Genomic DNA, 144,179 nt, shown 5'->3' with positions numbered 1-144,179 from the left:
GGACCACCCAAGTGGGCTGACACATGATCTGAACTGTACCAGTGTACCTGCTAGAACAATAGGCCATCGTTCTCCATTTCGCTCCCTTTCTGCTCGATTAACTTGATTCGTAATGTCTTTGAATGTAGGTAGAGCTGCGTCAAGTAGGTTGGTGGATAGTAATTGGTGGTACTAGTCGTAATTCTGATTTGTATTTTTAGTACTAGTACTTCCTTGTACAATTAAATCCTAGATAGAAAAATAGGTAGGAACTTCTCATGAGTATCCAGAAAATTTAAGTAATAATTATTTTAATTTTAAGCACGGCAAAAATTAATTTATTTTTCTATATTATCTTTAATACAAAAATCTTGCAACGTTTTTTCCCCTAATTCGGTATAAAGCATCTTTTATAGTCCATGTTTTTATTCGCAATTGGACAAATTCATCGTTTTCATTATATCTGGAATTAAAAAATATTTTTGCAAGATGAAGCATTTCTTTAAATGAATTCCTAAAAAAACACGCAATTAAAATTCTACATTAAAAAGGCTATAACGAAATAGGTGATTAACATTCAGTTTTTCCATTTCTTTTTTCAAAATAAACTTTTGCAGCAAAGAAAATGGCAGATTTAGGCATCTGTAATGCCTAAATCAATGAAAACTCGATAACAAAGGCTCACGTCTATTCGCAAAAGTTTATTAGGTACCTATCTATAGTCTAGTACTAGTGAAGTACCTAGTCTTTGCCCAGGCTAGTATACGTAAAAAGTCTTTAGTTATTTTTTCGTTTTTTTTTGTTTGTTAAATAAAATTGTTTCTCTTTACAAAAATCGGGTCAATAACAGGTAGCTTCATAAGCCTTCTAGAATTGGGAGAAAAATGCGGGATTGTATTTTGGGACTTTTTCTAATTTAGTAGTTTTTTTACACAAACTATATCTATTGAATTTACATTTATTGCCAGTTATCATTGAAGTCAATAAAACTAGATTAACATAGGTATTATTGCCAATACTGCTTAGGTACCGACATTATTTTCATATAGGTACGGGATTGACATTCTTGTATGACTTATGACGACACTTTGACTTGTCAGTTCCATACATTTTTGAACGATTCAGCCCGCGGTATCACGGAAAACGTCGTATTTAGGTCCATGGTGTCCCATTACCCTTTAGATTAGAAGTAACTCTGCGCGTTGAACCCGAGCTCACATCATAGCTGCTCTAAAGACCGGTTTCCTAGATTACGAAGATGAATCAAACACATTTTTTTACTTTTTACCACATTTTGAACTTTATTGCCTTAAATTTGGAGCAATCGTAATTGTTATTCGAATTTGTATTTATTTATTAGAGTGTTAACACTAAAAGGTAATTCAATTGAAACCAAGACTGTCCAAAGTTAATAAAACGTACCTAAATCATTTATATAAAAAACAAAAAAATAAAAATACAAAAATGAGCCTTTATTTAAAATAAAAAACGAAAATCACCGACGAAAAAACAAAAAAAAATGTCAATAAAATGAATGTGCGAATAAAGCAAGTTCGTTTTCGTTGTCAATGATGCTTGTCGGGCAGAGCGGCTGAGCGTCGCGCGGCGTGTCGCCTGCCCTGCCCAATGGGCGCGCTTGCACGCGGGGCGGAGCGCCAAGCCCCACCCCGCCATGCCGGCCCGACAATACGCTATTCACAGCTAAAACAAAAGATGGACTAATGAAAACAAAAAATATACCTACTGCTTACGTATACCTAATGTAGGGTTTTCAGCTTTGTAATTATAAACGTATTTCACAAGGTCATTATGTATTGAATAAGAAATTGTGTCTATAAAATTTTCTAGTACATTTATTGGTATTTTTGATATTAACTTAAATATGAATAAGTGTAAGAACTATGTTTTCATAACTATAATAATTCGACAACCATAATTTCTCAGAAATAATATATTATCAAGAGAAAAAAAAGCTTTAAAATTTGAATAAACAGTAAAATCAATAAAATATTTGTACACACTACAATCAATCATTCCTTACAATTTAATGGGACCCTATTAATAATGTATTCTAAACGACATCAAAGCGAAAAAGCTCAATATTTGTAGTTGGTATGACTTCTAATAGGAGGGACATTCGGGCATACGTATACAGGCTGTTGTTTAACGCGTTAATGACAAAATCGCTAGCCCTATCCACATAATAGCACCAACACAACTTTTGACATATCTCTCGTAATAATACACTAAATGTTTTTTAGAATATACAGAGAATAAACACTCAAAAACATCTTAAGACGGTGATGCTATAGATATTCGATTACCTATCAAGATGATCGCTACAAATAGTCTTTTTGCAATTAAGTTAATAGAAGTTAAAGACAGCAACATCACGCATGTAGAGATAGTAGGGTAGATCGTAGCGTACAACACTGAAATCATAAAAATAAATTATTTCAATAGGTGTTGGTATTCTATCGCCACACGAAATGTTAATTGCTCATTCCAAGTTATCCGACTATTTGAGACTAATTTCGTACGTCAAAGCCAGCACTTGTTTAAATGTTAAAATTTTAATGAAAGGAAATTGATTGATAGATTTTGGACGGACACAGACCTTTTCTTTTGAATAGAAACTGATATCAAAGTAACCGAAAAAAATCTTCTGTCGAGCCATTTCTTATGCTACATTAAGATCAGTTTCCTGTCTTAACAAAGTCTTCTAAGAAAAAGTTTGAAATATATCCACTTAGTAAATACCAACAATACAATACAATACATGACCACTTTATTGCACATCAAAAGAAAACATTTGATACAGTAAATAACATGTAAAATGTATAAATTGGCGGTGTTATAGCTACTCGGCGATCTAAAAATGTAAAACATTAAAAGAATACATTTTCAAACTTGAATTAATATAAATTTTTATAAACTTACTTTGAAACTTAGAAAACCTTCACCGACCCATTTTAGAATGCAATTAAAACATTTTATTGTATGTGGTTCAAGAATAAATGTAATAAAAGTTTATAACACGCTATATAGCAGCCCGCCCCCAGCATATGGCGTCTGTCGGAAGGGGCGCGAGGCGCACTTGCCTAGACTGCCTACCCCGTGTTTTAACTCGCCTAATTGCTTCCCATTTACATACATTAACAGGGAAAAAAACTACCACAACTGACGCCCAGCCTACTATGTAAATACCAGCCTATATAGGTCCCATGCCCCATTATGTCAAAAACCGCGCCGACCAAACCGATATACAAATTACAAAGTTTAATAACGGAAATCAATTGCCGTATGCCTCCGTCTAATTACACGTTGCTGGCTGTCCATGGGAATGTACGAGTGAAACACCGAAATGTAACGACCGTCCGACATATCATTGTAAATAGTTTAAACGCTACTTTATCGGATATTACTCGCATCTATTATTGAGAAAAGACGACGGATAGGCTCTTATTATCCTTTCTATTCAATTATGAGCCGCTAATTACGAAACGTTAGGTAATTAAATGACGGTGAGAACCAAGAACTGACAATGGATAGGTAGCGGGTTAAATTGAGCTCCAAAATTTATAATGGAAGCAACGTCGAACGTTTTGTGAAATCCGTAGTCGATTGCTGGAGAGAAACTCATTGTTCTTTGTACGTACATGGGTATAATTACGTATGCATACATGTGCACATCCACTGTTTGCAATCTCTAAAGTTATGAACCTCCTTTCCTGCAATTTGTGTGAGAGATGCAGTTTCTAATCACGATTTCCCACTAAACGCTGAGATGTAGAAAAAGTGTTTCTATTCTTCCAATAAAGTAGTGGCAATTCAAAAAGTCGCAGACAAGTAGAATTGCATGTTCTTCTTTTATTTACGTTTTTTCACGGTATAAGTAAGTCGTTTGAAGCTTATTATATTTAATAGAATTTTCTCATTCAGCCTTTTCAGTAGATGGTATCTTTATCCAAAGATGCATCGACACAGAAGCATTACAAATACAACCAAATTTTAATATATTTATCCAAGATTATTACTACTGAAATTTCAATATTTATATCTGTGGTCCGTCAACCCTTTGCGCATTAGGCAAGACTTCATACATGTACCGTTTGAATAAAACCAGTGGCTGGCACAATGGATGCGCTTATCTGGACCGCGATCGAACAAAAGCTACTTACAACTGTTCTTAATCGTCATTTCACATACGCTCTCCACTGACATGAGACGTTATTCTAACCTGAAAGTTAGCACTCAGGTAATGTACAGAGTACAGTCCAAAGAACAATACGGTTGCAACTTTTTGTTGTTAAATCTTTGCTCATAAATGCTCATGAAATGTTAACACATTTGATGTTTTATTAATAGAAAACTTGATTCCTGAAAGCCTTGCATTTAAATGACAACGTCTTGACACGGAGAAATGTTATTGTACTCCCGTCAATGGCTATGTAGGTTTTGCACAAACTTGCTGCTCAATGAATTAAGAATTAGCATCCTAAATATTCAGGTATTTAAAGAATGTGCCACCTGATGTCCTAAGTCCGGTCAAACCCAACCCAGATCCACTTAAAGTGTAACAACATTGTGTATATCTGTACTGCATTTCGCAAATAAAGGAGGCGATTTTGCTCGCTTCGCGGTCTGGCTTGGTCACAATGGGTTGGCGATATGCATAGATATGGCTAAACGATGCAGGTCATGCAAATACGCAGCTACTCCGCTCACACACACATCACACCACGCTTTCCAATTGCCTGCCATTGTGCTGCCTCAGGAAATTGCCTCTCGTCTCATCATTTACATCGAGAACTGTTAACTTAGTCTGTCTGTCCGATTTTAGATAAGATTTATTGATACTCTTGAAATCTGAACTGCGAGTGGGTACCTTGCCGATGCAGTTTTTAAATATAAATATAATTGATTTTTCTATCATCCTTGATTATCGAATAACTGCATGATATTTTTACTTATTCTTGAAAATAACTTTAACGTACTTCCAAACCCTTTCAAACAACAAGCAAGAGTAGAAAGCCTTTTAAAGTTGTCATCATTGTAATCAATTTAGTTTCGAATGCAATTTGTCACTTTGAATTTCGTTATCTTTTACATTATCAAAGTTAAATAAAGTAATTACATTCCTAAAATAAGCAAACGCTAATTAGAGTTACAGGTATAACAAATTCAATGGTTAAAATATATTTAAAGCGTCAGGAAATATTAAATTTAAACCCACATTAGTGACGTCCGTCCATTTTTCCTCATTTTGCGTCAAACCTAAATAAGTGGAGTTTATTGATTAATATGCTACTATTTCTCTTTAAAACTAAGCTAATAATATAATTTAATCTTCAACTAAGAAGGCTAGGCGACCTAGGTACCTAAGAGGTTCCACAATCGACCGCACCACGAATGCGTGTACCGAGTACGAGCAAAAACTCTGATAAACATGATTTGTAGCCCTCATCAAGTATAACAGCTCGCCTGTAGTGTTGCTACGTGATTAGCAAGCTCTGCTATTCATTATGCTACCTAAGTTCAGCCTAGCTTATGCATAACTTACGTGTAATTTGTTTAGTTTACCTTTTTAGCCGAAAGCTCTCAGGACGTCAACAACGCAAGCGCCTATTAAAAAAAGGCAAATAAGCTATGCCTTAAATCCAAATAATTGCTTTCGAAGCAATCGAGTCACTTTGATATAATTATAATGGACGTAGAAAGAGTTAATTCACATACAATACGTTTTATGTGTTTTCTATATAATTACCAACATTCATTAGAGTTTCGTAACTATTAGAGGTCCGTGAAAGCAAATCTCTTCCGGTCGCTTCCGTGTATTTACGAACGATCTTAGCTACAGTTTATTTTTTAATTAGTGGCCGCTTTTTCATAGGTCGGCGTCGATCAAGATAGGCGTTCGCGTTCGTGTGAATGGCCTACGGTCGGCTACGGCTGCCTCTGTTACCTCACGCATCGGGGACTGGCTCACCGATTATATGCAAATGAGATGTCATAACACGTGAATAATTACAGCCAGCCACGAGTCGCCCTTTCGGACGAACCGCACAAATTGGATTTACGTGAAAAGCAAGTTTTAACCGCGACACCGACTTGACGTATGTATTTTTGGGGTGATATGCTAAGAATGAATGTATAAGTAATATGTTTTGATGATATCTCATTTAGGTTGATGTCGATATTTTTCTTTTGGTGTAAGAAATGACGTAGCTATTTTAGAACAAAGGAATACATAGTAGGTATGCTACTAAAATACCTTAGATTTTAATAATATGATTTTCTTATAGGAAATATACCTACCACTGTTGCTCTAAAATATGAAAGCATTTATTATTTTTAATTTAAATTAAAAATTCAAGCACGTTTGTGTAACATTTTATTACCTTCCTAGCCTAATTAACGGTCTAACTAGGCAACAAACTAAAGTAATAAAACTGTTCTAATAAACCCAGTTTTCTCCATAGTTCAGTAATTTCCCATTTGTATGCCATTATTTTATAATGTTCATTAAAATAAAACGTAGGTAGCGTCGCGCCACTTTTCACGAAAAGTCCCGCTGTGGAAATTGCGACCAACGTCGGGGGGCAGCGTGACCAAGCATGCGGCGTTAAGGGGCGCGCGGGTCGTTATGCTAATAGACCACCTGCAAGACAAACATACATACAATCCACAACACTCAGCAATCCAACATCAACCATAACAGCAAGAATATACAGTTGAATTTTGTTTTCAGAATGGTGTCAGTTATGACTTTTGTGCTAATGAAGGCTAGTGAGGTCTGCGTGTTGGCCGCCTGTAGTCGCGATAGCGGGAAAATGGACGGTTGACTACGTTTATGGCTTACCCGCTTGTGCTCCGATTTAAGGCTTATATATGGTCGTAAATACGCTACACGTAGCTATGGTGCGATAACGCGCCTTAATAAGGTTTATTTTCTAAACAACCGCAGTTTGGTGTCGTTTGCCTGAATTTTACGATCCTAACCGTTTTAGACGCTTATAAGAAATTCACTGAAACAAAATGCTTTTCCCAGCTGATAAAGGTAGAAACGACTAAAAGAATTTATATTATTGTAGTGATGTCCTTGGAACGCGACAATTCAATCATAGAATTCATGATAAATGTTATAGAATGTGTTATTTGTAAAATAGCCTGTCAAAACCGTTGGTTTTCGGGAAAGTAAACACCATTGAAGGTAAGCCGATATATTTTGCCGATTAAAAAACCATTTTGGCAATATCTTAACAAAACTTCAAGAACCAAGTACTTAAGTACTTACTTCAATGAAAACGATTACACGTACAATAAAATTTACCATAACTGTTTATTTTGACTTTACTTCTCTTTAAAATGATGAATTAACCGACTATTGACTTACATCTGTGTAATATAAAGGAGCAAACAAAACCATCAAGGCTGCCGAGAACCGACAGCTTGCCGGCTACGTGGGAACAGCTACGAACAAACAACGAAACAGTATTTCACAAAGTGCGAAAATCACAACAAAAATACAAAATTATCTGCGGCTTGCGGTCACAGCTTTATGAAACGAAACAGACTAATAATGTGAAATGAAAACATTACAATACACGGTTTAAAGGGAAATATTTACTCATTGTTCAGTTTACTTTTATGATTGGTAACTGAAATGTATCTCAGAATTGGATACATGTTGGTTTTAAAATGTGGTTAAGTACGTCGGTTTGGGACAGTTATCCATAACTTTATTCACTTCATTCAATAGACTAACATCTGCAAGTTCCTTCGCTTGTCAAGTCACGGATTTACTTGAGTATTATGCATTCTGTATTATTTATTGAAACAACGGTCGTCTCACATCCGCAATCCTTAAGTTTCACGATGTTATTGTACAATTCTATCGTGAGTAGTCAGAGCGTTGAACAAGTTTTCCTTTATTTTATTTTCAGAAAACTTTAGGTACTAACTTTAGGTGTCAAAGTGACATCTAATTAAAAACTTTCTCTTGAAAAAATTAGAAAGATGACTTTTTAGTACACTTCTTTGCTTATTTTTTTATCATAGAGCGATTGACTGGTTTGTTTTCCTTAAACGGACAATTACCATTTAATGATTTACACTAAACTTTACAGATCACTCCCGCAGTTGGGCACTTAACAACTGTTATTTAAGTTATCTTAATAGTTAAAGTAACTGTCTGAAATTAATACTTTGTCAAAGACTATTTGATTAGGTGCTATAAGAACTGACGACAATGCGATGTGATAAATTCGACATTGATAATTACATTTTCAAAGAGCTAATTTTGTGCTAATGTAATGCTCCTTTAAGGCGAAATGAAAAAGTCATAGTAATCAAGTACCCAGATTAAACTTATTAAATGATGCAACGGTTTACTCACGCGCAGATTAATGTTGCAGTCGAATATTGTATACTGAATTAAAGCCAGACAGCCGCATCGCAAAATGACGCCTTTAGGTGTCACCAAACGTGACAAGTATCTTTGTGATTATCAACTAGAATAAAAAATAATTACACATTTTATTACAAGACTTAGCTAAATATCGTTCGTGCACACAGTTAAATTATTAGGCACATACCCATAATTCAACTTACCAAACAAACAAGTTTCTTATTCTTTCGAAAATAAGATCAGTATACAGAAACGAAAGTACAATAAAAACCGCTTCATTTCCCAACTTGTACCTACACCATGAATTTTACGACACAAAAGTTGAAAAAGCGATGCGAGATGAAGCCTTTGTGGTTACAGCGTTTGATCTGTAATTAGGGTGTTTAATAGCATAATAGCTAGTAACGGCTTTCAATCGTATGGCATTGTGTTTTTATACAGCTTTAAAGCACAACTTGTTATTGAACGCTTCAAAAAAAACTTCGGTGAATGCGTGTCCTTTTCTGATAATTATCTAATGATATAACGCTACTTATGTCATTAAATATACCCATTTGATACTTTCTACTTTCGATTGCGTTAAAAACTCCGATCTTGATTTTGGTTATACGGACATATTTTTATCATTAAAATATTAATTAAATTATCAAATTTAAGTGTGCTGTCTATTAAGTATGCTACTTTGAAACGTTTTCTGAGAATGTATGGGCGTGCAAAAGCAAAAAACATCACGCTTCGACATAGTTTTACAAATACGATAAATTGGCATTCGTACATCGACAACGTATTCCACATGAATATCATGTAAATTAATCAGCTTACAAATGAGTGCGAATACTGTGATAAAGTAATGGTATTACATAAGCGATTTGTAAAGTGTCCGCACTCAACATGTCTTATGACATTCAATACAAATATCTTCTGATCATCATACATCACTCGATAAAGGAAACACTTAAAAACTTTATTTCTGGTACAACAAGATCATTTGAGTAAACGGCGGGGTGTTTAATTTCGTGGGCTTTTTGCGGAATGCGGGACATTGTGGAGGCAGGTGCGGCCGCCGGGTCCGCGGCTCCCCGGCTCCCCGGCTCCCCGGCCCGACGACACTAATGAACACAATGAAGACGTATTCCTACGAGTATATCCGGCGTTGATCGATTGATTTACTCGCTGCCACCGCGCTCGAGCTTTTTGTATTCGAATGTCGCTCGCCATTTGCATATCAGACTCGCGGTGGAACGAATTTTAAACAAGACGTACGATGGGAGCCGTGATGTGCTAGATACGCTAAACCAAGGGGATGCCACTATTTGCATATGACGAAGCTTTATAGCTATTAATTTACTGACTGTTCAATACCAGAGGGGAAGGGTGAGACAGTTTATACGGTTTTACATGATAAATAACCCGAGCATGCTTGCGACTCCTTTCATTTTTACAAAGGCTTATCTTGAATATGACATTACGTGAGTTAAGGACATGTAATGTCGACATTATTCATGTTCTACTTTATTCTGGATTTTAATGCTAAAAGGCTTTATCAACGGACTTGTAATACTATCCGGTATCAGCGGCGACATTACAAAACTGTTGAAATAAATTTACTTGTACCTGAAGTTAAGAGAGTCGTCATCATAATTAATTCATAAAGGAAAGGTCACCGTCATTCAAAAGTAATGAACTCTTCGTCCTATTTCGATAATCGAGTATATTCAGATGTAAGTCCGCTATTAAAGCGCTGGCTATCTGTTCGCGTGTTAAACAAAACAGATCGCGTCGTAAAACACGCGCGTCATAGGAAAATTACCGTTCGTAGTGTGTATTTACCGCGGTAACAACGAAGTGCACTTCCAACAATTGACTGCCCTCCCTATCTAGATGAGGAAACACGAACATTTCACACAAGACTCGCACATGTTTATGTTTAACTATTTGTGACGCGACAATGCGAGACAATTCTATGCAATTGCTTTCATACTAATGTGTCATTGAAGTTGATAAAGCATGCTGTCACGGGTTTACTGAGTACTGAACATGCGATATGCTTGTTACATTTTTCTATGTTACTTTGTAAAGTCCACGTATAATGTGAGAACATTTTAAAATGTTTAAAAAACGAACCCGATAGATCTCATTCTTGTAGTAGTATAAAACAAGACTAGTATAAAAAAAGAAGAGATGGGTACCTAAGACAGTAACACTCTAAAAGGCGTATCACCCGCAAGTCATGCTTAAGGTAGATCTGTTGCAATAAATAGGAGCCTATTACTAACATCACAGAGCGTCACAGCCGATGCATTAATTATAACCAAACAACAGAAATCAAACAAACGTCCGTTTAGTTACCAGGGGGGTAATTATGCAAAACGATGTAAAACTGATATGTTAATAAGTAGTCGGGACGATTTAGCACCCCACGTATCGGACAGTTGTACGAGGAGTTAAGGCCTTATCACTATCTGAATCATATATCGGTACTTATTCATCGCATCGATCCGAAACACTTAAATATATGTTAATAGATATTGTAAATTGTTTGTCTTTGTTATCATTGATACAATTAGTTGGGAATTTAAATTATTAAGCGATGTTAAAGATGTTTTTTTTATAAACCTTCGTTCATTATATTTAATTGATAATAATCAGTCACTAAAGATCCCACAATACTTGAAAAACGTAGGTACAAAAATAGCAGAAATGCTCCATAAACTAGTCTTGGATGAAATTTAGACAGATTTATTAATCTCTCGATTTTAACGTAGAAAAACGTAAAATGTGTAAGAACCTGATGACTCAAAATTAAAATTTACATTTTAAATTAAAATCAAACTACCTAATTAATAAACCTACTTTGGTATTAAAAACCGATTCGTACTTAATTATATCAAACGTATAAGTTCTACCCTTCGCCGATTAAATTTGAATACGTTAACCCTTAACTCAAATTTGACAAGCTGCTAATCATATTCAAAGGCGCACCTTGCGACTGATGGCCGAATGTTAGAATTTAAAGCATTAAGACCCAAGGCACATAATTTGAAGGGTTCGACTGACTAAAAAGAATCTGACCAAAACAATATGCATAGACAGGTGTGTTGGTGTATAAAGCTTTCGTTAATTCAGTGTTTGGTCAGTAGTAAGTGGTCGTTAATGGTGTATCTAAACATATCCAAATGAAACATGTAGGAAATAGGGAAGAAAGTGATTTTTCGTTTAAGATCTCAAATCAAAAATATTTAGAAACAGTATGAAAATATATTTTAACTCTGGACATTGCTGGCAAAGCCAAGTTTCTAAACTTATAAAATACTGGTCAAGTGATGATAATGACTATGATGTCGAAAAACGTTATTCATTCAGACTTAAAATTGCGTTTACCATGGGCATGATCGTCTTTAAAGGGTTCAAGAAATTTAAAGTGGGTCTTCCTTAAAATGCTAATTAGACCATACCTAAATTAAAATAATAATTGTATTATGAAACATACAAATTGTTAATTGCACGCAGCCGCGCAGCCCATGCAAGGGCGGAGTGTGTACCCTACAGCAATTAAAATGCCATCAACGGAAACCCAGGGTGATCACCCCGTGACCATCTCCACCCATATCTAATGCTACTTAGTATTACTTACCAACATACCATACACAATATTTAGAAACATTACCAGAGTACACGGACCCCTTTAAATAAGCTTCGCAGTTAAAATTATCAACAATTAAAAGCTCTTAAAATATTGGACGGATACAAAAATTAAAATTGTATATAAAGTTGTTGAACGGGCCAAAGAAAGGCATTTATTGATGGCAGATAAGCGAATACGGACCAACTGTCGGTAGCCATTGTTATAACATGTGAAAATATGTTTCATTCCGTTGGAGATATTAAATATGGATGGACTTTAATTAGAATATAATTAGTTGAGAGATTTTCGTACATTGTCTCAGCAGCGATTAATTTAGATGCATTCACTATTGTCTTTTCTATTTTAGATGATTAATGTTTATTTCACAAGCCTCTTTGTAAATATTCTTGTCACAATAGCAACATAGTTTTGTTCAGGTGTGTTTTACATTAGTCATACCTTGAAGATCATTTAATATTTTTTGGGTATCAATTCATTATTGTTAACTGTTGACAGAGCTGTATAAGTATGGCGCTGGGTTTTTAATAATTTTCCAATATTGTAATTTAATTATTAAATTAGCATAACACAGGATTTATTAACTTGACAAACTAATAATATTACTGCCAATATGCCTACTCATACTTGCCATGTACGCTAAATGTTTATCGAAAGGTAATTATTCCTCGTCAATTATATTCCCCTAAATTCGATGTCGTGCTTGTAATGATAAACATTTTTTCTACATATATATGTATTACTTTCAATTCGGTATTATTGCAAGTGTTATCAAGTGTTGGCCACGTTGTAAATACCGACTTGAGTTTTTAAGTAGGTACTAACATTTTACTGAACATGACAAGTACATATAGCAGGTGTTACATACAATAACATTGCACCATTCTCTATATACATGATGTTAACGTAAAGTAACCAATGGGGGCAGCAATAAACGGTTAATTGCTTCGGAGGGGAATGCGCGGTGAAGCTCGCCAATGACTGAGCATTAGGGTCGAGTAAACAACCGCCTGTATATTATGTACATTTACAGCCGAGCATTAGGTGTTTTGAAAACAACCAAATATAGTTATATAAGTATGGACTTAGTTCGTATTCCTTTGAGGTGTTGGGAAATAGGAGAGTTAGACATGTCGGTCATATTAAAATGATCGTTGAGCTTCTGGTTTTAAGCACTGGGCCCCGATTCTGCTATTTGACAATAACCGATGAATGAATAGCAATTTGATTAAATTTGAAATTATTCCTATTCTCTTAAGCATTTTGCTAATACAATAATTGGAAGTTAATTGTATTGACCTTAGTCCCGTCCCGTACTGAATTTTCAATTATTTTGTAGGAAAAAAAACAAAAAATGTCATTTTAATCAAATTTTCATTCATTCATCGGCCATTGTAAATAGCAGAATTGAATATTGTGTTTCAGAAGGTGAATAAGGCCTTGTATTTAAATAGAAACTCATTCTTTTGACTTTCTTTTGTGGTCAATGTGTTATATTCTTTGAAACCAACATTAAACTTTTTATGCGTCATTACATTTTGGTTAGATATTTTATCTTCAGAAAATTTACGATGAGCATATTAATATTAAAGTGTATTTTACCAAAATATTAAAACGAAGTTAAAGCAGAGCGCAGTAAAAGCGGCAAGCGGCCACTTTCAAAGGAAAAGGTTTTAAAATTATGCTAATTGTTTACCGTGGCTTATGTGCGCCTCGCCACAAGCTATTATGTCGCAATAACAACCACACTCACCATAGACTTTGAGTATCTCACTTTTTGAAACAAAATTAGGAGTCCTTTTAGAAACCGTAAAACTATTGTCTTAACGAATGATCTAGAAACTTTTCGTTACTATTAATAGATCAAAACATGCTAGGATCTGATCTTGATGCATTTTCCCATTTCAAACAAATAAACCAAACGGTTAGTTTGACCTAAACATACATATAGGCCCTACACTACATATCTAAACCCAATCTACCCTAAAATGCCAAGTTTAAGGCACAATTTCTTAGTAGGTACAATTACGCATTCGAAAAAGACAAGCTGTGCAGTACGTCTGACCTAGTATTTAATCTATCATAAGCTAGCCATAGGAACTTTAATCTTCGTAAATTGTAAACATTCTTTTACAATACTTTCATACTTAAGTACTGGTGTCCCAAATCACATAAAATATGCTCCTCTCCCAGTATGTCCACAGTTGCAGCGGTGTCGGTGTCACGGAAGCCCGCTACTGTGCGCCTCCATTGTACAGGCGGTCCTCAATCGCTCGCCACTTACCACACTTGTTACGCGCGACTTCTTCAAAGACACGCCGACTCATTGTCACCTGTCTGCTCGGAGCCATGGAATATCTGGTCGTTTTTTGGGACTCTGTTGGTGTGCTTTCGTCTAATTGGAAAAAAGACCAGGTTTGCATATGAGTCATAAGTCGTAATTTAACCAACAATGTCCTGCTAATTAAATTGATATTATTTTTAATCTAGAAATGTAATCATCACGCCTGATCATGACCGAAACCAAAAAAAATAAAAAAATTTAAGAATACTAAAGAAATTATAACCAAGGAGTTCATCATTTGCTCATAAAATAACAATCTGACAAAAAATATTTATGGCTACAAGGAAAGTAATTTAATAAAAAGTACAAAAAATCCTTACAAACAAGCTCACAAAGCCACTCCACAATAAATGTGTCACATAAATCATAACCTCAAGTTAATCCCAAATCACAATCCATTGAATACTCGTCAAGTATCACCAAGAGGCAAAAAAGTAATTTACGACCTCAAAAAATCATAAACAATGTAAAACGATGTGTCAAAATAATCCAGTATAATACGATCAACGCTTAAGGATGGCCGGAGGTTCATAATAACTCAAAGAAACCCACTTACAAGTCAAGCTAACAATAGATGTCACCGGTGAGTCGGGATAAAAAATACTATGAACTTCTGAAGCAGTTAATAGGGACTCTACACAAAGGCACAGCGGTGGCACTACCTTTGAATGAAGTCGACCTACTAATTCATATTTGTACGGCGTGTCCACACTCAAAGGGTTCGCTCGATTAACATTCTTTCCTCGGGTTTTCGTAACCATGTCGCCATGGAACATTGCATATCACGACCACGCTATGACGAAAGATGATATTCTATTACAATTATATTGATACCGTTGCTATAAAAAAGAATATATATCTAAATGCCTCATTAAGTATAAGCACGCACCGTCTACATGAGCGTCTTCTATATATCAGTGAGTCACTCTTCGAAACGAAATACACTTAGCCATTCATTATGATCAACAAATGATGTTTTCATTGCTCTACAAGTTTTGTGATCATCAATAATGATTTTTTTGTGCTGTCAAAATATCTCAGCGTTAAATAGCATCATGCAATTGGCTCTTATAGCCAAACAAAATCACGCGCAGACGCTCGTGGAGTGCTTTAACAAAAGCTCAATCATATTTACATTTAGTCATCGGCTATTAATCAACACAAGTTATGCTGCACTTCAATAGGGACCTCGAGACAATCAGTGATAAACTGATAAAGAAATGGTTCTAATGTAAATAAATGGTCAGCGATATGTTAGTGTCTACACTAAGCTCGGTTAACATGGAGAACACTTACATCATCAGGATTATTGAGCTGAAAACTATATTAAATTACATACTTTCTTGAACTATAATCACTGACATGTTTTATTATAATAGGTGTGAATTGTAGAGTCAGCTCAAAGAAGATGTTAGATTTATATTTAACATTTACGCTCATAAAATGGTTTGGAGGAGGTAAGGTAATTTAACATGTAAATGCACACTTTACAAAATAACCAGTCCAAGTCCACAAAACATTAGCATTAAAAAGCTTAAGCGAGATAAAATAGAACTTCGTATGTAACCGTTCCATACTAGTTAGCTCATAATATGTTCGTAGATGAGCGCGCGCGCAATAACAAGTGAGGCTAACAAGCAGTCGGTACAACCCGCCCCACTGACGCTAATCCTAAATTATAACACACCAACTAATCACTCGTGCTCCACAATATTTTACTTTATCTGCGAACAAGAAAATAAGGTCTATTGCAAGATTCACAGTGATACAAAACTGCATGCTATTGGTATTATTTAGTCCATCTGAATATCTGTTGCGGAGTTGGTACACTTGATTATATTATTAAGTGGTAGAAGTTAAATATAGCTTTAGCAAAAATTCCTCATGCCAAAAAAAAGAAAATCCATTAAAGTCGCCTTTGCTTCCTTTACCTATGCCATAAGGAAATAGTATCTCAATGTAAGTTATGACACTCAAGAAAAAAAAAACTAAAAAGGTGATTTCTTGACAGGTAATTTCCTAAATACTATCCATAAAATGGATACTTAATCTGTACTATAGCTACGTTAAAAATGGCTTTCGTGAACGTCCGGCATCGAGTATAATGATGACGAGGAAAAATATCCAAAGCGGCAATGAAAGCCAACGACACGAGCAAGGAATTAAGTTTGACAGTAAATAGAGGTGTAATTCAGCGATGTTCGTGCGCACGAGTTGCGGTATCGACAGGATAATAGAGGTGATCGCGGCCGGCCCTACCACCGCCATCTAGCGCCGGTATCTGCACAACATTTTATTAATCGTATCGATTACCGACATAGCTGGTAGTGTTGTCAAACATTTACCAACTTTCAAATTTTATTGCAATTTTACAGTCGTATATGTTTTCCTGCCACAAAAGTAAATAGCAAACAAGAAATAGCTAATTAGCTTCTGGCCCAGTTTTCGCTAAAAGTTGACTTTTCGTAGCAATCACCTGAGGGTTTAACTTATCACAAATTGCATGGTTTTGTAGCTTTCGTGCAACGGTGGCACAATTACCGGTAACTTTGAAGGTATCAATCAAGAATTTATTGCTAGTGTGCGAAAACTTACTGCTCTACTTTTGACCGCTGTTGCAGACAGTTCTGTTAAAATCAGACTTTCTTAAACCCTGAAACTAGCATTTAGCAGTGAAGAAAACGATGAAAAAAGATGAACATCATTATCTTTTTCCTTACCTGTATCGATTTTGTCGACAAACCCCAACTCTAAGTCGCCGAGCCTGTGTTGAAGGCTCACTCATCGAGTTCAAAAGCCAAGCGGCTATCTATAACCGCGCCCGTAATGTTGGGGTTACACAACTATTACTACAGTTCCCGAGCGAACGGTGCACCGAACTTAAATGTTAATGTGGACTAGTCAAACACTACGTGAACCTATCTGACAAACTATCGTTTGAAACGCCTACAATACTGCAACTACTAAAGAATTCGTGTCTAAAAACTTGTTGACTATTGTAGAATAAAGAAACATTATTAATCCAGTCACGGTTTAAAACTATCATCCGAAATCTCTGAGTTTGGTGACCTTTTGATACAACGTTTTTTAATTCATCTTCTGAAAAATGGTTGTCTTCTTGATACTCTAGGCTATGTCTATGTACAATAACAATGTTTATGAGTATAAGGACTCCACCTACCGGTCGTACGCTCACACTTAACTATCTACATTATTTACAAATCATAAAACTTTATTAACATATTTACTACAAACTAGCTACTTCTAAGGACTGTGAGGTCCTGACTGTGAGACAGCTCTTTGTGCTCAACACTGTACTACGCAAACATATAACTCTGGAGTATAGCGCAGAACAGTACCAGAAGAAACGAAGGTTTACTTATGTCTGTCCAACCGAAAGACATAGAACCACAATGGCTCGAAGACATTTTCGAGTTTTTGGAAGTTACATTTATAACAAAATAAATAAAGAATGTGAAATATATAGTGTAAATAAACATAAATGTAAACAGATAGTCAGTAAATGGATCAGGAACTTTACATATGACGAATTGGAAAAATTTATTACACCATAATGTGCATTTGCTCACACAACTCAATCACGCCACACACTCAATATACGCTCACACTCACATACACACTGTCACACTTACACACTGTCACATTTACACACTCTCACACTTACACACCACCTGAATGGTTACACACTTAAAGAGGCCACACATAATTATCTACAGCACTTATTTTCTTTCTTTCTTTTCCTTTAATTCATATTGAAGAATATATATATATATACATAAATGCAGAACACATAACACTATGCAACTCTGAATTGTTATAATTAATATCCCGTTTCATAATGAGAGAGAGACCTGGTACCCATAACACAAGTTTAATCTTAGCTTGGGTACCAGAGATCAAAAACTTTGTAAACTACAATTTACTTGTAAGGTTTCATCTGGATTATATTGTTATTGTAACCTGCTAATTCTATACTACACAATGAGTCACACTGTAAATTGTTATGTGGTAATAAATAAATTATTAAAAAATTAAATTATTATTAAATTATTAAACTTCACTCTCTTTATGATCAAAAAAAAAACGATGAGCTAATTTTAAGCTTACTTTCCTAAATATTAAAACAGAATTGTTTGGAGCGATAATAAATAACAATGAGAGAGCGTTAGGGCTGCCGCGGGTGATAAACTCGCCGCCAAAGAGCCTCTAATAAGTGCCTGTAGGACAAAATAACAAACACATTAGACACCGTGAGCCGGACTGCGCACGGCCGAGGACTCTACAAATTAGGTGCACTATGAAATACATAGAGGTGGCTTAAAAACTAAAGTAACAGTATACGAGTAGTAATCGATTTATTCATAATCTCTCCACTTCAGAAATGGGTCCATGAATATTTTAGGATTTCAAATAGGTAGTAGATAGTCATTTTAGTCGTTAACATTATTTTTGCATCAATTCAACATTATTAAATGGGCTCAGATTTTGACATTACTCAATTGCAATCAATAAGTCTTTCCACATATAGGTACGTTACTTATGTAATACGTATACGATTTCATGAACCTGTGAATCTTTACTTTCACAAGTTATTAAGTTTCGTAACACATTTGGTTTTCTTCAATTAGCCATTTATCCTTTTAAAAGTAGCGTCTTCCTTTCTTGTAGTTCAGCAGAGGGTTTTGATTGCTGTGACCGGTTCATTATTTGTGTATATTGTTATTAACATAGAAAATAACATTAGTCCATCCATTTACTAATTTCAAGTTTTGTGCAATTTCCATGTCAAAAACTATAATGACTGTCCGGTTCAGTTCTATTCCTTTATACGAATTTAGCGAAGTAAATGCTTCCACCCTAATCGCCAGCTCGCGGCTAGGGCTTCAGTCAAGCGATGATTTCGCACCCATCCAGCCTCACCGGATAATCCATTACCTAAAACAAAACCTTATGCGCAACATTATAAAGAGCAAAATCTCTCAAACGAGTGTAATTAATTACCCGATACACATGTAAGTTAATTCTGGACTTTAAATCCTTGTGCAAAAGGTTAGTAATCGCCTGAAAGAGTAATATCCTAGTTTATGTCCCGTGGGTGAGTATTATCTGAGGATTCATCAAAATCACGCGCGAAATGTTACTTTGTTGGTCTCAAGATACAAATAGCTCTCTTTACTGTAATTCTCTTGACCGTAATGACTTGAGCCTTGGCGCTGACTTTTGTTCTTTACAAATGATTGATATGTGCTTTGCTTTATTTGGAAGACAAACCTTCATACGGTAAATATAATTTTATTCGAATCAGTGTATTATAGTGCACAAAAACAAATGTCTGTCATATTTTTTGACATCATTTTGTATTGGTTTGATTGTAATTTCTAGCCGATTATGCTTTTCTATTATCTACGTTTACTATTTAGCAAATAAATAGGCTGTTTTTTCGAACTTTATAGTTTTTCATCAATCTTGACATTCATTTTCCCATAAAAATGCATGTAACAAAAATAAGTTTGAATATAACCATTCAATAAAAATGTGAATCTTGAACCTATACCATCGCAAATGATTGCCGACTGGTAACCAGTACCTCGATCCTACTTATCTTCCCATTTGCGTATCGACCATTTATCAAAGCCAGCATCGAGAATTGACTGATGTTTATAAACCGTAATAAGGCGGTATTACGCGAATATAAGATGTAAGTGAAATTAAGTGAATTACCCGGTTAGTGTGAGCACCGCGACTTAATGTGACTACGCCTCTAGTTATCATGTATCAAACATTGTGGCCTCCTTTGAAGCCGTTTACCTTTTAATAACAAGTCGTTAGACTGTACAGAGTAGTTTATTGTGCAGAAACTTCAGGCTAAGGTAACTATCAATTTTAGATTCTAATGATGTTGAAAATTTATGCTCTGTATTTATGAACTTATCTGAGGATCACGGTGTCTTTTGTGATGCAATATATCTGATGGAAGTTTTCCTGTAATTCCTATATCAAACCGTTATCAAAAAATTAGGAAAATTTATGTAGGTGAACCTCAATATAGATTATATTGTGGTGGTGGTGGTTCCTAGCTATCTTTTGGGAAAATGTCTACAAATTTTAAGTGTATTGATAAAATATCACATAATACGCCAGGCATGAACTAAAAACAAAACCCAACCAACTTGCACGATGACTCGCATTTGTTTCTCTTTTTACGTCGGAGTTTCGGTTGCTATCTACAGTGTGGGAAATGCGATTCAAGATTATATAAAATTAATAACTTGTGTTTCCATAAAAGTTTATTATAATTCCTGTCCTATTGTCGCCTTCTTTAATCACATCTGTGTCTGTAGGCCTTAAAATGCTGATATCACAGACATGCAACACAATTGCGCTGTTCAAGTTTGGAGTTACCAAAAATTATCTGAGTCTTTTTATTTAACAAAGTTATCCGATCATAAATTTAAACACTACCTAATTTAAACATCATAGTTTAAAACCCAACAACGCACAGATGATAAAAACTCAACTAAGCAATTTGGACATTTTAAACATGCGTTTTAACAGTTTGATCTGTACCAAAAAGCTCTCTGCGGAACCCCCAGCGACGTCGCTGCTTCATAATGATTGATGGCTCCCGAATCCCGCGCCGGCGGCGATCCCGGGATTTATCGGCGCGACTCCCGGCTCCGACGTTTGCATCCGCTGTTCGGGACGCGAGTCTCAAAACACGTACGAAGTACATCACTAGCACTCAAATTAGATGAAGTAATGTTGAGAAAGATTGTTGCAAAAGTTATTGGTAACGTGAGAAAATGTACGAATCAAATCTATTTGAAATCTGTATATCCGTATTGACGAATTTTTGAAAAGAGATGAAAACAAATACATTAGCCTATACATTACTTTGTCACAAACGTGCATATCCCGACTTCATTTCGCCCCATACGTAGACACTTTTTACGTAACCAATCCTGACCAGTTAAACAATAAAAATAACCTTAAAAAAAACAATCGATGTGCTAAACGCACACGTCCACATGTTGGTTAAACAAGGATATCCCTCAAATAAATCACACATCCCGTAATAAATTTTTCACCTATATAATATTAAAGCGATAATCTAAGGGTTCGCAAGTGCAGTTATTACCGATAAGATTTATTGGCATCAGAGCGATTATATCCCAAAAACTGTGATATTTGAACCCTTTTGTTTATAACAGCCGCCAGCCAAACAATGAACAGGTGAAACGGTCACCGGCGTAACAGATCGCGGCACAAATCAACCTTTCTTTACACTTTTTGTCGAGTTTTTTTTGTTAACCATAGGTAAATGGTGTCCAGATAAAGGTCGAACTAACACCAGCAGTAATTAGAGACGATTAATAATCGGTTATCTTGATCACAAGTTCGGATACCATAATAATTGAACGTGTTCTCTTAGATATTATTTCGAATTCCGGCTTTCTTTTATGAACGCAACTATTAATTAAACACTTACAAATTTTGCCGATGTTCCAGTTATGTAAAGCAACATCGGAGAGAAGGCCGCTATCGATCATTTGCTCGCAGTGAGGTGCATCTTGAGGCCACGTGTCAATTCATAAACGATAACATTGCGTTTGTTCCAGCGTTACAGAGATCGGAATCGCCGATATGACTTCTATGTTCGAAATCAATTTGTTGGAATAAAGGCATGGTTCATGTCATAAGTGGTTTTTATCTACGATCGAGTTGTGTCGGCGGCGTTTCGCGCATGCGCCGTGAAGGAGCGCGGGAATGCGACGTCCGCGCACCAACTTCTCCGAACTGCATCGCTGACCATACCTTTATTATATCGCTTGAATATTTCGAGAGATGGGCTTTATCATATTATTTTAACTGATCATTATCGATTTAATATTAAATTTTATGAAACTGGGATCATTTCAATGTTTGAACTTTAATGATATTGTTGATAATATAACCATGACAGCTTCATATCGCAGTCTAAATATTATGGAAAGCGTAAAAAATATATTATAAAATATTAATAGCAAAAATAAAAATACAGAAGATATTTTAAATGTCGACAGTCGATGGTCCGGTATAAAGAATCGTATGGACATCGATATTCGGCGAGGTAAACATTGTTCGATCGTGAAGGCAGAGTGACGGGACGGTGGCGGCCCCTTGCGGCGCTCAATTGATGCATCGCCTGCTCACCCACTGATTCAGGTTTGTAACAATAATGTAGCTCTTAATACGTGCCTGCGACATGATTTAACTTATATCAATCCTTTTTTTATCCAACTATTCAATTCATCGTGAACGGAGGAGCCGAATATTTATGTGGGTATAATATTTGATATGCAACAAAAACGGTCTGTATTTTAATAATAAATGAGAGCAACTCTAAATGATGACTGAAGAAATAACAGAAAACGTTCCAAGGAAATACTAAAGATGAAACGAGACATGAAATATTTTGCTCTTATAGAGAATGTCGCCGGTAACTAGTTTTAATTAATGTGTTCTTGTTGTACGCTTTGTTTCTTTAGACGTTGTAGAGTAACAAAACATAAATTTTATGTGTGATAAATTAACATGGTTCTCAATTAGAAGAACTTAATCTAATTTCCCTCAAACAAAGTCACGTGCTGTCAGAACCAGTTACTCGTAAAAAACTGTGAAGTTATAAAGTTCTTAAAAATACACATAATGAGGTCTCATTACCGCCTAATAAATAGGCAACCAGTGACAAGTTTACACCTATTATAAATCGGGTTTATTTATAGATGTTTTGTCTTCAACCCTGTTTGATAATGCCTCGCTTGTTACATGCTAAGAGGTTTTTATTGATACAACGAAACCACACTTAATTAATTACGAAGATGGTCCGTTTTAGAACTTTATAAATTAATTCGTTAGCCACAACGCTTAGCAAGGTATTTTTCCAGGCTATTAAGCAGGCAAGCCATGTGCCAAAATGCTTTGAATGGCGAAGCATAATTTGGTAAAAGTTTTTAGCGGGAGCCACGCGACACCGTTTAAAAGGTATGCGGTTTTATTGTGGTTTCCGAAACTTCGTAAAAAGATACCATACGCTTTTCACCCTTTTGATGTCACTTTGCAAATCTATTAGGGCTTTGTTTCTCTGTCACCTGCTACTAAACCCTTCCGATATGTCGTTTGTCATGTGCATTGAAATTGAAAAGAAAGTATGTTTTTTAATCGCTGTCGTTAAGGTGGTGCTATTTAACCGACTCTACATTTGTGGTCTTTTTTAAATACTGTAAACGGCTTTAGGTAACAATGATTTTGTAGAAGGTAGAAGCTAAAATATGTGAGGTTGTTTCGGTTTTATCAGGCTCCATTATAAGTCCACTTGGTAAATGTTCACCGCTGTATTGAGCACGCGATCCTCGCTTCACGGAAGCCGCAGGTAGGCAGGCGCCGCCGACGCAAATGCTAAACTTTGCGCTCCACCAATAAACAAAGAAACTCGCTACCACAAATCACATCATAAGAATAACCATGTCGAACTACAAAATCGACTTTTTGTGTATCGCTCCGCGTTTAACTCGCGCTGAATTAAATAAATTGTTACGTGCGATTACACACGCGTATTTGCTTCAAAGGAATTCGGATGCCTTAAGACAGAGCTATGAGGTTTTTTCTGTGGCCACAGCGGCGGTAGGTAAGCCAGCAAACCATCGGTAGCTGCCTCCGACCGATATTTCATGCGCAAGTTAGTTTAAACAAATCGTACGGTGTCCCATCGCATCACGTCATTATTTTTACGTCAACGGTCACGATCGAGATGAATAAACTCGTTATATCGAGCCCCCAACACTGTATTGTTTAGACAATCAAGCTTTTTCGACCCACGTTTATGATAATAACACAAAAGAATTAGGTAGGTTACAGGTTATAGATATATTTATGGTTTTGCACACTTCTGCTTAACTTTGTAGGCATATATAAATGTATTATGTGACTAGACTACACAATAGTTACATATTACTCTAACCTAACTTACCTTAAACATTGCATAATCATTTTAATATAATTACAAAGTAATACCGAGTACACCGTGGCTTCCGACGATTAAAACAATTTCGTTCGAGTTTCGTTTTATTCTTTTTGTAAGAGGCCAACACGATATCACGTTTCCATAAAATCACCGAAGCGACTATTATTGTGTGTTCATTCTTTGTTTTAAATCGACGTCATGCCCTCGTTTAACCTTAAACTTTAAGTATGAGTGTATAGAGGTTGTTTTGTTTTGTCGAAGGTTATGGTTAGAACATTTCGCCGTGTTCCCTCGGAGATGCCCAGTAGCCTAGGTAACTCGATAAGGTGGATATCGCTCTGCCTCCGCTCAAGTATTCCGTACGATTAAGATGAAATTGCTTTTGTTTTAGTATTTTCAATTTTTGGGCATGTAGATGATCATATTGTACGATGAACTTATGACGCTGATTTTTTAATTCTTGTTCAGTTCAATAGAAATTATTTATAATGTTATGCTGAGGCATGCGCCAAGATGATGCAAATTATAGAGCAAGCATTTTCAGGATGTTGCCCTAGTACCTAGTTAAAATCAAATTTAAATAAAAGAACTAAAAGTCTAGTATTAGCTATTGTCATAAAATTAGAAACGTACCGCTTTTGTTTCAGTCTGTAGAATTACAAACCCATAAATGGAACGGCACGACGTTACGTTACCAACAATACAATCATGATTTAAAATGTTTACTTTTCTCGGTGTTTAAATTCCCAATTTTCGTTGAAGCATATATCAAACGTGTCGACCATAATTATTATGGATGTGTTGAAACAAGAAAATAGACCATCTGGCAATTTGTAACGGTATGCCAGAAAAAAGGCAAACCTTTTTCCGTTGAATTCAGTAGCGTTTACGCATGAGTGGATTTGTTGTTGACTGTCGTTATCTAATGTACCTGCTCCTACGAATACTGTTTACACCTTGTATAACACTTCATCGCAAAGCGTGCACGGCGTCGAATACTTCCTGGTTTTTCATGGGCTTTTTCATCGGCTGACTAATATGATAAAATGAATAGGACTTAATGCTAAGGAAAATATTATTTTCTAGTTTATAGAAGATTAATCAATATCGATGTATTATAGAAACTAAAATCACGTAAGGGTTTCTATGTTAAATGTTTGTACTTATGCGTTTCAGGTAGCGAAGACTTCAAATCGGAATCTGAAATTACCAAAATACAAGGTGCTAAATTGATGAGAATACTAGTATTAACATTCAACTATTGGTATCATTTATCCAAAAATATATACAATATTGCATCTTAGTAAAAAAAATAAGATATTCTTGGCAATTGCCAAAAATACAAAGGTAATTGGAAATCTGAAACATAAAATTCATGAGAGTATTTTGTCATAATCAAAATATGTTAAACTGAAGAGAAGTCGGAACTCGAACTAGTTTACAATACAAGAATGTAAACAATAGACTGAACGCAATTCTAACAATCAAAACGTTAAACGTTTTTGATACACTCCCAATCAAAATTACAAAAAAACGGAGCAAGTTAAAATAGTCGCTGGTCCCACCTACGGCGTTCGTTAGTTCCCACTGCACGTCAGTTGTTCTCGTAACCAAATACAGGATGATATTATAGGACGCTTTATCGGAGCGTTTATTTTAATTCGATCTGTCAGAGATGAGACAAAAAATGCTCAGGTCGGGCGGGCAGCGCTACTGGGCGCGCCGCAGCGCCGACTCGTAACGTGATCACGGCATACCAATTCCAAATGCACCATTGTGAGAAAATTTTATTAAAATGTAAAATGTGGTGAAAATATTGAAAGTTCTGTTTACCGCATAACTTCTTTCAATAAACATGTCCAGCAATGACAACTGTTCTATACAGTGAATTCGGTGTTGAGCATAGAGCTAACCCAAAACACCAGTTCTAACTAAACAGATAAAAGTTATGGGTTAACAGGTAACGTAAATTGATTTTGCATCTTATAGAGGTCTGACGTCGCTATACCAAAATAATTCAGAAATGATGATACCACCTACACAGATGATTGATGGATTTATTGGACGAATGTCATTGTCATTTTTGTAGATAACATTAATCTCATAGTTAAAGCTATTTTGCCACTTAAAAACAAGAAACAAGTAAAATTATGAAATATCAACCATTTGAAATTGTTTGAAACACAGCCTTCCTTAATAACATAATTCATCTCCCGATGATCTTGTTAGATCCAGTTTAAAATACTTATGTCCCGCTACATCGATAAATAAATAATAAATAAATGCGGACAACATCACATACATTGTTCTAAACCCAAAGTAAGTTGCTGAAGCACTTGTGTTATGGAATTCAGATACAACGAAGGTACCACAAACACCCAGACCCGAGACAATGTAGAAATGTGAATTTTTACATTGACCCGACCGGGGATCGAACCCGGGACCTCAGAGCTAGCGACACCTTGAAACCGGTGCGTATGCCACTCGACCACGGAGGTCGTCAAATCGATGCTCATGTAACTTTCTCCATATAAAATCATGACGTCATGTAGTGTTTGTTAAAGTGCTGGCTGTATGGGCTCGGGGCTCGGGTTTCGCGGTGGAGCGAAGGCGCGCGCGACCGCGCAATTTCCTCGCCGCAATGCTGCTTGAGCACTGATTCAAGTTCTCGAGAAGAGTTTTACTTGATTGGTGATTGATTATGTCCTTGTTATGAAATGTGTTACGAAGTTAATTGATTCTGTAGTTAATTTTCAAAATTTTTGGGAATACAAATCACGTCACTTGCAGCTTGCCATCTCTTCTTCCGACTTCCTCAGCGGTTGCTACTTTTAAGCAGTTGCATTCTATATTGAGGTACTAACAGCTAAATCTTAAAAAGAGACGGTTAGCAACCTTATTTATATTAAACGTATTAAAAAACTACACACCACATTCGTCTAACATAATAGGAACCCAAATGCTACTGACTATCTTAGGAACAATAAAAACATACCCGTAGCTACCCATTATTAAGCGATACGCCTGTATATAATTTATAAAATTGTCAAAAATTATATTCCGGTAGTCGCTGGCCGGTTATAATATTTTTTGTGCGTTACACCCCCGAAACATAAACCGAAAAAAAACTTGGGAGCACGCGACACGCGATCCATGGCGTCTCACCAAAAAAATATTACATCGATAATCAAATCTCTGCGAGTTGGATATTAAACGGCTATAAATTATCCTAATAGCTTTGAACTATTATTCCAAGAGCTACCTACAGAAGGCACCTACCTAGAATCTTTGTCCAGTTTCAAATGTCTTTTTTTTACTAATTTGGCACAAGTATAGGGACGGTAATAAGTGGTTGACCACTAACCATGGGTCCAAATATTTAGCAGGTAATTATGTCCCAGAAGAGCCGTTTACGTAAACGGTTTATTGTTGTAATTTGCTTAATGGATAATATTACGTCCGTGATGCGCTTATTGGCAGTTATTGGTTCCGCTTTTGTTCGTTAGGTAATATACGAAACACTATAGGGTATGGTTTATCGAATGGGCCTTTACCACATAGCGGTATTTGTCTAATTATATAATTTAACTTTTTAAGTAGACACTTTTACGAGTTATTAAAAGTATTATTACTATTCAAGAATTTTTATTTAAAAATTGGTCTGCCCACTAATCAAATCGTATTACAGCATTTTAGAGTATTTCATTTATGCTTCTTAATTTACATTTAATTTGGACTCGTTTCTAGAATAAATCTATGTTAAATTGTTACAATGTAAATTTCAGTAACTTAGTTGGAAAAAATACTGTTAAAATATTTGATTTCTGTTCGTAGGTATTTGTTCTGCTTTTTTATACTTTTAATTATATTTTAATCGTGAACATAGAGCTTTACTTTAATTGAGACCCTAATTCTGCTACTAACAATGGCCAGTGAATAAATGGAAATTGGATTGAATTGTCACTAGCAAATTGATTGCACATATTTACACTGAGTGTTCCGAACCGTACTGAATTTCGAATGTGTTGGCAAAATTACGAGAATTCGAATAACGAAGAATATTGTCTATAATCCCATTTAAATTTATTAAAGTGTCGCTGTAGTGGTTAGTGATCCTGGCTGATATCTTCGGAATAACAGTCGGGGTCGGGTTCAATTCCCATCCAGGATAAGTGTTTGTGTGATCAGCATGATCATTTGTGCTGAGTCTGGGTGTAATTTATCTATAGTATGTATGTATTTAGAAGTAGAAGAAGAAGTATTTGTAAATATATGTTACATAAAGTTGTGGAATATTAACTATCATAATTTTATTATACCGGGAATTGTAAATGGTGTAATTAGGACCCAGAACCCTGCCCTGTTTAAACATATGTTTAAGAAGCAACATTTTGTTAATGTGTCTAATTAGCTTTATTTACAACATTACTAAATAAAATATTAACAGGTTTAAAACTATTTATTTAATTTGGTTTGATTAAAATGCCAAACTATATTCGAATAACGGTTTTTCTATCGTAAAGAATATAATATTTTTTTCATGACCAAGTACTAAATAAAATAATAATGCACATTTAGCAAGAAGATTCACTGTCAAAAAATTAAAAACACAAACATTCATTTATACATAAAAAATACTGAACAAAAAAAAAAATCTGCATATTCAGAGTTGCTAAGCTGTTCAAGTCCAGTCGCAAGTTTTATTTACAGTAACGCCATCTAGTAGCTGAATTGACACAAAACATAAAAATCTACAAAAGCGTCATCTGTTACCAATTTCAATAACTACATAAAGTACGAATAGAGTGCAGTTTCTAAATGTTTATAATACAATTCACAGATGGCGCTTACATGAAGTAAATCATTGAGGATACCGCCATCTGTTTTTACACTAATGTACTATATCTAACACCATATGTTTACATAGTTTACAGATGTCTCCATAGATGTCGTTACTCATGCAGCCTTTAAATGTCCCATATTATACTTATTAGTATGTACCATACTTATGTAGCACAGTTATGTTTTTATTACAAATAAATGATCTTTATCTTTGTCCCACTGCTGGGCACGAGCTTTTTCTCACAGATATGAGCATTGATCACCTCCGCACCAAAACTACTTTCTTCTTCTCTTTTTATGACGCTTTTATTTTAACTTTGCACTAAAACACAAAGGTACCTGATAAGCCAATCTGTTAAGGCAAGAATAACTAGATAGGAATATATATATTTTTTATTAGTGACATATCGTATTTTTTGCTGAGTAATAAATGAATTACATATTCATGTTATGTTAAAGGCTGAGAAAGGTACCTAGCAAAACCAATAACGAAGAAAGCAATAAATAATTGCCTTAGTACACACAAGGCACCCTTTTTATTTACGACGTTGTAAGGCAAGACTAGGGCGGAGGAAAGACGAAACTAATGACACACTTCGTAAATTAACTTACGACATTGTTGCGAGGGCTATTAATTGTAGCTTGTAGGCTTTGCGTAATCCGTGTCGAAATAATTTATTTCTAAGTGCTTTATAGAATACCTAATAACATTTATCAAGGAATTAAAAACGCACTATTTAAGAAAGGCATATTTTTTACCAACTTATGAATTTAAACTAAATGCAAAGACCAATTTTGCAGAATAAGGTTTTTTTTTTTAAAAAAACTACTTCCTTATTAAGGATTTTAATTCTTGTGTCGCGGTTTTCAAAAACATTCAATCACACAAACATACCCAGACTCAGGACATGTGCTTGTCCTACGCGGCGATAGAACCCGCGAAACGTCGCCCACAGTAGGTTTATCGTGGTGTCCCTAACCACTCGGCTATCCGTAGCCGTATTAGAAATGAAGTTCATAAGATACTCGATTGTGGTCGAGTATATCAGAATTTGTATAAAAATGTGACATCTTAACGGAATACCGTAACTCAGGTAACCTATACCTGACAGTAAGACACTCATTAATTTGGTGCACATAGTGTCAGCAACAAAGCCACGCTCGAGTGATGCCGATCCATCCACTTCTGATCTGAGATCGATCTGCGGTTCATATAAATCGCCATCACTTGGTGCCGGACCGCGTCGCCCACTCACCTTACTTAGTCTATGTCACCCATATAGCCGGCTTAATTTCATTTACTTTTAACCTTTCCAATAGGTTTATGATATAAAACCTTTTTAACCCCCAACGAAAAAGAGGGATGTATTTGATATCATAGCTCCCGAACGGATTTAGCGATTTAAATTTCAGTTTTTTATGTGAATGTGCATAGACAAATAAATAATAAATAAATAAATGCGGACAACATCACATACATTGTTCAGAACCCAAAGTAAGTTGCTAAAGCTCTTGCGTTATGGAATTTAGATACAATGAAGGTACCACAAACACCCAGACAATGTAGAAATGTGATTTTTACATTGACCCGACCGGGGATCGAACCCGGGAACTCAGAGCTAGCGACACCTTGAAACCGGTGCGTGCGCCACTTTACCACGGAGGTCGTCAAAATAGACATGTTTGATGAAAATGAGTCCATCCGTTTAACAGTTGCGAGGTAAAAGTTTCGACTTTTTTATGCGCTAGCCAATTACTATTGATACCAAATACAAACAAAACTAACACTAACATGTCACTTTCTTTGCAAATAACAAAAACAAAGCTTTTTTGCAGAGTAGGCATATCGATACAGTAAATACACAATTTACTTGAAGTGTAAATTAAGTAAGTAAACATGATCAATTAAGGACCAAGTAAATAGCAACCCACAATATCAGTTACAATTTCATTACGAAAAGGTTTAACTAGTTTTATATCAGTTATTAGAATCAATGAAAGAACGTACCTACTGATAAATCTTTGTAAATTATTTTAATTAAACGCAGAAACGATGTAAGTTGTGCAAAAAGTTAATGTAACGAAAATAAAGTAAGTGTTCTACGTGTTCGCACGTAGGCGCTGTGACTTACTGATTGATTGATTGTGCATCAATATTTTATACCTAAGTCTGCAAAATCTTGAACGAAAACCATTTTAATTTACGACATTCGATTTTCTTTACATCTTCGAGCCTTAACGTACGTGAATGTGAGTACGACTGAGGTGGGTCCTTTTCAAACGACTTGAAAACGGAGGTTTCCAATTAGTCAGTTTTTCTATGTTTGTTACATCACAACTTCGGACTGGATGAACCATTCAACCTGAAATAGCTATCATTTGGTCCCCTAAAAAACAGTAGTTCTTATATGAAGTTGGTTGTATGTTTTTGTTTTGAAAAAACATGATAAAATATTGTAAAAGCGTTTTCAATGTAATAAAAAACAAAGTAGTGAATGCCTGGAGCAAGTAAGTGAAATAATAAATATTATGAGAATGTTTAGAAACTGATTCGAAGAAGATTATATCAGCAGTTCTAGAAATAGCATCGGTTACATTTCCATTAGTCTCGTTCTACGACATCTCGTAATAATAAAGTAGAGCTGAAATTTATGATCTGTCTAGAAAAATACTTCGTTGTAACGAAGTTTATATTTTATGCACACAATGTCGTGCAGAAATATTTTTAATAAAACGATTCCCAAAAGATTCTGGGTCTGAGAAAAGTTGATGTTCTGTAAATAACATAACTGTATAATCTAGTACAGGTTAATAAATGACTATCTCCGAGCAACCTTGTTAAGCTACACTCACAAACAAAGTGTGCTCTACTTTTAGAAGAATTTCCAAAATTGGTTAAGTAGATCCTGAGACTACCTCCTACAACATAACAAATTGTGCCTCTTTTTAACATTTGTATACATTGAAGTTATATACAAGTACCTATATATGTAGATGACAGCTAGACACACCGAGTGTTTGACTACCTTAGCAAGAGCTACAAAGGCAGAAGATCTACACAGCTGACAAGCGTAAAGATAGACGATGTTTTAAGATTAGTATCAGAGCGGCTTCATGTGGGTTAGACACGTTATCATTAATCCCTTGAACAAGGACGGACGTGAGACGGACTAAAGCTTTATTCGTGTAGGCTTTGAAAATAAATATCACAAAGGCTCGTAACAACTACTCATCTACGATCAGTCGTAGCCAGAATATTGTATTGTATTATGTTAATTTTAAATGTTCTTTTTTTATCAAACAATATGATGAACCAACCTTTACTAGAATTCAAGTACCAACATTGTGTATTCGAGTGTCGGTATTAAAAAAACGCTTTTTACTCATTCAAATGTAAAATTGTCTTCGTCTACTACGTTAATTAATTACAATTTATCTGTTGATGGACATTCAACGAACTCCAAATTATTTTGCAACTTGTTTTGTATGCGTAAGCAGCACGGCATCACGTTTGAAAGTATTTTTCCAGTCTACTCGTTTAAAATAAAATAAGAGATCTATTGGCACATTTGCTAACACACGAGTCATTCACGTTTCAGCTTCACAGTTCAATAAATGCGTAATGACGCGCACAACAATTTGTCATTTAAAATTCACGTAAAAAGCTATTATAAGGAGCTCCTATTCGCAGCGTGTGATCATTAATTCATCGCTCAGATGTTTTCGTTAATAGCTTTTGTGACCTTTCACACCCACCCATTCAAGCGAAAAATCATATTGGAAATGATTTTCCAGTTAATGCAGTAATTACAATGCCACGGAATTAATTAACAAACAATAATTATGACGAACCGTGCGATAAACTACTGACGCATGTTGTGGTCTGTGAGAGCTCGTCAGCAAACAACAATAATAATAACCCATTATTGTTTGTCGAGAAAGAAAGGATTTTATAGCGGGGCTTACTGGTACTTATATCATTTTTTTTATTATGAGAGGTGTTACTCAAAAATTGAAACAACCGATTGCAATATCACAATTTAATGGACAATAATTATTAAAAATACAGAATATTATAATCTATAATAATTTTCGTAAATATTTTTAGAAGACATAAATTAAGATAGAAATCGTAAATCTGATATTTATTCTAATATTATATTGTTTGCCGATATTAATTTAATAAAACTTGTATCTAATTGTCATAACATAAATTAAAATATCTGCGTGTTGATATAGCTATGGAAATAGATTCGCTGTGAGACACAATTCGTTGTAAATAAAAACTAACAGATCAGTACACAATTTTATAATTAATCATTTATTTTTCACAATTATGTAATAAAATATGTAATATCTAGTGATTATTCAAGTTAAGATTCAATTAGTAGATAATTATGAGACCTTCGTACTGCGGATTTAAAAATCGCGACTCATTAGCCTAATGCCGTCATCCAGACACTCCATCTACGTTAGGTAAAGCACATTATATTCCGTAATTAATGCGTCGTTTCTGGTAAATATAGACTGGAATGCTTAATAATTGAGTATAAAGATATGTATACGAAATCGCTCTACTAATGACTAGAACACGCTAAGACAGATTACTTTATTAATTGAAATTTATTATCAAAATATAGACAACTATATCTAATCATAGCCTTCTATTAAGAAGATTTTTTTTATTATAATAAGGAACTTTTAATAAGATCAAATGTATTCCAATCGAAAATTTGCAGGCTTTATAAGAACAGCACGTTATACGCTACGATAGTACAATGATTAAGTATGTCCAATATATTGTGGTTATAGAGTACAACGTTACAAGTTGTAGAGTTATCGGCATCATTGTTCCCCTTTACAGCATCATGCACTTGTAAATATTAAGAGCGTGCAGCTGCCAAGTAGCAGTTTATGTAAATACAAATATTCGTTTCACAAACTTTAAAATTGGCACCAATTCATACATTTAATATAATTCGAAATTTGACAAATTTTTATTTATAATTTGGTTAGCATTTATAAGAAAATTCTAAAGATTCTTAGGTCCATACGAGCTTTTTCGTAAATATCATTATGTTTAAGGTAAAGACGCACTGGTCCCGAGAGGGCCATGGAGTGATTCGTATAAAATACAAAATTCGTAGAAAGACGAATTATGGGAGATGAGTTTAAAGTTGAAGAAACAAACTTTACGTTAAACCTTACTTTTAACTTGCTAATTAAATGCAATAAATTATTAACACCATGTAAGGAAGTTCGAGAGATAAGGAATCATGTGTAATGAGATTTCAAAAAGGAGTTATTAGTGGAGCGAGGATGTTATTGTGACTGATTTTATTAACTCTATTTTAATAAATTAATACATTAGAATTTTATAATTAAGGATCCCTAATGGCAAACAGAACCAATATGCATTTACCTTTAATTAAAGTTGTAAATTATTCTACATTAAGTTACCTACAAAAGAGTTAAGTCATAGTTTCCAAATATATTCAAAAAGACATCAAACATTAGACATAAATGTAAATGAATCTATTCACACGTAATGAAAACAGCACAGCTAGTAAAGTAGTAGCGATGTGAAGTAAATGACGTATAGGTTTCTAAAGTGCCAGGTACGGGCCCGGCGCTGGCGTGTAGACTAAGTTTTACATATCGCTCTCGAGCAGGCCCGGCCGCCGCGGCACTTCCTCGCAATCAATTAACTCGATGTCCTCCATATCCTGCGTCAAGGGGACGCGCTCTCCCATTAAGTGAGCCCGACCGTTTTTATTACTCTTAACGGCCTTGTTTTTATCGTCATCTTCAAGTTTAAGGATTTCTATTTGAACACCGGTCTCATCTTTATCGACCGCCGTCCTGCTCGGGCGGCGGTCTAGTTCCTGTCAGGTGCCTTGTATCTCGGCCAGCTCGTTCTCCTCGTACTGCAGACTCCTCTCCGCGAGCCGGAAGCTCTCCAGAAACTCGTTGAGGTCCACGAGCCCGTCCTTGTTTATATCCATCAAACGACAAATATCGACCAGTTGCTCTTGCGTCATAGGATTCGGCATGTACTTACCAATTAGCTGACATGCTTCAGAGAATTCCTCAAGTGTAATAAAACCTGTATTGCGAAAAATGTATTAATTTCTCGGAAAACCAAGAACAAAAATAAATTAATGGTTGAGCCGCGACTTACCAGAATTATCCTTGTCCAATATTTTGAATATAGCCTCCAAACTGCTCTTGTTTTTATAAAGTGTTTCCACGACGTTTGACGAATCCGTTTTGCGGCCAATTTTCTGAAAGGGAAATTCGATAACCTTACATTATATTCGCAACATTTGGAATTGTAATGTGATATTCATGTTCAAATATTCAAAAGGATTTATATGGAAAAGTAAGTGCCATTAGCTCGATCTCAACTTGAATACACATGGACTAAACCATTTCGATAAATTGAATCTGAAGTAGATTTGTTTATCTAATTGTATTAAATCGTTGTACAAAGCATATTATGTAAATAGATGTTTTCAACGACATAATAAGATTATAGACGGCTACAATTTAAGCAGTTACAGTTAGTCGAGCAACTTTTAATCATAGCAATGCAATTAAAACGTTCGGAACAAAGGGGCTTTGTCCACCAAATATATAATTTTGAACAGAAACACTTGAACATGTAATCGTATCAACAACCCAGATCTGTTGTACGCAACTCGAGCGTATTAATTCACGTCATTCTGTAAACAGTGCATGTGTAGAGCGCAGGAAGATATTTCGACATAATGGATTTATGATGATTATTGATACTCACGCTGGTGGATAAGTCGAAGGTATCCATGTACCGCACGCGCCGCGTGTCGGGGTCGGTCCGCACCAGTTTATCCTTGAGCATTCTCCAGGGAAGCCCCAAATGCGTGGTTTCTTCCATCGCTTGGCACCAATCACTGATCGATATGTAACCTACAAACAGTGTTACTCGTCAATTATCTTCACACAACACGACTGTAACGTTTATAGGGCAACTTGTGAATAGTTAACGATGTTCTGAATATCAATTATATTTAATTCTGTACTGTTGAGGTATGTAATAACAATATTCAGTGCCGTCTCGTATAGGTCACCACGCCCCGTTTTATACCTTTAACTAGGATACTTCGATTATTTAATTGGAATGTTTGTAAAACCTGTAGCAAAATGATTCGCCTAACATTCCCAAAACTAAACTGATTTAGGCAGACCTACCGGGCACTTCAATTTAAAAACAGATTACATCCGGGAGTTGATTTCAAAAAGGATAAATCGCTTTCTTCCCGAGCCTTCATCCTTAATGCGGTGGAAAATTTAATTAATGAGTAACGAAACGACATTTACTCAACCCATAAATATTCAAAGGAGAGTAACAAACCGCTTTGATCCAAGTCCATGCTGCGGAACGTTGCTTCCAAAGATCTTCGGACTACCATAATCTGGTTGTGGAGCTCCCTCATGGCGGAGGACTCGACGAGGCCGACTCGCTGTCTAAAGGTGAGGCGCCGGGTGCGCGACACGGCCGCGGTGTACTGCACGAACTGACGCTCCAGAGAGTTCCCGCACAGCTTCAGGTACGCTCCCTTATTGGACCCCAGCTCGTAGTAGTTCGACGCCGAGAAGATTGTTATCACCTGTCACAAGGGAATTTAATTCGCGTTATGACCGTGAACTACGTAATACAAATGTAATTACAGGGTGGTAGTAATGGATGAAACAATAGTAATTTTATGATTAATTTATACCAAATTGAAGCTTACCTCCCCTGATACAGTCTGTATAATTAATTTACAATAACTGTAGGTTTTATTTATATGAACATTTTAAGTCGCTATGAAAAATTAAAGTCTATGCGAGAAGTTACTTCGAAACTTTCAACACTTTATTTTCGTTCCAACTCCAAATACTAATTAATCAAACAAATTATTGTTTTCGTAGACAACGAACTGAAATATGGAGTACAGTTTCTACTCGTTGTAAATACAAACTGAACAGTACGATAATACATTCGTTTCATATTTGAACACGCGATGAAAGAGTTAGCTACCTCTTTCGCTGAAAACGAGAAAAATTTCGCTGTTAACATTGCTAAAAATAATGCAATTACTGACTTAAAAATGCAAATTTTATTTAGGTAAACCATTTCTCGCAACAGAACTCGTTGCAACTTAAAACTTAGTGAAACTTGATGAACATTTTTATAGCGGTCATAACCCGAGCGAAGAGAATATAATACCTTGTAATATAATGCAGAATTCAATAAAAACTTTGAGGGAGAAATGTAATTGGTTTTTAATGGCCCAATATGATAACAAAAAAACGGACAACTTATATTAACTCAGATCAGAAAAGAGCGGAGAGACAAACGACTTAAACCGAAAGAATTCTTGTTCAAATAAAAACATCGAACGTAATTATGTCTTAAAAGAAAATAAATTACCAAATAAAACCGATTTTCAGACCTTCGCCCCTTTAAGTTTTACCTAAGCCGCTCTAATGTCAAGCTTTCACAATTACAACAATATGACTTAGAGCTTGCAGTGAACTCCAGGTTGGTTATACACCGAAGTACTTACATTCCCATTGTGCAGCAGCTCGTACCCGCCTGGCTTGCACTCATGGCTTCTGATGAGAAAGCTCAGCTTGTTCTTCTGCAAGAAGTTGGCCGTCACGTCTGGACCGAAGTATGTTCCCGCGCCCCGCAGAGCGTTGGCCACGCAACCACCCGTGCATTGAGGGTCAGACCACAGGATGTCAAATACCTATAACACAATACAACTCTTAGAAAAACATTAGGTATCTGTTGCGTATATCGATGATTTGATAAAGATGAATGTAATTTGAAATACTAAAACAGCAGTCATCCTGTTGTCTAAGCTTTAGATTGCCACATGTGAATTTAAAACAGATTTTCCAATTCCTAATTTAGTTTATAAAATATTGCCTATAATGGAGCTATACGTAACGCAAATTGGGAGCTTTTTATATAATTAGAAAACCAGTTCGTTCTTATACGACGACCAACAACAAATAAACATAACTTCCTCAAAGTATACCGCAGTTCAGAAGTGTCATGTAAACACCAATCTTGTCTGTTAACGCGGAATGTCTGCTTAACATTTAATCAAAATCCAATCCAATCAGCCGGGGGCAACATAACGCTTAATAGTATCGATCGCTAAATAGCTTCGTGTCACAATAATCAATGTGGTGTAGCGCCAGCACGTCACCCGAATGAATGAACGACGATCAATGTCACCGCGTCACGCTCAGGACGGAACGTGCTCCAGGTTTATTAATTAACTGGCTACAATCCTCTAATAATTGTATTGGAATACAAGAGAGGGAATAAAAACATAGTGTGTTAAAAATAGTAGATGTCCTATTCTCATATCTACCCAGTATGCACACAAAATTTCATGAGAATCGGTCGTCAATGGCATAAAAAAGTAATTTTGTCGTTTTATTCTAAATCAAACCCTTGGCTTTAAAGATATCAGAGGCTCATTAATTGATGTAATACTAACATATAAATCGTGACATATCGTGATTTATGTTTTTTAAATACCTACTGTCTAATCAATAAATAAAACTGTTTATAAACTCAACTACTAATCAACTATTCTATTTCCATAGCTATTAACCACATGGAGGAAAATTGAAATGCGATCGTTACATAATTGTGGTCACTATTTATAAACACCGAATGTATGGACGTTAGCGAGTGAACTACACATCCTAATATCCCAATAAACAGCTCATAAACCATTTATATTCTTAGACTATGTCTCTTAATTATTTTTGTTTCAAAACAATGTCTTTTATTTGATTACCTACCTTCAAAATTCAACAAAATAATCATCTTTGCTGTATCTCTATAAGGTAGAGAGGAAAATATAATCAGGAAATCGGAAATTGAATTCAGAGTGATGTTTTACTTTGAAACTGTACTAAAGTAGATTTGACAAATGACAAGCTTTTTGCTTTCGCTACTTTTAGTTTGTATTCGTCGATACTTGGTAGGTTTTGATAAGATAATATGTGTCTTCATACTTGTAAAAATAAACGGTCCGAACAGACGTTGTCCTGCATAACATTGTAAACGATCAGGATATTAAACAAAGAATAACATAAAATACGAACAAATAATTACATTGATTTTAAATAATTCATTTATTTCCTTTTTTATGTAATCTATCTAGGTCGCCACTCAAACGCATACAACGACAATCATTTCAATGAAATCGGTCCAGCCGATTATAAGGAGTTTAGCGACAAACGCACGAAAGTTTTTGTTTCTTTCTAGCGCCAAAAAACACCAATACTTTTTATTTAAGTAGATGGTTCCGAGAAATAATATCGTTCAATTACAATAGAATAATTCAACAATTGCAAGTAAAGACGGTACGATTACATATACTGTACAAAACGTAGACAGAACTAGTTTACGAGTTTATTCGCTAAAACATAACTTTACCACGTGTTTACTAAACATTCCTGCTGATGTTTACTTTACAAAGTTATTAAACTTTATATAGACTCTAAAAATATTGAATTATTTGAGGTAGATTTTTATATCTACTTGCAACATTTTAAAATAAACAGTTCTGTTCTCCAGATCAAATCAAAGTATTGTTGCTATTGATGTACAAAACAATAATTTGTATATTTTATTCTTGTATATTGTTTTTTTATTTAATGGTATGTTTTGAAGCAATGTTCCAGTTGCCAACCATGCCCTCGCTCTACCTAAAGACAAATGCAGAGTATCAAATTTCACGCGCGTTGAGCATTTGTAACCAAATGTAAACATACATCTATTCCCCGTCTAAGTCGATATGTTGCAGTTAGTATCAAGCCAACAGTAAAAACTTTTCCGTGAAGATCTAGGATTTTCTTTGAAACTAACCTAACTTCTGAAAAGAACCCGTATTGAGTTTACAAACTATAAAAAGAGATCGCGATTTTTGTACATAATTGAATAAAACATTTTAAAAAATAGTTATAGTTTTTCTGTGAAAAATTCATTGATTTTTATTTTCGGAACCGACAATTAGTTTCTTAAAGAAGGCAGTTTATTTTATCTCAATAGTCACTAAAGATGAAAAACTGCATACCACTGCAAATTTGACAGTCAGTATGAACATCCAGAATGCGGGACCTTCCTGTCTTGTCAACTATAGACTCTAATCAATTCCAAGCACTCGACCTACATACTAGACGAGGAAACCCCAATTTAACAAAGAGACAGGCAGAGGTTTGCATCGTTCTGATTGTTTAAACCCGTCCGTGGTTTAAAGTTTAATGAGTAGCTGCCGTTTTAATACTCGTACCTTCACGGTTTATGTGAGTCGTTCCCGGATATTACGAGGATTTTAAAATCAAACACGCCGTAAAATGTGGAATGACGTCAGAATTTATAAGTGTTTTCGTACTTGCGGTAGGTCAAGAGCGAACTCACCCGGCGTATGTACCTAGATACCCAGAATATAAGCGTTTGTTTTTACGCTAGGTGATTACTCGCTCAGTTTTAGCTTATTACACTAAGTCGGGTCGAAATAAAATGAAATCCTTTATTCTGCAAGTAGGATATATCATCTAAATATTATTTTATTTAAAATAATATTAAATTATTATTATTAAAAAAGTAGACATGTAAAGTGAGGAGGTAAGATGTTATGTTTATTCGCACACTCGCAGAATCATTTTTATTATTTCATCTACAAATAAACCAGTGTTCAAGAGTAATAAAAATGTTATCAGGCCACTTTTGACTGTGTATTTTGTCATAGAAAGTCAGTTTAATGTCATCCGTTAAAAATCTTTAAAGAATTTTAATAGCATTTAAAATCGGCAATGCTAGTCAGACTCGCGTAATAGCAAGTCGAGTAACAGCAGCAAAAGGACAAAAAAAACAAATTTGCAAGTCTAGCACCCACAGTTCATGAGATACAGTTACAGACGAACAGATGGCGATGAATTAGTAATAGGAATACCTTGTTACGCTTTGGCCCTTAAAAAGTGGTACCTGCCTGAAATTTTCCAATACGTCAAACACAAATACAGGAAAATTCTTAAATTATTATAGAGCTAAATAATTATGTTTTCACGAGCACTTGAAAGTTTATTTATTTGGCTTCTAATTTGAACTCAACTTTTCTATTGATAACTTATGAAGAGCAAACTTAACGGGCGGGTGAAGTCTTGTGTAAAGCTTGAAAACCAATGGTCGAGGACGAAAGCGAGAACGCGTATAGAAAGATAATAAGACTTATTGAATTGCAAAGCAGAACACTTGTTCAAAAGACATCGACTCAATCGATTCTATGAGATGAAATGGGATAAATTCAATAGAGAATTTGATCATCTACAAGTTGATATAAAATCATATCAAAATTTCGAGTGACATTTGAGTCAGTTTAAACTGCAACGGTGTGGTAATCTTGTAAAACATGGAAGAACTTTGACACAATAATAACAGCTTCGATTATTCAAAGGAACTTCCCCCATTACCACAATTGATTTAAAAAATGGAAATAACTACAATAGAAATCAATCAAAGTAAACGAACATTCTAGGAAATAACATATCGTTGTAAGGGGCGGCGTAATACGTGGAAAGCGCAGTTAATATTTTATTTAAGTAACACCGGCTCACCTAGAAACACGCATTTCATTTACATGGAAATAATAATTGGTCTATTTACGACTCATACACACCTTCTACTTGTTAGGAGTGCTTCCAATTAGCCGCAAAACCATAGAAGGACTGGGATAGTAAAAAAACTAAGTGTCAAGCTGTTAAACGTATTACCAAGAAGGGCAACCTAATTAAACATTAACTTCAAATATATTATCTAAATACGGCAAACGTGGGTAAAATTCATTAATTTGGGTATTAACTATCCAAACAGGGGTTTGAGTTATAGTGGAAATTTCAATAAGCTCTTATAAACTCCAGGCCGCGTTATATTTGCTATAAACAACTGGATATTTGGCGAGCGATCGTGTAAATAACGAAGGCTTAAAATAAATAAATGACTGAAGTGAAGACATCGATCGTTGTGTGCTCTGTTATTATACTGTTCTCTCGTTTGATAAATTACGTTTGAAAACGTAACGATTCCAGTGTGATCTGACACTCGAATGAATAAAACGCCGCATAAAAGGAAATAAAGTTCCATTCGAGCGATCAACTATCGGACTAAATAAAATGCGTGGAATAAAAATATAGCCGGGCGCTGTCGAAACTGCAAAGCGTAAATCGATTTGAGCGTCCGAGCCGTGAACGTGATTGGAAGAGAGTTATCAGATTCAGCCAGGTACGTAAATCCTCGTTTATGAGGATGATCCAACAAATTCATAGAATGTATCATTGGCTCGTTAAAGTCGACTTAGCGAGAGTGGTACTTCTATCCGAGGAAATACATGTAAAAATTGACAAAGTCGCGTAAAACTTGAAGGGTTTTTCTTTATACGATAACCGTTAAGCGTAGCGGCTAAGTGATTGGGGTATCGAAATAAAGAGTTATGGATTCGTGACAAATGTTTATTATGGCCAACACATTAATTATGATTATTAAATTTCATCCGAGGAGGAAGAAACAGTAACACAAAACCCATCAGTCGTTGTCACTTAGAAAAAAAATATTTTGTGATAAATTACATTCTCGCAATTTCCTGTATTATTTAATATTGTTTTATTTTATCTTGGGAATCCGCTGGCATATCTTCAATCTTTGTTCTACCTCACTACCCAGTTTCCAAGAATATTTTTCTTTCAGAGAATCAGGTTTAAAGTCTTTAATCTCTATAATTGAATTTCCGAAAACAAATAAAATTATTGTCATCGTAAATTATTACATCAAAGTTTTTTATAAAAATAGAATAAAACTGAGTTTATTGTTCGGACAGTATCAATAATTTACGTACCTACGCGGTAAATTGGTTACGAGTTTACTGAATGCATGAAATCATTTTATCCTATAGCAATAATAATATGTTACTTCATTTAAAACATTCATAAACAATGTAGTAGGTACAACAACGTCGAATTCTTTAAAATTTCAGAAATCGGTATCATGAATATAAAAGATATAAATTAAATCGACCAAATGTGAATCAGTCAGTCAGTCCAAGCCAAGTCCAGCCCAAATGTCAGCCAATCAGTACCGTGAGGGTTCCGTACAAAAAGGCCGAAGAAAAATAAATTTGCACCAACAATTAATTCTTAATTTTTTGACCATAGGAAGCCTTGCTCATACGCAATATTTATAATATTTTTTAGTTGTAACAAAAACGGAAATATATCATCTGTAACTTTCTGTTTTAACCCTGTAGGACCATGCCCTAAAAAGAGATCAACATTGATGTCAAAATGCTTACCTGAAGTACATTTAATACACATTAGAACCTTTTAATGTTTCTCATTTTCATAATAAGAACATTTCAGTTTTTTTAAATTCATTAGGCTTTTAAACATTACGAAAAGTCCTTTGCAGATTTTGTTACAACTAAGTGGGTTGGGAAACTTGGTATGTCTAATTCTTTTAATGCCCAGCCGACCATACAAGATAAAAGAAAGAGCGTTTTATTAAACGCCAAGTCACTCGTAGTACGATACCCGCGTGTCAATCTTCTAAATTATACTATCTATATTCATTGTGCTTCGAATTCTATTAACCGGACGGAACAATGTTATGCATATGCATATGCATTGTGTCTTGAAATATTACTTTCATGGCTTATGCCTGTTACCGAATTCACAGTAAACAATCTCATGTAAACTTTCATACATATATCTCAGAAACGATCTCTCTTCGTACATAGATCGCAATGTGTGGGCGACAAATTGTAAGAAGAACCATCCTTTTGGGACGGAAACTTCATAAAGCGGTTGTGAAACGTAGCCGAGTTTATGTCGTGACAGTCCGCGGGGGTCCGACCCGGGTAAATTGTATTACGACTGCGATGGCGGCTAAAATTGCTTTCAAGAGAAAGAAATAAGATAATATCATTGATGTACCTAATAAGGGAGATAAAGCCTCTCAATGAGCTTTATACGATATAAACGAATATTTTCGTCGGATGCGGTAGACGATAAAGTAAATAATAACTGTAGCTACAATACATGATACATTCAGGGTTTTATGTTCGCAATAATATGATATCGAAGATCAAATCTAGTTGGCATTTTATTATTTTGACAAATTGTCGGATATTATTGACGGATAAAATCCGCTCGCAGATTGCTTTAGAAGAATTGATCGCTTAAAATAGATACACTAGAGTACCAAGTATCCAATATGATTAGATGCAATAAAAGCTAGTATTAGACAGTATACAGTCATAGCTCTGTTAACCACAAAAGCCTTTCAAATAACCACCAAAGTATTTCATATTGAGAAAATTAAAACACAATTACTTGATTACGCAAGTCCACAAATTTAAAACAAAGATTGTTCACTTTCACATTTCACTTTTTGGTAAATCGTTAATTGAACATAGAATAATAAATATTAACTCCCCGGGCGGGACAAGACAAATTGATTGGGCAACCAGAGTCAATCCGACGAACTGTAGTCTTAATGCAATCACGTTTAATAAGCATCTTCATTTAATCTGGGTAGGTTGATTTAGTCACTGCAATTACTCAAGTCATTCGGTATTAGAGGCTATACTCACTCAAGGGATCGAGTAGACTTCACTTTGTTAATGACACAGAAATTACTTAAGGGTTGAAAATAATTGATAAAACCAAAAATAATGGATAGAGTAACCGATAAAGTTTTATGACGATATCGATAATTTATAGGTTCCTTAGTTTCAATTTAAGTAGATATTAGGTATATCTTAATACAATATTACAAGTCCTTTTCTTTAATATAACCTCATAATAATTCCGGAACGTAGTAACACAAAACTTTTTATGTGTTAAATAATAAAACATTTCCACGTAAAATGAGCTCGAAACTTGAATGAAAGCGAGTGGGGGCTGACACAACATCAAATAAAACTTTTATTTATAATAATAATAAAAAGATTAATTACGCGATACCCAACACCTCGGCTTGAATAGAACCTCATTTCGTACTTAACACCTGAAAGGCCGTCACATCATACCTTACGAAATAGAACCTTTTATAATTCAATGTTCCTTAGTAACTCCCGGAGTTTTGTTTAAGAAACACAAACATAGTTAATGAGTCTCATAAGGTCACAACTGGCTTAGTGAGCCTGTAGTTGACGGCTTTAGGTAATTCGAAACAGAATTATTGAGTATGTTGGCTGAGCGCGAGGAAGATAAGACATAACACGAGCTGTAAACAAGCATTTTATCTCACCGTTTCATCTCTTGGTTGTTTTGAAAATGTACAATGTTTATAAAAAGCAAATTGATCGCGTTAGCAACAATCGCACGTTACAGACGCACAATTACCCTGCACGTAGTGCTTCATTCATCACATTCATGGATCAAAGAAATTGGCAGCGACTCGGCGCGCCTTCGCCGATAGAAAAAAAGTCGTGGTGCCAAGAAGCCGGCAATGAAACGATCGATAGCCTTTAGATTGAATCGTGAATGATTGATTACTAACGACTAACCTGCTTCCACTCCACTTTGTCTATAACTTCAGCAGTAGTCGCCGAGCCCTCGGTCACCGGTGGCCGGAGCAAAGACACGTACTGGAACAAACTTAGAATATCAAATATTTTCTTATAATAAGCTTAAAGACAATCCTCTAAAGATTATATTTCAAATCCTGCCAGAGCCGTGAAAGACTTCTTAATTTCAGTCTCCTTATTTTTACAAAGCTAAAATGCTAAAGTAAAAGCAGCTAAATTGAGAGGTTAAGACGAGAACAATGGAAAAGTTTTCAAACAACTTAAAAAGGGTGAATAATAGATAGGCTATTAATGAAGTATGCAATTGTGCACATATCCGTTCTAAAAAGGCTAAACTAGTTCTCAACTAATATGTGAGTAGGTTACATAAGATCAAACTGATTTAACATGCAAGGCTGGTCGCCGCGAATATGAAAGTCATCGCTAACCTTCAGGTAAAGATCAAGTAGGTGGTATAGCTATCTAGCGTATGTTAGGGTCGTACCTTATCTCGTTCGAGGCTCCGGATCATATCGAGATCGGTGGTGTCCGATATGCCGCCGTGCACCACGAACACTCGGTTGTTGATGATAGTGCCGAGAGGCAGCCAGCGGTACACACCCTCGATCAGCTTTAGGATCCTCTCCGAGTTGTGCTGTGTGGAAATACTGTTGTAAATATTTTTTTGAGTCTCTTAAGAGTACTAAAAGTTTGATAAAAAAATGATATTAGACAAAAACGGATAGGAGAAAGGGGGCACTTATATGATTTTTTTTCTGAAAAATACAGTACCGAAAGAACACCAACAAATTTCAATTAATTTAATTCAACCAAGCACTAGAGAGTGGAACTTTTTAGGTCGGAACCATTTATACTCCGCAAGCATTCAGAATCGCGATGTAATCTAGTTAAAACGCCAGAATAAGTATAAAAACGTTAAGCACCGCACGTCTAAAATTTAAAAGTAATTTATTTTTCAAGTAGGTAACCTTTTCGTTGCCTACGAGGTACCCATTACGCGTGTTCGGAATTAAAATATTGGTTTGAACCTTCAAGGAACACGTTTTAGTATCGCCAGATATTAAAGCCCAGAATACTGAATTTTAATGTAAAGCTTACATTTTGTATGTGAGCTGACTGACAAGCTAATTTCATACATAAAAAACTTGCTTAAATCTGCAAGGAAATGAGGCAATAACCGGTCACAAAGCCGAGGTCAGTCGCGAGGGTACATGTAATAACTTTGTATTTAGACACAAAAAGACGAGATAAGTACGAGGCGAGGGCCACTTAGACACACAAAATAAATCTCCTTAAACGTGATTTCTAAGACAAATGTGTTAGGACCTCTTTGTGCTCGGGATTTTGTGAAAATCTTATTCTGTGAGACAAACAGGGTGGGGAAGGCAAATATTGTTTAGCGTTTCTCTATACAATATTTTCGTTCATTGTTTAGTAGAGGGAACATTCAACTGCGCTTACATACACGGTACATTCGTTTTGTTTACAATACAATCGGAAACTCGATGAAAACAGAAGTTCGTAAGCAGATTATAACTGTAGTTATTTTATTTGAGTTGTACGTAATATTAGTAGCGTAGATATATAATTTTATGAATCTGTTTTCATACAAAACGTTGCTTATTGCCCTGTGCGTAAACATTGTTCATCAAATAGTGTTTTGTTTCTGAAACTCCGATTAGCATTCGATTTGGCTCACGATTTAGTTTAACAATCATCGATTTGAATCCCACAGCCATAATGTAACCAGACAAATGATTATTGAAAGATGCAACTGTTTACTCACGCGTATTTATCCGATTGCTCGACTAGTTCCGGACCCAACCGGAGTCCTTAATCATGAGCTGACGTGGCGCAGACAAATGATACTTATAGTAAACCATAAGTGTGTAGTGGTTTTGTTTTATTACTCACCCGATACTTCTGCTGAACCTCTTTTATGAAGCCGTACCTAAACAGATAAAAAGTAATGTTGAGATTCTCGAGATCAGTGTGCAATACCATTTACGACATTCAAATCAAGTGGAGATTTCACAGAAATTGCATTGTTAAATTAAGAACTTTTCCGATGAATTCTACTTAGTATCTATAACTTTAAATCTGAATTCGTTACTTTATGCAAAAAATCTAAATACATAGTTTTTGTTTCCTTTTCAAAAATAAAATTCGGATATTTTTATTTAATCATGAGCTCATTACATTTACGATCTATAGAAGCTAAAAAAAAAAATTAACTCACATTACATTAATTTCTGATTGTGTAGTTAAATAAATATTCACGCAGATAACACATTAACACATTCTCAATTCATTAGCATAATACTGATTCGTAGCACGGACTTAACACATAACTCATGAATGTTCATCAGTCACGTAACTGTAATCGTTGATGATAATGTCATCATCATCAACTACATTTAAAACACATGAACATCAAAATTCTAAAAAGGTTTACAAACCGAGAATTCATAATGAGATCTTCATGGTTGCCGCGGTTTAAGAACACTCCACCAGGGAAGGCCAACATACAAGACAGCAGTAAGAGGAACACCTCCAGACCCTTCTTGCCTCGGTCCACGAAGTCCCCGTTGAATATGTATGGGTTCTCAGGAGACGGCAGCCCATTCTACAAGTATCAAGATTTGAGATTGAATGGAGATTTTGTTAGCTCATCTGCTTCACAGGTTGACAGTCATGGATATTGCTGACATACGAGAATTGCACACATGGTCCACAATACGCCCCGCCCTTTCCGTGTCGACTTAGTTAAGAGACATGTAGATATATTGTAGGTGTGTTTGTAAACGATCCTACAATCAGTAATACTGGTGCAATACATTAGTGGTAACATACTAATGGTCTTGTAAACCAGAGCGTTAAAGAAATTACTTAACTGAACGTAGAAAAACACAAAAATATTCCGGAAAAACTTGTCTAATATAACATGTATTTATTTTTGTTTACTTTAGTACAACAAAAGATACGAAACGACTGACTTGTTCAAAGTTTCAAATAAGCCACGGCCTCAATTTTATATGAGCACAGTAACCACGATGAATACAGAAAAAAAACTCCATTACTCGCATCTCCGAGGAAAACATAAAACCTCGTAACATCGTACATTTTTAATTCTTGCTGTTTGTTATAAGGACACTGTAAGAGCTCATACAAATAATTAAAATATACGTTCAGGGATTTAAGAATAAAATAATATCGTCGTACGCGTATATTCTGGTAACAAGAACATGTGGTCCAAGATAATAAGTCTCGTAAATTAAACTACCTTGTGACCAGCTGAATATATCACTGTATACCGGTGTGAGTTACCTAAGCCTATCGAAATAAACTGCCGCTGCAAACTTAGTAGTCGCAATAAAGGTCAAACGTTGAAGGAATTCCGAAAACTGGTCCGAGTCGGGCACGCGTCCAAGGCTGTATTTTGTGAATCCTTATATCTGCAGCAGTGCCCGTGGTGAAGGTCGCAGTGTCAATTACGCAACATGTTTGCTACTAATCGATACGTAGGCAGAAGTTACATAAACATGATCCTTTAGCCAACAGGTACGTTTTCCTGTAATGTTTGCTCACGGTCAGATGCCACACGACTGATTTTATTAAACTAATTGGCCCTTATCTCTAACCTTATAATGCATAAAATCTCACCTTTGACATTCAAGGGACATTAAAACAGATCTCACGTAGGCAGAAGTTATTTTTTATGACAGGATTAAGCGGGATTATGAGTATCAGTTGTTGGAACACGAGGCTCGTGTTTTTACAAACTGCCCGTTTGTGTAACTCAATTTGGGCAACCCTTTCCATTCCCATTAGACCCAACACATTGTCTGCTCATATGAAAACAATATTTTTACCAGATTGTTATATTTTTATATTTGGGCAAGTTGTGTAAGAGTTATGGTTTTCTTTTACCGTTTACAATTTATGGACTTATTGCATCACAACATTTATAAGATAAGTTAACCTCGTATCAATGGACAGCATCAGTCAAAGAAAACAGTATTATTAGGTATCTACGTTTGATAGAGTCATCTGGTCTGCTGAAAATAAGTTTGTTTAAATCATAAAACCGCATAAAGTGCGACTGCTTAATAAAAAGTAAAGGTAATAAACTTTATTCTGCAATAAACGTTTGTTAATAGCGAAGTGGGGCTTTTATAGTTGTAAGTCGGAAATAACAGTAGGAAAACAATATCTGCAAATTAACGAGGTCGTCCGGCGTGACCGGAGCGGCCGCGGCGGCGTAACAGGCGGTCTATCAATCAATCCGATGGTGGCACCAATTATATGACGCGTGCGCCGCTCCCTGCGATGTTTACAGGCCCCGGCCGCACTGTCGCCCTCGTGACGTCATGCCGCCTAATGAGCAGCCGCGAAAACAACTTGAAACCCTACCGGTACCCGTAACAAACTATCGGTCAATATTGCGACCCTCCTTGTACCTAACAACAACTAGTTTTAACCTTACAACTCCGATGTATACATCGTCTTTCTAAAGGTGCGTGTAAACAAGAGCACAAGCTCGATATCAACACGTGATGTTTGCAAGACACGTTTCATCAATAGATAGACATTCTAATATTTACAGTAGTACGCAGGAATATATCCAAGCCAACGACTGTTTATTGAGAATGTTGTAATGTGTTGTAATCGACTTTCCGCCGTCGACACACCCTTAACTTGACCCTTAACTTTATTTAATGTTTAAGGTAAATATGATATAATCTAGTGTTACGCATTCGCACACCTCATAGGTCTTCTTCGAAAAATCGTTAATTATAACATAATCCGCATACCCACACATAAGGAGCTTGTTGGAGGTGCTTAGTTTGCTTAATTATGATTATCTCTAGAAATTAAATTATCTAACTAAAACGAATATTATATAACGCTGAAATAAGGAAAATTAAAGTTGCATTTTACATTGAACACATTTTTAAGATTTATTAAATGTAAAAAGTCACAATGTAAAAATTTCAAAAATAAGCTTTTAGCTCACACATCATTTTCTGAATACTTTTTTTCCACGATGACAATGAAGAACGCGAATGCTTTAATACCCAAATTTGACATTACTTCAACATATGTATTTTTGCTACCTGAACGAAACAAATGCAAACTCGCTGAAAGTATTTATTTTTCTAAACTGGAAATTAAAAAGATCCTAATATGAAGAGTACCAACCGCAAATAAGGTTAGTAAATAATTGCTTCACCGATTTACCTGAATACCAATAAAGCTTGGAATAACTGAGAAAGGTTAAACGTCTAGAAAATAATAAATTCAAACCGGTGCAGCGGAGGTACGGCGACGGTGCTCTAGATGCAACGTTTTACGATTAATTGACTTTGCGTTAGCATCGTACGGCACTCGAGCAAACGGTTCGATTAAAAGCATTAGTCTAAGTGGTGCGCACAAAACCTCTACTGAATCTTGTTTCCATAATGGTTTCACAAACATACCCGCTAGACTGGAACTACGTTATTTAAAGTTTTGATAGGATCAAATTATGAATGTCCTTTGTTTATCTAAACAATAAGTTTCCATATCATAAGGAAGGTACGACATATTATTTCATTGTTGGTACTCATATCTAGATCGTAATGCCTCAATATACGGAACTTATACAGTATGAACTATTAAAAACCAATGAACTATCTGAATGCAAATATTTTGTTTAATACAGCAAGCATAACATGAAATCCGAGATTACTTTCGAATGTTTTGTCAATAGTGTCATATTGGAAATCAATGGCGGTTTTGTTGACTGTCAATAGGTACATAAAAGTATATTTCCGTGTGATAAAGGGAATCGTCCGTAAAATAACTCACATTTGTCCTGAACAAATACTAATTTAGGATTTTACTATTTTTTATCTAACATTTAACCGAATCACATACATAATTTTAAACTATACGTGAACAGACCAAAAATCCCACGTTCAATCACGTCCATTTTTTAAATTTAAATTGTATGTGTCAATGTCAGGTCATTTGATCTACAAAGAGTTTTGGCATGTGTAAAAATGCCTTTGTAAGATGAACATTAACAAAACAAATTAATATAGTGTTTACCTTGTGGAATATGACCAGCAAGTCGTCGAGTTTCCCGTGCAGGTCGCCGCACACAGTTATCTGGCTTGAGATCGAAGTGGTCGCCACATTGATATTGGGCATCCTCTTCAGCACTTGAGTGGCCTCTTTTAATATCTGTCCAACGTGTTTCGGATGAAGCCGATGCTACAAAAATAAACACGTGTGTTATCACTGTGTTAAGATGTCAATTGTATTGGAAATACAAATGGAACACAATTCAAATCACAATTCATTTGTAGAATATTTATTTTACGTGCAATATTTACTAGTTAGTTCACAATAATTAATCAAATAATTTGAAAGGCGTCTCCGGGACGCAAAACAAAAATAAAAACGCAACAAAAATAAAATCCATTCAGATGTTTTCGTGAAAACTTATGACAATTTCGTGAGTCATCTTTAACCAGAACATAGATGTAAATATTTCGAAATCTTTAATAACAACTCTTTCCGAAAATTTACAGTTACAAACAATTCAAACTCATTGTTTCTATGTGTCAAGTGATAAGGGTTCCACCAAGGGATTCAACCTATATTATTTCACAAAAAGACCCTGTCTCACTGTAAATACCGAACTGTAATCCCACCAACTGTCAAGGTTGATGGCATCAACTATTTTTGTCCATTCCGATTTTCCTGGAGGAAGCCTATCTAACGATCGGCGGACGTCTGCCTGACATAATGATCAATGAGCTCTTAACAAATGCAAATACCCTTTGCCCTAGACATCAAAAGATGCTTAAACTTCCTAATGGTAGTTTACATAACAAATGACGGCGGAATAATAAAAAAGCACGTGTTTGACTTTACCTTCTTCTTCCTAAATGCCTCAATCAGCAAGTCGATATCCTTCCTTTGCAGCGGGAATTCTATATCGGGGCCTCGCGAAGGCTTTGGGGGAGCTGTTTCGTCGACGCCCCCACCCTCGTCTGACTCCTCAGAAAATACTTGTTCCACTATAAAATAAGACGACAATTTCGTAACAAAATTACTTTTGGCCTCTTATATTTAACACCACTTACAAAGTTATCCATCCCTTAACTTCGTACCATTTTATTATTTTTCTTGGAGAGGCCGATATTATTAAAATTACGAGAATATTTCAAGGTATTATGTATACTGCTGAGAAAGCAGTTATTATGAACATTGTAGCTGATGTAGTCTGGGTGCATCACCCTAGATATCTGATCTGTCTGCTAACATAAAAGTTAATATTAAGCCATTGTCACGAGAATGAGTTTTAAAAGAAATTGTATTTTCGACTTACAAGTTGGAGAGAGTTTATTTTTAACTAAATCCTACATATGGAATGCATTCTAAGAGACATATTAACTTTAGGATTGCTGCACATAGCCTGCACTACGCTTCATTGAACTCGGTACTGTCCCAAGAATTCCGTGCTCACAATACAAGAGTACATTTTTCGATGCAGCTTGCAAAGTTCCTACACGATTGTGTAAATTGCAAAGAAGTGGAGATTACAAAGACTAACATTAACTGTGATTTATATACATACAAGCAATTGCCCGTTTTATCGTACTTAGTTGCATGACTAAGATATGGTTTAAACTTATTATAGCAATTTTACACGAAACACCGAAACTATGGGTCATTTCATTTTCATATTTGTTTATATTTTAAAATATGGCTTAAAATAGGTTAATCTTGCCAAGAAATGATTCAGGGACATCAGAGAATTTTATTGCGCAGATTTATAGAGCGCTCCGAGAATAGCCGAGACCCAGTTTTGTTTGTATTGATGGCAAAGTTCAATGCAGTTAGCTTAATTATATAGGTTGTGACATGTGTATAGATACCGCAGTGTTGCGTGTTCGAAGCTCGTCGAACAAGGAAAAACAAAAGGGCGCAAAGAAGAAATGGATGTTAAAATAGGCGTACTGTATTCATATGTTACGGTTAATGAAATTGCGTTTGAGCAAGAAATGAGCGATCACATTCTCTTGACACCCTTTCTTTCATAAATCTCCAGTCTCATTATTGTGTTATACAAAACCCAACAAATGTGTTCGGATTTAAAAAGGATTTTCATGATAAAAATGCTACACGATTTTGTTACTTTTCGCTACAACAATTCCCAACAAATAAGCGATAACAATTTTTAACAATAACGCGGCAAAGTTTGTAAGTCGGTCAGCGAAAAAAACTTTCGTACGTTTCAAAAAGTCGAGAACGTGGCGCGTGGAATGTTTGTCGTTCTCGCAGTTCATAACTACTGTTTGTTTGTTTGCGTAGTCCACGAAAACTCACGGCTGAAGTGTCTTCATTAGCCGAAATATTGAAACCTCAGCTGTTGCTCTCAACTCGAAACTTTCCTACGTGTTATTTACCCTGCCTCAACATTGTAAATTGTTGTAATGAGGCTTAAAATGACAGCTTCACAATTATTATGTACTCTCAGACTTCAGGGAGAGGCCCGTCATCATTAAGATGTAATCTAGGGCTCGTTTATTCGGAGAATGCCAAGGTGAAGTGACTTACAGACGGAAGCAGTCCTCGAAGTTCGTTCGGAAGAGGGCCGCCCACTGGTGTCCTTCATGTGACTTAGCAGAGCGTTGAAGAAGTTGTATAGCTGAAACAAAACAATACATATTAAATTGTGTTACCTGTATGTCAGACAATCCAAATAGATGGCATGTTAAATTAATTACGGTCGTTTCTTAGAAAGTATAAGGTCTACACATTAGTATAAGGTGTTTTTGTCCGATAACATTTCCTTAGCAAAGTAACAATGCGACATAGTTCAATGGCTTATTCATTCGGTAAATCAATATACTGAAAGTACGTAGGTAAACATACCTCCATTTACCCATTAGTGCCTTTTATTCATATGACAAAAAAGTAATTATACCTACTAAGAATTGTTTTGAGGGCTTTTACATTTATAATGCAAAATCTACAGTTTACGTACAAATTTTGTTGTTCAAATTGTATTTCGATTGAATTTATACCGCGCACATAAAATTGCGGCGGGATTTAGGTTTCGTCCGATCCTTCCCTCCAACCACAAGGAATTCCAACTGCTTTGCATATTGAATTGGGATCTACCATCCACGATTAATGGGATAGAATACTGAAGTTTATTCATACATCTGTACGTGCCTGACTTTTAAACTAAATTCATTTACTTATCGAGGAAAACGGAAAAGCTTTACACGTATTGGGCGAAGGAAATAAATTAATAAATGTCTGTTTATTTGACTCTACAAATACCTTAGTTACGCTCAATTTATGAAACTGTTTAGTTTTCTTCGAAAATTGAAAATAATGCTTTATTCCTTCCTTGCCTTCCATAATTTGGCATTATGTATTTATTATATGTTTTTTTAAACGACTCCCGACAAAAATTGTTATCAGTAAATAATTTATTCCTTGTGTCACGGGAGGTTACGCAAACATTCGACTCACATGCACAAAGACGCTATTTACGAAATACATACCGTAACACATACTCATAATTGCATATAGAAAACTAGACCGTAGCCGTAGGTATAGCTCTGCTCGACCAGCGAGGTGCCATGTCATTTATTTTACCGCCTTCGCTTCACCTACATAATGGACATCCAGTCACGACTTTAGTGCAGCCATTAAAAATATGGCATCGTTAATCACTGCACTAATGAATTGCTGAAGGAGTAATTAAAACCCAACTAAAAAAAGAAAAATTGAGATGCCAAAATATGCAAATATCTAGCTGGTGAAAAATTAAAGAGTTAAAATAAAAATTTAATATATTTTTGAGCCCAGTCTGCCCGCCTGATTAAAACACTTGCATGCGTACGTAGGCAATCGTGCACTCGCGTGAATAGCTTATAATCATGTAGGTGTCTACGCTGCACCGGCCAGCGCGTTCGACCGTACCCCGCGCTGTCTGCCCGTGAGACACAAACTCTACCAAAGTGACTATTAACCCCATTCGAATAATTCTATCGTTAGGTAGAGCCCCCGCAAAATTTGAATAATTACATCGTATATATTGTCAATTAAGGCTCGTAAACGATGTTGGCTTAAGCAGGTTAAATCTCTTTACTCACGTTCTCCACCTGATTATACGTGTAAACTCGCACTCCTTTATTCAATTCCCTTATGCAACCTCAAATTATGCTGAATATTACACGAATCCCTTTCACTGTCGTACAAACGAGACAGTAACAAAGGCAACAAATTCTCTGTGAATTTAGACAAACTTCTTCATAATACAATTGGGAGAAGAAAAAACATGAGGGGATCCAACGAAATATAATAATATGGTAATGTGGTTTGTACGTGCGTGGCTTTGTTCAGTGAAAGCAAATCGCAGTGAAATGTTCAGTGAGCACATTGAGTCAATGGAACCGACGCCTCTGCGCCTCGAACTAGATTGGAGCGCTCGTCTCATACTTAATTTAGTATGACATCGACGATAAACTAACGTCTATTGCTATGAGAGTTGACTTGTATAAAATAAGATCCTCTATAAAATTCGATTTAATGGAATAAATAGAATTTTTCATGTCATTTCATTTCATAAATCATTTCATTTCATTTAATTTCATAAAAAGAATAGATAGATACCGCTTCTGTTACGCATAAATAACTCTTGATTTATTGCGAATAGATAAAGATGCTACGAAATCTTCAGTAATAAAAGAAATGTAGAATTTGAAACACTTAATACCACTTAGAACACCAGTTCAGAAAATGTTTGACATTAAGTTACAAGTAATGTTTCACAATATATATTTGTATATTTGGACACCGCAACGATAAATTTAAGTTAAACGGCAACGTTAATCTCTTAAAAGTGTATTTTATTCCCATTTAATTCTAAATCAAGGATAACCAACGCCTGATGGACGGAATTGCAAATAGCGTTTATAACGGAATACAAAATATATTTTTTCATTTAAATGGTAAGTAATAACGATTTACAAATACATATTATTGCAAACCTAACTATAAAGCTCTTTTCCACAAATGTTTGCTATTTGATCGTAGTCCAACAAATACCATATAAATATAAATATGACCCAAAAACTCTTCGAATTATGTTAATTCCAGTAGAACGTATTATCCAAATATAATAAATAGTTTTATCTAATACGTCTAACTGCAATAGACCTGCAGAACGTATAGTAATTGAGAATGGTTCTAGTTTATTACAAAACGTAGTTGTCAGGTGTCTGCCCCTGTAACACTGCTATCCGGTAATTACATTGTGCTGGTTATTACTGTAGCCAGCAGTCTGGGACTTTTTAGCCACAGTTAAGCTCTCGTAGATCTCGTTATGAATAATTGTTAAACACAATACGGATAAATTAAATTGTACAATTAATTTAAGCATTGCGGTTATGCTCTTTGTGTGACCTTTCGTTAGGATTGTGACTGACATAATGTTAAGTTTATCTGTTTTCAACAGCTGTAAGTTAAATACAGTTTAATGGTAATACAGGAAGAGCTGACCTTTTAATAATACGTCAATATCAATTACTATGATTTCACTATTAATTAATTAAAGCCTGAATTACGTTGTTATTTTATACATTTACTGCATAGATTAGCCGAAAATAAAAACGTTTTTTTAACACTTTCATTACCACTACGATTTTCACGATGATTACTCAGATGCCGCCTACATTTTACGTTGGACTCGCTAGGCGAGTCGCCGGCACTGCAACATGAATTGCATCGACTCGCCACGCGAGTTCAGTGGCATTGGGTTAGGGTAAAAACAATGTTTTGTTATTTTTGTGGCCGTGACAGTCTATGTTGCCTGTTTAACGCAATTAAAAAGTGTTTAACTAATATACGGTGTAATTTAACATATAAAAATGGCAAGAAACACTGCACATAAAAGAAAAGGTATGTTTGTTTCGTAATTTATGCTGTGGTTGTCAATCTTATAAATAGTGGTAATTGTTTAGGTTATATTTTGAATATTTAATATTGTTTTATAAACAGGTTGTTTTTAAATATAGTTTAAAAGACAGTAAAGTTTTAAAATGTTTATTGTGAAGTTTCGAAGAACGTTTATATATGTTATGATTATTCAATTTGTTACGTTTTAAGTAAAATTACATTTTGATTACGTTCGAAATTTATTAAGAACATAAGACAGCACCTGCTCTATCGCCCACCCTTCACCGCTTCCTAAGTGCTTTAGCTGTGATGAAGAAACGGCGCAACAAACTCCCCAGCAGCACGCTGCCACAATATAATATAAACCAATTACATACATACATACATGAATTGAATATGAAGGAAGTATTCCAGTAGTCCATTCCTTTGCCTATGTAATAACACGAAATTCGAGCCCTACAAGATGTAGAACACAATCCGCCGTTGTTTTGCAAGTGAATGTGACTTTTGGTAAAATGAAAATAAAAGTATCTACCATAATTATATATGTTTCATTAATAAAAGTTTGAGATTCTATGTCAGTGAACTCGCCTAGCGAGTTCAAGGCATTGCAGAATAGTTTATTTTCTTTCGATTATAAACTGGGTCTGAACACCCGGCCCACCACGTAATTCTTTAGATTAGGGTATATTTGGTCTTCAGTATTATTTTAAGCAAAAAATACACATGCATTTTGGAAAAAAACAGCAAACTCATTGAACTCGCCAGGCGAGTCTACGGCACTGGAATAAAATTTACGTGGACTCTCCGGGAGAGTCGGTGGCACTGAACGTGTTAAAATATTAACAATATTAGTCTACTGGCTTTATTGTACTTCAAACTATAACTTTTAAAAAAATCTATATAGAGCCACAAAACCCACAGCTTTATATCAACTTTGTATAAATAACACCAAAACAAAGTTCGCACCAAATCATTAAAATGCAAATCTAAGACAAAAGATCCAATCTCTCGGTGTACAGCGAACAAAATTTTCAAATTGAAATCGTGATAATAAACTTATGCTTATTTTAAAAGTTGACACCGAGTCTACATTGTATGTTCACGAAGAAACTTTGACGTCTGTTTGTATGGAAAGGAGGTAAATCATGACATTGATATTGACGTTTTAAACCACTTATTTCTCCAAATAAACATTATAAAGCGAAACCTTAATTAAACAGTATCAAATGACAAATATTCACGTCTTATTTGCCTTAATATGGATCAGGAATTTCTATCAGTCGCGTGACAGACATACGATAGTATTCTTAAGCTAATCCCTGTACGGATTTGATGCGCCAAAGTAATTAATAAATCCGAGATGTCACAGTATTCAGCGGTACTTCACCTTTTGTGAATCCTTTGGAATGTTGACTGAGGTATTGGATGTACTGTAGATGGCATTATAAAGAAAGAACTTAAATAAATATTTAATTTTGCTATATCGTTTTTAAAATTAGAAATCTCCTTCTATACATAGTTATAGTAGTTATAGTATGTGTGCGGTAGCTGTAGCAGATAGATTTACTGTCTCAAGTTTGGGTTAAAAGAGATACGTTATGCTAAGGAATAAATAATGTTTTGCTAAGGAATTTGTTACACTTTAGATGGTAAAGGATGTTTTCTGATTCTACCTTAACTTGGTCCTGTTCCCCAGCATACTCGATGTTCTGGAATATGGTCCAGGTGTAGCGCCGGCGCACCTCCATCCGGGCCAAGTATCTCCGGTACCACTGCTGTATCAAGATGGCTGCCTTCATCGCTGTAACAAACAGCTTCAGTAAGAAACCTTTTTTTTTCTAAACTTTACTCTCATCTTAAGTCACCTCAGCATTTTATTGAAGCGAGCTGAGTCAGTTTGAGAGCCACAAAGTAATTTAACTGAATGTTGAAAAATTTCATTTGAGATTGCCGCCGAAGAAGAAGAAAATGTGAAAACAATGAAAACTTGTCTGTGATTGGATAAAAGAGCTTTTCTTGCTCATTGGAGAAAGTAATGTGTTTCCATCTGTCTAATAGTGTTCAAACTTTCCTAGTTCATTTCAGACTACGAATTGTATGTCTTTGTGTTGAGTTGGAGAATGAATCAATAGTTTAACGAAATGACGAAAGTCCTCGTTTATAACAATAAACTATTCGGTCACAGATATCTACATAAATAGCTGAACTTGTTTGTCAATACTCGTAACTTCCCTTCAAATGTATTAAAGCTTTGTCCGACGTTTCTACGTAATTAAGGAAAGTTCATGGCACAAGAAAAGCCTACACAACAAAACATTGGCAGGTTGGCAAAAAAAAAACTCTTTCGTAAATAATTTTCCACGACTTGCGTGGGAACGAACGGCTGTCCCTACCCTTTTCTTTTTTTCATGATACAGATACAAAAGTATCCAAGATATTTTAGGAAAATGATTCTTTGTTAATACTTAAATAAAGTTCAAGCTGCCTATATATAGTTACATATTATTACAAGTAACAACAACATGTTCAAATACAACTACGAAAACAAGTCATAGTGAAAAAAACATTTAAAAAAACCAGATGAATAAATTGCCAAAAATGTTATTGAGGTATTTCTGAACTTCAACTTCACACAAATAAATTGTAACGCCATTTTATAACAATAAAAAGAAATGGCTGTCAGAAATATAATGATAGGTAGGAAGAGGGATGGCGAAGGAAAGATAAATGGATCAAGTGAATGATGGGAGCAGAGCGAAACAAATGAGAGATTAAATGCGATCGAAATATTGTTTTGTTGATGAAAATATACCTATTATGGCATATTAGACCTTCCATAAAAAATTTAACAGAGCAATTTGCTTGTTCAAAAGTAACAAGAGCCAAATAGACACATAGGTCATCACAGGTCGTACATTTTTATTCCTCTAAATTTTTAATTCACAAAAGGTGTTCGTATTCTAAAAGAAAACTTGACTTTTTGAAGTTTTATTTACGGTTAAGTTTATAAATAAAAAGCGCACCCTGTAGCTGTGAAATTTCCAGCTCGTGTTACAATGTGCTACATAACAGTGATTTCGCGGAAATAAATGTATCCACGTATGAATATAAATCGCGCTAAGATGGAGTAATGATCAGTTTGCAACCTACGTATTTTGGTTTGGTTCTCACATATTGCTTTCAGGTATAGACCCACCCACAATGGTGTCACCCGTCATCTTGGCGAACATAGCCGCACATATTCGATATTCTGAATTGCAAATTCGCAAACCCAATTTCCACCGCATTTTTATCAGCGGCGCTCACACCAAGGCGTTTATTACTTACAAATTGTATGTCCAAGGGAGAAATAAAACTTAAACGTTAACTACAATTTTCTTCACTTAGATTTGAAAGGTCAAACTACTAAGTTTTGTTTAAACAGTTTAACGTTAAGGGCCGCACTTGGGTCAACTTTACATAGAAACTCTTTCAGTCCGTACCTTAGTACATAAGTGGGTTACTCTGGGTATGAACATATTGTAGTAAAGTGCTCGTTGTACCTAAGTGCTACACTATTCACTACAATAACATATATTCGCTAAGAGATGGTGCCCAACGAACTGTTTTATCTGCTCATTGGGGAATTACAAAGAAACGGATAATGTGTAAACTGTCGAAATAAACCTAATACGCCTAAATTTTATATAAACGGTAAAGTGCCGTCATTTGGTGACAAATTGCTGCTTTTACTGCGAAAAAAGGTAACTTAGTTAGGAAAAAGGCAGAGTAATTTGTGGATAAACCACATTCGATTTCCGATTACCGCCTCTATTACTATTAAATTGGTCACAGAATAGCTTAACTGCTTGGCTTCCAATATGTTTAAGTAAATAAATGAAAATCTTTAATAATATAAGAAACTTACTTAAAATAAAGATTTAAGAAACTTCAAATCGACTGTTAATTCTTAAACAGAAACAAAATAAATCAGACTAAAATAAAAAGTACCATTATTAGTTTTGTTCTTATTTTATTTATAAAAAAACTGTTTTAATCCCATCGATTCACAAAACTTTGTCAGGGGTCGCGGACTGCGCCTACAAATCTTTTATCAACGGCCTTTACTTTTGTAACTTATCTTCTAAAAGGTTTTTTAACTTCTGGAGTAATAAAAGAGGTAGGTTGTATTCAAGGTTACGACCGTTTTGTTGCGTAGACCATACATCTATGTTACCTTGTAGCTTATGGGATGATACGATAGTTATATGAGAGTCTTCTTTATTTGTTTTCGTCAAAGTATACGGAAATACGTTTATCGTAGCGCGTGTCTTGTCAAATGTTTGATTTATGTTATGACAAAGGTTTTATTATACATTTATATTCTCAGTACAGCATTGACCTCGTATCCTCTATCTCGTATTTTCACTTTCGGGAATGTACAGTGCTGTAGATTCAGTTTGAGCAAGGTATGTAGTATAAGATAGTCTGAACTAGAATTCCTCAAAGGCAACTGTCTGGGCGGATCGTTTGCTAGGCCTGTATTGCAGAGCTGATGGCGAGCATTACACTGTGCACATACATTAAACAGTAGGTACATATATCCTTATATTACACCATAACTTATAACATAAATGATGATAAACTATTCACAAATGAGCGGCCCACTCCGCTCAAGTATATTTGCTTTGTGCTCACGCAAGTGACGTGAGCTATTATTACAAGTGTATAGTCTGACAATTTAATGTGTTTACGGACCATTTATATTTGACTTTATGCTAAACTAGAACACGACTGTTTAAAATACACGGTTAAAGTGTTTTCTTTTTTCAGTGCTCTCAACATAAGCGGTAAAGCGGCTGATAAAGACGCCTAAATAATTAAAAAATAAGGCAAAGGGTAAGAACGTTTTCAAGAACAAGATAACCAAAATGGGTTACTAAGGGGCCACGCTGTCGAATGAAATATAGACACATAGACGAATTCAAGAACGTCACCCTGTTTTTGCGTACCATCTTCAAATATTTTTCCTGTTACAGCTTACCGAGTTGTAGGAAACAATGGTTCAAGGTCACAGGGAACGCAGTACTCAGAAAACGTTTAGGGGTAAAAACTCTGCCGAGCTGGGGGACTTTTTTTTGTACTTTTACCACCTTTCAGAAAAGGTAAACATCATTTATTTATAGACCGAGCACCAAATTCTAACTTTACAATATTGACCTTTACAATTTGAAAACAAAGGAATTTTCAAACGTCAATCAGACTGTAGACGTAGTGTAAAAATATGTTACTAAAGATTTCCAATTACGAACCTAGTGCCAAAATAACTTGAAACAATTCACAAGGTTGGAAGAAATAAAGAAACTGATCTTAATTTATCAGGTCATTGTACAAAGTAATTAAAAAAAAACATGTTATATGTACATATTAACTGACATTGAAAAGGTCATGTTATTAAGCAAAGAGGTCCTCTTCATAAGCCTTTGGGTCACAATGATAACAATACGTTCAGTACTTAATTAACATTTTCATTTTACAAATCATTATTTAGGATTGTTTACGCAGCGGTAAGTCCACGCACTTGCGAAATGTATGATTTGTTACTAAAAGGAGATAAAGCAAAACAAACTAGGTAATTATTTTAGTTATTATCTTGGGAGTTATCTCCACGAGCTTACCGCGGTTACGCCAAACTCTTGGCCCAAATCACCGTGAGATTAGCTGGTACAGGCACGATTAAATTAAGACAGGCAAGGGTATCGTTATCTACATCCTATATCGAACCTCCGGCAGCAGAGACCTCCCTAATCACACTGTTATCATAAATGCTTTTGGAGTATGCTTGTAGTTTTGTATACATTTCAACGTCATAGGGCTACGTCTTTACGCAAGCTATAAAAAGCCATCAGTAAAAAGAAGAAATGAATACATGAAAATCAACTTTATTTGATTTTTTTGTATGATTTGGCTTAGAAAGGACATTGAAACTATTCATCATGAATAATTCTACCCTGTTTCCGTCACACTGCAGAGCAAAGGTCGCATCCCATACAAGGAAGGATTCAGCATTAATAACAAGGATACAATTAAATTACGTTTGTAGGATTTATGTATTTGTTGTATTGTTTAGTTATGTATTTATTCAGCTAAACATTCTTCTTCTTCTTGGGAAATGTAAGATTTTTATTTTACCAATTCTTGGAGCAACTGACTAATTTAATATGCATACAGCAACTCCGATAATATTAAATAAATGCTCCAATTATTATGACTACAGTGTACACTATATTTGCAGTAGTGACATGAATATCTAGTCTAGTCATTCCTTAATCAGACAAACTAGCAATAAGACTTAAAAAATAGACATTCAAAACAACATCAGATAACATGTGTCAATATGAAAGTACTGCATGAACCAGTCAACATCTAATCGTATAGCCGACTAATCGCTCGGCAGGACAAACAACGTAAAATGTAGGTCAATGGGCAACGTGTATGTAAAATATGAGCGGTATGTCGTATCATTAGCAGGTAAACCGCAAGTGCAGCGTGAAATTACTATTAATTGATAGAAGTTTAGAATGGAGACATAATTTGCATTAATGAATATGGAATACATGCTAAGCGAATAAGAAAAAATAAGAACACTATTTTGCTAATCTAAATAGCATTAGAACTCACTACTCACTACATAAAATTCATTCATACGTTGACAAGCTATATATTACGTAAACGTGGGATGTGAAATAAGTAAAATAAATCGTTCTGGGTTAAAGGGCTGAAGTGGCATAAATATTCCAAGCACACATATTGTAACATGTAAACAAATAAATACAAATAACTACGAGATATTTTCACCATTATCGGAATGTCACAGAAACGACGTTTTCAATATCAATTTTCTGCCGTACTTTTTGTAGATTCGAATAACATTTGAGCAACTATAAATAACGAGAATCTTTAGATATATTTGAGAAATACATAATTGATGAATAAATATCGTTAGCCTTTTTTAACCTTTTCTTAGGTCGAATTAAACACTCTGCGAATTTTATATATACTTCTTAGCTATTTCATTGAACCTATATCTCAAAAGGATTTCACAACGGTATATCTAAGCTAATTGGGTCTAAAAGAAACTCAAAGAAAACAATTAAACATGCATTAAAGCAAGCAAATTGCTACGACAAAAATTTCTTTCGAAATAAAAGAAATTGCCTCACTTACAAAACTTTCACTGTTTGGAATAAAACTTAACAAGCTTACGTACTTTGTTAACCCAAAGGGGAACGCAAAACTATATTACAGATATGTCGGGGTTACGCGGGAAGCCGGGATACAATACATTTTTCGTATTCGTCGTATTCCAACCCTTTTAACGTTACATAACACGATCAAGCGAAGCAATCTACCACAATCGAGACTTCGAGAGGCATTTGGTTCATTACCATGCTGCGATATTTCAGGGTAATCTTAGCAAAATGTTCAATGTGATATAAATAGCGTTTTGTTGGTATGTCTTATTTTGATTAATATCTTATAACAGCTTGATATCTATACTAATACTAGCTGACCCGGCAAACGTTGTTTTGCCGATTTTTTTTTCTAATTGTATGTATTTTTAATGCTACATTATAAAAAAAATAAAAACAAACAATTTCATCCAAAAAATAAAATATATTTTTTTAGTGTGAGCAACCATTAACACTTAGGGGTACGAAAAATAGATGTTGTTCTATTCTCAGACCTACCCAATATGTATACAAAATTTCATAAAAATCGGTTGAACCGTTTCGGAGGAGTACGGTAACTAACATCGTGACACGGGAATTTTATATATTAGATAGATATAAAGCTGAAGAGTTTGTTTGTTTGAACGCGCTAATCTCAGGAACTACTGGTCTAAATTGAAAATACCATCAAGTGTTGAATAGACCATTCATTGAGGAAGGCTTAAGGCTATAAACCATCACGCTGCGACTAATAGGAGCGAAGATACAATGGAAAATGTGAAAAAAACAGGGCAGGTATAAATCATAACTTATATCTTCTACCCACGGGGACGAAGTCGCGGACAACAGCTAGTTAAGAATAAACAAGGAAACTTTTATCATTAAAGAAAGATGAATGAAACAAACTAATAATAAACAGAAAATGCATCAGCTAATCGCAGCTCGCTAAGCCCTTTGAAACCCTTACAATGACGTGTTTCCCCTATATGCGACAGTATAGATGTCCTATAAATGTTGTGTGGTTATAACTCACAACTGAAACCTTAACCTGTCGCCTGAGCCCTTTGTTGTTTATTAATAGGTAAGTCTGAGATCCAATTTACGTTATTCAACCTTGAGCATGGACATACGCTTATACATGTAAGTGGTATACAAAATCTCGCGGAAAAATCATCGTGCGATGAGGAAAATAGCGACTAATAAAGCCGGACCACTTCTCAAATTTTATGAGTCGTGACATTTGTCCTTTATAGTTCCGGCCCGGAAAATAACTTCTGCAACTTTTAGTTCGTTTAACATAAAAGTTGTTAACGGGTCAACTTACAGGAAACAGCCCTTTTGAGAGCAGTGGCATTTATTCGGAAAATATTTGGCCAAAAAATACGAGCGGAATTTGTTCTTGATTAAAAATGAGTTTGTAACTGAATAAAACTTTGCTCTATTTGTATAATATATCATTTATGCTGGAAAACTTGATTTACTGTATGACCACTAGATCTACGTAAAAAAAAATATACTCCTATAAAATTCAGACGTTAACAGTGTATTAGATTTTATAATTATGACAAGTATAGTAATTTTACTTAATACAAATTTAGTATGACTTAAAAAAAGAGGAATGAAAATTTCTGTTTGATTTAACAGATTTACTTACTTCTCTCTGCTTTGGTCATGCTGACGTCATCTCTTCTCCAAAACCGAAGGAAGGGGGCGAGAGCCTTAATAGTGCACTCGCCATTGAGGACTCTCTTCCCCAGCTTCTTGGGGACTTCCTGCTCTATCTCGGAGCTCCGGCATGACGAGGAGTCGTCTCCCTGGGAGCGCGGCCGGCGCCCTCCGCGGAAGCTGACGCAGCCACATCCTTCGGCAAGCGAGAACATCGCTGGACGCTTGTCTTTGAGTCTTTTCTTATCTTTTCGCGGGCGCGTACATCGTGGCGTTTTCTGGCGCGACTTAGGAATGGTGGCTGACGTCTTGGAGACAGAAGGGCGCGTGATATGTTATCATGACCCAGTCCCTCAGACTGGAAGGGATCTGAAACAAAAACATTCTATGTTAAATACTCGTTCAACTGCACATGTATTACTAAATAGTCTATTATGCATATAAACATAATGTTAATAACACTTAACAATTTTATAAAAGTAAACAGCTCTTTAGCTCTTCTCCAAATTAATTTGAACAATTGCGTTTTGTTATGGACAACCGACGAACGAAGCCGTAATTATTTATGTAAACGCTGTAATGAAACACCTATGTTAATTAAATATAAGTATGTAATTAGGACCGAGCCCGTTAGTCGAATTTGTCCTTTTAAGGGATCGCTAAAACTTTCTACTTTCACGCTTTGAAATGAAGCATAATTTAGTTAAGGATACATTTTTTTTTAAACTATATTAATGATTCTTTCATTTTTACAAAACTTTTTTGTTACTTTTTCAATTTATTTAATGCGTGTTTATTTACTCAAGTACTATTTTAACCCATATAAGTTTCAAATGAAATAGAAAAGAATTTATTAAGTTCACTTTAACGTTCGCTGAGAACATGTATCAGAGCAGGCTACAGACATCATATATTAGACGCTAGTGTCATCTGTAATCCTCCATCTGTTACTAAGTCTGCCTCTGAAATGTTACCACATACGAGGCACTACATAACACTCAAGCCACTCTGCTTTGTGTCCAATTCATGCCTCTCATACAATATACAACATAAATGAATCATTCCTACAACTTGCACGTCAAAACAACAACTTTTGCCATGAAAGTCGAAAACACTCAAAGCATTAAGCTACGGGGAAACAAAACCTCTCCGGAATTTATTGACGCTTTTGAGTCTTAGGAAATTAACTCAGTTTATTTATTGTAAGCGTCGCCGCGGTGACCCGAGGAAACTTTAAAATGGCATAGGTCATTCACGACAAAGGGTGTCTCTTGATTAATCGTCGAAGAATGCCAGCCTTGCATCGAATTACCCTTCTTCATTATCGGGCTAAAGGTCTCTGAAATTCTTCAGAATTGTTGTTGGGAGAAACTGCCCATAAAAGATAGATTATTCCTTCATTCTTTTTTTTATGTTTCTGTTAGGCAATGTCCTCGTACAATATGCATATTGGCACTGGCCCATGAACATGCCTACCCTAAACGTTACAACTCGAAATAAGAAATGGACTTTTGTAAGAATGTAAGTATTCTTTGCTTATACTTGCTAACGAATTATTTTGTTGTATAGTAGATTTTTACTATGTCTGTTTTACAAAACGCTATTTTAAAGTACAAAAAGGTGGTCTATTTTCAATCAATCATATCTTGAATTTTTGTGACTAGAACAATAACGTCAGAATCAGTGCAATATTCCATTACCATTCAGAACTTGTGACGTTAGTAACACTACCACGTGCCAGAGCTGTAGATGAATGAGATATAGGTACAACCCTACGTAATTCTATAAATTAGTCTATTTTCGTCTGACGCATCTCATCAACCATAAAAATTGTATGACCCACTAATATTCCACATGGCTAATGTGTTAATCAAATAATGGCCTCTTTATAGGTTTAGCGTCAACGGAGCTCATAAAATTGCCTAAAATAGGCCAATCAGAAGAAAGGTTGCTTTACGTATTGGAGTTATCTGAGACAGTCGTTTTGAATGTCGGTCATGAGACCTATTTGTTTTTATTTCCACAAATGCAATATTATTATGATAGTGTCTTCTATACGTTTGTATTTTAAACAAAACACAAATTTTGAGTTAAAATTAAATAAAGAGACAAAGCTAAAACATTAAGCGCAAACACGTCCTGAAATAGTACGGTAAATGAGTTTCCACAATACATCGCAAAGCCGTTACTAGATTAAGCTAAAGGCCAGCAACCTTTATTTCACTAAATTGCATCATTGTTCTATGTCAGCGGTATTATACAGGGACACTGAAACAGCTCACTGAAACACAGATATCATTGTTTGAACACAAATATTTTATTTTGAAACATGTGAAACAAGTTCGTGTTTCATGTCATGTTATCTTTTTTGTTTTATATTGCCAGCAATTTATAAAACGGAGTGAAGGATATGCCTTTTTCTCGCACAAAATGCCTGTCGAAAGACCTTTTACCCTTTTTGAAATAAATATTGTCAGATTAAAAAAAAGAATCAAGAACATTTTTTTCACGGGTTGGCTACGTAAACAAATGCCAAGTTTTCTCTAAATCTCTGTATTTTGTTTGTCTTTAGGGTTTGTATAAATAAATGGGTTATCGAAATGTTACTTGGATTTTGTTTATCTAGTATAATCGATAGCATTAATATTGTCCAATAAAAGCTCTTAAATGTACATAAAGCGTGTAATGCTAGTTATCAACTTCGAAATTGTTTCAAGTGTCTCGTGGCTTCCATTAAGGCAGCCTTAAATGCTATAAGAGGGTAAGAGATAATAACAGACGGGTTTAATCTCGGCTAAATGACTACGCTAGCGCCTATATTTAAACAGATTAGCGCTGCAAAAGTCTTGGTCCCCGAGTTAGTGGCAAACGCTCCAGATCGAGTAAATTGCGACGTCAATTTATCTTGAACGAAGTAAGGTGAATACATACATGAACAGTATGAATAAATTGGCCCCGGATCTGAAAGAGTAAGGAGAAATAAACCAGAACCGATCAATATAAAAGTTAATTAACTCGCACATCGTAAGTCAAAACTCGATTTCGAAGCCGAAATAAAGTGGCAATTCTATTTGTTACTGTTGCTGAACTGAAATTGGTTTGATTATGCTGTCGGCTACGTCTGTAGAGAACGGCATAATTTTGTCGGTGTTCTCATTAAACCATATCACGCGCCGAAAAGCAAATAGAGCCACCCTTGTTCCAAACATAAAACGTAGCAAACGCCTGTGACGTGATTCGCAATCAAAATTACTCGCTATACAATACTTGAGCTATTTTTTCTCACGGGATCAACTGAAATACGAAGGAAAATGCGAATCCAGAGACATTACTTACGGTCTTTTTAACCTTAGCCTGAGATCAAGTAGGTTAGTCAAAATCGTAAATGAGAGGTCCTTTTTCACGGCGCTTGTTACATTAGATTAGGCCACGTGTGGTATGTGCCCGGGCTGCTCACCCGGGCACATACCACACGTGGCCTACACACGGGGAGCGCCTTTGCCCAGCTATAACAATAAATCTCAACCCACAATTATAAATGTTTTATGAAAAAGTTATAGCATTTTTAAAGGGACTTTTGAACGAGCTTATTTTTTAACAATTTTGAAATGTTTTAATGAAAACAGAGTACAAAAAGAGTTATAATTTATGATAATTAAAACTCGATAACGGTTTAATCGATAATGCGCAGCGAGATGTATAAAGGACTGATAGGCCACAAGAGCTCCTTTGTCTAAGATGACGTGATCACAGACACAATTTTCTCTTCGAGGCTAGCGAGTGACGCACAATTAGGTTAAATGCGAATTAATAGACCCTTACAACAGATACTGTTATGAACCTTCGTAATATCAAGTCTATTGTATCATTAACCGTAATAACAATATAATAAAAAGGATATAATGCTAATATAGAGCTGATTATGTGGTGTATACAGTATAAATAATGATAATGCTCACAATTGCTTCGATAAGTCTTACAAATATATTAAGAACAAGCAAACCAATAGATACTTTGTTGAGCTGTATTTCTATAAAGCGTATAACAATATATAACTTGGTTTTCTATTTGTAAAAAAGTTTTAGAAATCGATTCAATAAATCCCGAAATAAAAGTCACAAATTTATCCTCTATACAACGCCGGCCTAGACAAAGAAAAAAGAAACAAATACTCCTAAAAAATACTCTTTCAAAATTGTTCGAGTTTGTTTGTTTCATTAACTAAGAAAAAGCTACGAAAAATCTAAAATTTAACTCTAGAAAACAGAACCTGTCGAGTACACTTCTCTGTCAATATCGTACTTACAAGCAAAGAGACTACATAAAAGTGTTCTTTAATCTAGTTTCCATACAAACGCACATAGTCGGATGTTTTAAACAAGCAATTTGAGAACGGAAAGCAAATATTTTCGTTACCAGCGTACAAAGGTATACTAACGACTCGTGTGCTCCGTCACAGCCGTTTAATGTTCCTATTTTTAATTGTTTTATTTTTCAGCCTTTAATGTGAATAAAATATAGCATTTTCATTAACGCTTCTACAAGGAACATTGATAAATTATGTTCCACGAGAGTACAAAGGAACTAGAAAGACATTCAAAGTAGCTTGAATTCTACTTATTCTGTTTTAACAATATTTTTAAATTAAAGACACAATATAGTCGCATTGTAGGTCACATGTCCATATTGTAGATGGCACAGATTCTTTGTTTAAATTTAAGAACTCCTAAAATACATGTCTGCATGGAAAATTATTTAGCTAGACCTTGGACCTTGGAGATCTTTATTTAAATAACAGCTAGCCAAGTCCCGTATAATTGTGAACTATAAAGTAAAATGACTTCTCGTAAACGGGACTAAAATATCGTCGGCGGCCGTTCTGTCGGCATGTCACAGTAATGCACTAGTTACTTCCCGCAAACCGTCATTAGCGAACCTTGTGTACTTGACTGCGTCCGGAATCGATGTACTCAGAAATACCATACCAGCTAAGACACATATGGAACGTTTAACCAACTGGTTAGGTACATATATGTGACGTCAAGAATATGAGCCTCATAACCCGCTACCGACTTTAGATAAAGGCGAACACTGACACTAAAAGCAGGGTTAAGGCGGGTTAAATAGTCTGGCACTAAAGTTAATGTCACACATGGCTTTTAATACTCGATATAGCGCAGCTGCAGAATACCCAAGAATAATATGACCAGCACGCTGGCGAAAAATTATGATTAAAAATGCATCAAAAGGAACCTAACTTCCATGTCTTCCATTTATTCAAAGTCATCCATTAACGTAGATCAATTGATACGTCAGTTTTCTAGTAATGCGATATCGCCCGGAACGTCGCCAAGTCACTGTCATTATTTCATTACTACACATAATATTTCCATGTCGGCTACTAATCTATACTACATCTTTAGGTCATATTGACGGCTATAATTTACAATATTATTTATTCTTTTTCATAAAGGGAAATATAATCCTACTAAAAGAGTAAGTACGGTCGTCGCCTACATTTCCAGAATATAAGTCACATACATTTCAGAGGAGAAATCGATAAAGCATCTCTTCACATAAGCCTCCCAAAGGACCGAAGCTCTGCCAAGGATGACCCAGATAATCCGTAATAATGGCTGTCGTAATAATAAAACCGTTTCAGATCACGATGCACTTCAAAATAAAATCAATATGGATCTAACGGCTCCGACACGAATGAACCAAATTTAATAAAGAGTCCACTTTGGCGAAGAGAAATCACAATAATGATTTATGGGTACAAAAGCATTTAACTACAATAGGAAATGTTAGAGGCTTTGTTGGAATAGAACCCGAGATAACCTAATAGGAGGATCTCGATAATGTCGGTAAAAGCTTTCATCAAACAGTTCGAAGACCAAAAAGTTTGCCTTTATAATGTGAACTACAACTATAAGGAAAATGAAGGACATAAAATGATACTCGTGTATTCTATCCGGAATTAACATTCCTAATTTAGCTCAGACCAATTATTCATTGATGCCAATATCATGAAATCCAGAGTAAATGGTGGCTGGATATTATTTAAACATTAAAAATCGATCGACTTCATCTGCTGGCAATAAAGCCACAATTTGTCATACGCTAAGCCACGTGGATTACCTTTAATGAATGTCGCCGTCGAATATGACAATCAGATAAAATATATCCGGACAAATTACCACTGTTCCAATAAGTTTTTAATGAAAACCGCATAGGATATATTATGATATTCTACGTATTAATATTTATTCGTACATTGCAAATACACAATAGTAATCATTGATGACATTATGTATGAATATAGTATTAAAATAGCTTTTACAATCGTTTTTAGTTATTGCATGGTGCTTAGGCCTAACATCTAGATTGATTGTTATGACTACAAACTAAAAGACGACATGTACTATACATATGTATGTATCAATGTATGAACGCAAACAATCATGTTATAAAATCAATTACACAGGGTTACAATAGTAATTAAACAAAGGTACGAAGCGTGTAATACAAGCACTAACATGAATGTTACCAAAATAATCCCATTCAGAAGCAGTAATGAGTCATATCACAATCATTGCCAGTGCTACTTAGTAGTCATATCCCGTTGAATGAAAATAAATCCTACTCGTAAATGTGATTCATAACTGACCGAACATTGAAATCGGTAATTTAAACTGCTACGATCTTTTGCTACATGACTTTAAATCGGACTCGCGTGTAGAGGTCTTTAACCTGTCACACGAAGTCTTTTTAGAAACTTTATGCCATTCTGGCTTACAGCAGAAGCAATATTTTGTCAAAGTTTGACTAAAAATAGTCAGCTATTAGTCTCCTTAATGTTTGGAGTTCACACAACCTTCAGAAAATATGTCCGCCGTACGAGTAATTTGCAACACTCCACGCAAGAAAGATAATGTTACCCGAATTCCCTGGAGTTTTTCTGTTACTTAAGTCTCTCTGAATATTGAGCACACAAGGATATGCGTTATGTAACGCTACACCGCAGCTTTTATGAAACATTTTATCACAATCATCATTTATCTTTGGTACATGTTTCGTTGGAGAACAGAAGATGGCGCGATATCTCCTATATGAAACATTTCGATATTTATCTGCGGCAATAAAAGATAGAATCTATATTTGTCCACAGTGACCTGAGCTGACTTGGGCACAGTGAAGTAGCTACAGAGTAGGGAGTATTGATCACGACAGAAGCAGATAGAACGAGGTGGCCGGCTTTAAATGGTCAAGCCAATTTTGGTGAATGCCTAAAAATAACTAATAATTGGCATGCATCAGTCGATAGCATACATTTTACGTATTGATGGTCGGTATGCGTTCAAAGTATTTACCGATAGCTGTCGCCCACCACATTTAGATTAGCTTCGACACATTTCCATAAATCACTCGACAACTTTATTTTTGTTTTACATAAAAGTTGCATAACGATTTTGCCACAAATAAACATGTAATGTATAATGCCGATATAACCGGCTATATCAATACAGAAATCAGTTAACTTTTGTATCTGAATATAAATGACTTTATCGTCGCCGAGTTTTGGCTGTCACGCTTAAAACTGGATCATGGAGATATAAAAGCTGTCATTCCACATATCCTTTTGTTTCAATCATGGAGAAGCAATAAACAGCCGTCTTTTAACGATTCCCTTTAGGAACTTTTACGGAGTAACGGTATTGTACAGTCGTTTTCATTGTTATTACCTGCCATAAGGAGTTTCACAAAAATAGGCCCTTTTTTCTGTGTCAATTGTTTCATCTTGAAATGGAATCCTTAGAGGAAATCGCAAATAAATGTAAATTATAATTACCTCTCCGTTCTCTATTGTTTCTCTTTTGCTTTCGTTTTGTTGTTTGAAATTATTTAGCTTTGAATAAAATAACTGTAGGTCCTTAATCATTGAAACAAACAAAAATACTACTATTATGACTGCTGCTGCGTCACGCTGGGTGGTGAGCTGTAGGTTTGATTCCAGCAGGGGTCAAAGTGAGATCTAACAGTAATTGTATTTGACGTAATATTACGTTTCAAACAGCCCATGAAAGCTCCACCAACGAAGCTTGACTTATTGGGAAGACTTTCATAGAATATGTTAAACAGGTTACACTGAAACGGCAATATTTTGATATTGTCTTGGAAGTTGCCTTATAACGTGAAACAAGTTTAAAACAACCTTTATTTATTCTATCCACTGAGCTTAAGCAGAATACCGAATCAGGTAAGGTATGTCATATCAGAATATCCGCCGCGACCAAGTTTTCGAGTAATGTCCAATCTAAATTCAAATAGTCTGAAATTATTACAACAATGCTATGGTAAGCCTGAGTGTCACATTCACTTGCAAATTAAATTATGTCAGACATGAAAATGCACTACCTACTATCGCTTAATCAGACTTAACAGTTAATGGATATGACATAACTCATACTCACGGGTATACGTAAATACAAATAATTATAAAATACACCTATTTTTATTAGCTACATTGAAAATAATCGTGAGTAATTCAATTATTACTTGTATTAATTTATCCCCATCACTGTGAACAAATCGTTGTACAAAAACAATGGAAAATATTTTTGGTCTACCGCTACATCTTCGTCTAACTATTCAGACACTAGCTGTTGCCCGCGACTTCGTCTGCGTGGCTAGAAGATATAAGTTATGATTTAGATCTACCCCGTTTTTTCCACATTTTCCATTTTATCTTCGCTCCCATTAGTCGCAGCGTCATGTTTTATAGCCTAAAACCTTCCTCGATTAATGATCTATTGAACGCAAAAAGAATTTTCCAATTTGAACCAGTAGTTCCTGAGATTAGCGCGTTCAAAAAAACAAACAAACAAACAAACTCTTCAGCTTTATATATTAGTATAGATTTTGTGCATGACTATACATTCTACCTATGAAAATAACAAACAATACGGTTCAGCTGGTTATGGTCAGACTTAAAAAAATAGTCCAGTAATAGTATTTTCTATTAGTCATGACTGTAAAGTATCCTTACAATCTTGCGCATGCTTATTGAACTGTCAAGATAAAGTCACGGTACTTGTCAGATGTCATTCCAATACATGATTTTTTTACTAATTTACTTTTTTAATGCGATGCAACATTGTTAAGGTTTTCTGCTTCCTATCTACTTGGGCTTAGATATTATTATAATACCATATACCATCCGTCTTGTTGGTCGCTTTCCATATGGGTAGCAAACATGATTACTCTTTCATATTGGAGAAAAGAAACGATCATAACATTCAACATTAATTTATATGATAAAAAACCCATCTCGAGGACGCCTATGAATATAAAAATTATCACCAAACATTTATTTCTTTTCGATTTCTATGAAAAGGAATATTGGACCATGGATTAATATTAAAATTGAAATTCTGGCTACTGCCTCTTTTGTGATATATTATGTGACCAATTTGCAACGCATCGTATCATTTTTTGTAATATCTGAATCAGCGTAAACCTTTCATGAAGAAAAAACTGTGTACGTTTATTTAAGTAATAAATCTCCCTCAGCTGTACAAATTACTGAAAAAAGCATATTTCATATTTTTGTACTTGACAGCTGAGTGGGCGTCAGCAAAAAGTTTGTTATAAAAATAAACGAAACTAGCATCGCTCCTCATAATTTTACAATGCTGACAATGAAGTTTAGTTAAAACATAAGCGAATGTTAATACCAATAATTGAATGAATGTGCCCGACTAGGCAGTTATCCGACTAAAATGTCTTAAAGTAATGATTTGCAGTTGTGTGAGCGGGACGGAGTTATGTAACTCATAGAGCATCGTCTCTCTTCCACAACAGCAATAATATTATTTACGAGTTGATGGTAGAGCCGTTGTTAGTGAAATTAAGCGTGAACAGAAAGCCGACTGAATAACGATTTATCAACGCGTTAATATTTATGTTTAAATCAATTATGAAATTAATAATACAGCTCCATTTTGCATAGAATCAATTAATTGACGTGGTAATTATTCTTTTTTGTGACACATGCTGTTAACGACGTTAAAAAATTGTGTTGATAGCAATATTCATTATGAATTTTAATTTTATATTTGTATCTGTTTTTTATACACGGGATAACTTCATGGAAGAGGCCCAGTCCTTTTTAGTGCACAGGGACACAGATCCAACGTGCAGCGGCTTTGTAGGGAAATTTAATCTAAAATGTGACCTCTATCTCACCTCCAGTCTATGCAGATGCAGAACAATTGCATTACATATTCAAAAATAATTAGGTTCTTATTCTTTGAGATCTCAAGATGTTACGGAAAACTATGGCATATGTCTTCCTGACACCCGGTAATGTAAATAAACCAGTAGACGGTGAATTGCTGCTCACTTTGGATGTTATATTAATTTTGTAGTATTATTATAATTAGTTTAAGATACTCCGTACAACTAGCAAATGTATGGAAAGCTAAACATATGCTACAGAACCTTCAAGTCTTACAACGTAATAACAAATAAGCATTGTATTTTAAATTTCTCTCTCTCCCTCTCTCATATTAAGATCTTATTAGGTAGAGTTTGTTGCGTAGTTCCATTGGTCGGTAACACACGAGAAATAAAACAATATCATAATGAACTAATAATAATAGGGTAATTTTTCGTAGTTCATCGCCACTAACGTGCCGTAACAAAGTACCTAGGCTTAAGATTATAGATTAGTCTCTAATCGAATTATAAGTGTTAAGGCAACAAATCCGATTGTTGAGGTAGAGTACCTGCTGTCGAATAATCAAGTCTGGTCGGATGTTGCTGGCTAAAGCAAGGTCAAGGTAATTGCCCTCTCTTACATAAAACTTGTATGTATGCGGTACCCTTGCCTAATCCCTAGCGGTTTAGCATTACTGTATATTTAAAGCCACTAGCAATGTTGTGAACTCGTTATTCGATGTGTATCTACGCATGTAATATTTACTATAACTAATAATGTATGGGACGTGAAGCCGTCACTGTTCCAAAACAAATAGGAAATTAATTTGACGATATATTCCATGTTAACAAATTTATTTGTCAACTTCAGAATGTCAAGGGTGTAAAGGGATGATGGATCAAAACATTTACACATAGCCTTCCCGCCGCGTCAGCAAATGATTAAGGACTCCACATGGGCAACAGCGATACATACGAGTAGTGAACCGTTGCATCATTTAATAAATTTATATATGGAGTAAAATTTGATATTGACAAAGTATTTACTTCGTGGTGGTCATTAGTAGTCATTACATCACCAGAATGCGAGCAGTACCCTGGGTAATACATCACTATAGTCCGCGCGTGACCTAATCATACTCATAACATCTCTAATATAATAGCATTATATACCGTCAACCATTTAATTACATAAAGTGCAATTGTTTGCAGAAACCTAGTTAACAAACTTGGGGAATCAGTATGCCAAGCATGTAAATTTGCATAGTAAAACTTTGTGATGCAGCTTTTAGCGTTACTCGTATCAGCGTACTGGATGGATGTGTATGGATATTAGCATAACGTATCCTACTTTTAATTCTTGTTCCTGTATTAAAGGAACGAATTAAGTTGTTAATAATACTTTTTGTAAAAACGCTGTACACGAATATGACCTTAACTCGAAACACGACATTGTTTCACGTCACTTGACACCCGCTTAAATAATAAATGATTCTACCTAAAGCGTGTCATCAACTTAGAGTTGCTTTTGAACTAATTAAGCGGGAGTACCTCAGACCGCGAATTAACTGCTCAGCTTTTCTCCTGCACAACTTAAAAGCTAAGAGCATCTACATAATTAAATCACCTCTTAAGTTCTTTGTGAAAATCAATTATGATCTCCATTCAAATCTTAATGCGGAACTCCTGTAATCAAATTATTCTGAATACTTTATCGTTCTCATCGAGCAAATTGCTGGCAATACCACTGAAGACCTTTCATTTACATATTCATCACTCTGTTAGGACTTGCCCGAACTGGCTCGTCTTACCTTTCCACCAAACAAGTGTGGGAAACTGCAAGTCAATAGTGACATTCACTTACGTGTTACTTTAAACAATAGGCCTGTAGCCACAAGAGCCTGAGATTAGGGAGCTAATGCTTCGTACGCCACAACGTCATGTTCGGTAAGTATATCTTTGAAAGATTAAACATGAGATCGATTCCTGGCCTAAAGTCTACATTTGTTAGTTCAAAAAGCACTTGCTTGGTTTTCTGATACCAAATTGTTATAACTTTACATCTTGCAAAGTGTATTTATATTTAGCATTGTTTTCCAAAGCGGAACAGCAGACCCTAATTTAAATTGATGTTAATCCAGCCTCCAGAACGTGCTTGCCGAGAAAATTGGATTATCATCATCAAATTGTTTTAATATGCCTGAACATGATTTTATTTAGTCAGTGTAATTCGATAAATAATATAATTAATGATTTTCCAGAAGCCAAAACATCGCGTACTTCATATTTCGATACTCGATATGCATCAAAGTAATAAAAACACTTGTTCAGCTATTCTCTTACTTATTTATCTTCGTAAAGTATTCTAGAGTTCTCTCGTATAATTCGCTTATGGCTCCATAATATAACCGCGTCACCGGAATATTAAGAGCTCGGAAATATCAAGAAACCTACAGCTGTAATTTAACTTTGCGAAATTTTAAGTTTGCCGTAACCGGGTTTTGGCGTTCTTCAAAACAAATTTCGGGACCGGAATGAATAGGTACTTTCAACGTACGTGCACAAGACGTCGCTTTTCTGCCACCTTCTCTTGAATTTTGCTTTAATATGAGATTTGTTGCATACAAAACTTAGTTAATAGGGCAAAATACTATAAATAAACAAACGTTGATATAATAAATATATATAATAAGATTTATTTTTAGATTTAAATTAATGTCAGCTGTATGAAAGAGTGGCAGCAATACACATTTAATAAATCCTGACTTTTTCAATTCAGCGAATTTTCCGCTTTGCATCTGCTGAATATTCAGGGGGTAACCGGTAGCGTTTGCACTTGTATACCTCCATTGTAGGCGAACACATTTTGTTTAATTCATCTGTAATGTCGGCCACTAACATCTAGTTATATAGACCGTTAAATCATTATGTGCTACATATACAGAATGTTTTATAATATGCAGTACCATACACGCGACATATTATATTAGAAAAAATATATATTGTATCCTACTACTATTATAAAGGCAAAAGTTTGTAAGTATGGATGTATGGATGTTTGTTACTCTTTCACGTAAAAACTACTGAATGGATTTGAATGAAACTTTACCACAATATAGCTTATACATCAGAATAACACATAGGCTACAATTTTTGAGGTTTCTAATGTGAGGTCGTAAAAAAACACATTTTTTGCGCTTACATTGCAAACGCTGACTGAATCCTACAAGATAGATAGAAGGCTGATAGATAGATAGAAGGCAGGTATAAATTATAACTTATATCTCCTAAACACGCGGACGAAGTCGCGAGCAACAGCTAGTTTAGAAATAAAAGTCTTGGTTAGCTGGAGTATGCATGCAAGTATACCTATTCATAATGGCCTTCAATACACTTACGGCTATAATAATATATAATAAATTAACTCAACAGTTAGAAATATGAGTACGTTGGTATGTTCATTTCATGCACGCGACGGACTTGTTCATTTCTATTTTCTTCCTTTGAAGCGTGTCTACTTTAAGTACACCATAAAATGATATCTAAAATTAGCATTCTGTGGTAATAGCGGTTGATTGTTGAACAAGTCACACAACTTGCGAACATATGCTTCATGTATCAACAGATCAAACATCAAAGAAGTTTTCTATTTTCAAGAACGAATGAACGAAGACAGTTAATGTATGAATGAATGAGAGGTTATCTCATTTCATTCTTAGAAGACGTTTCGATATGTGACTACGCGACAAGCTATTTATAAAGCGTTTTATTATTGCCGTTATTATTTAACCGTCGGTAATTATGTTCAGCGCCAAGGCAGTTTATTTTCGAAACACGTAGACGATCTATGTAGCTCGGTAACTTTATCTCAAAGTCTAATGTTTATAAATCACCTGTGCTATGTGAAAGTTTGATAATTAATGTTCTTACCCCGTTACGGCGTTAATTTACAACTTTGGATTTTATGTCGAAAGCTGTAATTGCAATGTTGAGGTGTTTGAAATTTTACATTTTTTTTGTTAGTATTATCTATTCTAAATGTAGCAATACTTCTGTTCCTCCTTGATACATAGCTATCATAGTTGTATTGGTAAACCTAATACTTCAAATCATCTTCAGCAGACTTTCTTCTTTCACCATAAGTAGAAAAAATCTTCTGCGAGATTCAAAAATCAAATCAACAAGCACTGTAAACGTTGATAAAACATTTTTGAGTTAAAATTTGTAAATTTGACGTTTTTGTAAAGAATTTTTCCGTGTTACATTTTATGAAAATTCCGTTAGCCAGTCGGTCAGACTCAGAAATAACAGTATGTAAATTATATTCAACAACACAGTATGGTGCCCAATCACCTGGACCGCAGTGTTTTCGTAATATAACGATACCAATTACTAACCACAACGCAAAATGTTCTACATTTAAATAAGGACTAGGAAATTATTTACAATTTGGAAAATAGTAGTGAGTATGATGTAATTGATAATGTATTCATCGGTAATTATAGTTAATGTACGCAGGTATGTTTAAACTAAGTCTATGTTTTGCCTACTACCTAAGGTAATGAAGGCACACTGGGTATAGATATAGGCAGGTGTGACAATAGATCTCTTGTACAATAGTCCGTCTAGGGCGTCTAGTATTCATTATATTAAATCATATTGAGAGTCACACTACACTACCCGAACGTACATTCTCAAAGAGCTAACCAAACAGCTTCTACGAATGCTTATAACATCTTACTTTAATTAATAAAATAAACATCTAGTAGACAGTAAATACCTTGCTGTCCTTATAATTTATCTTTTAGCTCCTTAAAACAACGCAGACCTAACCAAGGCAGAGGAAACAAAAATGAAGCCATAATTTAATATGATATAAGATTATGAGTTATTCTGGTTTATATCATCCGCTCCGCGGCGTAAACACTTGGGACTTGAGAGTTACGCTTGCTAATTAAATGTCCAATTGGCAAGTTTAGCTGGCTAACTTAACTAACCGAGTTTCGTTTGTTTAAGCGAGTTAAACAAGTGAGAACTAACGAATCGGGGCTTACTTACTTACCTACTTGTTTCTTTTTAATTGTTTGTGTAAAACGAGCTAAGCTGATGCTTTTTTCTTGAATACTTATATGAGTATAATAGTTTTTCATTATAATTACTTGAACTTCTTTTTAAATTTGCCGAAATCATATTCGGTTTAAAAATACGAGTATTTCATATTTTTTACAACTACACAGTACAGTGTAAGAACAGCTAACATTTTTACCTTTAAAATATTGTCATTTATACAGAAACGCAAATTTGTAATACCAAGAATAGAGCACATATTTCATAGAAATTGTTACGAGGCGGAAAGTTAATCGACGAATAGTGACATGTCGCAAAGTGACGGTTAGGTTGCCTAACACACCCCCGTCCATTTTATGCACTTTCCTTTGATACATTAACATGGACACAGATTCTATTAGATACATTATTTCTATTATATCACAAACATTTGTCCTCCAGCCACGAACCCACGTAGCTGTCAGGGTCACTAAACTCTAGACCAAGAGGCCAGTCTAAGAGTTAGAACCGATACCTATTGTAATCTATTTTTTTCACTATAATTAGAAAAAAAATCTATAGAATGTTATGCCCTCAATATATAGCATGCTAGCATAATATATTCTGCTATCTATTTTGCATGGTATTGTACATTATAGTACACGTCAGTCTTATCGCTAATGTTCTTGTTCCATTAATTATTTATTCCAAGAAACATCTTCAGTAGAATATTTTAGTTTCACATATTTATATTATTTCATTTCTACTCTTCATTAAAAAGGCACCAACCATTCAAATTTCAGACTAATTTCACAGACCATAGAAATTATTGCTATTAGTATAGTCCTATCTGTACCAAGTTTCAGAAATCACATTAAACTCCAATAATCTAGCTAATATCGCAAACCATTCACGCATGAAAGAGCGATAGTTGCAAATTACCAGCTAATAGCTCTGCGCAATGTTCCATTTATCTTTTGCAAATCAAACTATGCAATCAACGAGAGAAGTATTATCGAATACATAGAATTCAAACAGTTAATTAAAGTCGTACATTTATTTTCAGGGATTAATCAAGTCTGATAGACACTGTCCGATTGCCAAACTTCTTGATACATGATCACTTCATTACTTGTATTCTAAACTCCAAAAAATACTAAGACTTTGTGGAACGTACGCTATTAATTTGATATCAAGATTGAGTTCATGCCCCTTAGATTGATGAAACAATCGCATATGAAATTCCTGCCACGATACTGGGCCCGAACATTTCCCCAATGATTTGGCAACTCGCCCCCGCCTATATTTAAATCGTAATCTCACTGAGTCAACGCTCTCGTCGCTCTAACACCCGAAATAAACGATCCCGTGAATACGACAATATTCGACCGAGTTCTGAATAGCAACAATAACTGGTAGAACTTATTCAGTTCTGTGCATGTGCATCGGGTACTATGAAGATTAATATTCGATGATTCGGAACATTTACATCTTCATTTGTTCATTTACAATGTTAAGCATGAACAACGAGGATTTGTTTGATAAAGTTTATGACCTGATTACCCTTTAATCTTATCTAGATAACATGTTATAATAAAGAGGAGCCTCATTTAGTCGGTCTTCGTCACCGCTTGACATTCTCGTGCGATGTCATATTCCAATTCTTTCTCCGGAAACTCTAAAAATATCATTTGCGATGACCAACAATCAAAATCCGCAGACACTTCAGATTTACCACGAGACATCGCGTCAAATGTGTGGGTGGGGTTTAAAAAGAAGCTGATTTCTTCAGCAGATATATACTATAATAAACATTGTAGAATGTAGGTATCTCTGCGGCAAAATCCGAGTCGCGACAGCATGCAATTTTGCACCAGTTCTTGATACCATGTTGCTATCAACATTTAGCTGCATGCACATTCGTCGTACAGAATTGTCTGGATTATATTGAGAACAAAACGATACTTACTTGTTTTTTTTTGAGTAATGAAATCCCATGTCTTTAATAGGAAAAGCTTCCGAAACAAAATAGAACCATAAGAATTTATAATAGGTACATCAGGTTTAATTAACAACAGTTGCTAAAACCCTACAACATCGTAATCGCAAATTTCCAATAATCTTGTAGCTATAATGGATAATGTAAGGTTTCTCTTAAACTCCCTTGTTAATAGACCGTAAGATCCTCTTCTAATATACACAACCAGGCACGACTAGTTAGGTTTAATACCATCCAATTAGCTTAATTACGTTATTAATGATGTTCTGCATCAACTAGGAAATTACAGTACACTGTTTTTCATTGGTTCGTTTTATTTTCATGACTTTTATTCAAACAACATTTAGAGTAATCTTATTAAGTTCTGCTGGTTTTGATTTAGCCTGAATTATTGTTAACTCACTAATTTCTATCACACAATTTTCGGGCACACATTTGCGGGATCGGTGGTACAATGTAATTCTGTCACAAACATGTGATAACACTGACACCTATTGTATTATACGAGCAGAACAATGTATGGACCCGCGTAGAAATAGGTTGCGCCGATGGCATTAGATAATACTGAGGCGCAGTTATGCGGTCCCTTCGCAATGGTTTTTAACGACGTTTCATTTCAGTGAGGACAATGTTCGACGTTCGAAAGGGACCGAGCTCCCACAAACAAGGCGAACGATGTCGTTTACACTGTAATCCTGTTGACATAAAGTTGTGCCCGACTTAAGCCGGGGTCTGTGTCGATTGGTTTGAGGGCACGGGGACAATAGCCAAGGATACTGTGTCCGAGTACTGGGACAACGTGATCCCGTCGGATGTCGCCTACACGCTACCTACACCACATACCTAATAAAACCTTCAGAAAGTTTTAATTTAATCTTCATACCCAACAGAAAGGAAGTAAAAGTTTCGAGGTTCCTACTATGATAGACGATCCTGAAACAAGTTGAAGTTTGTAAACTAACAATGTTATTATGATCGTAATATTGTATGGCTTGACATTCACAATACTGTTTTACATAGCGGACTTGAAAAAAAAGGTCCTATAACTTGACAAGAATAAAAATAAAAATTCGAAGTTAGTTTTTGGATAGGTAGGTACAACTACAGTGCACAGTGGTGTGTTATCTGCATGCCAATATGTATATCAGCCAATTTGGTACTAATAGATAGTAACACCGCAAACCATACAGTATCGCGATAATTTATGTAAAGGTTTGGAAATGTTCAAGATACTGAGTGTATATTGGCTTTCAGGGAACATTTAACGCAGCACTGAGAATTTCATACTGAACAAGAACTTTCAATGAATGTTTTATTGATACACGTAATTGGTTTTATGTTTCACAGAAATTTATTAAGTGTCGGTTAAATTATTTCAGCGAATTAATTTCTCTTTTTTAAGCATCAAGCATATTTTCACCATACCCAGTAATTTTTTTATGAAAACAAATAAAATATGAATGTATAAAAAAAAATTGATAGATCAAAATAGGAGAAAAAGCTTCGTTTCCAAAGTATATGATCTAAAAGTTCTTAACAACTTTCCCAAGTACGTGTACTAGTGGAAGTACTAAAAAACATTTCAAGAATTTTCATCGCCGCACAAACAACTGTCGACATAAACGACCTGGAATCGTCGTCTCGAGAAGAAATGGGACAAATTATCGGAGGAGTCACGTACCGCTATTGATTAGCACAAGCTCTCCACAACCGTTAGTGCACATGTCAGACACACTCCCATTTTATGCAATCCTCCGCGTTACTACTGCTATTAAACTCGAAACCTTGTCTGAAATATGGTTTCGAAGTTTAAACTAACAGTTATAAGTTTTATTTTCTACACAAGCAATACCGCGAAGAGATTTCTGTTTCAATAGATTTATGTAATAAAATCAGTCAAATACGAGTTGCACTCTGAGGGTTCGGATAAAGAAAAACATTTTTTTTTTACAAACCAATACATTTATGACCGCAATAATTGTTGTTTAACGTTGATCTGTAGGCTCTATATCTTTTGCGCTATAACTGTCTAGTTTTCTCAGTTCTTGAGGTATATAGCCTGGTTTTTGTACGGAATCTTAAAGGACTTGTTTATTGACATTAAGCCCTGGCGCAGCTGGCCACTGATAATTGGTAGCGAAAAAGTTTATGAGAATCTCCCAACCGGGAAATGAAACTTAATGACAACTCTGTTACAAAGACAGCTACAGAAAATAACATAAATAACTAGAGCCACAATAAATTAGGTCATTAAACCGTTTATACTCAAACAAACAAAATTATAAAATGTTATAAAGTTATACAGGCACCGTAATGTTTATAATGACTTATTTATTGCCGGCCGTGAGGAGATAATCCAATTTTAAAGACAATTCCTGTTACATAGATAAAAAACAGAGGCGTTTAGACATTCGAGACGATGGAAACAAATGAAAGTGTTCGTTTCTATTAGTATTTTAACAGCCTTCAGAAGAGATCGAATGCCCTTAATGCGTGTACTGAATGTGAATGCACATTTTTAATTTGGAGTGGTTTATTGCAACTATATGTATTACAAAAACAACTAGGAATGGGAACTCGGAATTATACAGTCAATGATTTGTTCTTATTATTTTTATTTAGTTCTCTGTGTCCCACTATTGGACAAAGGCCTCCCTCAAGGCCTTTCTCGATTATCTATCCTGGGCCACTTATTCTCTACATATTAATAAAAATGAACTTATGCTTATAAGTTCGTCTTATTCAATAAGATTTGAGTTATTTGTAGTATTTGGATATGTCTCAAACCGTGTATTCAACTATCTTAAACTATTGTAAACAAACTGAAGTATCAAAGCCTTAGAAATCAGTACGTGTCAATCGCACAGAGGCGGACGTCAGTAATGGGCGACACTAACAAGGCAACATGTCGTCAACACTAAACAACTAAACAGTCCCCAACGATATCGAACAGGTTGACAAATACACACCTACATAATATACATGATGTGAACAAACAACCGGCCCTTTTACGCAGATTAGTTCCAACGATACGCTAGACACACAATAAGTATAAAACTTTGGCTGTAATACACCATCCGAAATACGAAGCGCGGAAAATGCGAACAGAAATAAAGGCCGAAAACAAAATCCCGGCCAGAATTATAACGAAAATAATCATATTGAACCGATTCAAAATATTTATGATTAAATTATAAGTATATTGACAAGACCACCATTCAATCACCAGTAAATCATTTCGGGATACTTGGCGGCGCTCCAACTATAAAAGCTGGTAACGAAGTAGGCACGTTTATATCTCAAAGGAAACTCTCGCCCTCGACGAACTATATTTTTTTACGGATGTATTCGTAGCGAACATCCATATCGTACTAAGCTTGTTTAGTTTCCAATTCTCTTTGGTGCAAACTAAACTTTCCTGACCAGAGGAACAAGTTACAGATCTATCTTTTTCAGACTAAAGTTTTTCTACGAACAGAACATACGTATACATCTAAAAACCCTCATTTAGTTGATTATTTTCATAAGACTTTTACAAATCTACTTAGTCTAGCATCTGCTCAGTACTTATTTTCCATTCTTCTCTTATTAAGTGAATAATGAAGTAAAAGCTTTCGATCCAAACATTATTGTGCACAAAGAAAAAATACAAGCACTCACTGGTTTTTTCTCTTAAAAATGAAATATATAGTTGAAGTCGAAGTAACATTAACGACCACAAGTATCAACCAAGTAATAAATCATTTAAATTGCACTTTTATAAATCTTTGAGGTGATAAGTTAAAACAACTTTAAGAAGTCCTTAAAATTACAATTTCGCCTAATGTTCTTCACAAACATTAAATAAATGCCTGGGTATAGAATTTGTCATCTATTCAAAAGTATTAGGTAATTAATTAACGAAGTTTTCTAAAAGCTTCTAGGTCAATAACAATGGGATTTGAATGGCAACTGTTATAAATACTTGTATAACGTGAGGCTATTAATTACTTTGTCTAGACGTACACAAACATGCGTTGAAAACAATCGAATAAAGTCACCTTTGCGCTCCTACATGATAAATATTAGTAGGCGAAAATATCCTATAATATAACCTTGAAAACGCCAACGAGTGAGGATGAAGTGAATACTCTGTCGCAATGTCATCGACGTCCTTCCTCGATACCCCCCGTTATTGTAGCCCGATGTCCATTGTCTTGTCAAAACATCTGAATATTTACACCATTTATCAAGCCACTAGTCGCAAAGCTTGCTACGCGATATTCAATCTACATTACTAAGTCAACAATTTCGAAGTTTGTTTGCTAAATCGGGTAGATTTTCTCCCCATTTTCAGAGTTTCCTTATACCTGCTGATTATTACAATAATATTACCCTTATTTTATAAATCAGCACGTGTTAACGGTAAAGGTAAAAATAAAATAGCTCAGTTATTGCAGCCATAATTTAATTTTTTTATAGTTTCTTACAAGGTTGTTTTGAGAATAACTATGTAGGTTGTGCTTACACTGTGAAATAGCTTTATTAATGTTGTTTACCGTACTTCTGCGATAAGCTAAACAAACGATCAGAAATTTGTCATATTGTTAGGAAAGCGCATGAAATTCTGACAGGTATTATTATTAATGTCACCTCCTTGTCATGTCTGGAATCATAAGAAGCTCCATAAAATATTTTATTTCGCCAAATCTTCATAACCACGGTTTATAACAGAGCTTGGCAGAAGTGTGCTACTGTGTTTGTCTAGTCTAGTATATGAAGTATCCTTTTATTACTTTTGTCAATTATTTTAGACTATGTCTTTTTAAGTACAGATACTTGCTTATATAATATATTATACATTAAAATCGCTTATGTAATTTGTTCGTCGACGACACACATTTTTAAATCAAAACAAAAAAACCATCTACCAGCGGAAAATACATGCAATATACATTGCATGTTTTGATCTTTCAAATTCTAGCTTAGGAAGACATAAAAATTGTAGAATAAATATTTTCGTTCGTTTTATTTAAATTGCTAAATATAAGGTGAAGAGTACGTAAATGCACGTAAATAAGTCAATCATGCGTCAGGAACCAATGAAATTTCTGAAAAAATGCAGTATGGATATCAAGGTTACCCTTTAAAGAATTTTATTTATTTATTTATTTCGTTTTACAGAAAGCTTACAGACAAATAAAAAAAAACTGTAAGTAACACATATAGGTTGTGACAATTGCTAATAACAAGCTTCCACATTTACATTAGCCAGTTACAATTTACGTTGTGATCTCACTCCATCTAGTTAATTGAAATACATAAAAAAAAGAAGAAAATATTGTATATTACATGCAAGAAGTTAATTACGTTAATTAGCCATATTAATTAAACAATTACTCAATTATATGCCACAAAAGTATTCCTTGTTAAGGATATTTCTAATTTTACGTGCACTAGTGCAAAATAAATCAACTTCTAAGTTGATTTTTTATCGTAATCAGAGTACAGAGCCACCTCATTAATCAGGTCATCACCTCACGATATTTAATCCTTCGCGGGCTTCATCTTTCATCCTAAGAGCAATACACATATCTCTAACATAGTGTCCCAAAATATGAATTGTACTTAGAACAGAGAATGTAAGTGATACTTTAGAACACAATTTTAAAGACCTAAATCAAAACTAGTAGTAAAGAGAGTCACGTATTCTTATAACTGGATTTCTTACTTCATCTAAAAATAATTATGATGAGATGAAATGTTGCATCCAGTAATTTTGATGTAAGTATTCGTAAATATCAAGACATCAATGACTGAGCACTAACACAATAATATTTTCATTCCCAGATTCTTAGCAAAAGTAACATTTATATGTATGTTTTCATTGGACGTCGTGTCTAAAATCGTTTGGTCATGGTACAAAATTATCCGTCTGTCTATTCTGTAAATAATCATTTACGAATCGCGCTGAAAGACTAAACAAAGATCTATCATATTATAGTATTTCTGCAAAGGAAAACTGTTTCCATGATTTTATATTAAATTCGTAATGATTTTCAGCTGTTGTACCTAGTTTTTTTGTTCCCCCGATCGTAAAGACAAATTAGCTGTTGACAACGTGAGAAAAATATGTCAGTGACATTTTCTAAACACCAGCGGCTCTTAGCTTTTTAAGAGTCGTCTAAATATTGTAGAGAGCCGCTAATATCTTCCATCATCACTCCTAGTATTGGCGTACGTACTTCGGAACCACTCTCAAGGGGCTTACAGGAGCGCGCTGCGGTCGTCTTGAATACTATAAAATCTTCAGTTCTTGTTGAGAAGTTTACGCCCCATTTTGTTCATCTACCGCTGTGAAACTTGACTTTTGCTGTTTTACAACCTTCCTACTTACTTCGAGCTCACCGCAGATGCTTTTACTTTACTATTTGAGCAACTACAGTAATTTAAAGTTTGTAAAATTGAAAAAAACTTCTGTTGTACGCTACCGAAGATTTACATTAAATATTCATTTAGTGGTCAGGACTGGCAGAATAGCAGATCGAAACGAGACGAAACTGCAATAGAGAGTAGTCGTTGATCACTAAACGACCTTTGTATTAGGTATTATTTTCCTTTAGTTGGGAATATCAGATCAATATTAGTGTACTCTATATTCTATCAGTTCAGAAAACCAACAACGGAGCAACATCATGTAGCAGAAAATGATCCTGTCGTAATTTCGTATCGATGTCAGTGTCACTAGCAAACTACAATCGACTGCCAGAAGACAGCCTCATCAATGTGCTAACGAGATTTCGCACTGAGAACCAAACTAGCGTTGTTTAACTACGGAGAACATTACGTTCAATGGAATCACTAAGCTAGTTAGAAATTTGTAATTGACGAGATATTGCAAGTATAACGTGGTTGTTTCATGGGTAATTGAATAATATACTAGGGGAGCTACTACTATTTCCTGAAGCAGTTACATTTACTTGTAATATAATAGAAACACCTCCATGCGCCTCGTAGAATGCCATCTTGGTTTTACAACTGCAGAGCTTTACGTCGTGATGTCGCAAATCGTGAAGCAAATCAAACTTACAAAGCGTTCTCGTTCAAAATCTTTTTGTTTCTTGAAATTTGTTGAGAGCCAAAGTTTCGACCAATAAAATCTCAATAAGTATCTATAGACTGGTAATCAATCACTTTGTAAACGATTGGAGCGAGCGAATGAGATTAAACCAATACATTTGCATACCAGAGGGGATTTATAGATTTTTTAAGTAGTTTATAAGAAGAAAGGTACTAAATTATGGAAACTAAATCACTCTGTTTCAATTTATTGGTTTAACGACGTAATTGATCCGTCTGTATGTAGCAAGCAAGTGATATTTTAGGAAACGAAAGATTTACCTCGTTAATTTTATTAATTTATTGTTTACAAAACATTCTCGTAGGTACAACACGGGTAACAAAGTATTTAAAAAGCGTCTTTGTTTTTTAAAGCTAACTCAAACTATATAATCCTGCTCCTAAATAAACCAAGACTCTCATAATTTGTTTATAATTTCGTCACTTTAAATGTACATTTCTAAACCACACCCTTTACTGCACATACAATTGCAAGCCCTAATTGGCTTACAATAATGAAGAATAACTCATGTTGTAATAATAACTTTCGTGACACGGATTCATAATAATTTATTTAATAACGGTTTACTCACGCGTATGTATCGGGATTGTCCGACTAGTTTCGGAACCAAAAATATCTCGCGGTAAAGGACTCTCTCCTTTATCGGGAGCTGACGAAATCACTTATCGAAATTCTCAATCAGCCCACGTAACATTAAAAACGGTTATTTTATAAATAATAATGATTACCACTCTATTTTACGTTTTATGGTCACAAATGTGAATTATCCTGTTAAACATAACTACAAACTTTTGGGTACGAATATAATATATTTAATTATACTGACTCTAAACTCGGCCCTAAAAGGAAACCGCCGACCACATCCTTTGAAATTTTACATATCATGTAGGACAAAACAAATAAAATAGGTACCACGTCAAATACTACATACGTGCTGACTGCTGACTCATGTACCTACGAAAAACAAAGGTAGCTATTGAATAATTCTAGATGTGCTAAAGGTTATGTATAGACTTTGCAGATGATAGGATTAAGTCGTATTTATTTACAGTATGATGCCTTTACTCATAAAAAATATACTAATTGCCCTTCTCATCATGAACTTTGAACCCACGATTTCTCGACTCGACCTCAAGAGTTCTCAGTTAAAGCCTAAAACTAGTCCGAAGTTATCCGTATCTTCAGATAGTTTCAGCGGTAAGAGTTACCAGCTTTAAGTAGTAACGCAAATTATCATAGTATTAACTTAATTCTTTACTTATTTTAATATCCTCCGGGTTGAAAGCTATTGTAAGAAGTCCTAACACTTGCTGACTAGATTTAAAAAGTAAATTTCCCACAGCGTAATATAAGATAAGCATTTATGGTGTTTGTGAGATCACCTGCTGCGAGATCTATTTAAACTGATAAAAAGTGGAGGACCAGCAATACTGCCTGTGGGCGGCCCTTCGTTAGGCACTTCAACATTTTTTCAGCAGAAAGAAGGAAAAATTCTTAACACCTTTCAGATTAATGATAGAATCGATCCTAACTCTATTATCGGTTACCTCGGGTATGTATAATTTAAGCTAATTTTATTATAGATTGCAATCTTCGAAGAATTTTTGTAAGCAGTCAACCGAATTAAAAAATATTTCATCACATAGTCAGAAACCCATGAGAGCGTGGTGAAATTAATGTCCTTATTGTAATGTTGGTATGAGGTTGCTACGCGAGTTGCGAGTAATTTGGTGGTAATACTTGATTCTCTACTAAAGTGTTTTGGAGTAAGTAAATCACGGAGAATGCTTGAAAATATTATATATATATGGGCTAGATAGCTAAGTACCCTCATATATATTATTTCCACACACACAGACATAAGTATTTTTTTTTAAACGAAGAAAGAAACAACCTTTTTAAATAGTTTAAAAACCTTCGTTGCCAGCAGTTGCCGTACTAATTTGTGTATCATGCAACTGTTTGCGTGGGTCGAGTTGATGAAAATCTCTCTCTCTATCCGTTGTAAATGCTGACTTTATCACACAATCAAAAATTTGCTCTGAATATATTTACCGTTGAATTCATGACAATACAATATCACACGTGCCATTCCTAAAAAATGATTCTTAATTCTCAGAAAAGCGCTACTCGATCTGCTACAACTCCCACGCAACGTACGTAGATCTTTAACTACGGATTTAAGGCAGACAGTGCTACGAATGTTTTTTTGCTACGTAGTTTACGTAGACTTTAAATAATACGATTATACTCCATTTATTATAATCAGAACACAAAGATATTGAACATTAATATAGTTTACTGTTAAATTAATAGTTATTGGAACAAAAATACTATCCTCATAATAATGTCTCTGGATGATTATTTTTGCGTTATGTATTAATTTTTAATCTAATTGTTATTTTCAAAAATAGAGCATTAAAACATAATTATAAAAAACATGACGTTTTTACAACTTACCTTCTAAAAAACCCGTTGCAAAACGGCTACAAATAATTCAAATAAATCACCGCGATACGAGAATAAAACAGTCCACAAAAAAATCACATCTTAAGAAAAAAGTTACGACTGACGCGATAATACAATAAAGTTGTCGGGCGACTATCGCCGTCGCGGCGTGAGGCGATGCTGAAACGACCTACCCTCGCGGGAGTTCGCATACGACTGGCACAGCGAGCAACCGGCAGGCAGGCCGGCTCTTTAGGCATTTCATCGTTGATGCACTGCGTAGCATACTTGCACCGTTTTCAGCCAGCCACCGTCTGAAATGCTATCCAGTATTCTAGCACGACTATCGTACAATTATCAGTCAACGAGATAAATTGTAACAATGTATCGATTGTTTTCTTTTTTAATTCAAAACGACTCCCACTTTAAGGAGTTTTGATGCTTGTGTCGCGGGGGTTTTATACAAACATTCAATTTACATGCACAAAGATATCCAGACAGGACAAGCATTCATGGCTCACACAAATGCTTTTTCTTTAAATGAAGATAGGTCAGTACTTTATCAATTGCCTACATCAGGATTGATCTATGTATGTCATCATAAAGTCGTTAGCTGACGCGTCCAAATGGCATTTTACTGAAAAGATAAAATATATAATTGAGGAAAAACAGTAGCCTACTGTATTTTCCTGTTAGGCTAAAACACATGATAAAGTTATTATATTTTTACAATTAATCTTTTTACGACCAGTGCTAGAAGTTTTCTTATATCCGCGGTTCTTACCGCATATCCTGCTGAAATTTGATTTAACTGTTTATGAAATACGAGAGAAAACAGGTAGGTATGCGTTGCAGGTAGGGCTAAAATTTCGTGGGTTTAAAGATACCGCTTTTTGTAGGATGCAAATACATTTAAATGTGCTAGGGGACCAACGATGCTGTTAAAACAAACAACATAGTAAGCGGATACCAAAATTATCCTGTTTACGTCAACAAATCTTGTGCAGTATTTGGAATGTTGCGTCAAAACCAAGTTGGGAAAACTTATAAAACAACTTTCTGTTAATAAAACTTGAAAATCTCGGTAATTGTCCTGCGGAAATAAGTGAGATACACATTGTTCAAGGCCATAGGTCGTACGTGTACCTATTCGAGTGATTAATACATGTATGCTTTGTAATGCGTAGGATGGTCTGAAAAGGGTTCACGTTATAGTAATATCAATACTAATGACTATTATTAAATATGTCATCGTAACTTCAAGGTTGAATGCCATTTATGTAAAGATATGTGCCTAGGTATTGATGAAGAAACTCTGCGTACCATTACTTCAACAATGAACCCGTTAAGAAGATAGTAAAATTTATGAGGTTTTTTCTGAAAACTTTTGGAAATGAGCTATAGATTCGCGGTTGGCAATATGGCATCAACCTTAAATTGGAAATTTGCTCATTGCTCATTCAAGTAGCAATATTTTGTTCCATAAGTTTCACTATCTAATATATTTTTTTTATAAATTGCCTTTTTCTGCTGTGTATATAATAACTTTAGATGAGCTCCAAAACAAAAGGCTTGAAAATAACTTTTTTTGCCAGATGAATGGGAAAACTCTTTTGACTATTGATAAACTTCATAAGAAAATAATTTAAACCTACCTAATAATATGAACATAACAAATTCGCGACTTTCCCGGAGTATTAAAATAAAAACGCCTTTCCTCGACAGAATAACTTTTTCACTTTGTACGCTGAAACCGTGAAAAGTTTTCCGACAACCAATTTAATATTCCGCAAATTAAAAGATTCCATAATTAATTCATGAAATCAAGCCGTGACTCGTAGAGAACCCTTCACCAATTAGTCCGAGGGAGTGTGAAGTTAGCAGTTTAATACCTTGTGGCTTTCCCTATCCGACTAATATCTAATAAAACAACTTCAATAATATCGGATTGAAAGTAATTAAGGAAAAGTTATACAATATCCTCGAAGAGTTTTATAATATCCTGGCCTTTCAGCGCTAACTATTTATTTATAGGTCGGATATTGCGACTTTCAAATGAGTAGTACTTAAGTATTTATTTCTTAATAGTAAATCTAGAGTAGCTTTATAGGAACTTATCTAACGATGAGGTCCGAGTGACTTGACATGAAAACATTGGGAAGTGCATATTAATTTGAAAAAGGGGACAAGTGCGAGTTGATCTCGCGTGAAGAGGGTTCCGTACGATGTTACCTATCATGTTTTTGGAGTTAAAAAATACGTTCTCCCACACATACCACCTGCAAATGTAAGTTGGTACGCACAAAATTGAGTGATTTACCATGTTATTTTAATATCAATGACTTCTTATAGGTTTTCCTATAATCTATAAGGAGAAAACTAATATCTGTATTTTTTTCAAAATTTTAGGTTCAGTAGTTTCGGAGATAACGGGGGGGGGGGGGAATGGTCAATTTTCGTCTATTTTCTTGAATAACTTGGAAACTATTTATTTTAAAATTACAAAAAAATACATTTAAGATCTTCTCAACAAGACATTTCATTTGATATGCCACACGATGCAGTTTTCAGAATTTCTTTTTTTAATTTTCCCCTCCCCCCCAAAAATGACCCCCATATACAGATTTCATCTGCTCACGTCACACCTCTGTGTTTGGGTCACAGGAATTGATATGTGTACCAAATTTCAACTTAATCGGTTTAATAGATTCGGAGATAATTGACTGTAAGCGTCGGACGGACAGACACACGAGTTATCCTATAAGGGTTCCGTTTTTGTATTCAGACGTACAGAACCCTAAAAAGACCAGCTAATATAATAAATAGCTCCAAATTCAAAAAAAATCTCTTTAAATTCATTTCACGTAAAACTCACAACAAAATAACACACAATATAATCAGTTGAGTGGATGCTTAATAAGAATAACATTGTGTGCTAAAGACTACAAAAAATGTATACGTTTAAAATAATTTAAATATGTTTCCCAAAAGAAAAGATAACAATTATGGTCTACCATTTAGCCACGCACTCGACTGCAAGACCCCAAACCACAATAAGCTTAACCCCTGACCTAAGATGGCTCACGCTTGAAGGCGTCATGACTGGATCTGATTTTGATTATTTAGGCCTGTTTAAGACGGGATCGGGGCAGGGCCTTGAGCCCTTGACCAAGGGTCAGAGAGGAAACCCGACGTAATGTACACGTTCAATAGCTTAATGGATAACGGAGACCGCTGACCGTATAATAACAACGTCAGTTGGGTTGACAAGGGATCGTAGGGACTGGAATTTTAGATTCTAGATAAAAAGCTCACTGTAGCCTAGTGGCCCCAATGAATTAATCCAGATGAAAATTTTAAATTCATATCATCATTATAATATGTCAGATTATGTAGATATGGATTAACTTTTTAAACCTGTTTTTTTGTGTGAAGGATTCTTAGGAGCAGCACTGTACATTACAGTACTGACTGTACATAACAGTGCTGCATCTAAGAATGGCGTAGTAAGTAGATTTAGCCTCTAAGATCTGATATATCTTACAGTTTGGATTCCTTCTTTATGACCTAAAACGTAGATTCTTCTAAAATAGTTTCAACAGGAACAGAAAAATATCATCTGTGAAAATTTCAACTGTCTACCGATACGAAGTTACAGACGGTCCGTGTACGGAACCCTAAAATGTAGGAAGTGATAAGTGCTTCTCCCTGCCTGCATTTTAATTTCATTAACATAAAAGTCCAATGTTTAAGAAGTGGTACTTAGCTACAGAAAGATAACCAAATGAACCGTTCAAGGTGCATGCGGGGATCTAAAATATATAATTTAAACCAGTTGGTACATATTCCTGTATGAAACCACTGTCTTAAAAAATAATATATAACATGTGACAGAAAATGCAAAATTGAACGGCAAATGGACAACCAGCAAAAGAAAAACTACAAAAAGTTTAAAACTGATATATAAATAAAGCAGATAACTCGTAATAAAATTTTAACTATATAAGTAATAAAGTTTATATTGTTCAAAATCATTCAAACAAGTACCTAATCGTGGGATTTTATATTTTTGGGAATTAAATAAATGCCACGGTAAGAATATTAAAACTACCAAAAAGTCGAAAATAAATTAAATTTTCGTATAGCAATACTGAGCTTTGTCAACCAAGAGGCAAAAAGCCTAGTTATCAACTTCTTCCACGAAAAAAACATTAAAATGGTTTGCGTTGCTCTGCGAGTTTGCGTTTCGCTGGAAACCATTCATATTTTTTGTTTCCATAGATTAGTAGACTTTACAATTTTGTAACAAATACTACTAGCGAACAAAGTACAGTTACAAAATCCAGGAATCAGGTGACCTTCTGCAATCCCTGATAGTTGACAACTTGCTTGACGACAGAAGATGTTCATAGAAACCAAGTGTAACCTATAAACATCAACAAGCATTTTTATACTAAAGCGCTGGCGCTCAATTTTTCGAAGATCTCATCAAATCGTAAACCACGGCGTCGAAAAAAACTGAAGATTCTGCCCATCTGGAAGCAGATAACCGATACAAGGTTTGTTTGTTTACATATACAACTAAACATTGACCATAATAAAATGCAACTAACAATAACATCGAAACAGTAAACTGTTAACAATATGTATGTGTTGGAATTGTGAAGAATTATCAGCTTTTTCTCTAAGTGGACTGCCTTGTTATACGAGACGACAATTACACTTGTGTTACGAAACATTTGTTCTAGCCAAGTCCTAAATTATGATGCCAACCTTGCTACTCCTAAAACTAAATGTTTTGCTGTATAATTTCTAAATACTAGAGATTTATGATCAATACAAAACAGGTTTTATAGTTGTAAGTTAATCATTCATTTCTATTTGTGTCACATATTGTTCATGGTCTTATTTATGTGCAGATGCCAGCAGCTAGTTTTGGATCAATATCTCAGCTTCCAGGAACTGGTGACTGTGGTATAAAGGATGTATGGAATCACAATCTACATGAAGAGTTTCAGATAATAAGACAAGTAATTACATTACTTTTTTTGTAACTTACAATATTCAAATAAGAACTAAATTCTAACTTCTCTTGAATGTTTTGCTAGTTAAACATAACCATAAGCTTTCCTTCAATTTAATGTGTTTAAGGTTGTACAAAAATATCACTGGGTTGCAATGGACACAGAGTTTCCTGGAGTTGTAGCTCGCCCTATTGGAGAATTCAGATCAACTGCTGACTACCAGTATCAACTGTTAAGGTGACCTAATAAGTTCTTATCAAAAATTAACAATTTAATGTTTAATTAAGCTGTTACTAATAGTTTTGTTATTTATTGACACATTGATTAAGATTTCTAATCATTGAATGTAATATTTACAAATATAAAACAAAAATGATTTAAATTCTTAATATAACTTTGGAATCTTACAGATGTAATGTTGATCTCTTAAGAATAATTCAGTTGGGCCTCACATTTATGGATGAAAATGGTAAAACTCCACCTGGCTACACAACATGGCAATTCAACTTCAAATTCAATTTACAGTGAGTATACAAGATCACATCAAAATTAATTTAAACACATCAATCTTAACAAACCTGCTAACATATTTATTTAATTCCAGGGAAGATATGTATGCACAAGATTCAATAGATTTACTGCAAAATTCTGGTTTACAATTCAGAAAACATGAAGAGGATGGCATTGAACCTCTTGAATTTGCAGAATTGTTGATGTCGTCTGGTATGTTTGATGCTACTTTAACGAATGTTTAAATGGAAATAAAGATAGAATACTATGTATTGTAATATATGGGTTAATAAATATCCTTATATCTTATTTATGTTACAGGTCTTGTCCTTATGGATAACATTAAATGGCTCAGTTTTCATTCTGGTTATGATTTTGGCTACCTTCTTAAGTTGCTCACAGACCAAAACTTACCACAAGATGAAAATGATTTTTTTGAGAGCTTAAGATTATACTTTCCTACAGTGTATGATGTAAAGGTGAGTTTCTTTCGTCTATTGGTTACTTTAAAACTTTTGTTTTTATTAAACCATCCCAATGTTTTTTTTCTTTATTCTTTCATACATTTATATTATTTAAGCATGCATTATATTTTATTTTCGTGGTCTCTTTATTTCAGTACTTAATGAAGTTATGCAAAAACTTAAAGGGTGGCCTTCAGGAGGTGGCTGATCAGTTAGAGTTGCGCCGGGTTGGACCCCAGCACCAAGCTGGCTCTGATTCACATCTCACCGGAATGGCCTTCTTCAAAATAAAAGAGGTAATTATAATTTTTACATAGAATATTACTAAAATGCTTTTATTCAAAATGCATTAATTCTAAACCACTGGTTCTAGTAAGATGATTTTTGAAAGCATGAAATAATTTATTATTTGTTGACAGATATTCTTTGATGACAACATCGAAAGTTCAAGCGGACATTTATATGGATTGGGTGCACCTTTCTCAGTAAATGTCAACAATTTCCAAGACAATGGAGAAAACGGAAACTCCTCTTGATCTTTAGAGAATGGGCATGTTATAAGCCTAACACCACAACCTCAAGTGTTTCATATCTCAGAGTGAAGATAATGTTTCACCGTGTAGTGTGTTACAATTATGTGTGACAATTGGACATTATTTAAGTGACCATCTCCACCTCCTCTGTGAATAAACCTGCATCAAGTGTTCTATTTGAAATATACAAATTAATTTATGTAATTTACAACCAGTAATTAGATCATAAATATTATGTAGACAAATTCCTTACATCCATATTTTATAATTATACAATTTAGGTTGATATTACAATACATAATGTCAAATATTTCTTTGCTTAGATATATTAATATTTTATATAAATTATAGCTTTAAGACTATTATTTCCTCTAAGGTTTTATCGATTTATTTTATATCCTATTCTATTTATCTTAAGATTTCGTATTTTTTTGTAATTTTAAATATAATTAATTTTAAAATTTTTAAGTGTAGGTTTTATTTCAAAAACTACATACATCATGGATCAAAGACCCTTGCTCTGATAATATTAAAATTAGGTAAATAGTTGCTAAAAATAGACATCTTTATTAATAAGCCAGTTTGCTGAATAAACTTTAAATAAGTAACAATTGCTTCATGCATTTTACTCAAAATTACCTATAAATTTTAAGAACGAGACAGATCTACATCTATGTTTGTACAACTGAGACCAATACTGTTCCATTCTACGTAAAGTAATAACCAAAGTAGGCTATGAAGTAGTATATTTATTATTGTAGAATTAACCAACTTCAAAATGAGAAGGTTCTCAATTCAGACTATTTTAAATATAGTTTTAGCATCACACGGACTATAAAAGACCCCATAATTTCATACTGGGCATTCAAAAGTTCAGATGTAACTATAGTATGGGTACTTAATTTTAAAATATTTACTATATTTTTAAGTGCGAGTCAGACTTGGTTGACGGTTCCCGTACAATTGGCTAAAGAAACACATAAATGGAACATACAATTGGTCACCAAATAAATTTATGACCGCACCAACTGTTGCTATGTCTAGGTTTTTATTTTAACTATTATTGTTTATACATATATACGCAACAGAAGTAAATCATTTGGGAAAATTAAAAAAAAAACTATTGCCTGCCTTTACAGACAGACAGTCAGTTTGCCGACAGAGATGGCGTAGGTTAGGCTGAGTACAGGACTCCAAGAAGGACTACTCTGTGCAATAATTCATGACGCTGATGCATTATTATATATTTAAGAAACGCTATAGCTTTTGATTAAAGACTCCGGTTGGCTCTGAAACTATTTATTGGTGCATAATCTATGTCTGAAACTACTCGGGTGAAAATAACCGATAATACAAATAATTAACCAACACATAATTTATTTCGCACCAATATATAATTTAAATAAGATGAGATCAAAATAGATGCATAGATAATACAAACAAAAGGTGTCGCGCTCCGATCCGCGGGTTTTTAAGTTCTGTGAGACAAGACTAGCCCAGTTTGTCTTTGGTATCCGGCACAGAGCAGACATAAAAGGAGCACTTCAAATATTCATTACATTTGTAAAAGTTTACGTACTTGGCATTTATATTGATAGGTACGAGACGTTCAAATAAATTCCGACGTACAAATGCCTGCAGCTAGTTTTGGATCTATATTAGCAAGTACCGTAAAAGATGACTGTTCTATTAAAAATGTTTGGAATCACAATCTTCATGAAGAGTTCCATGTTATTCGACAGGTAAATGTTTAGTTAAATTTTTCTATTCTTGATGATATTACACTAATTAGTTGATTCGAAAAAGTTGTAGTTTTGTTGATATTCTTATGTCCTAATACTCTCGTTTTTTTATTCATCTGTAAAGTATTAAGACATATATCATTAATATGGTTGCAGATAGTCCAGAAATTTCACTGGGTGGCCATGGACACGGAGTTCCCCGGAGTTGTAGCAAGACCAATTGGTGAATTCAGGTCTACAGCTGACTACCAGTATCAGCTCTTGAGGTAACTGTATACACAAAAGAAACATAAATAAAGCATCAATAAATAAGTTATAATTATTGTTTGTTCACTTTTATTTTTTTTACATTACTCTTACAAGAATCATCTTTCCAGATGTAATGTAGATCTATTAAGGATTATACAGTTAGGTCTTACATTTATGGATGAAAATGGTAAAACTCCACCAGGCTGTACAACTTGGCAATTTAATTTTAAGTTCAATTTGCAGTAAGTATTTATATAATGGTTTTAGTTTGTTCATGATTTCAATATTTATTGATAAGCTAATTTCTTTTCATATGTCTCTTAGAGAAGATATGTATGCACAAGATTCAATTGACCTGCTGCAAAATTCTGGACTTCAATTCAGAGAGCATGAAGAGCATGGAATAGAACCTCTAGAGTTTGCTGAACTGCTTATGTCTTCAGGTAATGAAAATTAAATCAATAAGACAAAAACTTCTACAATTTTACTATATGCAAAACCACTGGTACGAGATCCAAGCTTACTAACATTGTTCCTAAATATTGCACCTTGTCAATTCCAGGTATTGTACTCATAGACAACATCAATTGGTTGAGTTTCCATTCTGGTTATGACTTTGGATACTTATTAAAAATCCTCACAGATCAGAATCTGCCACAAGAAGAAAATGACTTCTTTGAAAGCCTAAGATTGTATTTTCCAACAGTTTATGATGTAAAAGTAAGTAGAATATAAATAGTATTATGAATAGAATTATGGTCATCCACTATCCTATTGTTTATTATTTTCAGTACTTGATGAAACTTTGTAAGAACTTGAAAGGTGGATTGCAAGAGGTAGCTGACCAATTGGAACTGCGTCGAGTTGGACCACAGCACCAAGCCGGATCAGATTCACATTTAACGGGAATGGCATTTTTTAAAATTAAGGAGGTATGTCTGCCTTTCTATTAATTGGAAAATCAATTTGTTTTGCTGAATATCAGGTTGAGGTTAAATTAAAGTGCTTCCTGCCCCTCTTCATTTCAACAAATATCTCTTAAAAAATAAGGCAAGACAACAGACCCATTTTAATACAAACAGGTCATACAGTTTTGTTCAAATTCTATTTGTATTTTCAGATATTCTTTGATGGTAATATTGAAAGCACTAGTGGACATCTATATGGATTGGGAGCGCCATTTGCCAGCAATGTTAACAACTTTCAAGACAATATGGAAAATGGGAATTCACCTTGATGAGGAAAACATGTGTGTAGCACTGTAACAGAACTGCACACTACCAAGTTATTGTCTCAATTCATGGAGAGATTAAAGCAAAACATTGTATGTTTGTACCTGATTATGTGCAAAAATAGAAAATAGTAATTGTTCTGTGATATTGTGTGTGGCACCTATACACTGGTAAGGCTCGTAAAATATTCCTTACTGTGTTCTTTTGGAATAACTATCTTCTCAGTATTTTTGCCTTACCATATGAATGTCCATTACTTTTGGAAGCAGAAGCCAGATTGGTGATATTCTAACTTTATTATGTTGGACCTAAAATGTTTGTTTGGTTTACTCTCTCCATTTTCGAACTATCACGCCGCCGGTACCCGCAGACCAAAATATCAGATCTCCAACTTATTCATTAGATTACTAAGACCACGATCTGTTCATATATTTTTATAAAATTAATAAAAAATCGGAAGTTTATGATCTAAGTTTAGATTTAAAGTACTTGTACTAATAGTTTGTTAGTAAAAGGAATATACTTGTACAGTTTACTTATTTTGGAATCTCATCATACTAGACATTCTCTTTGACATTACTCTAAAAATAGTAAATGTAATGAGAGTAAAAGCAATAAAAATAATGTCGCCATAATTAGCTTATAAAGCAAGTAAGACATGTTTAGTGTAGTTATCTAGTACTGCATTTAGTGAATATTTTTAATATAACAAAGGAGTAAGTAATAAATAAGAATTGTTTTAAACTTATAAAAACTATGTGATAATTTAAAACAAACGTTCTTGGATTCATATTATTATTATTTGATTTTATGTTATAGTTTGCTGATGTCTGAGCAGGATATTTCAGTTCAAAGACATTTAGCCCTGGCTAGTCAAAGACACCAAACTAGTATATGAAATTTTCGTACAATAAAGAAATTGATAAATAGTGTATTTCTTTTATTTAAACACCTTCGCCTTCGTAGCAAGGTTCCCGAAAGATTATTGGGTTGGATTGATATGAATGTATGAGCATAATTTTTGGCTAGTATCGATATTTCAAAGAACTAAATATCTTAAAAAAAGTAGATTGAAACACCTCGATTTTGACGACAGCAAGCATGCTGATGAATATAAAAGTTAGATTTTTTTAATCCACTAAATATAAATATTACACTTGAAATGGACGCAAAAATGACGACGTAGAGTTGTGTCAGAACAGATCTTCTAAGATATTCATTAAAATAAAATTATATAAAGTGCAACTTGCAAAACTTGCTATTTCCAACGAGTAACGTATTTATTTAGATAAGGATAAACACATTTGCTGCATGCATAGCTGCTCTGCTCCGTAAAGCGAGATGGTATTTATGTCCTACAGCCTTTCTCAATAAAATATGGGGCATCTAATACAAAAAGATTCTTTCAAATCGGTAATTTTCAAAATCAAATTGGTCTGTTTGGCCATATGACCAGGATTGTCCTGGCTGGTTAAACTAATTAAAACCTTACCACTAAAATTACAATGCATGTGCTGTACATGAAAAAATGAAATATAGTGTAACTTTTACTTGCCCCTAAATCGAGAAAGCTTTTTCTGGTAATTATAGACTGATAATTAAAAATACAAATTAAATAATCATGCCTTCAGGTTTATTTACCATTGCAATGCTCATAAACGTTACATAAGAAATGATGATCAACTAGCGTAGAAAACCGTGTTAGGTTTATTTCTTCTTCTTCTTGTGTTTCTGGGCCGTGTCAGGTGTATTATCTGTGGCTTTACGTTTGCCTGCGTTGGCACCTTTGCCAGTGGCATTACCTCCGGGTGTGTTCGGATTAGCGTTGCCACTCTTCTTCTTCTTCTCAGCGCGTTCTTTTTCTTCCAGTTCTTGATTCTCTCTTTCAATCAGAGTGATAAGGGTGTTGCATCTGAAAATGAAATGATATGCTGATTTTTTTTCTAAATACACACATAGTATAAATAAAACTGTTACAGCCAACTATGTTTAGAAGTTTTAAGAACTACTGCAAACAAAAGTTAATTTTAAGAAGTATATACCAACCTTCGTTGTAATTCGACGGCTGTTCTGGATTTGAGAAACCAATCAAATCTAAATTGAGGTGCAGCATGTACAGACGCGCGAAGCTCTTCATAAACGTTCTCTTTGTCAAAACCCAATTTATGCAACATACATACCAGAAATCTGTAAAATAAAAAACAAAACTAATACATAAAGTTCATTTTCACAACACATTGGCATATTTTACGCTATGGGGCAAAAGATGCAAGAATCTGCATGATCCTTGCATCTTTTTTTTTCAAATTGTCCTGAATACTGGTGTAACAACATTAATCACCTGTCTTCCTCTTCAACGTAATTCTTGCCTTTATTAGTACCGTAAGAAATTCTTAGTTGATGGAATGGCGCTCTATAGCGAGCCATCTTAGCATCTAATGCTTTTTTTATGGACGCTCTTCTCTGTATTTTCGCTTCTCCTCTCTCTATTTGCCCCATTATTCTATCGATATCCTGAAGCTCATGACATCTTTCCCAAAATACTGCTGAGTACTCCATGACCTAAAGAGAGTAATTTTTGATTTTAAATTAAACTAGTATATTATTTTATTAAAAAAAGATATTTTTCATATTAGTATAATAAAATATCTTAATTTACTAAATATCATAAACTTACTTCTTCAGGAGTTTTGCCTTCAACATCTTTAGCAATATTCTCAATATCATCTCTTCCATACTTCTCATTTGCTTTGATAAATTGGTTGAAGTCTCGCTTCGTCCAGTTTGTAAAACCTTAATAATGAATAATTTCAAAACTTTAAAACAGTCACAAGAATGATGAAATTCACCGTAGCAAGCCAATGATAGGTACCAATCTTAGAGCGAACAGTCAGATTAAAGTTATTTTTGTAATGTAAAACTACCTAGCTAAATTCTCCTCAATATTTTAAATATTTTTAGATCAGTAAGGAGTTACATACCTTGTGTTAGCAGTTGCTCTTTTTCTTGTACCTCTTCCTCAGTAAGGGCTTCAGCATCATCTATTTTACGTTGCTCCTCTCTTTGGATCTTGGCTGCATCAGGTCCTAGCTCTGGATTACGCGGCACCTTGTACCTAATGACAATACATTCGAATTAGAAACAAATACGTTACCAAGAAAATCATACGATGTTGTTAGGATGTATGTTTTACCCGAGTGTTTTACGATAATGGTAAATTTCTTGATCCAAAAGCTCGAAAAGACGCGGTGGGAAGAATTGGAAATCTTGCACGATCGGCTGCTTTGGTGGTCGTGGGGCCTAAATGAGAGAAAAGACAATATTATCTATTTGAACAGTAGCATTCAGATTCTAAACTACATAATTAAGCATAAATATATAGAATACGAAACAATACAGAATAAGAAGCAGGAAAAATCAAAAGAAAAAAAAACTAAATACATTGAAAATAATATAATAAATTTATAATTGAAGGCAGAAATGAAAATAAAAACTACAATAATGCCAGTATAAAGAGCTAATTAATTTACATAGTACGATTACATGAATTAGATGAGATAGCCAATAACCACCACCAGAAGTAGACTGCTTCGCTGGACTCCGCATTTAGCTCTTTACACTTATTTACCTGTACCTTAGGCGCCTTCGGTTCGGAAACACGGAGTGCCTCCCGGAAGTAAGCATCCACTGCATAGTTAGCTTTACGCTCGCGTTTTGGAGGTTCTATCCAATTACCAATGGGTAGAACCTTCTGCTTCTCTCTGTAATCCTCCCCTGAACACAAACATCAATTATAGTATGTAATTTCATGAATAAGTATTTTATTTATTTAAGTATTGAATGAAAACCTTCAAATTGGTAGACTGAGTCTGTAGTTGCGCCAGGGGTGTCCATCGAAAACGCTCGCAATGATGACTCTCCGAGGCTCTCCAGCTTTTGCTTCAATTCTTCAGTCTATAAAAGGTATAATAATGTTAGTAAATTATTTTATAGTAAGAGAACTAATATGACAACTATATCATTATAGTTTTTTTCTTACCTTGACCTCTCCTTTAGCCAGAATAACATCAATATCTTCTTCCGTGATTTCCGAATCTTTCGACGAGAACACATGGTTGGCGCCATGTCTTATCATATTGAGCATTTCGTCTTTGTTGAGCTGGCTCTTGGTATCTACCAGGCGACCAGACTGTATCACAAGTTTGTCCAACCTTAGCTTTACTTCAGCTCGCTCGACGATCTTTTCTTCAACCGTGTTTTCTGTGATAAGACGGAAAACTCGTACCTGTATAAAAAGTATGTAATTACTTAGCAATTTAAATATTCAAAGTTATTTAAAATATTAGGTTTTATGATCAGAAGTAAGGGATTTTCTTTTTTGTTTGTATTGTTCGACAGCTTACTTGTTTCTTCTGGCCAATACGATGTGCTCTGTCCATAGCCTGCAAGTCCATTTGTGGATTCCAATCAGAGTCGTATATGATGACGACATCAGCGGAAGTCAAGTTAATTCCGAGACCTCCGGCGCGTGTCGACAACATGAACACGAATTTCTCACTTCCCTCTGCATTGTACTCTTCTATTTGCCTATTTCTGTCTTCATGAGGTGTTTGACCGTCCAGCCGACAGTACTAAAAACAAACATAGACATTCTAATAAATTGCACTTGACTTCAGTCATTGAGTTACATATAATAATATCTGAACTCATTAGTGATGGAAGATGTTTAAACTACTGATTAATTTAAGAGGTGTTGTGGAGCAACATGGGGGAGGTCTAGGTCCAGCAGTGGACCTCGATAGGCTGAATTGATTGATTGGTTTGATAGGTATGTACCTTATACTGCCGCCATAAACAATAATCCTCTAAGATGTCCAGCATCCTTGTCATCTGTGAGAAGATCAACACTCTTGAATCCTGTTCCCGTAATTTAGGCAATAGTTTGTCAAGGATTGCTAGTTTGCCACAATTGTAGACCAAGTGTTCGTCAGTGGTGTACGGCGGGCCAGGTTCCGCACCGTCGAATAGGTATGGGTGATTACAACACTTTCGCAGCTGCATAAGAATATTTTGCAGTCGCATCTTCTCCACCTTACCAGCACCATTGACTGAAATCAGTATAATGAATGAATGTACCATTGATATTGCAAGACTTTTTGCCTTAGTAAAAAGTGAATTTTGTATAATGGTTGTGCAGTTTGTTTTTTCAATAGAATATGCAAAATAAATGCATTTGCTCTACATACCTACATCTATGTCTTTCATCAAAACTTTTGTGTACCATTCCCTTTGCATTTTGCTCAAACCAACATAGACTTTGACTTCCTTTTTCGGTTTTAGCTTCCTTTCTACTTCAGACTTCAGACGTCGAAGCAAAAATGGCCGTAACACAGCGTGCAGTCGTGATACCAACTGGTTATCTCCAAGAGCTGCATTAGTATTGAACCAAGAGTCAAAATCCTAAGGAAATAATATATTATTGTAAATTACTTTTTAATAATAATAAAAATTAATAAATTTAAATAATGTCTATAAAATTTGTGTAGTATTTACAACTTACATCAGAACTGTTAAATACATCAGGTAGAAGGAAATTAAGTAAAGCCCACAGTTCATGAAGATTATTCTGCAATGGGGTACCAGTCAGTAGCAACCTGTTCATACTCTTAAACTCTCTCAACAACTCTGACAGTTTTGATTTTTCATTCTTGATGCGATGGGCTTCGTCAATCACCATGTATCTCCAGGTAAACTTTTTGAAAACTGATCTCTCTCGTATAATCATTTCGTAAGATGTGATGCAGACATCCCAGTTACCAGGCATGAGAGTTTCCCTGATAAATGTATTCTGTAGAGAAACAAGGAATACAATGTTTTTAAACCATACATGAATATCATCTTTAAATATACTTTTATAACAATGTTATTTCATGGGTTTTTCAAAGTTGAACATAAATTTTACCCTAGTTTCCTGGTCACCGATAAGACAAACAGCCTTTAGAGAGGGACACCATTTCTTGAATTCATTCATCCAATTTGTGAGGGTTGATTTTGGCACTATTACAATGTGTGGTCCAGGTACATTCCTTAACAAAAAAAAAAACAAATTTATTATTATTTAATACTTTTAGTATGAGTTATTTTGTTATGTTATTTTTTGTTTTTAAATTAAATATTTTTTTTATCCAAAAAATGATATGTAGTTGCAGTGGGTTATAAGAAAAGTAATCTTAAACAACAATCAATAGATATAAACTTACTTGAAATGTTTCATGTATCCAAGCAAAGAAATGGTCTGCAATGTTTTGCCAAGACCCATTTCATCAGCTAGAATACCATTTATACCATTTTCATAGAGTGAAATCATCCAGTTCAGACCTCTGACTTGATAATCACGCATCTCTCCATTTTTCACGTAATGTGGAGAAGCTTCAAAGCGAAATATAGACTTTTGTTTAGTGTTTGTTTCTGCAAGGAGTTCTTCATCTTCCTCCTGTTCAGTCTTACGGTGTCGATGGCTATAAAAATATTAATACATATTGGTTTGAATACATGGACTTTCCAGTATAAATTATATATTTTATTGATGTGAAAGTTGTAAAACAATAATTAAAATTTGTCCTTAAATTTAAGTTTTTTCTTATTTTACATAAATAAATAAAATAAGCTAACATTAAATGATATATCGTGAACATAGAGCCCACAAGCACATGTTTACATTTTCATACGATTCAAATACAAGGTGAAGGTTAGTTTTATTGTTACTTACTCGCCAGCTGATCCTCCTCCCGAATCGATGTCTTTTATCTTCTTCGGTCTTCCTGCTTTTGGTTTAGGTGGACTACTACCAGATTTGGGCGTGTTTGACATAAAATGTGAGAAAATTTCAGTTTGTTTCAATAGAAACTCAAATCTCTTAGAACGATCAGTTTCAATTTTGCTTTCGAAATCTCCTTCCTTACCGCGCGACGATGTTGTGTCGCTTGAAGATTCATTCTGTTTAAACAAACAAAATAAAATAATTGATTTGTATAGTTACAAAACAAAGACACTACTGCATACAAATAATACTTACTGAATTTTCCCCAACATCTGCAACTTCCATCGGTTCTTCAGCCTGAGACATGATGACACGGATAGAATGAAGAGATGTTCACAATAAGCTCACTTACAATTAATAACTATCATTCCATTTAAATAGCTGATAAAACAGATATTAATAAACTTCAATTTTCTCTCGAAATCTATTGACGACAATTACCGGGCGCGAAAACGATCCACCCGTTATGTACGCTTCTGCGGTGCTGATGCGTTACCATAGAGTAAAATAAAATGATTGCTTTTGCTTTGCTTCCCTTTTTCTGAATAGCGGCAAATAGGGTAGATATGTTTAATGTTGCCAGTACTTAAGTAAATATATCTGATCAGTCCGATCACAAATTCAACCTGTAGGTACTTTTTAAGGTTCTGTACTCAAAGTGAAACGACGAAATTCAATATTGAGGCTCCGCTGCCTGCTCGCCCGTAGCACCCATTATAAGTATTATCTATAGCTATGCTACCACCAGTACAGTTTATCATGATGTACTTCTGTTGGGGCCATAACAAGTAACAATAGATAGAATACCGACTAAAAACGATACGGACATAAAAAGAACTCGCCTGATTAACACTAGATGGGTATCCACAAATTATACTGGTGTAGATAAGTAATTGTCTTATGTAGAAAAAAATATTTATTTATTTAATTTGCACTTTAAGCTACCGCTACAGGTAACTTACCTAATGCGGTAAATCAGCAATCTGTAACGAAGTCGGTGTTGCAGTTTTTTAACCAACTTCTAGAAAAGGAGGTTACTCAATTCGACAGTATATGCCTTTTTTATGACTAGGTCTTTCATTTGACAATCAACTAATACTTCCTAATCGTATTTCACATTTCTCTCGGGGTCAGCTGTTACCTGACCTTGACCTTACAACATTTTCTTTAGTATCAATGGAATAAAGGTACGGAGAATGGGAGGCAGATGATGCCAGGAGTAGGCATTCCTTGCCCATTCGCCCAGAGTCGCACTGAAAATGCTCGAGCGATCCCGTGGCTCTGGCTCAGGCAGTTTAAGGGGCCCAGGGTGTTTTTAGTTGGTGGGAGTCCGACGTATCCCCTCGCCGTGCCCTCGGCGTTGGTTGAAATCATCAGCGTTTCACCTCGGAAAAAAGACATTCCTTGCACTCCTAACCATTACAATTGCAGTCCATTAAAAAAGAACTATGTTGTATATTAATTGAAATAAAAAACTTGGTAATTTTTTGATTTTATATTTCGTTTTTTTACAGATTTTTCTATTAAATCATTTAAAAAATCCGCCTTTTCTGCTGCTGTTTCCAACTTTGAGTATAAGCTCCATGGAACCTGAAGAGATTAAACTGTGTAAAAATACTGTTCACTGTATATTGTATAGCATAATTTTACAATAGTTTCAGAGCAAATTATCAATCATTAACTTTTTAAAAGAAATTTACGTACCAGTATGGCATTATATCCTAATGCCTCGAGTTCTTTAACTTTACTGTTAAACAATCCTGTAGCTGTGTCTGTATTATATATTAAAGCATTTCTTCCCGCAATCACCAGAACAATCCATTGTTTACTATCAGGAGGTTTCCTTAGTATTCCAAAATCTTTAGGTGGAAACATATCTATGACTGGTAAAGGTGATCCATTATGATCATTGCAAATTATTATATCTGTAAAGAAAAGTTTAAATTTAGTTTGTTTGTGCAAATATTATTTTATTTATTTTTGATCTGCATTCTTTTTATTTACCTCCTCTTTGATGATGTGGTAGTAAATGATCTCCAATTACAAACTCCTCACCACCTCGCCTGTCTTTGAGTATTTTCATTACATCTAAAACCATCTTTTCTGTAATGTTGTATTGTTTTTTAAAATCTTCTCGTGGTATATAATCTGTGTATCTCTTTGCCATAATTTTTACTGCTTTCTTATCAAGAAGATTCATTTGTGTATCTTGGCAAAATAGTTCAGCAAAATTATTGAGTGCAAGAACTTCTCTTCCATAATAATAGACTTGTTTTCCATAAGTGTTTTCCAAAAAAATTTCACTTAGTACTTTATTTATTAGATCAGTTGGATAAATGCCTAATATTCCTAAATAGGCAACACAACAGGCAAATGATCTGCCATGTGCATTAATTTCATTTATTCTTTCAGGTTTCCTTAATTCATTAATTACTTTAGTAAAAAAACATTCTTTGGTTTTTGGTTTTAAATTGAATGTACCATAGGATAGAACCAATCTTTCCAAATCTTTAATTCTTGCTTTTTCTATAGATTTATTAACAGTTTCAGCAATAGTAGTTAAACATTCTTCATGCAAGTTTAATGTGGATGTTCCTACTAGAGCCAAATGTACATTGCACATAACTGATAATCTTGGTACCTCATCCTGCAATGTGTCAAGTAGTCTGTGTATTCTGTTGTCTAATGGGATTTTAGTTGAGTATCGGATTATTTTTAATAATGCAGCCAAAGAAACTTCATGTATTTCTTTTGAGTGTTGTATAACTGAGTTAACTATTTTAAGAGCCAAATCTGAATCCCTTATAGGGGTTTTACTCTTAAAAAATCCCATGGACATGATAGCTAATTCCTCTATGGAGAATTGGGTAAACCTGTTGTTCAACTCAATTTCCAAGTTGTGCATATCAAAGGGAGATCTTCTTGAAATCCCAATGAAGAATAATGTTTGTATAAGTTCCTCTGCTGTTAATTGCTTGGCTTTTGAAGCTAATTTGTTTAGACTTTTTGTGGTGAAATCGCTGTTTCTGCTCACATTCAACATGTAGAATAAAGCTACGTAAGATAACACTTCAGTATGTGACCACTCTTTCATGCGCTTTATGCATTCATCATCTAAAGCAACCCAAACTTCTATAATATTTCGAGTCCTGATGGATTTGGTTTCAGGCCATTTATTTAGAGCATAGAATAGATCTTTTAATTCTTTGTCAGTTGCTAGCTGAATGTGGTCTGTTAAACAGTCTATGTAATTATCAAACATTGTGTTTGAGATGCACAGATTATTTTGAAAACAATATTCACCTAATTTAGGAAATGCTTCAAATATTTCCGTGTGAGATTTCTTCGACCAGTCGCTTTGTACCATTTCTTGAAACTGTTCCTCATTCAGATTGGAATTCGCCGTACAAGTATCTAAACTTATCGTATATCCTTTAGTTTCTAAAATATTATATGCGTATTTATTCTCAAATTCCTGATACATTTTACCACACATATTTGAGCTACAGTAAATATTTCTGCTACATTTTCGTAACCTATTCACTAAATTCGTAGATATAATGCTTTTACTATAATTTGGATATATTAAATTGCGCGTGATTCTCCCAAAAATACTCATTCTTACGACAGTATAATAATATTACTTAAAAGTGGGATTTTTAAACATTTAGCTGATAAGCAAGTTTAAGAAATACGAGATAGAAGTGAACCGAACTCGTTTCAATCTTTCAGGTTGACATTTAAAATTGGAGGTTATGTAATGTTGCCACTCATGGCTCTTGTCAAAGTTTTCATGTACGTACCACAGATGTGAAATATAAACGTATGAGTAAACATTTACATAGTTGACCAACTTACGATTGGATCAGACATTAATTTACATGTAAGTAAATAAAGATTATGTAAGAGCAAATGTTCTCTGAAACTATTATTTATGAATAAAGTACTTAGTGAAGGTTGGTCAGTAGAATTCATCATGTATACATCTGTCTTGAAGACCTGAAGAAGATAAATTGTGGCTAACAGTGCAAGTCAAGTCTCTTTGCCAAAGAAAGAGCCATATTTAATATTTTTTATCTTTTTTGGAGTTTATCTTGCATTCTATTCCCTATAGAGTGATATTTGTAAATATGACTGGGTCTTACCGAACGTATTGTTAATACCTACTCTTTCCTGAAATTCTTACCTAGGTACTTTTTATGCAATTAGTATCTTAAGATGAATCAAAATCATTCGTTCTGATTGATTTCTAATGTGCTATCACCGCACTGGACCCAATGTTCTGATTGCTCCCAACACCCAAAATATCGAGGTTTAAGGTACAAAAGTTTGATCTCTTCTGCTCGTCCTAATCCAGGCACAGGTACGGGTCTTACTTTATCTTCAGTCTCCCTTTGAGATCCCAAATATAAATACTTATCAGTCCATTTGTACCGATTTACCTGTTTAACATAAAATGGAGTCGTATGTTTTAGGTATTGGTGAGTAGAAAAATCAATAGGCAAAATTTAATTACCCGATTGCTATGTTTAACGAAATGCAATTCAACACAATCCTGAGGTCGTTGTTGTTTCTTTCTAGGACTCTTTAAATAAGTAGTAATACAAAAAGGCCACTTTTTGTGTGAGCTATTTAACTCTTTGATATGTATGCACCACACTTTGAAAAATATCTGAAATGAAGATGAGATAATATCAACTTGTTATGAGAATAAGGAAGTAGTCGATCGGCGGGGATCAGAATTTAACTTTTTTGAAATTTATTGCGTTGAGTATGTAGGAAATCTGTATTTCTAAACTATTGAAAGTGGATATTTATCTATTATTATCTAACTCTGGTTTACTCACTCACTCACCTTCTTTTTAGGCATTTCCCTTAATTCGAAATACCTAAACTTTTTGTTGGCAAACCCGACTTTTAGTGACTGCTTTTTACTTCTTTTAAAGACAGACAGCTTGATAGATTCCAGTGGATACAAAGATAATATTTCTATAATACTAGACTCCCGGCACAATGGAATGCCATCACTTGTTGTAGTGTTTCTCCCAGTAAGATCTTGCTCCGAGGCAATAATAAAAGCTTTTGAGGTTAAACCTAAAATTTGCATTTTAAAATTAGGTATAAAGTAGATATTTTTTGCTATTTGTCTACATACTCTATGGATACGCTTACGGGTAGGTATGCAACGAGTCAGCAAATATAATGCAGATTCATTTTTAACAAAATAAGGACTCTGTGCATATTCAATTCAATGCGCCACTGTATGGGACGTGGCGCACCGGCGAGGGTTCGATTCTCGCGTAGGACAAGTGTTTCTGTGTTCCGCGAATACTTGTACTAAGTCTGGGTGCCTTGGTGCATGTGAATTGAATGTTGTTGAAGCCCATCGTGATACAAGGCTTATATATTTCTTAAAAACTACATAAACACGAAAAACACTGTTATAAAACTTTTGGTGAAATTACATTTTAAATCTGATAGTTACTTAATGGTATAGGAAGTTGCACGTACCAAGCTGTACTAACCGCAATATTCTTTTACCGTCCCTCGTCACTTCTGCAAAGGGACTTTCAACTAAAACTGTATCATCTAATTCACTATACTCACTTAGTAATAATTTCTTTATGGAGCCATAAAGCATTTTTAAAATCGCTATCTAAACGTGCCTAAGTAAAAATAATAGAAAATAATTATAAAAATATCTCAAAACGAGTATAAATTTGACAATATAATAACCATTGCAGATAAGAAAACATAAGTCTTTGTTTTTACTCTGTATTAAGAACAAAGACATTATACTCAAGAACATGATCAAACCTTTTTATTCTGTAAAGCCTGTCATTACGTCCCTCCATGTAGCGTTTACAATACATTGGCATAAATTGAAGTGTCCCTAAATCGTATAAAATGTGCTACATTATTAGGTACACCTCTATCTGTATCCATATGTATGAGACATGAGTCTAGCTTTAGCTTTGTGGGTAGTTGTTTGTTTATTGCACTTGCTTACCACAAAGCCAAACGGATGAGCATCCGGTTAAGGATCGACGGACATATAATTTGCTGAATGTAGCTGTACTGTTAGCTACATGTTATTTAATTACCCTGTCTTAAAAAATAATGCTAATAAGTGCTACAACTTGTACTTGTTGAGAAACTACCAGAAACTAAAACTCGCCGAGAAAACAAACTACAAAAAGGTAACTGAAGGAATAATAGTCTTAATAATGCCCAGAAAATAAAAGACTTTTGTATCTAAACCAGCATTTAATATGACTTAGGCACTCCACTGATATACAATATTGAATTGAACCCATAATAATTAAGTACATGTAGTCTCAAAATCTAATAATAATTACTACACGACACATTTGATTGGGTATCTATAATAATTACACGCATATTCATAGTAAAATAGTCCATACATTCCCAAATTAGGACTATTAATAATTAATATAACATTTTTTTGTGATAAATTAAATATACAACTAACTTTGGTTGACTATTTAAATTGTAACCAAAAGTTATATTTCACTAGACGTCTAAATTTAAAATCATTGTAATTATACTATGCGCTACATAAAATTCGTTTCGATTCCTCATCGGCTGGCGTCCGCCTGAAAACAAATAAATAAATACATTACAAACATGATAAAATAAGAAACAGATGAAGTCACTATAGTAGTGGAAAGAGTTCACAGGAGAAACCATCACCTAAAATGTCTTGTTAGCATAACACGTGTCGTCATGCAACTATGGAGAAATTGTATTAGGTATGGTGCACTGAAATTTTTTATAGTTGCATTTGTGAAAAATAATAAAATAATCTACTTGATCATCGGGACTTGGCTCTATCATTTTCTAAGGCTTTACTTTTGAAACGCAGACTTTGGGTATTGTTACACAAGGCGGTAATGGCAAAAGATTATTGCCGTATCTAGCGTGAAAAATTTGATCTAAGGATGAATCACTATCTTCAATATTAGCGTTAGGTCTTCGCACAGCATTGCATTGGTCCTGAAATAAATGTTAGTTACGTAATTTATAAGCCTACGTTTAAGGCAGATATACAGATTTGCCATAAACGGTATGAGATATAAGAGTAAATTAAATTGAAATAGGCATTGCACAAATAAGCTAGATAATAGGTATATAATTACCGCTAACTACTGCATTTTAAATGCATTGAAACGCGTATTATATAAAGTTGTAATGTCTGTTTTCTTTATGGTTGCACAAAGCGGTCTTAGGCCCGACAAATATTAAAAACAGTTAAAGAATAGCAGCATATTGTTTTCTAACATACCACAACATATAACAATTGCCGTGGTCTTACCCACAACTCTGTTTACACACGCGTGTGGACTGTCCATCAGATAAAATACATGCAATACTCTCACAGTCCTCAGATGTCACTCAATACTACCCACGATGGAAACCATTCTCATAATAATAAAATTTGATACATGTATGTATGTATAATCAATTATATCATCAATTGAAATTTAGTCAAACATTTGCATTTAGATGAGCTGATAATTGTCGTATTATAAAATCAAAATACGTTATTTTACATAACATTTCGCTTTCAATTTTATGATTATTCTTAGATAAATACTATCGTTTTATTTGCGTGTTATAACAGTACTTACCAGAGCTTCAGTCTTCTTACGTAAATTGGACCTAGATAGCGTTAGAGCTAGTTCTGATTGTAGTCTATTTGATATGGAGACTTCCTCGTCTCCGTTAAGCAGTCCGTCAGTTTTATCACCGTTAAGGAAGTCTAGTTTAGTTGGCTCTCGTCTGCTACCACCTCCATATGCATATTCACCTATCGTAACAGATACGGGGCGAGCATGTTTCTTCATCGTGGCTGTTCCATTAGGTGCTTTAACAAAATAATTAGACGGTGGCTTTGGCAGTACATTCGAAGGGTTTTTTAACTTATAAGATTCTAATGACTCCAGTTCAGCTTTTTCATCTTTTACATTTTTAACCTGAGAAGGAGGTTCTGTTTTTTTGTTGTAATCTGGAGTAGGGGTTCTCGTCAGCGTCCCATTTTTCCTAAAATTTATGTTTGATAATAATTCTGCAGAAAGCTGCTTCGGCATAGGTTTCGGATTGTCTAAAGTTTTGTGGTTTCCATTTTGGTGACCATTAGCAGTCGGCATCTAAAAGAGAAACAATGCAAGAATTATATCACATTATCTATTTAACGTATCTTATCAATTTTTTAATGACTTTTGTCGTTTTCCTACTAAAGATATTGGTGACTAAAGACTAAAGGTGACTGACATTTTAGTATGACCTAACTAAGATAATACTTACTGGTGGCGGAGGAGGTGGGTTGTCCGTGGCTTCACCCTTCGATGGTGCATGATGGTTGTTTGTAACCTCTGATGGTTGCTCCACCTTTCTCAGAGGTAGGGTTTGTTGCCGGTCCTGAGAATAACAATAACAAACATTTATTAATACTTACTGTAAAATTGAATTCGATTTTTTATGTTATCAATGCTTAGCAACACCTACTATTTGAGTGCTACGTAATTCAAAAGTTAAATAGTAATTAAACACAGCAAAACTATTAAAGCAACTGTACCAGTCTATCTGTATGTCTTCATACAAATACAATTCAACCTTTCAATTTGGTATTATAGACAAGTATAATAATGCCATGAATAAACGCCTTGAGCAAAAAGTAGAGAAACTTAAATTTTAAATAAGTTTAATCAAGTATTTATTTAATAGAATAAAACAAATGTAACTGGCTTTGATATTGACCTTTGGCCAAACACATCATTTGTTAAAGGAAGTTAGTAAAGTAGAGGTTGAACGAAAAAATGTTGCTGACGTGAACACGTAAAAACCGAAGGTCAACTCTGTTTTAGGTAATAACAGTAGAATCGTATAAACGAAGCACGTGATTAGCTTCAAATACATTACATTCCAGTATTATACAGACATTAAATCACTCATTACTCAAAGGAAATTACCGATCGGATACCAGGCTGATAAAACAAATATTAATCAAAACACAACAACGTTATTGTTTAATTATTTCATATCCTCTTATTTACCAAATACAATAGAAAATGTATTCGAATGCATCATATAACAAGTTAAGTATGTGTTCACAATCCGTGGTTAATACGTAAACAAGATCATCTATTGTTTTATTCAACTGTTTGATGCATTTTCTTCCTTATGTATCTCTCAACAAACAAATCTCAAATAGCCATTCATCACTATCACTTTTTGAAGACTGACAAATTTGATAAATATATTGACTCATATTGTAATAAATAGAAATATGAGACTAAGCAGACAAATATAAGTGTTGATAATGAGTAGAGCCTATAAATGCAACTTTAAAGGAAAATCATTACGCATATGTTATCTGAATTGCACAATAACATGATCCTAATCACAGGGCACTCCCTACAGATTTTAAATGTTGTTAAGGTGGTAATCACGCACGCTATCGAAATTGTTCGTTTCCTGATTAAACGTGTAGAACATTATTTGTTACGCATGGAACGAAATATTCAGACCCAACAATAATATTGAGATTGAAAATGTTGCTAGGACACTTTTCCCTCGAAACTATTTAATTCTACAAGCCCCAACTTCAAATACAAATGTTCTAATCATAATGGCTTTATCTTTTACTAATGTCGCATGATGTAGCGGGGAAAATCGACCACTATTTATGACTTTTTATCCAATAATCCAAATTTATGCAATAATTTGTTATTTGTTAAATATTTAAAGTTTTACTTTGTATAGTTTAAATTTAGTATTAGAGAGAAAAAAATAGGTAATAATTAGTTAATTGGTAAACATAAACATAATAGTAAAAACTAAATCTATGTTCTCATAATTAAAATCTCGTGCCTAGTTAACAAACACAGAGCGACGTTGTAAGGATCTAAAACAGGAAGGATGCTTTGCTTCTTACACCCAAACATGTTGCTTTTAATGAGCTCTACATAAAAAGTTATCATTGGTGTCTTTGTTTTGCGGAAAAAGACGACAATAGAGTTAAATCGTTAAACCCAGGTGCATTGGTCTCTAACTTTTCCTTCAAATTTCCGGCGATTAATTAAATAAATGGAGGCCCCTGCAATTTTGTGTGCCAATCGCAGGTCAACTACAATTAGAAACAACAGCCATGGTTGCTGTCTTTAATATAATAATTATGGTATAGATATGAAATATCTGACAACTCTTCAACATTTTTGCCGTAAAGGTTCAAAAAAGAAGGAAAATAAAGAGTATTCCTGGAAAACTCATGTAGGTATTACATGAATACTCGTTTCAGTTTAAAGTTTTTTTATTTAGAAGTATGCACGGAATAGTGCAGTTGTAAATCAGAGGTTCTACCTTTACCTCTTTATATTATAGCAGTTCTAGAAGCGTTACAGCGCACTATACATAGAGCGACATCTCTCTTCCACAACAACAATAATATTTACAGGCTTCATGGAATCTACGCATAGAAAATACAAATTGATCTACTGGACAAATATTCAGCGCATGGCCGAGTACATTATGTGGGTAGTTACTATGTTAATATTAAACATGAAACCACTCTGAATCACACTTAACCAAAAAACTTTCCATACGAATGTTTCAGAGTGTAATAATCATTAATCTCAGCCTTATCATTACTGTGGTTCAAAACGATAAATAGTGTTATTCGATATCCATGTCGGAGGTTTTATATTTTTTCGTATATTGAGATTGTTTGGAGTGGCTAATGAATTGGAATAGAGACCTTTCACTGTCTGTATCTCCTGGATCCAAGAGCAGGATGCCTTCCCACCTCTTTATTGAAACATTATAAACGTCGACATATATCACATCAAAGACTTACCTTTTAAAAGCAGTTAGATGTTTACTTTAGAGTTCTCTGTTTTTAACTTTATCATCAAACCCCTGAATTTAATTAGCTCTTCCGTAGGTATAATTTGAGTAATTGTAACATCAATAAAGTTGAAAAAAGGTTTTACCTTCCATGAAATACTATGAGAGAGTATTAATTCAACATAGGTCAGGATTATGCTGTATTAAAATATTATCGTACAAAATTTCGCAATCGGTCACATTGCATAGCCACGAACACACATGGTGATATCATCTAATGTATTAAGTGCGGATTATTACCAGCTGTGTTATGGAAATACTATTATGTTATGTGGTCGTGTTGCACTCGGTGGCCTTCGCAATTCCAGTTTCATAGGTTTAAAGTGCATCATTTTAATACAATTATCTTCGTATTAACTACCCTTGATATTCATCTCATTGACACTAACAATTTGATCATAATATATTATTGTACAGTACACGGTCGTGCCAAAATAATGTATTGTGAAGAGCAGTCATCGAACATAATTTGGCAAGACAGTGCTCTGAGTAATATTCTATAGTAGGTACCATACTCGTACTTTATTCTGGGTTCCCTCCCTTAGAATGATTCAGTGATGGATATAAAATTGGATGCGCGGGTCACTTTTGATCAATAATGACAAAAAAATAGTGATTAACATGTTTTTTTATGTTATTTACGTCACGTTTTGGCCGCGCGAGCAAACGAGCTGTCTTCTTACAAATTTTACCAAAATCTGTTTACTCGAAACAATATTAGCATAAACCAAAGGTTGTATTAGGCAAATCCGTAGTGTAATCAATACTACCGAACCGTTATATTTTGTATCAGAATGAGGGATAGATAAAATCAACAATCAGAACTTAGTGTTATCAATGTTTAACAATCAGTCAACTATGAGAGATAACTTTGACTACATCGTTGGTCACAAATGGCGTGAACGTCATTCAGGTGGGTTTATGTAAGTAGATTGTAGGTGTGCGTGTAAATACAATAGATACATGTACATATTGTTATTTGGTAGTGAAGATTTTTCTGAGATTATTGTTGTTTTCAAACAACATCGTCTTCGTGACGTCATGGTGTCGAAAATAACAAAAATCTGCCGACCATTGATAAAATTAAACGTGCATTTTGAAATCATGTCACATTAGAAAACATAAGAAATCAACGTCACTGAGTGATCTTATATTTAATGTTATTCTATCACGGCAACTAGCCTCAGGTAACTTGGCAGGTTATTAGGCGAGGTACCTACTTATTTTGTTTCGCTCCAATAATAACAAGAACATTTTATCCAAACTCTACTTACTTCGTAGCACTGTATTATGACCAAGGGCTTGGATTTTGTAGTATTCTTCATCTTAGAATAACAATTTACTTAGTACGAATTATTTATATTTAAAACACAGTTCTTTGCACAGATCAACACATAACACTAATTGAGAATAATCACTAAAGAATACATTTTGTCCAAATTTTAATGAGATTGAGAACGAAGCATGAAAATGACAGAAATAATTGCCATAGAGCGCGTCAAGGTCGTATGTATTTTCCCGTAGCGTGAAAAATCGCAGGAATATTGTTTGTACGACGCGACGCGGTCGAGATACGTGCGGTGTACGGCCGGCGAAGTGCAACGAGACTGTGCGACCGAGCAGCAATCACACGACTCACGAACAGCGATGGCGTGTGCCCTCGCCGATCGCTTACTCACTGCCGTTATCAGTGCAAAGCAGAATCTAACCAAGTACCGGCAAACGTGGCGCGCCGGACGCTGCCGCTTCGGCCGTGTACCTCAATCCATAAAAAATCGTATCAACCGGCAACAACGCGAACCATTAGTTTTAAATTAGTGCGCCAACAATACTGCCTTGTTCTAAGCGCAATCATTAGACCAAATCAGCGAACTAAACTATGACCATAGAACCGTGACTAATTTACAAGAATTCTTGACATTAAGTTCTGAGTTTTGTAACTCTGTCAATTCTTACTGAAGTACTTCAGCTGCGAAACAAATTGCTCTTGCATGATGTCGGACGTTAGAGCGCTATTGATTTTACTACACACATATATGAAACTCGCTTGTTATTTTATAGCGTGTCGTTTAATAATTGCTTAAGTCACAATAAGCCGTTTATAAGAAAGCTTATGAAAACAATGATGATTTCCATCACAGCTGCACTCTATTGTCCGTTAATTAGATAAGAGCGGAATATCTCTAGATCACCCGACTCTCACAACAAAAGCTATTGTAGTTCTATCAAGATCGAAAGGTAACGTGACTAAAAATACTTTTAGCCATCGAACCTGTTGCTCTAATTATGTCATTAACTGTTATACCTGCAGGTCGTTTATGAAAGGAAATTAATTCGTGATTCTATGTATAAAATAAGTATTTTCCTAAATTATATAAATAGGTTTATTTACATTGCTGTAAAAAATCTCAAATACATATCAGGAAAAAAAAGGAACCAATGAACCCAGAAATAATCCTACATATGCAAATTTGGTAAATTTTTATCATCGTATACACTCCAAATAATAGTAATGCTCCAGTAACTTAGTGTTTATGTAAGCACATAGTAAGTAATAAATGATTCGTGTCGAAGTGACCCAATTAATTTCGTAAAGTAATTGTCTCGAAACTTAATGTTACGTAATCCAGATAACTTTGTTCTAAGAATGAGTTGCGCGGGCGCCAGTACTTAAGTGAGAAAACTTTTAATAAGTCGTTAGTTATGCCTTAATGAGATGCTTAATTAGGCACGCATCCTATTCAACTGAATACACCATTTCCGCGCTTAGTTTTGTGTAAATAGTCATAATAAGTATATTACCGAGTAATATACGTACCGATTCGAATTTATTAAAACAAAGAACAAAAATGTCGAGTAACCAAAATCAAAGGCTTGCAGCGTGTTTTTTTTAAAGCTTTCTACCTTGGGTGGTCTATGGTCGTAATCGTAACCACAAGTGCAGTTGAGAAGACACCGATATGCATAAAACATAAAAGCATCACACGTACAATACAACACAAAACACGTAGAGACGTATTTACATGTTATATTTACATATTCACGTGCCTGTGACCGTGTAACATACATCGTTCAATTATTTACTCTCCAATGTATCAAAAATAGTTCGATTAGATGTCTAAAAGTTTATTCATAAACATTGATTTTCTTCTTACTGTGTAAGTACCACTTGACTTCTTCAAGGAACAATTCGTGACACGCAATTCAAAAGACAGAACAAACTTATTTTAAATGTGCAGTTTATTACGTCGGCAGAGTTCTTAGAGGTTGACAATATTATTCCTAAAAAATAAATAAATCGTAAAAGTTGGCTTTCCTTACAGGAAATATCATTACAAGAACAAAAACGCGTTGACTTTTTTTTAGCAGTAAGTGGAAATCCCATGATACAGAGTACCCACGTACGGTAATGATCGCTATAAATGCAGATACTACTGGGAAATGCTTTTAGATGATTAAGTGTCTATGATTTGACTTCAAACGACCGGTAGCTAGTAGGAAGAAATTATACACAACTTCTATGATGTGTTATAAACACAAATGTAGAGTTCTAGCTGTAGCTTGGATAACCAATTTAAAATTCCGTTAAGTTGATATTAGGTTGAGATATACCTAGTTCTATATATACCTAGTTAGATATTATAGATAGTTATCTTTCGTCATTTTTCTAATACAATTAGTAGCTCTAGTTAATCTTGTTCTATTTTTACACTCGCTACACAATGAGATTTACATTTGTATTAAAATAGCACAAAAGGTAAATTCAAATCACAAAAGGTGTCGAAACGTAATAAGGAAAATGAATCACTAATTAGTTTCAGTGAAATACGAAAAGATGATAGATAACAACATTATGAGCGTAATCGGTAAGCCCGCGGTGCAATAAAAGCAATGCCAAAACAAATTGTAATATCAAATTTGATAAATTAATTTTGGCAATCTTCCTATAATTGTTTCTTCACTCATAATTAGCTCATCGTCATCATGAATAAGGTAAATCTCTTTTTTGGTGTGGAAACACTCTCCATTCATAGAACAATCTTCGCGTTTAATGCATTCCGAAGAAGCCGGATTAATAAATATGTTGCTGCCTCTTGAATAAAGTACTTGCTAGTCCACCTACTAGACTGACGATCTAAGTAGTTAATCGCGTGCGCATTTAGGTATTTACAAAGTACAGGTAAATGTGCAAGTTGGACTCGTAATGCTAAGGTTTCATCCACATAACCATCTAGCTTTGGTACTCCAGGAGTAGAGTAAAACGTAAATAACTAGTGCTAAAGATAAAATACATTCACTTACCAATTCTCCATCTTCTTTGTTAGCTGTGTCCGGTTTTTCATTGTTATCTTGTGATAAGAACATTTTCCTGTGCACTTTCTTAAACTCATCCATGAGCGCATCGTGCTGCTTCTTCTTGTCATCCGTCGGCTTTGGTGGAGGTGGCTTCTTCGCTGGTGGAGGTGGTGGTCCGTTTGATTCTGAACTTGGTTTCTTCAAGTTCTGTTGGAATAAAGACAAAATAAAAGGTGTGTAAATTTAATTTCGATCCCTAGCTACAAATGTTATTTTTTATTGATTGCACCTTAGTACCTAAAGAAGATTAGACTAGACCGTTACATAACATCTACGTATAGTCCTACATCAGAAATATGTAAAGGCGTATCAAATAAATTACGTTATTTTTAGCTTATGTGTCATAACAAATAATATGATAATACATGTCAAATGATAATCTAGCACTCTGACGTTATCAGGGTTTAAGTAAGAAAAAATATCTATGTCCTTAAGAGGAAGTGCTACGCAATACGGTAAAATTTCATAACACATACACCGCACATTAGCAAGAGAGAAGCAGCTCTTCTCAATCTGCCTACACCTAAGAGGTGCTCTTTTGCAGGACTTGATGGGATCAAATATTCTGCCGATTGTGGAAATATTTGACACGAATATTGCCTACCATTTTGCGTCGCTGTATTTCATCGGCAATGGCACTGGATAACGTAGCGGAGCTGGACATACTTGCGGAATCCGAATTACAATCGTTTTTCATAGGCGGAGGATAATTACAAGCATTTTTCCCGCAGGTCGTTGTACTTGTGTGATGAACTTCTACTACTATTGTTTTTTTGTCGTTGTCTCGATTCGTGTGATTTGCTAAAAATGCATTTTTCCTAGGCGACTGGTTATCGTAGCTGCACTGTATGGTAGCGCCATCTTCAGTTAAATTGATTATAGTTCTATTTGAGGGACTCGTGATGTAGTCCTTTTTATTATTTTTGCACCGTAAATTGCTTTTATTTTCATATGTGTGAGGATTGTTTGGTATACTAGGACAGTCGTAGTCTGGTTCTATGTCTAAAGGTGAATCAAAGTTGTGGATATCACCATTCTTCCATTCGAAATCTAAGCTATCCCATGTTCTTCTCTTAAATCTGCTCATAGTTAACCTGAAACAAAAATAAATTATAGCACATTGTACTCAAAAACTTGTCATCAGATTTTTCTTTTATTTTAGCGCCAAGGTTTTGCCTTTAAATAGATGATTCTCATTTCGGAACTAGGATATTCTTCGTTTCCTCTGCATATTTTATTTATAGTTTCAGTATTAATAAGATTACCTATCGGCACGGTCAGCGGCCTCTTCGGCAACGCTGGCGAGCCGCCTGCGCAGCGCAGCAGGCGGAGCTAGGGGGACGTGCGGCGCGATCGGCGCTGGGGATCTCTCCCCAGCAGCTGATGACGCGGAGCTGTTGTACCCCGAGCTCTCAGGAGACACGAGGTCGGTGCCAGCACCTTCCCGGATCACCAGCTCCAAGCGACCAGTCGCTTTCATTGTAGATATTGCCTGAGGACAATGCAGAAGACATACTTATTTAATGAAATCACTGTTTTGACTGCTACTACAAAACTTTAAATGTCCTGTGGGGAAAAGTTTCCCCTGCAGATCATCACAACTAATATCACAAGTATTCCTTAAGAGAAGATGTATTTCGTTTAAAATTCCAAAGTTTTTCATGGTTGGCTGGAAAACCTCTTTAAGATACGTAGCAGTAAAAATACAAGTACTTAGTTAATGTAGCTTATATTTATTACGAGATCGAGTGTTCGAGGTACACTTAATGCATTCTTATATAGTCACGTAGGTAATGAGATTTTTTTACGACTCTATAATACACGTGCAGTATTTATTTGTTTATTATCAAGTAGGGATTATTCATCCTCGGCGACAGCACATACCTATTTCCACATCTCACTGAAAGAGCACTCTACAGGAGCATTGAATGCATAAAATAGGTTTAATGACTCCCATAATATTATTATTAAAACGTAAGGCTATAGCAGAATTTATTCAAACTAATTATGGCAGTGTATAGTTTTAGCATCTTATAAAGTCACTATTTAGTATTCTGTGCTATAACCCAAAAGATTCCCGAAGAATTGCTGACAGATATGTTCTTATAAATAAAGAATTCCTTAAAATATTTATAACCTAACATTAATCCCTGATGGGAGCGTAGTATTAAAGGCAAGAAAGCTATATAATCTACGTATATATTATATTTTCGTTTGACTATAAACTATCAGTTAGTAGCACAGAAAAGTCATCGATATTGTGTGCCGTACCTACAAAACAACCTGCTCCTGAATATAATTAAGAATAAACATCTTAATAAACTCCAAGTTTACTAACGTAAGAAGGTATTTATTGGGCTACAAGTATATAAGTACCAAGGCAAGCAAGAAGTATTGTCTTTTATATATGAAGATTATCAAAGAGGTCAGGACGATAGCCATCTAAAAGCTAGCTTCATTACCCTAGGCCGGACAGACGGCGTCATCAGTGGTTTTAAACCGGTCCGAGGGTCAAGGCAGGCGGACGCGGATAAATTATCCTAGAACCAGTTTTCTGTTAACGTAATACATCCACCTATGTTCCTTAAAGGAAGACTCCTTAACGGTAGAGCTTTATAAGCAATGTGGTTTTGTACTAACCAAGCTCCCTTTAGAGTCGTAAGTTACCAAGTTAGGGTTCTAACTATTTGTATCAGATCAGATTAGCGGCTCCGGAAAACAACAAGTATTATGTTACGTTTTTGCTTAAAGACACAGCGATGCACAAAATTATAGTGACATCTTTTGGTACTTTGATAAAGGGCCTAAATCATTCTAGATTATAACGTGACGATCATAACTAGAGTCGGAATGTCAATTCACATCAGCATTTAAAACCTATCAGAGTGCAACCGACCGGCTGCCTATAAAATGGCAATAAAGTGGTCGATTACGAAATGAAAATGTATAATATGCTACAAACCTCGTTGAAGGAGACGTTGGAGAAATCCAGGCCGTTACACGATAAGATCTGATCGCCGGGCCGCAGCCCCGCCTCGCGCGCGATGCCGCCCTCCCGCACGAACTGCACGAAGATGCCCGGCTTCCACTCCGGACCTTTGCAAATTCTGAAACAATATTCAATTTACGAAATCAATTTATTACGTCTTTTGTTTTTGCTCCGACATGACCGAGATTCAATGTGTACTTAGATGTTTTTTATTTACACGTATTCAATTTTATTTATATTTCTGTATTAGGTTATGCATCCACCAATACAGTGACGTTCTCTTATCGTTATACAAGAGGAGTACATCACCAATCGGTACACCAACAGATGGATTGGCCGTTGGTTCCTAACAATAACATTAAGGGTGTTATTTATCATATAGTGTGCTACTGACCCGCAGCCAAGTTTGGCTCTCGGTGGAACCAGGATGGACAGCCGCATGTCCGTCAGCCGCTCGGTGTCGTGACACAGCGTCGGAGACGACGACACGTCGGAGCCAAGCGACGCCCTCTCCGACACGAACTGCCATGACAGTGGCTCATGTGCCTTGCTGAAATACACACAACGTGATCAAACAACTGTGCACTTGTTACTTGTGTAAACACCACAATTTTACACCGAATTATAAGTACTTACTCTTTGACAGGCAGCATGCCCACATCTGCAACAAACAAAAGGAGCTACGTCAGATGTAAATAGACAAAATAGTTGTTCATTCTACATTATGTAAGAGAATATGCACGTCTGAAGTATTTTTGGTGCGGATATAGAACTGATAAATCCTGTGTAATAAGTTGGACTTCCGTAGATATATAAAATGTATATGACGGACAAAAATTAGTGTAAGTAATAAAGAAGTAACGTAACTCCTTTTTATTTTTAACCGACTTTAAAGTTAAGAAAGAGTGTGAAACTCCATTTCCCAATCAAGAAAATAAATTGACTAATACTCAATGTACTTTAAGAAAAACCTTACATTTATGAAATCGTATGCTTCAACAATCATTGAATCATCGGTGTCCCACCGGGCGTCATTTCATTTGTCATAATTCGTTTTACGCAACAGTCTAGTGATAGACAATGTTCTTAGGCACACGCCCACGCGCTTTCACGAGACTTATAAAATCTCCGCAGCTTCTATTACCGGTCTCGTTGCGCTCCATACGATTTGATTAATTATCATACATTTATTCGCCGGTACATTGTCAGAAGACCTACGTAGTGTATTGACGTTTCGTGGTGTGCGCACAGTTGCATAACAACTACAATTATATGTATATAGAAATTACTATAAATATATAAATTTACAGTTATCTAATATTTTAATTTACCTACCAATCAACTCTCAATGATAACCTCCTAAAATGTATATGAGTTATGTAATTATTTAAGCCTTAATATCCTTTTACCTGCGTGTAATTATTGGCTATGGATAATTGGTTGGAAATGGATGCAGCTCTCATTAAACCATTATATCATGGCATGTTATAGCTGCTATGGTTTTATAGTATACCTAGTTTACTGCAAGACCCTAATGATGTTCTGTTAAGATATGGCAAGGGCATGGATATATTCTTGGAATAAATCTGACACTTCCTGCCCACTGACCCTGAATAGTAAATATATTTATAAGACTAGGTAATACATTTTGCATAAATTGACTTGTTATTGGCTGACAATCTCAAATCTTTTTTTCTAATGAGATACATTTAGCTGTAAGTCTCCCAGAGATTGTAAATAAATAAATAAAATAAAAATACCTTCTACCGCATATAAAACCTGCACTTAAAGAGTACCAGAACTGATTCAGTTTCGAAGAATCAAAATGGATAAATTAACCGGATTGTTTTGATGGAGATGCATTCCTGACGGTGCATTTGTATAGGCAATGAAATTTCACGAAGTATTGTGTTCACGTGGAATGAGAAACAAAGGACAGTGTTGGGATTACAGCTAAAAGGTGTGAAAGAAAGAAAAATGAAAATCTCACAATTGAACATGGATGAATGCTTTGAGACTGGGTGGAATAGCAAATGAATGATAGTACCTATTAACAATCCCTTCGGTATAAATCTCTGGCAAGAGTCTACAGGATTTTCCCGGGTACAAAAAGTTCAAATAAACTAAAAGGTAGGTACGAGTAAGAGAGCAGAAATAATATTTTTGCCTTTCATTAATTTTGATGGTACATGCCTATCATGCTTTTTGTTTGTATTTGTAGTAGGTATTGCGTGTACACATTTCGCATTCTACTTACGTCTAACTTTGATCTTGAGTCGTGTCTGCGCCGCAAGGTAATGCACGAGTTCAGCATGCACAGCGTCGTCCACTCGGCACCCATTCACGCTAACCAGCTGATCACCAACCTGTAACCATAAAACAACAAGTGTATTAATTAATGGGAATTAAGTAGATAGTTACTAAGCATAGATGGCGGGATGACCTTGACAGTAAGGTCAGATAGTACCAAGAATGGGGAATGCAATTTGATCTTGTTCCATTCGAGAGGTTTTCCTATCCAAGTGGAAAACAAAAATAAATGTTTTGAAAAAAAAATTGTTAGATATGACTTAACCGCGCATGGATCCGGTTATAGTAAACCCAATCATAATAAAGTATATTTATCTATCTCTAAACCAGTTAGGCAGGTTTGTCAATAATAAATATTTAATCCAATACATTCTGTAGAAATCATAACCATCTAAGTCCTAAGACAATCTCTTTTACCGCAAACGCTTTAAAATTAACGTCAAAACATAGTTTTCCTTTAATGCCTAAACAAAGCACTAAAATAATTGTTATAGACTTGTTTAAATAATTCCATGTTTAAACTACAACAGGCCTGCACATGTAGTTATTACTTTGGTGCATAGTTACGCCACCGAAGACTAAGCACAGCTAGGCATGCTCTACCATTGACGCAACATTGCAAAGTCAAATAAAAGAACGGCGATTTCTTGTACCTGGTACATTACATTGTGGTGATATTGCGGATTGCATTCACATTAACAGTTAGTTATAAATAATAATCTCTGAATAAAAATAAAGTTACTATTAATTACCTATTATTAAAATCGTTCAAATATAACTCTTGTTAAATTTAAGTGTGTCAAAATAGTTATCTGTTTAACCATAAAGTTTGAACAAAGTGCTTTCGTATAGCCGATATTAATTTCAAATGTTACAACTAGTTTGTTATTATACACAGGCGTGTTTATAAGATTACCGATATCACAAAGTTCACAACACCTGCTCAAGAATTTACAAGCTCTTGTAATACTCAAAAAGAAAAGTGCTCGAACAATAGAATCGCCATTGTTATCCAATTTGATTGTTCCATTGGTTTGAATCTGTTTGACCGATTATTGTACGGTGTTTAACATGTCACAAATATTTTCCTCAAATCGACGTGCTTAGCTTGTACAAATAAAAAAATGAAAACGGTTATAGAGAGTTGAAATTGTTCTGTTCCGAGTCTCTAAGCGCGCTATTTGACTTAAGTTATGTAAAGTTGGTTCACAACTCAGGGACAGAAGCCGTGGCCTACTTTTCTCGATGCCGGCTGTGCTAAGGGATTACAGGTGATATTTTTAAGCACACCATTTATTGCGTTATGAATAGAGTAAAATCGTGATTTAGGACTGTTCTCGATTTGTAAATGTATTTGAAGTTTGTACACACGTAACACACGCATGACTAGAAAAATGATCTGCCTCAAATGGAAAGGATGGTCAAGTAATCTGAATCTGAATGGTAAAATAAAAAGATAGTAGATCAACTTGTCATTTTTTTTATTAAGTGGTTGTCTCTTTTTACGTTCACTATTTTGTGGAGAAACTGAAGGTAATCTACACAACTGCAGTGTAGTGTAACCGTCAGTCATGATCAATGCATAGGGTAGCACTTTCGTCAGTTTCATCACGTAGTTGTCGGGCGCAGTAAAAGAAGCCGGACAGGTCGCGCTGTGCCCCACATATCGGACAACTTTCGATCAGACTTTCGTTACATACAAGTCGTCTTTTTTGCTAGTGACGCAAAAGAACGCCAGACTCCACGACGCCCGGCCCTCCCAATGAATTCACTTTCTTTTTGGAATGGGTGTGATTGATGTATTTTACTTGGTTATGTATATTTACAGCACGGCCACGGGCCACACACGCTTTAATAATCCGGAACGCAGCTTCGTTTAACTCTTACGGTTTTTTGTTCTGTTTGCTTAAACGATAAACGCGAGATCACTTTGCCACAACAATACTTATCTAAGATTTTTCATACAGTTGACCTGTTATTCGGACGAAAAAGTGAGTTAAATAACTGGTTCTTCTTTTGTGAATGTAATACATACCTTTACGTTAAAGTTAAAATTAAATATCTATTTAAACATTCTGAAGTGTTTGCACTTGTTTCTAAAGTGATCAAGTGACTCATGGCGGCAACGTATTTCAAATACAATAGGTTTACTCTATTTACTTTTTACAACGCGGCCTTGTTGATTCGATATTTCTCTGCTTTCAAATGAAAAAAAACTATTATTGTTTCACAACTTGCGAGCATATGATACACAATGAATTTTATTTTTGCAATATTTTTATTACTTTGTATTTGTTCTACCATTGGACGTACATAATGAGATGTACTTTACACAAAAGGTTTTAGTAACATTTTTTTTAGCTTTTGATATCTTTAACAGGTAGCACAATATCTACACTATAGTGTGACCGTGGACCCTTCTCAAGAGGATCATATTAGCGCTTTTCTATTTTAGCAAATGTTATACAAGAAGCATTAAGTTGAAGAGGCGCACGCGAACGGAAAGCGGTAGAAAGTCGGCGGTAGAGTAATTGAGTGACTCACGCACTGGACATGTCCGACCCGCCTCATGGGAACATGGACTATTTACAAAATGTCATATAATTGCGCGTAACTACCATCCTGCTCTTGGCGTGCAACTTAGCAAGTATAGTGTTGTATATAGTCATGATAGTAGATTATATTATAATTTGTAGAGTTTCACATCCTGTAGTGACACCTTCGTCTACGATATGTGAGATGTGAATACCGTTCTTGTCATTACATACAGTTATATAGTTAATTTAATACAGAAAGTATTTAAACGATTTCTAGCTAAGGTTGTTATTTAGAAACTTGACGGCTATACCGTGCCTTGACCATTATTGACTCGTTTGTTGACTTACTAAGTTAAGTGACGTTTGTATCAGTGTTTAGCACATGTCGTTGACTCCAGGTTCCAGATACAGTTTATTAGCTCAGTATGGAGATGTGTTCTCGTCTCGAACTCTTGATAATTTCTCAAAACCTCTCATTGTATTATTTTAATAATGGCGGATGTACGAAATTTTCGTAACTTCTTTGTCGAGGAAGTAATCGTGTGAAATGTTTTGTAACGCCTGCAAATAATATGTGCATGTTTTGGTGAACCGTCTGATAATAAAGTGTCGACGAATTCTTCACAAACATATCTATTTTAGAATTCTTAAAACAGATAGTGGTTCCCTACTACTTGAAAAAGTTAATCTGTTCAATTGGGTTATATCATAGATATAGAACCACTACATGCGAAAAAGAGAGTGTGCTCTTATTTGATTACTATTTACCAGATTGCTTAATATTCGTTAATGTTTATAATGTTATGAAATCATCTTCTTCTGAGTAGGTCGTTACTTTATTCCCGTCTATAAAGTAACGATTCACCCACTAATAGCCATTCAGCTCTCGATTTTAACATCAAATTAAAATTATATCAATTCATGCAAAATCTTTAAACAATCCTCTACAAACCCCTACAAAGCTATGTAGAACCGTAATTGATTTTAGAGCACAAGTGTCACGACTGTTTTACAAATCTGTACAATGAAATGATCACGTCATTAAATCAACAATAAGGTTGCGGTGAAATGTGCACCGTCACCTGTTGACCAATAAATGATATTATGTGCGACTCACGACAACAGAGCCGTCAAGTGTTTGACCCACATGTTCGAGACAACGAGGTGATCATCATGGTAAATGGACTTACGCATGAGATTATACTGTGGCCAGAGATACCAACAGTAGTTACGTGAGCACTCGAAAAGAATAGAATGCGTGTTGCGACAGTAACTCAGCCTCGGATGTGGGTAATTGCACAGAAGCAAGCACTCCGCTGGGGGTTTAATTGTGAGCAAAGTTATTCGCACGCGCCCACTGGTGGAACACTCAGGGACCGTGAGAACATGTAATAGTAACAGCAACAAAAAGTGTCAATAGAGATTAAATCTTCCCTTTGCTCATATAAAAACGAAAGGAACACACGAAACAATGAAATAATATATTGCCTAATAAACACAAGAACGAATAATAGTGAAAAACTCTTCTAATACAATGTTTCCACGTATTGATCATTGTGGCATTCCACGTAACTATACAGCCATTCGGTTACTTTGTGGATAACAAGCTTTATTATGGTGTTACCACTAGGCACCGGCAAATGCCATGACTAAATAATTATTGGATGTTACAAGACGAATGTGGTAATAGTACTTCGGTTCTTTGTTATTCATAACAAATCTGTAAGCGTTTTAATGGTTTTATGGGCAAAAGAATTTTGTAATTAAAACATGGAAACTTTACTTCATAGTTATAGGTAAGTCTAAGCTGATTCCTCAGAATGCTTCCACCGATTGCACCACTTTCCAGGTAGAACATTATTATAAATCAACGAGGTTGCGCACTACTAATGTACGCCCGCATGCACGACCATTATTATCTCTTGATTAGGTACTAATTTAATGCTATATACTTTACATATCTTGTATTTACGTGCTCCTTTTAACCCTGGCAGCAAGAGTTGTTATTCCGAAAAGTAACAATACCCGTATAGATCTAAATAAATATAAAGAAAAACTTACCTTTAAACCCTGCACGTGCGCTTCAGAGTTAAAATCAACTTTAGATATGAAGAATCCAGTAGCGTATTCTCTGCCGCCTCTGAGCGCAAACCCGAAAGCTGGCGCTACTCTGCGCGGGCGCACGAGTCGTACGACACGCACGCGCCGGTCGCCGGCTGCCGTGACGGCCGCACGACCGGACCCAGACGTCGTCGTCGACGCTGTTGATGGCGCGTACATCTTGACACTGCAACAACGAAAGTAGTTTTGATGACTATGACAAATTTAAAAAAAAGACTTATTTTAAAAGAAAACATACAACTTCAAGTAAAACTGTTTAGCTCAATGGAATTTCAATGTAACAAACCAAAACAGTACAGACGAATGAAGAACCTTTTAAAGTCGGTTGAAAAAGAGATGGGAACGTAGTAGCCAGTAGGGAACGTAGAAGCTTGAATGACAATTATGAAACTTTATAAATTAGTATTCCGTATCCGTTTATATTAATGGAGAATACCATTATCTAGTTACATTTCTTCGAAAAACTTTACATTATTATCTTGGTCATAAAAACCATAATATAATACTATTATTATTGTGCTCGTGATGATTGCCAATTTCCCTATGTAACCGATCATTATAAAGTAGGCGACAGAAAGATAATGAATAGTTTCATTCTAGATCCACAATGCTCTTTGATATGACAAGCCGTTAACCTGTTGCCACTAATATACTCTCTTATCATCAATCTCGCTGTCGAACACCATAAATAAAGAAATGACGATCACGTAACACAAACCAAAGTAAAACGGTACATGCACACGTAAGAAATTAAAACTTAAATTACAAATCTTTAATTTAATTGCTTTTCATTCGTAACGAAAAATCGTGATAATTGTTCAAACACTGACTCATATGTGCTGCAGTGTATAGTAGCCACGATTTCTGTTTCTTTATTTAAGTGTTAGATGCGGTATGGTATTTATAAAGGCGCATCGAATGCGAAACACGTTTTTATAATCAACTTGTACGCAGCATTATAACAGCATTTATTTATTCCAAGTTCTACGGATTTTTTTATAAAATAATCAAATTATTGAACACACATGCACGAACCATGAATGATATTAATTGGTACATAAATGTAGAAAAGAGGTGAAAATTTAAATGCATTAAAGAATCGCCTTAAATCATAACGAGCCTTAATCAGGTTAATATATGGAAAATAGATACATTAAAATTCGCAATTTTTAACTTTCTTTCTTCTATTTAAATTACTGACACAGTAAGTTAATGTATGTCACTCAAAGTATACCGTTTAAAATGCTAAGTAATGCTAATTTGTAGTATACCGATGTAATACTTAAAAAATGTTGTCTGAGGTTTTCAGATTTTTGTTCCTTTAGAGGAAGGGGAGTGTCTATTACCCTTGTACATCACTTCGTTGTCTCCCTGTCTGTTAGCTCTTAGAGAGCCTTAGAAATCGAATCTCTAGTCCACCGTATCGAAAGATAAGCTATGACCCTATGCTATGCCTTTTGTGTGTGTTTACCTGTATGTATAGATTATTTAAAAAAAGGGCTAGCTTAATCTATTACTAAGCACGTAGGATAAAATCATGTCTGGAACAAGTCAATGATATTCATATTAACAATTTAGAAGTTTTTTCGTTGTCTGTACATTTGCGTTTGTGATACCTTTAACTTCGTTATCATTTATGAGCCTTCCCAGTTGCAGGAAAAAAATATTTTTTTTACGAAACCGGCAACTGGGACCGTGGTCCGAGTTTATTGCGGTCCCATTTGACAGAAAACTCCTTGATAACGCGTTTCTAAGAGAGATTTTACCATTAATAAGGCTTATAAAATATGCTAATGACATGAATATTAAAGTTTTGTTTTGCTTCTTTACATTTCTGTATAACATAATAATACTAATCGTATTTAAAAGTGATAATAAACCAAATTCCTTTAAGACAAACTTGAAAAAACTATCGCTTTAAAATATGGAATCATTCATATGATACTCGATAATCGATCAATTACGTAACTCGATTAAATCAAGTGGTTATGAAAGAATAGAGTTTATATTTAAATCGATGTGTTACGGTCCTTTGATCCCAGATCGTCTCTCACGGAACAGGTCGCTACTCGTAAGGTTACAAGAGCATAAAGTGGAGTGCATTGGCCGTCATCACACTTGACGTAAGATTTTCGGTGGCTGGGTTTATGCGGATAATCATATTACATAAGTAGTTTATACCTATTATGTAGCTAGACTTATTTTAGTAAAGGATATACCTAAAAAGCGAATATCCTCTAATTACATTATTAACGATTAACTTAAACTACTGTCGCTCATTTATATGCATGATTTAGATTCTGATTATTCAATATGTGTGCACTGACCTACTATTTAAAATAACAGAAACCGTATTTATCCGAAATATTTAACTGAATGGCAATATAATCATTTATGGAGTTTCAAATTTGCATGACTTTATGTCAAAGACCATAGATGCACCTTAATTATTTGTGAGCCTATGGTTAATAGTTTCACAATAAGGGGGGTGGCTTAATTAAACAAATGCAAAATCAAAATTCTTTAAGACATATTACTGTTAAGCCTTTATTGATTTTTTACAAGACGACCATTAAATGCTACATTGAAGTTAGAACGAAGGATCACTGCACTAGGACAATAGAATAGAGACTCAGTTTAAGTTATTTTTGAATTCTTCTACAGTTGGTATCTTGTAAATGATTTTACCAGTACAAATTGTACTTATAGAAAAGTTTACCAATCACATCCTTAGCGAAGGGCATTAAGAAACGATCCCCGGTATTTTCCTTGACATTATCATATAACAATACAGCTTTGTAAAGGTCGAATTGTGTACTATATTATGTTTCTTCGTCAAAGTCATAACTCAGGCGTGGTCATCAGGTGTTTTTAAAATACTGTTTAATTATTATGTAATCGTTAATAAGTCGAAGTACACTTAATTCGTACGGAATACAAAGGTGACTCTTTGACAGACTTTTGTCCAGAAACGGAACAGGCTGAAGATAATAATAAAGATGAAATAACCATTGTTCATCTATCTTTCATCTCTGTAGGAAAGAGGCCAATCGTTAGGACATTAACAAGCTATATTATATTTTATAAGTTACATATTGTACAATATACGTAGTAGATGTTACCATATAAATACGTGTGTCCATTACCAGCCATCGCTTTTGGTATGGACACCAGAGTTCCAACTATATCTAAAGTTACAAGTGACAGCTAGGCAGCCAATAACCTCTTTCTCGTTATAGCATCATGCCTTTATGTGGCTCAAAATCAAAAGCTCAGAGGGCCTTCCACTGCTTCTGGCAGTATGATTATTATTGTAAAATCTTAGTGAAATAAACGTAAAACGAATCATTAAGTGATTTCAAATAGAGTCATTCAACCCTTAACAAAGCAGGCTTAAATGCGAAGCGAAACGTCTTTAAAGAATCTGTACCGAAGTTAATTTATTATTTTCAGGAACAAAGATTGTAAAATTACATGAAGGTATGAATATGGAGACGATTTCTCAAATCAGCTAAGTTATGTAAAATAATAGATTATTTTACCTTGAACTTAAACTTTTAAACATGTCGCTGACTTGTTGACATTAAAATGTAAGTATTCTACAAACACTTAATTTTTATTTAGATCACGTTGAGAGCGGAGGTCAAAAGCGTGATGCTATGCAAGTTTATCTAGCGACTATAAAAACTAAAGTTTTGTTACTTCACGAAGGTATTGTCCTTGTTATTTGTATGAGGTATAAAGGATGCGGGTGTCACGGTGGAGGGGCAGGGGGCGAGTGCAGCCTCCTCGGGCGAGGTGCAATGACCCCTGCGCAGCCTCCGGCAACTTGCTCTGCAGCAAATGTTCGCCACACTCATTGACACCGCGACACCAGTGATATTAACCTTAATTAACTTGTCCCGCGGATAAAATGAAAATTGTTCGCTTAGCACACATATCACACCTAGTTTTCTCTGTTAGTTAGTGTCTAATCTCATGAGTTTTCTCTCAGTTTGTTACTTTGCGTACGATATGGGATGGATATGATTAATTAAATTAAGGATACTAAAATAGGGAAAATGCTTATAGCTCTAATAAAGGAAATTACATAAACATAGTTAATTATCAAATCCACCAAAAATTAAAATAATTACCTTCGTATCTACGTTAATGTCTCATTTAAAAGGATTTACAGCAAGAAACCTGTATTTTTATTTAGTTACGAGTTTGCTATTTAAAAGTAATGCTTTAGCTACGTGTCCAGTCTTTGCCAGAGATCTGAAAGTTAAAAGAAAAACCTGTCCTACTTAGCGGGCGAAAGTCATTAGCAAAAACAACATTTTTTTACAAAATTATCTTTTAACAAATAAATAGCTCGGAAAGTTGAATACCTGCATTAATAAAATGTTTATGAAAAAAAAAACTCCAAAAATATGTAATTCTTTGCAAAAATGTTTGGCCGTCTCCTTCGCCACTGTCTGATAGAGCGAACTATTCAACAATATGACAGAATCGTGCAAGTGAAAGTTTAATGGAATTGCATAAAGGTACACTTGCCACAAAATGTTTTAACCACGTAACCTTCTTACCGAGCTGTTCAAAGTTCTCAACTGACCTATTCATGAAAGAATGCTATTAATTGATGTCAGGCCAAATTATTTACCATTCAAATATCTGCTAAAGTATACTCAGCAGGTAATAACTATGTGACTTTGCATATATGGTTACATACAGCTACTGCAGTAAGTAAGTATTACTTACTCCAATAAATATGTTGTACTATAGCATTTTTCATTTTAGCAGAGCATTATTCAGATGTTATCGAAATGTTGAATGAATATCATGACGGTGGGTTAGGTAGATGGCAGTTTTATAATAGAAAAATAAATGAAGTATTGTGTGTGCGCAATATCGGTCTAGCATGGTGCGGGTGGCGGAGTGACGCAGGTGGCGAGAGCGCTCAACCGTGAATCCCCGCCGCCCCGACCGACAACTGTTCCCCGTTTTTTCCAACAGGTCGAGATCAATGGCCGACGGAATCCACGTAAGTCTCATAAAATCACGAATAATCCGCCTTCATTATGATCTTCTCCTTAGAACCAAATGAGGTAATCGTGACCAAATCCCCGCTGTGCGACTAAACACTACACGAACAGATATAACTTAACTTATCTCCATAATCAATAGTTGACAGGCTTCACTTCAGTTGATAAATAAACGCAATGCTACGTTCCCGGAAAACAGATCAATATTGCTAGGAAACAAAACTAAAACATTTGGGGAGTCGCTCCATGTCCACAGGCGAGGGGGGTTCTTAATTTCCGGCTTAACCGAGAAGCCTCACTCTGTACAGCTTACACGCAACTGTATTAGATTACACCCCTGACAGCAATAAAAGTATACGACAGTATAAATATAAAATGACTTTCCTACGTACATTAAAAAATCATTGCATATTTTCAAAACTGAATATTTTAACAAAGAAAAGGATGTGCCACTTATCAGAATTAGCAATGGTGTTGGAGTGTAGCGCTGCTCGCTTACAAGACTAGGAATGCCGTAAAACAACGACCGGCGGACAAACCGGCCGTGGCGACTCTTCGCCAATTAACCGCCTCCGACCTCTGGGCCGCATGCCTGACCGATTATTCCGGCCGATACTCCTCATAGATACGAACACAAGAGGAGAATCAGTTCGTTTCCTAAACACTTCATATATTTTCCAGCCCAATAATGAAACTGACGCGTCCAAGTTGTAACAACTACGCAACCTATGTAAGATCCACAGATGCCATTACAAAGTACAGGCCGCCGCGTGGAATCTTACACAATCTGACATATGTCGTTACCTCGGTTCGTCTTCAAGTTATGTATAAATGGTGTGAGAAAAATATTACATAATTATTTTTTAAGCAAACCGTTGACAAATGAACCTAAGAGTACATAGAAATCTATTAAGGTATTCTAAAAAAAAAACAGTTTTGTTTAGATTGAGGTACATAACGAGTATTTTCTAACTCAAACTCTAAGATCTAGGCAAAATATAGTAAAAATAGATTATTAAGAGGCAAAACGCTTGCATGAAAAGAGGAAACGAAAATGCGGTAGGGAGATAAAGCGAAAACTACTTTGAACTTATTTTCCTCCCTTCATTTTATAAGGTAACAGCAGATCGGTTATGACTTCTCACATAAGCTGAGTGAACGACACAAACAAAGAAGAAAGCTGGAAATCCAACATAGGCAGAGAAGTCTTAAAGAAATCGTTGGAAAAAGTTGGAGACTCCATGAATGGAAGGAAAGTGAGCTGACGGACTAGACGACGACGCTGCGCCGCAGTTTCAGTTCACACGCTCCATACAAGCTTGGTTTATTTTCTAAATGAATATTTATAATTGTTACCACACCCCATCGTTACATTTACAGACTATACGATTGAAATAAAAGTATGGTCTAGTTACTACATTGCTTTATCTAAGACAAATCTTTTGTTTTCTGGAATGCAGCCTGTGTAGAATAGGCCCGGTGCAATATCAACTCAAACTAGTTTCTTACCAGGCGAATAGATATTTTGAATGCTGAAATTACAAATAACTTAACTGAGTCACTGTATCGAATGGAACACTGTTTTTATCAAATAGCTGCTCTATTGTCGGTTATTATGCTACTGTTCTTAGCTGTAACGTACATTCATCCATTTGACATGACTAAATAAATAATGAAACACCTCAATGTGACTTTAAATGATATTCACCTTTTCATTATTCACCTATTTTCAGTACGCTACTTGAAAACATCCATATATTTTTATGTACGGATTTTACATCTGGATAACAAAGTAACGGAGTTTGTGCATCGAAACTGGATTTCGTTAACGAAGTTATGGCTGAGGTAGATACCTACCTAAACGATATTTATTTGATTACCTAATAACGGGAAGTTTATTATCCTGCTCGGTGAGTGGAAGAAGATGCCAGGATACCCGTCTAGTTTTTAATTACCTTGAAAAACTAGTTGGCTACAGCCAGCTATATTTACTGTAAGAACCTATTATTATTTATTATTTCTTTTTTATTTGTCATTTAAATATTTGTACGTACATTGTAAGCGTTGTTTAGGCAGCGGATTTCACAGGTAAAATCGTTATCTGGATTGTTAATCAATAGTGCGATAGCTGAGCACGGGATAACCAAGGACAACACACATAACACGATCCACGATAATGTACACAACACCAGAAATTGTATGTAATGTAGCCACCGAATGTTGTATCTGATATAAAGATCATTGACTTATCTACATCTCTCATCTTATTTTATCTTGTCATAACCGCTAGTAAGCACTTTAGTTAAACTGAGACGGCAAAATGTGGGTACTTTGGCAATTTATATCTTAGCTTTAAGCAGAAAATAACATAATGAAAATGTTTAGCACTCACCTAAATACGGAGACCAGTTTAATTTATCAGTGTTTCACCTCGGATAACGTTAAAACAACGAAGCATTATCGCATCGATCAGTTGCATTTCACTTGAGTGTACAGAATTCTATAGAATTTTACTTCACTAGCTCACTATTAACAAAATATTACACACGAAACTCGTTGAGATAAAAGGTTTTAAAATGTGTTCACGGTTGGTTTATGGTAACGTGAGTGAGGTAGCCGCGCTGACTGCGAGCTGCACGGGTCCACTGGGGGGGCGAGCGGAGCGGCCGCGGCGTGCGCTCACGACGACTCACCGGCACGAATGATGCACGAATGTCAGCAAAAATAAAAGCAGTTAAAGAAAGTTCGACGTCACCACTATAAAAGCCTTTGCGTAGCTGCTCGATTCGAAGTTAATAACTCATGTTACGCGTGTAGCACTGCCTAACTGCGTGTCCCCGTTGTACACTGACAATGAACACAGCCTGGCAATCATTTTTTATGTTAACCTTATTTCCGGCATTATAATCTAAATAATGCTCTGCTTAGTAATGCCAATTTTGGATGTTGGAAATTAGTTATTAACAAACAAAAAAATATTCTAAGCAGGGCAATGTATTTGTTGAAATTATTAAGAAAATAATTTATTGTATCTAATTATTGCACCATCCAGAGCCAAATTTCCGCTATTTACAATGGCGGATGAATTAATGAAAATACGATTAAAATGACACTCTTCGTATTCTCCTAAGCATTTTTCCAACACCATTATTGTAAATTCAAGTGCAAATTTAATCCAATAGCGATTCATTTATCGGCCATTGTCAATAGCAGAATCGGGGCCCAGGAACTCTACCATAAGTATAGGTACATTAGGTCTAGTGATAGATTTTTTATATTACTGTCGATGAAAATAAAAAACAATCTTATCCTTAACTTACTTAGCTTTAATGAACAGAAAGTATTTTCTAAATGGAACTGCTCCTCGTGATGCAAATTATGGACTTTGCCAATTGTTCCCACATTCTTACATATGCTAAACAAGTACTCAGAAAGTGTTCTGTCCTTATTGAAATTCCGTTCAGCATATCAAGGACAATATGTGTGATTGTATGTTGTTCTAAACAGAAAGTTGTCACTAATTTACGTTTTCTCCTATTTCCTTTAATAAGTAAGATCAACACCTGTGTCCATTTGTACTTGGGTTCATAAATATTTAACACATATGGGAAGTTTAAAATTACTGTAACCATATTTACAGAAATCTTCGATTAACACACATGCACAATGCTAACCTTACCACATAGGACCATGATTGCATGTGTCTGTCTGAACATTAGATATATCACGGTATTTTTTAACTCCACGGCGAGAACCAACCACTTATAGAATTATTGG

General features: G+C 35.0%; 7 protein-coding genes across 11 annotated transcripts; 2 read left to right on the top strand and 5 right to left on the bottom strand.

Annotated features, from left to right (window-relative positions):
• Positions 1 to 33,267: 33,267 nt before the first annotated feature.
• On the bottom strand, positions 33,268 to 93,883 carry LOC113508334 (serine/threonine-protein phosphatase rdgC). The gene is made up of 15 exons (XM_026891303.1): positions 93,575 to 93,883; positions 66,718 to 67,097; positions 59,526 to 59,653; positions 54,493 to 54,583; positions 52,804 to 52,949; positions 51,973 to 52,137; positions 48,339 to 48,505; positions 47,794 to 47,830; positions 46,364 to 46,513; positions 45,859 to 45,939; positions 37,834 to 38,019; positions 36,636 to 36,891; positions 36,042 to 36,190; positions 35,424 to 35,526; positions 33,268 to 35,348 (listed from the first exon to the last, which is right to left on the bottom strand). The coding sequence occupies exons 2-15, from the start codon at positions 66,941 to 66,943 to the stop codon at positions 35,131 to 35,133; spliced, it is 2,103 nt and encodes a 700-aa protein (XP_026747104.1). The 5' UTR covers positions 66,944 to 67,097; positions 93,575 to 93,883; the 3' UTR covers positions 33,268 to 35,130.
• Positions 93,884 to 97,747: 3,864 nt separating this feature from the next.
• On the top strand, positions 97,748 to 100,708 carry LOC113508331 (CCR4-NOT transcription complex subunit 7-like). Its single transcript, XM_026891300.1, has 8 exons — positions 97,748 to 98,121; positions 98,482 to 98,592; positions 98,714 to 98,823; positions 98,997 to 99,110; positions 99,191 to 99,309; positions 99,418 to 99,575; positions 99,716 to 99,856; positions 99,980 to 100,708. The coding sequence occupies exons 2-8, from the start codon at positions 98,482 to 98,484 to the stop codon at positions 100,094 to 100,096; spliced, it is 870 nt and encodes a 289-aa protein (XP_026747101.1). The 5' UTR covers positions 97,748 to 98,121; the 3' UTR covers positions 100,097 to 100,708.
• A 423-nt stretch (positions 100,709 to 101,131) lies between these two features.
• On the top strand, positions 101,132 to 104,246 carry LOC113508330 (CCR4-NOT transcription complex subunit 7-like). Of its 3 annotated transcripts, none has more exons than XM_026891296.1 (7): positions 101,132 to 101,835; positions 101,992 to 102,101; positions 102,213 to 102,326; positions 102,400 to 102,527; positions 102,647 to 102,804; positions 102,876 to 103,016; positions 103,205 to 104,246. In XM_026891296.1, exons 1-7 carry the CDS (start codon positions 101,725 to 101,727, stop codon positions 103,319 to 103,321), a joined length of 879 nt encoding a protein of 292 aa, XP_026747097.1. In that variant the 5' UTR covers positions 101,132 to 101,724; the 3' UTR covers positions 103,322 to 104,246. The 3 variants fall into 3 exon arrangements, with proteins under 3 accessions (XP_026747097.1, XP_026747098.1, XP_026747099.1); XM_026891297.1 differs by having other exon boundaries at positions 101,138 to 101,835; positions 102,409 to 102,527; XM_026891298.1 differs by lacking the exon at positions 102,213 to 102,326 and having other exon boundaries at positions 101,138 to 101,835; positions 102,409 to 102,527.
• Positions 104,247 to 104,927: 681 nt separating this feature from the next.
• Positions 104,928 to 110,664, bottom strand: LOC113508326 (chromatin-remodeling complex ATPase chain Iswi). Of its 2 annotated transcripts, none has more exons than XM_026891292.1 (17): positions 110,392 to 110,664; positions 110,086 to 110,312; positions 109,577 to 109,834; positions 109,279 to 109,402; positions 108,877 to 109,164; positions 108,563 to 108,776; positions 108,153 to 108,424; positions 107,720 to 107,947; positions 107,356 to 107,601; positions 107,165 to 107,270; positions 106,951 to 107,090; positions 106,510 to 106,616; positions 106,298 to 106,431; positions 105,994 to 106,109; positions 105,658 to 105,878; positions 105,363 to 105,503; positions 104,928 to 105,228 (listed from the first exon to the last, which is right to left on the bottom strand). In XM_026891292.1, the coding sequence occupies exons 1-17, from the start codon at positions 110,440 to 110,442 to the stop codon at positions 105,024 to 105,026; spliced, it is 3,078 nt and encodes a 1,025-aa protein (XP_026747093.1). In that variant the 5' UTR covers positions 110,443 to 110,664; the 3' UTR covers positions 104,928 to 105,023. The 2 variants fall into 2 exon arrangements, with proteins under 2 accessions (XP_026747093.1, XP_026747092.1); XM_026891291.1 differs by having other exon boundaries at positions 106,945 to 107,090; positions 110,392 to 110,663.
• A 486-nt stretch (positions 110,665 to 111,150) lies between these two features.
• On the bottom strand, positions 111,151 to 113,858 carry LOC113508329 (FAST kinase domain-containing protein 5, mitochondrial). The gene is made up of 3 exons (XM_026891295.1): positions 112,141 to 113,858; positions 111,841 to 112,061; positions 111,151 to 111,726 (listed from the first exon to the last, which is right to left on the bottom strand). Exons 1-3 carry the CDS (start codon positions 113,753 to 113,755, stop codon positions 111,595 to 111,597), a joined length of 1,968 nt encoding a protein of 655 aa, XP_026747096.1. The 5' UTR covers positions 113,756 to 113,858; the 3' UTR covers positions 111,151 to 111,594.
• A 112-nt stretch (positions 113,859 to 113,970) lies between these two features.
• On the bottom strand, positions 113,971 to 116,325 carry LOC113508332. Its single transcript, XM_026891301.1, has 4 exons — positions 115,648 to 116,325; positions 114,992 to 115,230; positions 114,653 to 114,808; positions 113,971 to 114,578 (listed from the first exon to the last, which is right to left on the bottom strand). The coding sequence occupies exons 1-4, from the start codon at positions 115,775 to 115,777 to the stop codon at positions 114,366 to 114,368; spliced, it is 738 nt and encodes a 245-aa protein (XP_026747102.1). The 5' UTR covers positions 115,778 to 116,325; the 3' UTR covers positions 113,971 to 114,365.
• A 65-nt stretch (positions 116,326 to 116,390) lies between these two features.
• On the bottom strand, positions 116,391 to 143,240 carry LOC113508327. 2 transcript variants are annotated; one of them, XM_026891293.1, is made up of 12 exons: positions 142,795 to 143,240; positions 135,316 to 135,541; positions 130,665 to 130,773; positions 129,044 to 129,068; positions 128,802 to 128,957; positions 128,381 to 128,525; positions 126,684 to 126,910; positions 126,023 to 126,512; positions 125,365 to 125,565; positions 118,465 to 118,578; positions 117,789 to 118,307; positions 116,391 to 116,753 (listed from the first exon to the last, which is right to left on the bottom strand). In XM_026891293.1, exons 2-12 carry the CDS (start codon positions 135,532 to 135,534, stop codon positions 116,736 to 116,738), a joined length of 2,223 nt encoding a protein of 740 aa, XP_026747094.1. In that variant the 5' UTR covers positions 135,535 to 135,541; positions 142,795 to 143,240; the 3' UTR covers positions 116,391 to 116,735. The 2 variants fall into 2 exon arrangements, with proteins under 2 accessions (XP_026747094.1, XP_026747095.1); XM_026891294.1 differs by lacking the exon at positions 142,795 to 143,240 and adding an exon at positions 142,457 to 142,715.
• Between the last annotated feature and the right edge of the window lie 939 nt (positions 143,241 to 144,179).

Source organism: Trichoplusia ni, chromosome 2 (genome assembly GCF_003590095.1).
Source record: "Trichoplusia ni isolate ovarian cell line Hi5 chromosome 2, tn1, whole genome shotgun sequence".
In the NCBI taxonomy this organism is placed as follows: domain Eukaryota; kingdom Metazoa; phylum Arthropoda; class Insecta; order Lepidoptera; family Noctuidae; genus Trichoplusia; species Trichoplusia ni.
Note: the sequence above shows the minus strand (reverse complement) of the source record. Positions and strands in the feature narration are given on the sequence as shown.

Coding starts and splice junctions, on each gene's coding strand:
- LOC113508329 (XM_026891295.1), bottom strand. CDS start 113,755: ATGAGTATTTTTGGGAGAATCACGCGCAATTTAATATATCCAAATTAT. Junction 112,062..112,140: donor ACCACATCATCAAAGAGGAG/GTAAATAAAAAG, acceptor TTTTCTTTACAG/ATATAATAATTTGCAATGAT. Junction 111,727..111,840: donor TAGGATATAATGCCATACTG/GTACGTAAATTT, acceptor TAATCTCTTCAG/GTTCCATGGAGCTTATACTC.
- LOC113508326 (XM_026891291.1), bottom strand. CDS start 110,442: ATGTCTCAGGCTGAAGAACCGATGGAAGTTGCAGATGTTGGGGAAAAT. Junction 109,165..109,278: donor TCGGTGACCAGGAAACTAGG/GTAAAATTTATG, acceptor GTTTCTCTACAG/AATACATTTATCAGGGAAAC. Junction 106,617..106,944: donor CGAAGGCGCCTAAGGTACAG/GTAAATAAGTGT, acceptor TCTCTCATTTAG/GCCCCACGACCACCAAAGCA.
- LOC113508330 (XM_026891296.1), top strand. CDS start 101,725: ATGCCTGCAGCTAGTTTTGGATCTATATTAGCAAGTACCGTAAAAGAT. Junction 102,102..102,212: donor TACCAGTATCAGCTCTTGAG/GTAACTGTATAC, acceptor TCATCTTTCCAG/ATGTAATGTAGATCTATTAA. Junction 102,805..102,875: donor CAACAGTTTATGATGTAAAA/GTAAGTAGAATA, acceptor TATTATTTTCAG/TACTTGATGAAACTTTGTAA.
- LOC113508327 (XM_026891293.1), bottom strand. CDS start 135,534: ATGTACGCGCCATCAACAGCGTCGACGACGACGTCTGGGTCCGGTCGT. Junction 128,958..129,043: donor GGCATGCTGCCTGTCAAAGA/GTAAGTACTTAT, acceptor TGTGTATTTCAG/CAAGGCACATGAGCCACTGT. Junction 125,566..126,022: donor AAATACAGCGACGCAAAATG/GTAGGCAATATT, acceptor TTATTCCAACAG/AACTTGAAGAAACCAAGTTC.
- LOC113508332 (XM_026891301.1), bottom strand. CDS start 115,777: ATGCTTTATGGCTCCATAAAGAAATTATTACTAAGTGAGTATAGTGAA. Junction 115,231..115,647: donor ATTGCGGTTAGTACAGCTTG/GTACGTGCAACT, acceptor TGCAAATTTTAG/GTTTAACCTCAAAAGCTTTT. Junction 114,579..114,652: donor TCGTTAAACATAGCAATCGG/GTAATTAAATTT, acceptor TATGTTAAACAG/GTAAATCGGTACAAATGGAC.
- LOC113508334 (XM_026891303.1), bottom strand. CDS start 66,943: ATGTTCTCGCTTGCCGAAGGATGTGGCTGCGTCAGCTTCCGCGGAGGG. Junction 48,506..51,972: donor TGCTGGTCATATTCCACAAG/GTAAACACTATA, acceptor TGATACTTGTAG/AATGGGCTGCCGTCTCCTGA. Junction 35,349..35,423: donor ATTGGACAAGGATAATTCTG/GTAAGTCGCGGC, acceptor TTCGCAATACAG/GTTTTATTACACTTGAGGAA.
- LOC113508331 (XM_026891300.1), top strand. CDS start 98,482: ATGCCAGCAGCTAGTTTTGGATCAATATCTCAGCTTCCAGGAACTGGT. Junction 98,824..98,996: donor TACCAGTATCAACTGTTAAG/GTGACCTAATAA, acceptor GGAATCTTACAG/ATGTAATGTTGATCTCTTAA. Junction 99,857..99,979: donor CCTTCTTCAAAATAAAAGAG/GTAATTATAATT, acceptor ATTTGTTGACAG/ATATTCTTTGATGACAACAT.